This window comes from Balaenoptera musculus, chromosome 11 (assembly GCF_009873245.2).
Source record: "Balaenoptera musculus isolate JJ_BM4_2016_0621 chromosome 11, mBalMus1.pri.v3, whole genome shotgun sequence".
Taxonomy (NCBI): domain Eukaryota; kingdom Metazoa; phylum Chordata; class Mammalia; order Artiodactyla; family Balaenopteridae; genus Balaenoptera; species Balaenoptera musculus.
The window spans coordinates 24,707,045-24,851,223 of record NC_045795.1 but is presented as its reverse complement, the minus strand read 5'-3'; the positions used below and the strand labels follow the sequence as shown (position 1 = coordinate 24,851,223).

The 144,179-nt window shown below is 43.5% G+C and overlaps 4 protein-coding genes across 10 annotated transcripts; 1 reads left to right on the top strand and 3 right to left on the bottom strand.

Annotated features, from left to right (window-relative positions):
- Positions 1 to 10,187: 10,187 nt before the first annotated feature.
- On the bottom strand, positions 10,188 to 18,858 carry LOC118903559 (glutathione S-transferase alpha-4-like). The gene is given in 6 exon segments (XM_036868710.1): positions 10,188 to 10,422; positions 10,424 to 10,492; positions 13,273 to 13,405; positions 14,639 to 14,771; positions 17,371 to 17,422; positions 18,772 to 18,858. Coding segments are annotated over 6 exon segments (528 nt in total). The 3' UTR covers positions 10,188 to 10,368.
- A 17,569-nt stretch (positions 18,859 to 36,427) lies between these two features.
- GSTA4 (glutathione S-transferase alpha 4) lies at positions 36,428 to 51,994 on the bottom strand. 3 transcript variants are annotated; one of them, XM_036870515.1, is made up of 7 exons: positions 51,177 to 51,445; positions 50,825 to 50,929; positions 44,307 to 44,358; positions 42,690 to 42,822; positions 41,669 to 41,810; positions 39,941 to 40,072; positions 36,428 to 37,036 (listed from the first exon to the last, which is right to left on the bottom strand). In XM_036870515.1, the coding sequence occupies exons 1-7, from the start codon at positions 51,177 to 51,179 to the stop codon at positions 36,914 to 36,916; spliced, it is 690 nt and encodes a 229-aa protein (XP_036726410.1). In that variant the 5' UTR covers positions 51,180 to 51,445; the 3' UTR covers positions 36,428 to 36,913. The 3 variants fall into 3 exon arrangements, with proteins under 3 accessions (XP_036726410.1, XP_036726411.1, XP_036726409.1); XM_036870514.1 differs by lacking the exon at positions 51,177 to 51,445 and adding an exon at positions 51,906 to 51,994 and having other exon boundaries at positions 36,429 to 37,036; XM_036870516.1 differs by lacking the exon at positions 39,941 to 40,072 and having other exon boundaries at positions 51,177 to 51,499.
- Positions 51,995 to 55,482: 3,488 nt separating this feature from the next.
- CILK1 (ciliogenesis associated kinase 1) lies at positions 55,483 to 107,438 on the bottom strand. Of its 5 annotated transcripts, none has more exons than XM_036870511.1 (14): positions 107,371 to 107,438; positions 89,278 to 89,550; positions 85,859 to 85,913; positions 81,323 to 81,444; positions 80,236 to 80,315; positions 73,712 to 73,844; positions 72,269 to 72,440; positions 70,004 to 70,171; positions 67,448 to 67,759; positions 65,890 to 66,080; positions 65,628 to 65,776; positions 63,426 to 63,554; positions 60,022 to 60,144; positions 55,483 to 59,055 (listed from the first exon to the last, which is right to left on the bottom strand). In XM_036870511.1, exons 2-14 carry the CDS (start codon positions 89,376 to 89,378, stop codon positions 58,901 to 58,903), a joined length of 1,890 nt encoding a protein of 629 aa, XP_036726406.1. In that variant the 5' UTR covers positions 89,379 to 89,550; positions 107,371 to 107,438; the 3' UTR covers positions 55,483 to 58,900. The 5 variants fall into 5 exon arrangements, 4 of the variants coding, with proteins under 4 accessions (XP_036726406.1, XP_036726404.1, XP_036726407.1 ...); XM_036870509.1 differs by lacking the exon at positions 107,371 to 107,438 and adding an exon at positions 106,926 to 107,167; XM_036870512.1 differs by lacking the exon at positions 107,371 to 107,438 and adding an exon at positions 101,505 to 101,583.
- A 2,602-nt stretch (positions 107,439 to 110,040) lies between these two features.
- On the top strand, positions 110,041 to 131,662 carry FBXO9 (F-box protein 9). Its single transcript, XM_036868962.1, is given in 14 exon segments — positions 110,041 to 110,428; positions 110,431 to 110,516; positions 113,518 to 113,607; positions 116,408 to 116,563; positions 118,782 to 118,839; positions 120,251 to 120,350; positions 122,340 to 122,470; positions 123,269 to 123,383; positions 125,892 to 126,010; positions 126,208 to 126,298; positions 126,883 to 126,978; positions 127,434 to 127,527; positions 129,088 to 129,239; positions 131,075 to 131,662. Coding segments are annotated over 14 exon segments (1,770 nt in total). The 5' UTR covers positions 110,041 to 110,055; the 3' UTR covers positions 131,184 to 131,662.
- The last annotated feature ends 12,517 nt before the right edge of the window (positions 131,663 to 144,179 follow it).

The window sequence follows — 144,179 nt, the reverse complement described above, 5'->3', positions numbered from 1 at the left end:
GCAGTCTTCAGTAATTTTCCTGTTCTTGGGTGTCTGAAAGAGATTTATAGTGGCCCTTGACAGGCACTACTCTACTGTGAACAATGTTAGATGGGTTTACAGAAAACAAAAACCAAAACCAGGGACTTCCCTGGCTGTCCAGTGGTTAAGACTTCACCTTCCAATGCAGGGGGTGCAGGTTCGATCCCTCGTCGGGGAGCTAAGCTCCCACATGCCTGCCAGCCAAAAAACCAAAACATAAAACAGAAGCAATAGTGTAACAAATTCAATAAGGTTTTAAAAATGGTCCACATAAAAAAAAAATCTTTAAAAAAAAAACAAAACAAAGTCTTGACTGAGGAAAAGCAAGCAGACATAATATTTTAATCCAAGCTCCTCTTATTATTTTGAAATATTGTTTCCTTAACTGTAACTCAGACCCCTAAGCTTCGTCTGCAACACTAAGGGCTGGTGCTGGGACTCTCTACTAATTTTACTTTAAAATCAAATTAAACTGTAGAAGCAACACACTTCATAAAACTGGTACTTCTTTAACTTTTTTTTTTTTTAACATCTTTATTGGAGTATAATTGCTTTACAATGGTGTGTTAGTTTCTGCTTTATAACAAAGTGAATCAGTTATACATATACATATGTTCCCATATCTCTTCCCTCTTGCGTCTCCCTCCCATAACTTTTTGATTATTCAGATATTATCAAATATATATATATGGCTTGTATAAATACTTAATAAAAGTAAAGATTAAATATATACATCAATTTCAGCTTTTTTTTTTCCCATTTGGGAAAAAATACCGCTGAAAAATTCAATTTCCTCTCTCACTGAGTTGCCAACAGGGATAGAATGGGCCTTCTTGCCTCTGCTAACCTCTAGTGGTGTCAGCAATTGTGGTTAAAAAGAACAGAAAAAGCAGGTGGAAATGGAAGGGGAAAAAAAAGGACACGCTCCTTGTGGAATACATGGAAATTCCAAACACGTTTTAGTTAGAAATGCAATTTAGACCACTGACAGGAAAACTCATTGATTGGTGGTGGTTAAATACCGTTTCCTCTCAAACAAAAGGTTGCCATAGTTGCAAAAATAACAACCATGTCATTACCACATTTTACCTGGGAAGCAACTAGAGTAAAGAATCTCAACCTAAATTTGCAACCCAGGAACTGCCTAAATCAGAGCTGAACTCAGGGCAGACCAGTAACAGATGTTACGTGGAGGCAGCCCTGGTTTATATCGTAAGTGCTGTTCACATCCCGTTCTCTGGAGTTGTTACTGGAGAAGGGTATGGACCCAAGGACAACCGTTATGAAGAGGTAATCAAGGTCGCCAGGGAGGTGGAGCAGTGATGCATTTTGTTCCAGGCACTATCTATATGGCATTGCGAGGACCAATACCCTCATTCTACAGGTAAGGAGACAGAGGCTCAGAAAGATAAAACTTGCTTCGTCACCGAGCTGGCAGAGCCAGACGCCAGGTCTTTCTGATGCCTGTTTCACCATATGCCTCTCACCCTCAGTGGCTTCCCTGCCCTGGACCAGCCACGATGCTGCCACCAGATATACGTCTGTTGTGGATTTCTTGGCCTCCTACCTCATATTTGGCCGACTTGGAGGCAGATGTCATCTTCAGGGTCATCAGCACAAATCTCTACTCCCCGTTGCAGGTTTGGAAGGAGAGAAAAACTGAGATTTACGGAGGAGGGTCTGCTATGCGCCAAGCATTGAGCCTAAATCCACCATTGGATTCACAAACTCGCCTGATTTTTAATTTTTGTTAAATTCATTTCATGTGTGTGAATAAACATCTGTCTTTAGAGTTTATAGACAAACCGGCCACTGCAAGGGTATCTTTTTGCCCTTCTTGATGTGGATTCCCTGATTAAACAGAAGATGATTTTGGAAATTGTTCAGATAGGGGATAATCCTTCACATGAGAAAGGCTTTGTAATTCCATTCCCCAGGAGAGACCGGGGCTGCCCCTCCCTTTTGGCGGATCATAGAGACATAGGTCCGAGGATGGGCAACACAGCAGGAAAGAGGCAGTGCTGTCTTGTAATAAGGAAGAACAAATCTGACTCCATCATAGACCTGGTCCTTTTCCTGTGCTTAGTCATGCTGGCTCTGCACCTTTTGTAAAAGATTGTTGCCTGTGGCCTGAAATATACAGAATAACCCGTTCTCAAGACTCTGACCTTTGAAAGTATGGCACTTTTCCATTCATACAGAGATAAAAAGTTACAGAGGGGCTTCCCTGGTGGCGCAGTGGTTGAGGATCTGCCTGCTAATGCAGGGGACACGGGTTCGAGCCCTGGTCTGGGAAGATCCCACATGCCGCGGAGCAGCTGGGCCCCGTGAGCCACAACTACTGAGCCTGCGCGTCTGGAGCCTGTGCTCCGCAACAAGAGAGGCCGCGACAGTGAGAGGCCCGCGCACCACGATGAAGAGTGGCCCCCGCTTGCCACAACTAGAGAAAGCCCTCGCACAGAAACGAAGACCCAACACAGCCATAAATAAATAAATAAATAAGTTACAGAACAGAGGACAATATTTGTCTTGTTGGAGATGTACAAGAACACTGTGACCAGACCTACATGGACAGCTGCAAGAACAAAGGCTTCGCATCCCTGCTGGGGACTGGCCGGCACCAAGAAGTCTGCAGCCACCAGCCACACCTCTCCCCTTTTGGTATAAAAGAAGCCTGAATTCTAACTCGGGTACGATGGTTCTTTGGGACACTAGTCCACCATCTTCCAGTCTGCTGGCTTTCTCAATAAAGTCTCTATTCCCTGCCCCAACAACTCATCTCTCGATTTATTGGCCTGTTGTGTAGCGAGCAATATGAGCTTGGACTCAGTAGCAGTAACACCACCACCACTACCAGGGAAGTGAAAGTGAATCACCCACCCCCCTCTTCCCACCCTGGGCCACCAGTCTAGAGGACCTGCTTATTAGAATGCCCTCACCAGAGGCTAGGCCAAGCAAGGAGGTCCCTGCAGGGCTGGACTCAATGCCATCAGAGGTCATGCTGGGAAACGAGATGGAATACTCTCTCCCCAACAGTGTCTGGATCTTTTTAAAGCCTTGTGTTTTATAATCATTTTTTATTAACTTTGGAAGAAGAAGGCACCTCGGCCCTGGCAGGAGCAAGCCTGGCTTCTTCCCCTCGTCTGGGTCCTGGCTCTGGGAATCTCAGTCCTCAGGCTTCTCAGGGCCTCAATTTCCTCACCTGTGCAAACTCAAATGATCATATGTCTCTTGGAATGTTGTTGAAAGGAGTAAATCATATAATAGATATAGAGCACCTGGAAGAGAGCCTGGTCCATAGAATATGCCTGGTAAATGTTACTTTTTTCTCATGACCTTTTGTCTAAAGCAATCTCTAATCTCAATGTGGTGTAGTTACAGCATGAGGGACCCTTGATCCCTGATATATCCATACCTATTTCCTGATACCTGGAATTCCTTTTTGAAGGGACAAATCTTTTACTACAGTTAAATATGAGGCATAAAGGACAAACTGTAGAGAGAGGTTACATAAATCTGAGAACTAATTGTGAAGGGGAAGAGGGTTGTGGTTAGAGAATCCAGAAAGAACAGGATCCCAGTCGGCTTCTTGGGCAAGGTTGGTGGTATGTACAGGGTCCTCCAGCCCAGGGTCTGTCTGTCAGCTCTGCAGGTCCTGAAACACCTCTGTGTAAAGTGCCTTTGGAGGTAACACAACAGGAGGGAGCTTACTTTCGTTAAAAACAAACGAGACAGCGTGTGAAATTGTGTCACATGCTGCAACGTGGATGAACCTTGGGAACATTATGCTAAGTGAAATACACCAGACACAAAAGGACAAACATTGTATGATTCCAATTTTTACCGAACCAAACTTGGGTCCGCTTGCCTGCTCGCAGTAAAGCCAATCTATTGATGCTTGGTTGTGGTGAAGGAAAGTGAAGCATTTATTATAAAGTGCCAGACAAGGAGCCTGGAACAGTTCATGCTCTAAAAGCCCAAACTCCCTGATGGGTTTCAGGGAGGCATTTTTAAAGGCCAGATGAGGGAGGGGTGTCCCTGGGTATGTGATCAACTCGTGTACAATTCTCTGATTGGTTGATGGCAAGGTAATGGTGTCACAGGGGTTAATTAACATTATCAATCCTCAGGCTCCAGTAGGTCTGGGTGTTAAGTGCTCATGGTCATCAGGGAGTTAACTTCTTCCATTTGGTGGGGGTTTTAGCATCTGTAAAACAACTCAGGAAAAATGCACCAGAAACTGTTAGCTAGGTATTTCAGAGAGGAACTAAAGCAGAGGACCTGGGGGAAGGGGCCTGTCCCCAGAAGTCCCCATAGGGTTCCACGCAGTTACACACTGCGATGATGTACCTAGAATAGGCAAATTCATGGAGACAGAAAAGAGAATAGAGGTCACCAGGGGCTGGGGTAAGGGAGATGGGGAGTTATTATTTAATGGGTACACAGTTTCAGTTTAGGCTGATTAAAAATTTCTGGAGATGGATAATGGTGATGGTTGCACTACAGTGTAAATGTGTTTTGTGCCACTGAAATGTACACTTAAAAATGGTTAAAACAGTAAATTTTAAGTCGTGCATATTTTACCACAATAAAACACACATAAGAGACATATATACAAACCAGAGATATCTGTTATTTTACAAGAAGAAAATAATTTCCAGGAGGACCAGAATGCTCCTGATAGCCAACCAACACACCCTTAACCCTGGAGAAAAATCTACAGGAGAAGCTGTGATGGACTTAGAGAATGAACTTATGGTTACCAGGGGGGGAAGGGTGGAGGGAAGGGATAGTTAGGGAGTTTGGGATTGACATGTACACACTGCTATTAAAAACGGATAACCAGCAAGGACCTACTGTAGGAACTCTGCTCAATGCTATTTGGCAGCCCGGATGGGAGGGGAGTTATGGGGAGAATGGATACGTGTATATGTATGGCTGAGTCACTTTGCAAGTGCACAGCATTGTTAATTGGCTATACTCCAATATAAAATTTAAAAAGTTAAAAAAAAAAAAAGAGAGAAGCTGTGATGAACACAGAACCCATGCTAGGAAAGTGGGGTGATGTTGAAAGCTGACTTGACTCATGAAACTATTAACTCAGGATCCATCATCAGTGCCCCCAGGGCAACTTCCCAACCTTTTACAAACTGGCAGAGAGAAGAAATGGCAATACTTGTAAGCCCTGGGGTAAACTAAGAGACTGCTCCAGCTGCAACCCATCCAGGACACACAGGTGGGAAAGCTCTGCGTTAGGGAGCCCAGAATATTCATGTTCAAGTACTAGAACAGTCTGCAAATTCCTGCCCTTTGGGAAAACTGCCAGTTGAATTACAGCTTACTTTTGCATTAAATCCTGTTTTCTTGAGATCATACCTCAAAGTCCTTAACTGATTTAGGGTCTTCAGAGATTTCCCCAGCAGGAGCAGCGATCAACCTGAACAGGGAAGATTTGGGGGTGAGGGTAGTGTTCTAAAGCTTGAGTGAGATGCTGCTTGCACAACTGTCTAAATTTACTAAACATTATTGAACACTTTATAATATGTCAATTATCCCTCAGTGATGCTTCTTCAAACATAGCAATGTGGCATTTGTATAAACAAAACCAAAAAAACATTGAGTTGTAAAGGTAAGATTTGTCCCCTTTATTATTGTTTGATTTACTTCAGTAAAAAGTTTTATCCAAAAAACAGTGCATCAAGTTCCAATAGTGTAATAATCTGAAAGAAAAAAGTCCACCCTTGCAAGATTTGGGGAGGATCCAATAGATATTGGATGGGAATGGACTTGGGGCAAAAAACGAAATACACTAATCATAGCATTATAATGGCTGCTGAGGGCTATGAATAGAAACACCAGGTCCAAGTTTGCTGGGAAAGATCTATTGTAAGCAGCTTTTGGCAGGAAAGAGCTCTTTGCAGGAAAGAGCTCTCTGCAGGAGGCCCCTTCTGTCTGGACACTAACCTTACACTAGGCACCCTCATGTTCTACTCATCTCCGGCCCTTGCACGCCTTTCAAATTTTTGATCACACAATACCTTGCCTAACCTGTTGGTTCTTTCCGTAGATTAAGGAGGTAGAAATGAAGAATGAGTAATTAACAGATGACCAGATCTCTTCCCTAGCTTCCCCTTCAGTAGTCTTGCGAACAAACTGTGTGAACAAGAAAACATGTAAAGAAAAATCACGAGAAGTCGACAAGGCTGCACACAAGCCGGCACACAGTGGGGGACGGTGACGACTCTGACCCCCCATCTCAATGATTAACTGAGATTACTTCCCTTTTTCCCTTTAAAAACTTTCATGGCCAAGCAGAATATTTGGAGGTGGTTTTGGGGGGACATTGAGTCTACCATCTCCCCAGGTTGCTGGCATTCTGATTTTTTTTTTTTTTAAACATTTATTTATTTATTTATTTATCTAGGCTGTGCCAGGTCTCAGTCGCGGCATGCAGGGTCTTTCAGTTGCAGCACGTGGGCTTCTTAGTTGCAGCAAGTGAACTCTTAGTTGTGGCATGCATGCGGGATCCAGATCCCTGACCAGGGATGGAAACCGGGCCCCCTGCATTGCGAGCGCAGAGTCTTACCCACTGGACCACCAGGGAAGTCCCTGGCATTCTGATTAAAGCAACTTTCCTTTCTACCAACATTTGCCTCTCTCAAGTATTGATTTTTGAGTGGCGAGCAGCGGACTTGATTCAGTAACACTATTTCTTACCTATCTTCAGTCTCCCAAACTGAACACCAGGCCACCAACAATTATACTGAGAAGACCATGGGTCCCAACTTCGGGATCCAAGTTCTGGTTGAGCCACTCATTAGCTTGTGATCTTAGACAAATTTGGCTCCTCTCTCTAGTTTGTCCCATCCCTAAAACCAGGATGCAATCCCTGCTGGCCACATACCACAGTGGGAGCTTAGCCTGTGGGGTAAGGGGCCTGCTGAGCCTGACTTTCCCTCTCTGTAAACTGGGGAGCTGTGGACCTGTGGGGTTATGTCCGCCCAGCACCTCTCCTTTTTCTCCGGGTAATACCAGCTCCACTCCCCTGAGGAAGCTCTCTTGCCTCCTCCACCTGGTTCCACTGTGGCTGTAGCAGTGCCCCAGGACCACCCTGGTCAAGGATAAGCCAACCACAGAACAAGGAAGAGACTGAGGCCAACACACAATGAGATGTGGGCAGTCCTGATGGTCTGAAGTCCCTGAATTCACACTTGCTCTTTCAAACACATGTGCAAATAAACCCCTTCCTTCTTTAAAAGCAACAACTACAACTCGCAAACCACCCTCCACTCCCCCACCCAAAAAATAAAAAACAGAAACCAAAAGTCAACCCCTCTCTCCCAATTTTGCTTCGGGATGGTGACCAAGTGGGAGCAACCATCTCTGACTTGTTCTTAACTTTCCTCTCTCTGGCCCTGTGCCGAGAAGCTCATACAGCAAACACATGATTTGATGTCCAGGGTAGAGTTCAAAGGGATGATTAAATATCAACATCAAGTTAGGAGGGGCCATTACGGGGCCCCTGCCTAGGTTTTTTTTTAAAGAAATTCATGTTCTTTTATTTATTTATTTATTTATTTTATGACTGTGTTGAGTCTTCGTTTCTGTGCGTGGGCTTTCTCTAGTTGCGGCAAGTGGGGACCACTCTTCATCGCGGTGCGCGGGCCTCTCACCATCGCGGCCTCTCTTGTTGCGGAGCACAGGCTCCAGACGCGCAGGCTCAGTAATTGTGGCTCACGGGCCCAGTTGCTCCGTGGCATGTGGGATCTTCCCAGACCAGGGCTCGAACCCGTGTCCCCTGCATTGACAGGCAGATTCTCAACCACTGCGCCACCAGGGAAGCCCCCCCTGCCTAGGTTTTAATTCTTTGTATGCTGAGGCCCAAACGAACAAACAAAAATAGGCTTTAACTGAAATAGGGGAAATTCATAGTCACCTAGAAGAAAAATTCTCATTTGTCAGAGTTCCAAACTCCCGAAATGGGAGAGCAAGGCTGGTACCAGGAGCTCCATCCCAGCATCTCCTGGAAGAGAGGACCAGGACCCACAAGGCCCCACCCTCCATCTCAGTGGGCAGTTTGAGCTGACAGCCTTCACTTGCCCTTCTCTTTCTGTCCAAAGCTGACTCCCCGGTGTCGGAAGAGGAAAAGTGGGACCTTGAATATTGCTGGGGGCCATTGGGATCTCTGAGGCTCACTTCCTTGGGCACCCAGAGTTACCCTACTAGCTTGTGTAGCAGGTCCTGGGCCCAAAGAGAACCCTATAGGGAAGGACGAAGCAATTAGGACTCATAATAAAGACAGCAAGTTACACTTAATGGGATTATCGGGCAATGAAAACTGCTGGGGCTTTAGGGAGCTGTGCCTTTGTCAGTGCCTTTGGGGTGCGTGCCAGGCTGGGGTCAGACCTAGGGCTTGTGTTCAAAACCCATGAAGCAGAACAAGGCAAACCTGGCTTAGAGCTTTGGGAACTCAACCACGAGGTGCTCGGCTTCTCAAGGGAGGCGCTGGGGCAAGGAGTGAGGGAGGACCCAGGAAGTGGTTGTTTTTGAAAGCAATCCAAGGAGGAAAGGATTTTATCTTTCACTGTAAAAGCCTTCCAAACTGTTTGAATTGTTTATCAAGACCATGCGATAATACTGAAAAGAAACTGGTTTATAGTTTTGAATCATCTCCAAACAATTTTTTTCTTTTTCCACTTAATTTCTATCAGGTCAGACTCTTGGCTTTGGTGAAAGTCAGAGGAAAAAGTCATCCCACACAGAGTGGGCCGGGTTTCCTCTGAAACACCATCCCTCTCTCTCTTCTTCACCATCTTTTGGCCATGGCTGTGCAGGTGGGGGATGAGATGGGGCTGTTTGCTAAATGCAGTCCCCAGGCTGGGCTTTGACTGACTGGAGCTCAGGCCTTACTGGGCAAAGGGTGCTGACTGGCCTGGGTTGTCATAACTGATGATCAGTCCATCCGTCCTCTGAATGGGGAGGAGGAATTGATGGGACAGGGTATAGCATAAGGAAGGTCATGCCCCACGGTGGTCCTGAAGAAGCATCATGAAGTCTGGTGGGTCATTAAGTCATTTCACAAGTAAGGCCATGAACCTGGATATATGCTCAGAAACTGATCCAGTGCGTAGCCTGGGCGGGACGTCCCAGCAGCAGCTTAGAGTGGTAAAGTTGTGTACCCCAAGCCATTGGCAGGGGCCCTGCTCCAGGCCAGAGACCCCCCAGGAGAGGCCACAGCTGGGCCTGGAACATCACCCTGAATAGCTCTCCATCCCTCGCCAAACAGAGCCCTGACAGGGGCTGAGTTCCAAATTTCACGGCTTTAGAACATAATAGTTACCCTTAGAGAATGTATATCAAGGCTAGGGAATCTTTGGGTCAATTTGTATAAATATTCTTCAGTTATATCTAATCTCAGTGTTACTTGGAATTGTTCGACCAAAGCAAAACCTAGCCTCAGGTGTCTCTGTTAAGTGGAATAAGGTTGTCTTAATTGTCCAAGTTTTTTTCAGGGTTGCAAAATGATCTTTCCCGGACGCTCTCTGTCTCCCATGCTTCCTCTTAGGATTTACTGGTGTCAGCCATTATCTTACTCCTGATTTGTCATTTGCCACTTTTTTTCTATCCCAAATACTCAGCGTCACTGTGGGTGTCGGAGAGATCCTGCCGCCTGAAATCTCTCCTCACTCTTCCCTCGATGGTCCTGGTCTTGACGCAGACAGCAAGAACAGTGCCCTCTGTAGGCCACTGTAGGAAATATATCAGCCTCTTCATTTACACAGAACAGTGATTTCATAATCACTGTAACCATCAACCACAGCTGACGAGCTTAAAAAAATTTTCACATATCAGAATATTTGTTTTTAATAAATTTATTTATTTTTTATTTATTTTTGGCTGCATTGGGTCTTTGTTGCTGCGCACGGGCTTTCTCTAGTTGCGCTGAGCAGGGTCTACTCTTCGTTGCGGTGCATGGGCTTCTCATTGCAGTGGCTTCTCTTGTTGCGGAGCCCGGGCTCTAGGCTCACGGGCTATAGAGCACAGGCTCAGTAGTTGTGGTGCAGGGGCTTAGCTGCTCTGCGGCGTGTGGGATCTTCCTGGGCCAGAATCGAACCCATGTGCCCTGCGTTGGCAGGCGGATTCTTAACCACTATGCCACCAGGGAAGCCCCAAAATGGTTTTATATTGCATTTAATTGGCATTTGCTGCAGATGGCAATATGGTTTTGTTCTTTTCAGACACTTTACTCCTAGAATCTACACTTTACTCCTAGAATCTACAGTTGCTTGGCGACATAAGCCGATGCTGCGATTGGTTTATTAATTTGCCATTGTAAGCCTGCTGCCTTTAGAACTGCAAAATGTTCCTGACAACTTCAACATAGTGGCTATCCGGGGGGCAGCTTCCTCTGACTCCCAGGCTGCAGGAACGTCTTAATTGTAGGGATGTTGCTGATTCTTGTTTTAAATGCCTGAAATGTGAAACAGTAAAATCAGGGCCTCAAGAGCAGTCACAACATTTAAGAGAAACCAAAACTTTGTCATGAGAGGGAGAAGCTTAGATTGTCAGCTTGTGAGGCCCAGAGTGCTGACTCCAAGTTAATCCTCAATACACATTTCCTGGGTATTCCTGAGAAGGGTAATACAATTGCTGGCCTGTTTAGCATTAGTGAAATTTTCTTACTGAAGAATCATTGAGGAACTTCCCTGGTGGTGCAGTGGTTAAGAATCTGCCTGCCAAGGCAGGGGACACGGGTTCAATCCCTGGTCTGGGAAGATCCCACATGCTGCAGAGCAACTAAGCCTGTGCACCACAACTACTGAGCCTGTGCTCTAGAGCCCACGAGCTGCAACTACTGAGCCCGTGTGCTGCAACTACTGAAGCCCGTGCACGTAGAGCTTGTGCTCTGCAACAGGAGAAGCCACCGCCAGGAGAAGCCCGCGTACTGCAACAAAGAGTAGCCCCTGCTCACCACAACTAGAGACAGTCCGTGCACAGCAACGAAGTGCAGCCAAAATAAATAAATAAATAAATAAATTTTAAAAAGAAAAGCTGACACCAGTAGGTAATGCATATTAATAACTCTAGAAATTCGTATTTCTTGAAGTATCAATTCCTGTTCTAGGAATTTATTATAAGGGAATAAGTATGGGTATGAAATAACTATAAGAATGTTAGCACAATGAAAAACTAGAAATAACCTATGTTTCTAGGAAAATATAACTGATTATATAAATTATGTTACCTCCCTGCAAGAAATATAAGTCAGCAATTTAAAATGATATTATATATATATAAAAGGAAGGAGGAAGATCCCTGTATTGACAGAGAATGCAATGCATTGCATCGTTTAGTTAAAAAAAAAAAAAGCCCAGGGCAGAACACAATATACACTATTTTCTGTCTTGTGTGAGAAAGTGGGAGGAGGGGATCCTCCCTCCTTTATATTTATATTTTCTTATATCTGCATAAATAGGAACCCTGGAAGGGTACACAGGAAACCAATAAAAAAGATTATGGGGGTGGGAAGGTGGGAGGGCACTGGTGAGAATGAGATTCCATAATTAATGCCCTTTTTATATTAGTTCTGATTTTTCAAAAAGATGTGACTCTATTGCTTAATGAAAATAAAAGGGAATGATATTGCAGAAGAATATTGACATGTAAATAAACACATACATGTATTGACATGTAAAAAAATGTTAAAAGCAGGCCACAGAACAATATTTAGTATGATGCCATTTGGGAGGAAAATGTAAAATAAGACGTCAGGAAGTCTAAAGCAGAAACATTTGGCTGGTAGGATTACTGTTCTTTTTTTTCTTTCTTTTCTTCTTTTGGTTTATATGAATGCCTTACGTATTTCTTTTTTAATAATTAAAAAATGCTAGTCTTAAACTACAAAACCTATGGTCACCTATTAGAGAAAATGTTTGTAAGGAATTGGAATAGAAGCCAGGTAAGGTCTGGCAGTGGCAGGAATCATAGAGAGAGGTCTGAGGATGGGCAACACATCAGGAAAGAGGCAGTGCTGTCTTGTAATAAGGAAGAACAAATCTGACTCTATATTAGACCTGGTCCTTTTCCTGTGCTTAGTCATGCTGGCTTTGCACCTTTTGCAAAAGAATGTTGCCTGTGGCCTGAAATATACAGGATAGCCTATTTTCAGGGCTGTAACCTTTAAGAGTCCATTCATATAGAGATAAAGAGTTGCAGAACAGAGAATAACATTTGTCTTGTTGAAGGTTTACAGGAACACTGTGACCTGACCTACTGGACAGCTGCAAGAACAAAGGATTCCTACACCAAGAAGTTTGCAACAACTGACCATGCCCCTCCCTCACCTTCCCTTTAGAAGTGCTTTGCTGAAACCCTTTGAGGAGTTGGGGGTTTTGGTGCACAAGCCACCTATCTCCTTGAATGGCCCTGCAATAAACCTTTTTTTGCTCCAAACTCCCACGTTTTGCTTTGTTTGGCCTCACTGTGCATTGGGCACATGAACTTGTGTTTGGTAATACTCTGAGCAGAGGCTCTGAGCAACTGAGGGGCTTCATGGGGACCCCTGGCATCAGGGGGACTTAACGGGGCAGAATGGTCTGGTAGGAGCTGGGGAGGAAAACAACACAAGCAGACCTGTCAGCCTTGCTTCTTCAGTAAAAACACACTCAAAGCACTACAAGAAATGGAAAGCACTAAATGTTTATGCTAGAAATCAAAATAATCTATTCTTTCTCCCTCCATAAGGTTTTACTTCCTAAAAATCCTATCAGAACAGAAATCTCATATCCTTTCATCGCCCTTGGTTTATTCCAATTCTGTTCGGTTAGAGGTTCCATAATTACACTTTTGTTTTGGGATCCTTATTAAAATTTTGGTCCAAATGCAGTACAGCTCCAACAGAGCTTCCGTTTTTTCAGATTTCACTCTTTATTCTCATCAGCAGTAGGAAATGTCACCGTCCTGGATCCTGGAGGTGGAGGAGGGGACTTCCTGCACTGTGCACCCCCCTCCCCCAGTTCTCATCCGCCCCTCCCCCACTGCTTCCTGGGCTGAGGGGGTTGGAGGGCCCTGGGAGGCGGGGACTTGGGGGGCCATCTTAGATGTCAGCCCTGCCCTGCCCCCCGCCCCGCCCCGCCCCGCCCCGCCCCGCCCCGCCCTTCTCTCCGCAGTAGGATCTGAGCGCGCAGCTCAGATCACCGACTCGGACCCTGTGCCACACCCGCCTCGGCCAAATAGACCCCTGCAGCCTACCTTTTCAAAGACGGGGAAATGCCGGGTTTTAGCTTTCTTCACAATTAAAGCCGGGTTTTCCTCTGGGGGTTAGAACGCAGCCAGCGCCACCATCATCATAAGGTTCAGGATGCCATCGGCATACATGTAGATCCTGACAAGACAGGTGGACTCTCGATCCGAGAGGAACCTTTGAGTATGGGGTTTCCTGATCCGCCACTTTTTTTGGTGCAATTAGATACTGGGGAAATGACTTTTTTTTTTTTAATTGAGGTAGTTGATTTACAATGTTGTGCTAGTTTTGGGTTTTTCAGTTATACATACCTATATCTATTTTTTCTTCAGATTCTTTTCCCTTATAGGTTATTACAAAATATTGAGTATAGTTCCCTGTGCTATACAGTAGGTATACTACTGAACAGGTCCCCTGACTGCAAACCCAGATAAAATTTTATAGTTTCAAGTCTTTGTTTTGTCTTAAGTTTACTCACCTCCGGTTAAACTGAACTATTCCTGGGAGGAAGAACCAATCATCCTCAGCCAGTGCTCAGCACAGAGTGGATGCCTGTGGTGTATAAATGCAAAAACAAAAACAAAAACCGTGGCCACTCATCTTCACCCTTCAGTATTTGTGATAAAATGTGGCAGCTCTTCCCATCAGTAGATGGGGTCTGCTGCCTGGGCTGACCTCATGACTTGCTTTGACTAATAGAATGAGGTCCCAGTTCTGAGCCGAGAACCTAAGAGCCTGTGTGCTTTCACCCTCTCTGACAACCCTGCCTGGCTACCAGGAGAACAAGCTCAGGATGAGAGACTGAGACACGGGGCCATTTGCCCCCCACAGTTGATAGTCAGCCAACACCCCAACCAGGGTCTCCTCGCTGACTACTGGTTGACCGCATAGGAGTGAGTCCAGCCAAGATACGTCAAGCCTGGCCCGGAAATGCCAACACCCAGATGACCCGTAGACTGGTGAGCAATAATCCTTGTTGATTTAAGTAACTGGGCTTCAAGGTGACATGTTATACAGCGTTATTTGCAGTAATTGATCATTGATACAATGCTCAATATTTGTTTGCTGAGTCAGTCATTTCCACCTTCATGCAGAATAGTTTACCAGGTCATTTGATGAGAACATACTGTGTTAGGAGTGGGGAGAGAATACGAGAATGTTGAATGCAAACTGTGATGAAGAGTAGAAGGGGAAACTTGGAGCAGGTATTCAGAGTATGCACAAGACATGCTGTTGTAGCACGAGCATCTCCCCCTGTTCCCTTGCCTCCTCCCCTCCATCCAGGCTGAAAGGCTACATCTGAGCTGGGTCTCAGTTGGTGCAGGACCACAGAGCTTGGCTAAGAACCCAGTATAGGCACGAACACTCTGGTACCTGAGTGTCCCCTTCAGGTCCTTCCCATGCAAGTTGTACTTAGCAGCAAGGTAGCTGAGGATAGCTCTTGTCTGTGTCAGCACCATTCTGTCAATTTCAACCAGATGCACCTGGCGGAAAAGCAGGCATCCATCTGTGGTTTGAGTGAAGAGAGGTTAAGATACTCTCCCCCCATGATTGTGGTCACCCTGCAGGAGGGTCCACTTCTAATTTCATTGTGATTATTCGTTTTCATCCAAAGTGGTGAGTTAAGAGCCCCCAGTTGTTGAGGAAATGTCTACCATTTGCTTCATGGAAAATGTGAGATTTGCTTGATGGTTTCATGAATTTTTGTGTGTTGGTTAATCATGATTATTTTAAAGCTTTCTACATTTACTCTGACTGTGTTATGGTATAAGTGCTTTTGGTTTTCAAAGTTTCAGGTGTATAAGAATCACCTGGAAGAGGTGGGTTGTTAAAAATACTCACCCCACCCTCCAGATTCTGACCAGGGATGGAGTCTGAATTCTTTAAAAAGCACAACAGGTGTCACCCTAGGTCTACATGGCAGCGGGATGGACGTGACAGCAAGAACCCAGGTCCTGGGTCCGAATGTCAGCTTTAGCCCTTCCCGGCCATATGACTTCATGTAAATGACTTATCTGAGCTTCAGTTTCATTTTCTCTAAAATGGTCATAATATCCAACTAGCAGGATTTTGAAAGGATGAAACAAGATAACATAAGTAAAACACAATACTGTCAACAATCAATGTTCAGTAAAATTTAATTTTTCTTCTCTGTCAGTGACTGCCTCTTTAGCAATGCATTTAAAGATGTGCTACATATAGTGCTCTTTTCATGGGGTCTTGAAGAAATGAGCAGCCTTTAAATTTTCACTCACACCTGTACATTAATGAGGATAAGGAATTTTACCTAGTATAGGAGCCAGACTTCACCAGTGCATTGGCAAAGGCCACAATTAATTCCCCCAACTTCCAATACTGTTCCTACTTGGCTTAATGAGAGGTGGGAACATGGTGGAAGAGAACCAGCACAGGCACCAGTGACAGCTTTCCAGGGAGCCAGTGTCCCTGTCTCATGGGGTGATGGAGGACTTTGGGCAAGTCTTCAATTTCTCTGAGCCTGTTTTATGATCTGTAAAAGTATCTGTCCTGTCCGTCTTACTGAGTTTCTTTGAGTGGGATCATACTTGTGACCATACTTTGGAAATATCAATACTATTGTTAATGGAGACACTGCAAAACCTCCATTTCCTAGAGGCAGTTCTACATTTGTCCAAAACTGAAGGAACATCTAAAGCCGGGCTCTGTGTTGCTGCTTATCAGTGATGCAAACAGCCATTAGAAATGATCTCTGCTTCTAAGAGCTGATCGTCCTCTTCAGAAGGATTAAAAAATAATCTCACATCAAGAATGCAGGAGAGGATTTTTGAGATCATTTAGTTCAAGTCGTTCATATTATAAACGATGGTACTGTGGAGGCCAAGGGGGCAAAGTGACTTGCTCAAACCCAGAGGGGACAGCTAAGCCGGCAGAAGTGGTCTCCTGACTCCTGGCCCAGTGCTCTCTCTGGCTGTCCCTGTTTACAAATAACAGCAATGCTCAGGAGGGTGTCCCAAGCACAATAGCAGCATCACAGACTCAGGGAGGGCTGGAGCATTTCTTAAGCTGTTAGGGAGCACTTCCTGCCAGATTGATCATGGGAGAGTTCATGGAGATACGTCCATTTATTTATTCAGTACATAGGTATTTAACCACTGCTATGTGACTGTCCTTATTTAGAGTAAAATGGGGCAGAAATAAAGAGGAAGAGGGGAAGAAGCGCTTCAGAGGTATTCTAGATAATAAAGGTCCTGGACAAGAATTGGGAAGGGCTAAGCATGTCTTCCCCCTCAATGAGATCTCTCGGCATACTGCAATCTAGGACCAGAGAGATTCTGTTATTCTATGGCAGGGAGACGAGATGCAGAGAAATTAAAGGCCTTGCCCCAAACCATGCAGTTGGTAAACACTAGGTCTGCTGATGACTTGCTGAATGTCTTTCTTAAAAAATAATTTGTGTTAATTTCATGACTATTTATCAGCAACAATAGGGACACCGGATTTCCTTAGATAAAGAAAATATCAATCACATTATGGCTGTTAGAAGTTTAAGAAGGACTGGGAACTCACCAGTCTTCTCTCTCAGTGTGAGAAAATTTTCTGGGGAATTGTAAGGATTAAGGACTTCTTCTAAATTCAGTCAAATTTGGATCTTTTCTATAGTTTTGATTCTACAGTTGTGACCTGGTAAAACGCTGTCTATTAATCTGCTAAAACCACTAAGAAAAAGTGAATAGGAACCATGAGAACCAGAGAACATCTTCGGTCCAATTCACCCTCCCTTTTACTCCCTCTCCTCCAACCCACTGGATCATTGTAAAGAATTCTTGAAGGATTCTCTGGTGGGATGGGGATTATTGAACCAGTTGGCACTGGGTCAACCCAGGCTATCATATCTAGTCGAAGCCAGAATCATAACCTACTTGAGGAGCTTTTATGAAGCCTAAGGAGGTAGTGCTGGTGACACATTTAGCTCTGTGCCAGGGACACAGCGAACAGTCAGTGTTAGCAATCACACTGGGGGCCTTTTCTAATGGTTGTCATTCCAGAGCTCTGTGTTGAAATGAATATTTCCAAGAACATATTTGTATTTTTTCCGATAAGATAACACTGAATAAATCTAGGCTCACTCTTCTGCAACTTCACATATTGTTCTCTAGTTTCAAGAAATTCTTCTTCAAACTAGATAAAGGATAGAGACATTGCTATAACCTTAAGGGGAGAGAGAGAGAGAGAAGGAAAGAGAAGCAGGGGGGAGAGAGAGGAAGAAAGAAAGAAAGAAAGCAGGAAAGAAAGGGAGAGATAGAGAAAGGAGAAAGAAAGAAAAGAAAGAGAAGGGAGGGAGGAAGGAAGGAAAGCAGGAAAGGGAGAGATAGAGAAAGAAAGGAGAAAGAAAGAAGAGAAAGAAAGAGAAGGGAGGAAGGAAGGAAGGGAGGGAAGGAGAAAAGAAATGCTCACAGTATAAAATTCCCAACGGCTTCTAGAATGAAAAATTTAAGAGGAACCACAAAGCTATCTACCACATAGCTGAAAATTCTGACAGAGCGTGTGTATAGAGTAGCTTAGACTGACATGGGACTGGCATCCCTTTTTGGCTGTTGCCTACTTAAAGGATATCCCCAAGCCCCCATTCATATTTTTCCTTTTCTTCATCTTAGCTCTGCCTTCTCTCCAAACTCTTGTCCTTTCCTCCAACTTCCCCAGGGATTTCTCCTCTTCCCTTTCCTCTCTTTCTTCTCTCTCTTCTGTGTTTTCTCCCTCCATATCGGGTCAAATTAAGTTTTTCTTTGATGCTCACATATTCAATGAAAGGGATCCAAAGATCATTATTCAGGTGGGCGTATCATCATTTATTGATGGAGTTTCCAAAGCTTTTGTGGGAGAGAGTGACCTTTTTATCCCCCAGACCTTGAGATGGGGGTAAGATAAGGTGAGTAAAACAAAGCAAAATAAAGAAAGTCCTAAGTCCATGTTCTAGAGGAGATGACATTCAAATAGGGACAAGGGAGTCTACACCTACATGAAACAAAACAATTCCAAAGCACTTGTGAAAATCTACAGAGAAGTCAGCGAGAAGGAATTCAGAGTTAAGGGAAAATCCCAGTGGGGCAGACCTTTCAGAGGAGGGTCAAGCGGGGGGCCAGGCTGCAGCTGGGGCTAAGGTTCTGGTGGGCAGTCATGGGTAGAACATGATTGAGGTGCTGACCAGAGCTGGAAAGACCCCAGGAAATCAGCTGGTCCCAACAGAGAGAATGATTTAGATGTGGGCCTCCCCTCTCTCCTCTGTCTTGTGATCCATCAAGATCTTTCGAGGCTCACAAAGCTTCCAGAACACCTCCCTAGGCTTTCCCCTTCGTACCCCTGTTTAAGCAGAAGACTGTGATCCCTCCTTCACCTCTTACAAAGGAAGGCAGTCGGAAAGGAAAGAGTGGATACAGCTTGAAGGCACCACCCTGACTTTTGAAGGGGGAAGGGGACCACGTCAGTCTCGCCCAGATTACCCTCCTTCCCTTTCCCAATCAGGAACCAGCCTCCACGCCAGCTGCAGCCAGCAGCCAGGAGATTGACTCTATCCTGCCCCGGCCATGGATGTAGCAGAGCTTGGGTTTGGCCACCATGACTCCTGGCTTGGGTTTTCTGAAGGGCAAAATAAGAGAAATGTGTTTAAAGAACAAACTAACACAGACTGTATGGTGTGTCTCCACTTAAAAACAACTCCAAAATTGGTGAAACAAAACTATTATTTAGGGATGCATACGTAGGAGGTAAAACTAGGAAGAAAAGCAAGAAAGTAATTATCACAGATACAAGATGGTGGTTATCTCTAGTAAGGAGAATGGGGGTTGTGATTGGGGAGGGGGATGTGTGGGGTTCTGGGATGCTAGTAATGTTCTGTTTCTGAAGCAGAATTAGTAATTAGCCTTTATAATTAGTCTTTAAACTGTATAGAAATGTTTTTGCACTCTCCTGTATGTATGCTCTATCTCACAATTTAAGAAAAAGGAAGGAACAAACTATACCTATCAAGGTATCTGTGTTCTGTAGATTCGAGAGCCTGCCTCTGGTTTTTTTTTTGTTTTTTTTTTTTTATTTATGGCTGTGTTGGGTCTTCGTTTCTGTGCGAGGGCTTTCTCTAGTTGCGGCAAGTGGGGGCCACTCTTCATCGCGGTGCGCGGGCCTCTCACTATCGGCCTCTCTTGTTGCGGAGCACAGGCTCCAGATGCGCACGCTCAGTAGTTGTGGCTCACGGGCCTAGTTGCTCCGCGGCATGTGGGATCTTCCCAGACCAGGGCTCAAACCCGTGTCCCCTGCATTGGCAGGCAGATTCTCAACCACTGCGCCACCTGGGAAGCCCCTGCCTCTGGTATTTTGAGAAAGGAACCAGGGGTTAATAGGATGGTTTCATGAATGACCCTGCAAAAGAAATCTTTTCTAACGGTGGGAGGGAGCTGGACCTATTGGGCCGGAAATGATCCGTGGGAACTGGGGACTCCTTCGTTTCTGTCACGAGATTTTCCTGATGCTGGGACAAGCACAGAAGCAGACTGAGACAAGACCAAGATCTAGTCCTTACCCGGCCACCAAGGAGCTGGGTAACCTCAAGTCCAATTCCCTCAACCTCTGTCTGCCTGCATGCCCTCATCTGTAACTGGGAAGAATTACGCTAAGTGACCCGCGGCCTTTTCAAGCAGAGTATAGTGATAACGCACGTGTACCCAGTGGCACTTTCTATCTCGTGGTTGCAAGAGTCACAGTGGCTATTATGTTAGTGACCCCTGCCAGGATTATAGAGGGGATCAAATGAGATAACATAAAGGTAAAGTGCTTTGAATATACTAAAGCTCTATACCAACTAAGAGGGTGGTTGGATCTTCTTTTCTCACGTTTGCCCCTCTGACCCCAGATGCAACAATGCATCCTTCAAGAAAACGGCAACAATGCCAGCTGTTGGCACAGCGCACAAGGCGCTCGGAGGCGCTCAGGGAGGGTCAGGGTGAGCGCGTGGAGGGGGAGGCCGCCCTCAGCTTCCCGAGCAGAGCAGCACTCACCGTGGTCCTCTGCCAGGTGAGCCCCAGACGGCCCCACATCACGCCCTAGCCAGGGTACCACTTGAGGATGCTGCCTGCACTAACAAATTCACAAGGAAGTAAAAAAACCAAGAATACCAGTAGCTCAGTTTATGATGAGAAACGTAGTGTTAATACCCACAATCCTAAGACAACAAAGTCACTAGGGTTCCCAAAGTCTTGCAGGTGTTTTGAAGCCATTTTCCCTCACAACCGTCCGCTTCTCCTCTGTGTTGGATTTACAGCTGAACTCTGGGAGGAGTTGGATTCCTTTCTCGCTGTGGTCTTGCCACCCCCCCGGGGCACTGCCTATGTTCAATTGTTGTCCAGATTCATTCCTTTTAAATTGCCTCTTTAGCTACGGCATGTTGACAATTAAAGGAGCTTCCTGAAAACCCACCACTTTGTTGTCTTGGGAGACACAGTGATTAAAAAGGCACCACAATTCTCTGATTAGAGGAGCTATGTTTAAGGCCAGCAACTCACTACTGAAAAACCTTAAAATGAATCTTATAGTAAAGTAAATGTGGAGAAAATATGAGAGGAGGAGAATGGCGACTGTGTCTTCTAACCTCCTTCCAACAAGATAACTCCTGAATTCCCTGATCTCCTGGAGAGTCCCTCGTAGGATGGTTAAGGACCAAAGAGAAGTAGCCCCTCACACTCTTAGAAGTCAAAAGGAGGAGGGCACAGGAATTCCCAACATGGCAAAGGACACACACACACACACACAGTGGGTTCCCACGCCTGGGTTATTCACATTCCAGGTGGACCAGCTTCCAGGTCCTGACCGGGTGTCAGGAGGTAGCAAGGCAAAAGAAACTGGGCAACTGACAAATGATTCAAGCCCTCCCTCAAAGGATCCCCTCCAGGTCCCCAGGCATCCTGCAGCTTCAGACAAAAATCAAGCAATACTGGGAATTCCCTGGCAGTCCAGTGGTCAGGACTCTGCACTTCCACTGCACGGGGCATGGGTTCGATCCCTGGTTGGGGAACTAAGATCCCGCATGCCGTGCAGTGCGGCCAAAAAAGAAATAATAATAAAGCAATGCTGGTGAAGTTAAATATCAGCGTCTCACTTGGGAAACTCCGTCTCTCCACTCTCCTTTGACTGCACAGAGCTGCACCATTTGACCCCCTCCACCTGCCCAGAGAGATGGGGATGAGGCTGTAAGTCTGGCTGGGGCTGGTCTGAGGTTGATTCCTGTCGTTCTGTCTCCATGAAATGTTTAACTAGTCCAAATTCTGTTTGAAATAAATTCAATGGGACAAAGGAAATCCTGCTAAATCTCTGTTTACAGCGATTCTATTCTGCTACCCCAGTTAGCCAAAGTGGAAAGTTATCCTTTGGTTTAGAAACTGTGGATCCAAATATGATCATTTCTGGTAGCCTCCAGAAAGCTGTTTCTGAGCAGTGCGTGCTTAAAATGCAGGTTGAAAAGTCTTTCTTCTGGCTGGTTATTCTCTTAGTGATTTGAAACCCAGAGAGATGAAAACTCCCCGCCCTGCATTGCCCGTGCGCAAGGTACCTGAGGAGACAGGTACCTCACACGGTCACCGAGTATCATGACTTGGAGGCTCCAGACTATATATTTGTTCCAGAGACCCAGTCAAGAGTGATCTACCAATGGCTGTGCCTGGTGCCAATAATACCAAACTCTCTCAGACAAAAGGATTGGCAGCAAAATGCTATCCTAAACTTATTAAGAATGGGGCAAGCTTCTTGTTGGCATGGCAGGGTCGACATTCAAAGGGATGTAGAGATATGGACCCTTGGAGGTGGAATCAGTGGGAACCCAGCAACATCGGACAAATGGATAGCAGTCTAGGTGCTAGGAATGGAATGTTGTATTTTCCATGGGGAGGGGAGAGTCACTGAGTGAGAGGGAAACCTGGACTCCCTGGGGTATAACCCCCTGGAAGTGGATAACAGCCACTCTGGCCTGTCCAAGGGAATGAACACTGAGAAAGCTGAGGGCTTGTAACCCAGCAGGACCCTATGGGACCTTCCCGGGACAGACCTCTTTGCCCCCATCCTCTGCTATCGCTCCTCTCTGAAGTACCTAGATAATAGTATCTGATGGACATTCCTGAGTTGTTCTACAGATGCTAAAACCACCACCAAATGGAAGAAATTAACTACCTGATGATCATGAGCACATAGCCCCCAGACCTACTGGCTGCCTAAGGATTGATAATGTGACACCACCCCCTTACCTCACTATCAACCAATCAGAGAATCGGGCACCAGCTGATCCCATACCCTGGGAAACCCCTCCCTCACCTGGTCTTTAAAAATGCTTTGCTGAAACCCATTGGTGAGTTTGGGCATTTTGAGCACTAGCTGTTCTGGACTCCTTGCTCGGTGCCCTGCAATAAACCTCTGCATCTTCCTTCACCACAACCCAGTGTCAGTAGATTGGCTTTACTGCACATGGGCGAGTGGATCCAAGTTTGGTTCAGTAACATACTCGGGTGTGGATCTGGTTTCGTTCATGTAAAGTCTACTCTGTGCTAGACATGGGGGTTGGATCCTAAAACAGAAATGATAAGTGGGTGTGACTATCCCCATCTTTCAAAGGTTGGGGGCTCTGGGCTTTAGTGCCATGAGTTCTCACTATTGTACAACCTTATTCCATCTCTCCTAATCCTTAAGATGGGGGTGGTGATTGCACTTCCCCCCCCAGAGGGTTATTGTGAAGACCAAGGACTGATAAAAGTAATAGATAAAATACATACCATGGGAGAAGCGGAGTCAAGATGGCGTACTAGGAGGACATGGAATTCGTGTCTCCTCACAACTAGGGCACCTACCAGGCACTGGTAGGGGACCAAGGACACCTAAGAAGCCAGGAGGGACCCCCACCGACCTGGTAGGATGTGGGGTGTGGAGGGAGTGAAGGGGGCAGAGAAGTGGAGGCAGGATGGGACTGGCACCCCTGAGGGGTGGCTGTGGGATGGGAAAGGATCCCATGCCCGAAGGGGGAAATTGGGGAACCATTGGGAGGGCAGAGGATCAAAAGGGAGCATGGCCAGGTTTCCCCTGCCCACTTGGACCCCCAGGAACCTGTTGAGAAAAATGGAGCTGGAGGAATCAGGCTCCCTGACTTCAGACTACACTACAAAGCTACAGTAATCAAGATAGTATGGTACTGGTACAAAAACAGAAATATAGATCAAAGGAACAGGATAGAAAGCCCAGAGATAAACCCACGCACATATGGTCACCTTATCTTTGATGAAGGAGGCAAGAATACATAATGGAGAAAAGACAGCCTCTTCAATAAGTGGTGCTGGGAAAACTGGACAGCTACATGTAAAAGAATGAAATTAGAACACTCTCTAACACCATACACAAAAATAAACTCAAAATGGATTAAAGACCTAAATGTAAGGCTAGACACTATAAAACTCTTAGAGGAAAACATAGGCAGAACACTCTATGACATAAATCACAGCAAGATCCCTTTTGACCCACCTCCTAGAGAAATGGAAATAAAAACAAAAATAAACAAATAGAACCTAATGAAACTTAAGAGCTTCTGCACAGCAAAGGAAACCATAAACAAGATGAAAAGACAACCCTCAGAATGGGAGAGAATATTTGCAAATGAAGCAGCTGACAGAGGATTAATCTCCAAAATATACAAGCAGCCCATGCAGCTCACTATCAAAAAAACAAACAACCCAATCCAGAAATGGGCAGAAGACCTAAATAGACATTTCTCCAAAGAAGATATACAGATTGCCAACAAACACATGAAAAGATGCTTAACATCACTAATCGTTAGAGAAATGCAAATCAAAACTACAATGAGGTATCACATCACACTGGTCAGAATAGCCATCATCAAAAAATCTACAAACAATAAATGTTGGAGAGGGTGTGGAGAAAAGGGAACCCTCTTGCACTGTTAGTGGGAATGTAAATTGATACAGCCACTATGGAGAACAGTATGGAGGTTCCTTAGAAAACTAAAAATAGAACTACCATACGACCCAGCAATTCCACTACTGGGCATATATCCAGAGAAAACCATAATTCAAAAAGACACATAAACCCCAATGTTCACTGCAGCACTATTTACAATAGTCAGGACATGGAAGCAACCTAAGTGTCCATCGACAGATGAATGGATAAAGAAGATGTGGCACAAATATACAATGGAATGTTACTCAGCCATAAAAAGAAACGAAATTGAGTTATTTGTAGTGAGATGGATGGATCTAGAGTCTGTCATACAGAGTGAAGTAAGTCAGAAAGAGAAAAACAAATACTGTATGCTAACACATATATATGGAATCTAAAAAAAAAGTGGTTCTGATGAACCTAGGGGCAGGACAGGAATAAAGGCGCAGACGTAGAGGATGGACTTGAGGACACGGGGAGGGGGAAGGGTAAGCTGGGACGAAGTGAGAGAGTAGCATGGACATATATACAATACCAAATGTAAAATAGATAGCTAGTGGGAAGCAGCTGCACAGCACAGAGAGACCAGCTCAGTGCTTTGCGACCACCTAGAGGGGTGGGATAAGGAGGGTGGGAGGGAAATGCAAGAGGGAGGGGATATGGGGATATACGTATACATATAGCTGATTCACTTTGTTATACAGCAGAAACTAACACAACAATGTAAAGCAATTATACTGCAATAAAGATATTAAAAAAAATACATACCATGATATCTCACCCATATCAAGTAGAGTCTTCCATTTCTCTTTAATCAAATTACAAGTGGATTTAGTGTTTTCTTAGAGTTTTTTATGCTGAGTGGCCTGTTTTATATGTGCTTTTTAAGTGTTTGTCACAAATGCAATTGATATTTGTAAAAGGGAGCTAAAACTTTTGGAAATTTGATTCAATATTGCAACAGAAGATACTTAGAAAGTAAAATCTGGTGTGGCTTTTGCCTTCATTTGTGATTGTGAACATTAAGTGGAGCACGTGGTTTGCTGCCGTATGGAAGAGTATTTGGGAATTTTATGTGACTCTTTGCGCTCACCATTTTCCCCCACTTACTTCTGCTCACCCCTCGCACATTCTCAAGGCACGTAGGAGGTTGCAGGATGTAAGTCAGGAATCCAGAATGGGATTCCAAGAGACAGGATCACTCCCCTCCCCGCCACCACCTCCAAACCTTCCCTGGTGCCCAAGGTAGCCCCCAAAGCCCAGTGTTACAATGAAGGAGACCCCACCTTAGATAAACAGGACTGTGGTCTGCAATCCTACCTTCCTGCCCAAAAGAAAGAAACTTTGTTTCTGGTTGTTAATAACCAGCCGCTACTTCGTGTAACAGTCTCGGCAAATGTCTGTGTGCCCCATTGGTGGCTGTCTCTAGCCAGCCAGCTGCCCTTGCTCACCGCTCAGCCTGGGCTCCACAACGTTCTGAATTGGGCTCCCAGGTGAACGATGGCGTCTCAGCAGGACTGCAGTCCCCACCCCAACCCCCCCCAGGAGGAACTGTTCCTTCTAGAATAGCAGAGACAGAGGAGGGGCCCAATATCTTTTACAATCTCACACCCTAGCCAAGAGCCAACTGCTCCCCGGGATTCAGCACTGCAAGACCCTAAGGAGACGGCCAGCTCCTGGGAGGCAGGGATCTTGGCATGGTTCCTCCACCTCTTACAGAAGCAGCCCCGTGTTATCCCCGACACACGGTGGCTTTTACTTCAGTGTGCCACTTTGAGAGACAAGTTTCTTCATTTGTTAAGATTTCTGTGTTGGATCTGTCATTCTTTCTTTCAACATCAAACATCCATGGAGCTCCTTCTCTGGCTACAGTTGTAGGTTTGGACACTCCAAGCATACAAAGATAAATAAGATGCAGTTCCTGTCATCGAAAACCTTACAAACCTTATATCTAGTGATGGAAATATCCAGACTACCAAGAGGTAAGTCAGAATGAAATAAGTGTTTAATAAAAGCATAATATAGTATTACAGGAATAGGTATATATTACAGAATAGGTATATATAAATATGTTTGTTTATTTCAGCCCCTCCCTTCCCTGCCCCATGGCATAATAGATTAAGGGCCTAAACCAAGTCCTTTAGTCCTTTTTCCTTGACCTCTAATGAATTTAAACAAAGATTAGGATAAACAACAGTTTGGTAATACAGAGGACCAAGTTTATGCTTCAAAAAGTAAACCCAATTCTTATTGTTAAAAAAAGTACATTGTCAAAGCTTACAAGAACAGGTGCAATGGAAATATTCATTCTGCCCGTGGGAAATGAAGAAGCCGGGAACAAAGGAGTTCTTTCTGGATTTCACCAAAAATGCAAACACTCTGAGAACACAGCTGCTAGAAGAACCAGAACCCAGGGGGTCAAGCTAAGTCTAAACTCACGCCCACCTCTTCAACTCTGCTTTTTGTACTGACCTTGACCGACAGGTTTGTCCTGAATTAAACACACCTGGTTCTCCAAGTAGGCTCTGCGCATGAAACTTTAGACCTTGGGAAATGAGACCCCACCTCTGAAGGCTGTTGAACTTCACCTGGGTGCAGCTTTCCCTGAGATGAGCAGGGGTATGCACGGCCCCACCCAGAGCCCCAGGTGCCCAAGGCAAGGTGGACAGAAAGCAGCCATAATGGCATGACAACCTTTGGATTGTGGGAGTGTGGTCCTTGGGTTACAAACATGCCCTAAATCTTTTTTTTTTTTTTCTTTTCCCTTTTTTTTGTGACCATAAAGTAAGCAATGATTTATTTGATAAAAAATAGAAAGCATAAGCCACAACTTTAAAAAATTGCACTTATCAGTATTTAAAACTTTGCTCTTCAAAAGGCATTTTTAAGAAAAAGAAAAGGCAAGCCAAATATTGGGAGAAATTATTTGTAAAGCATATCTGATAAAGGGACTCATCCAGAATATATGAAGAACTCTTATATATCAATAATAAAAACAAGAATCAACAATTAAAACAGTGGCCCAAAAAAAAAAAAACCAGTGGGCAGAAAATTTGAGCAGATAAAATAAAAAATTTTAAATATCTTTTAGAAAATGTGGAAGAACGCATATCTGAGTTTGATTCTGGGTACCAGGAAAAACAAAGACCTACATCCAAATTTCAGCTCTCCCTCTCATTTGAGCAAGTTTTTATAACCTCTCTCAGCTACAGTTTCCTCATAGTTCCTAATTCATTTGTTTAGTGATGGAAATGTGATGTGTGCAAATTGCTGAACATAGTAAGGACTCAAAAAATGGCGCGCGCACACACACACACACACACACTCACATATCTGTATCTCCAGATTGCAGCAATATTCACATGTGAGAAAAAAGTCAATTTTGCTTTGAAAAGGAGGGGAAGGCATTCTCTAGAAGTATAATTTTGGACCAGCATCAGCTTTACCTGGGAACTTGTTAGAAATGTAGAATCTCAGTCCCTGGGCCAGATCTACTGAATCAGAGTCTGCATTTTTCACAAGCTCCCCAGGTGATTCACTTGTACACAGGCAGATCTCAGAGAAATTGTGGGTTCAGTTCCAGACCACAGCAATAAAGCGAATATTGCAATAAAGTGAGTCACACGACATGTTTTTGGTTTCCCAGTGCCTGTAAAAGTTATGTTCATACTATACTGTAGTCTATTAAGTGTGCAGTAGCATTATGTCTAAAAAAACAATGTACATATATTAATTAGAAAACATTTAATTGCTAAAAAAATTCTGGCCATCACCTGAACCTTCAGCAAGTCATCATCTTCTTGCAGTAGTAACATCAAAGATCACTGATCACCATAACAATTACAATAATAATGAAAAGGTTCGAAATACCCCGAGAATTACCAAAATGCAGCACAGAGACACAAAGTGAGCAAATGCTGATTGGAAAAATGATGCTGAGGGCTTCCCTGGTGGCGCAGTGGTTGAGAATCTGCCTGCCAATGCAGGGGACAAGGGTTCGAGCTCTGGTCTGGGAAGATCCCACATGCTGCGGAGCAACTAGGCCCGTAAGCCACAACTACTGAGCCTGCGCGTCTGGAGCCTGTGCTCTGCAACAAGAGAGGCCGCGACAATGAGAGGCCTGCGCACCGTGAAGAGTGGCCCCCACTCGCCGCAACTAGAGAAAGCCCTCACACAGAAACAAAGACCCAACACACCCAAAAATCAATCAATCAATAAATAAATTTATTACAAAAAAATGATGCTGATAAACTTCTTGAAGCAGTGTTGTCTCAAAAACTTCCATTTGTAAAAAACGCAGTATATGCGGAGCACAATAAAACAAGGTGTGCCTGTAACTAAAATCGAGTTTGAGAAGCCAGGTCTAGAGTGAAAACCCAACTAAACTAGACCTGGGGCTCAGTGTGTGGCCCCAGGTTCTCCCAGGGTCTGCTGGGCAGGCACAAAGTGCAGAATCTGATGTTTAAAAAGCAGGCTGATGGACTTCCCTGGTGGTGCAGTGGTTAAGAATCCGCCTGCCAATGTAGAGGACACGGGTTTGAGCCCTGGTCCGGGAAGATCCCACATGCCGCGGAGCAACTGGGCCCACGTGCCACAGGTACTGAAGCCCGTGTACCCTAGAGACCATGCTCTGCAACAAGAGAAGCCACCGCAATAAGAAGCCCGCGCACTGCAACGAAGAGTAGCCCCCGCTCACCACAACTACAGAGAGCCTGTGCACAGCAATGAAGACCCAATGCAGCCAAAAAAAATAAAATAAAATCATTAACTAAAAAAAAAAAAAGCAGGCTGAGCAAATTGTGATGTGCAGGAGTGTATGAGGCTAAGAACAGAGAAAGGGAAGGGGAGAGGGAATTAGGGAGAATTATAAGTACGTTTCCCATGTTAGATCCTTTATATTGACCTCCTTTATAAAAAGAATTCCTAAGATGCGAGGCCTCCTCCAATCCCCAGGTTTAAGTACCAGGTGTGTAGGTTCCAGCCTTGGGCAGGTCTGGAAGAGATGTCACTTTCCTCAACTCTAAAATGAAGAGTTGGTTCAGAATTAGATCATCTTCGTTTCCTCCAGTTTTAACAATCTTTCTGGTCTTATTTCTCTTCCCTTGTATTCATTCGCCCTGTGCTCCTATCTGCTGAACACACACGTTGGGAAATCAGCCAGTCTTTTTGGGGTGAAATTCTACTGATAATGTTAACGGTCGTTCTGGACAATTTAGGCAAAACAATGCACATTTTTCTTGATTTCAGTTAGGCAAAAAGCAGGCTTTTATTGAATTTTCTAGATAATGAAAGTTTTAAGGGATTAATTTAAGAAGTTGCCAGTTTTAGCAGATGCTTGGGGTCAAAATACAAGACGCCAATTCTTTTTTTTATTGGAGTAAAATTGCTTTACAATGTTGTGCAAGATGCCAATTCTAAATCTATTATCACTAGAAATATCCTTGACATTTACTCTGGCTTCTCCAATGGATAAGAACTGCCTAGCTTCATGACAACTAGCAAGATCAAAATCCATCACTAAGACAAAAAATTCTCCGAGAGAATCCTGTATTCCCCACAGAATTTAAATATGCTAGTTTGGAAAGATGTAGCATTATTCTAGCTTTAAGTGTATAATGTTTCAGAAAAAGAATATGTTAAAGTTGAAAGAGCAATATTAACAGCACAACCAAGACTTTCAGTATAACTTTAATATTACAGCCCATTTTTTTAAAATTAATTTTTAGTGGAATATAGTTGCTTTACATTGTTGTGTTAGTTTCTACTGTACAGCAAAATGAATCAGCCATACGTATACATATATCCCCTCTTTTTTTGATTTCCTTCCCATTTAAGTCACCACAGAGAACTGAGCAGAGTTCCCCATGCTATGCAGTAGGTTCTCGTTAGTTATCTATCTTATGCATAGTATCAATAGTGTATATATGTCAATCCCAATCTCCCAATTCCTCCCACCCCCACCTTTCCCCCTTGGTATCCATACAATCGTTCTGTAGGTCTGTGTCTCTATTTCGGCTCTGCAAATAAGATCATCTATACTATTTTTCTAGATTCCACATATATGCGTTAACATACAATATTTATTTTTCTCTTTCTTACTTCACTCTGTTATGACAGTCTCTAGGTCCATCCATGTCTCTACAAATGACCCAATTTCATTCCTTTTTATGGCTGAGTAATATTCCAGTGTATATATGTACCACATCTTCTTTATCCATTCCTCTGTTGATGGACACTTAGGTTGCTTCCATGTCCTGACTATTGTAAATAGTGCTGCAATGAACATTGGGGTGCATGAGTCTTTTTGAATTTTGGTTTTCTCTGGGTATATGCCCAGTAGTGGGATTGCTGGGTCATATGGTAGTCTTATTTTTAGTTTTTTAAGAACCCTCCATACTGTTCTCCATAGTGGCTGTATCAATTTACATTCCCACCAACAGTGCAAGAGGGTTCCCTTTTCTCCACACCCTCTCCAGCATTTATTGTTTGTAGATTTTTTGATGATGGCCATTCTGACCAGTGTGAGGTGATACCTCCTTGTAGTTTTGATTTGCATTTCTCTAATAATTAGTGACGTTGAACATCTTTACATGTGTGTGTTGGCCATCTGCATGTCTTCTTTGGAGAATGTCTATTTAGGTCTTCTGCCCATTTTTTGATTGGGTTTTTTTTTTTTTTTGATATATAACAAACCCACAGCAAACATTATTCTCAATGGTGAAAAACTGAAAGCATTTCCTCTAAGATCAGGAACAAGACAAGGGTGTCCACTCTCATCACTATTATTCAACACAGTTTTGGAAGTCCTAGCCACGGCAATCAGAGAAGAAAAAGAAATAAAAGGAATCCAAATTGGAAAAGAATAGGTAAGACTGTCACTGTTTGCCGATGACACAATACTATACATAGAAAATCCTAAAGATGCCATCAGAAAACTACTAGAGCTAATCAATGAATTTAGTAAAGTCGCAGGATACAAAATTAATGCACAGAAATCTCTTGCATTCCTATACACTAACAACGAAAGATCAGAAAGAGAAATTAAGGAAACAATAAATACCATTTACCATTGCAACAAAAAGAATAAAACACCTAGGAATAAACCTACCTAAGGAGGCAAAAGACCTGTATGCAGAAAACTATAAGATACTGATGAAAGTCCATTTTTAATTGATTATGAATGATTTCTATTTTTCTATTTATGACATATTAGCAAAATACTTATTTGGTTGGATTTGACATATTAATTAGTTGGATTTGACATGCTACCAAAGGGAAAGTATCCTACAGGGAACTAGCCCCTGGGAAAAAGAGCTCAAGTGTTTATATGGCATTTTTAAAAACACAAACAACTGAACCCTATTCCAGGGTGGGGAGGGAGTAGGGGTTACTTATGTAACAGGATGCTTAGGGAGGTAGTTCTGTTCTAAGCTCACATGCTAATAAGCATCTTCTGTGGAGGGCCCTATATTTCAGTTATAGAAACGAAATTTCCTTTCCGTTAGGGTCTAATGGATTGATTCATATTGACATCTCCCCAAGGCTAACGAACTTACTTAAATGAAAAATACAGCTGAGCCGAGAAGGAGACTTCATCCCAGGTTGCTTGGAGAATAAACAAAGTGAACCACTACATGGCCCACTGCTGTTTAAAGACTGGGGCAAGTCTTAGAAAAATTTGTGTCTGGACTTGACTTAGATACTCCTGCTTTCAACTTGGTGCCATCCCCTGGGGAGGCAGGACCCCAGAGGAAGACCACCCCGGTGTCACATCATTTGGACTGAATCTTCCAAGCATACGAGGAAGGCAGGAGGTTGAGTTTACCCGTTAGGCAGCTGGCACAGAGTGGGTGATGCCTGTGTTCTTTCCAACTGTGTCCAAAAATATGAGGTTTGGCCGAGGAGGAAAAAAAATGTAATGGCTCAAGAATTAATAAATGTTTCAGTTCTACCAAGCGTGTTATCAACTGAAGCACCACCTGACTCTTACATACTTATTTTTGAAATTACATTTAACGTGCGACACAGTGTGGGAGGCATTTTAACGTATGATATTATGCACATTTCATGCACAAGCAATGAAAGTCTTCAAAGGCTTTGTCTAGATGTACATTTGCCTCTCGTTTTCATTTATGTATCGACTCGAAAGAAAAAATATCTCTGCCTTTTATTTGATATAGACAAGTTTAGAAATAATTGTCATTAATTTAACCATAAAGTTAAAACAACCGCTAACTACAAGTTGCAAATTTGGCCACAAAAACTATCCAACCAAGGCCAAAAAGAGTGGATAAGAATGTCACCACTAACCTTAGCTTTTCCTGGCTCTTGTCTCGGGGTGCTGTGGATGGATTAAGTGAGGGTTTATAACCCTTTCCTTTCTAATTGAAAGCTCCACCCCCTCAAGGGATTGGCCAATGAGCATTCCAGTTTGTACACACTGCTGGGGCTTCACTTTACATCCCTTGTTTGGATATTTGATAGAGCATCAAGATACTCAAGTAAGAAGAAAGTAAGATTCCACTAGCTCATTCAACAAATGTTTACTAAGTACCACTCTGTGCCAGGTACCGTTTTAGGCCCTGGGTCTACAATGGTAGGCATGACAGACCCAGTGTCATTGGTGGTGCTTACATTCTAGTTGGGGAAGATAGGCAGTATAAATATATAAACAAATAAATGCAGTGTATTCAAAATAATAATGGTAACAATATATCACATGATTATAGCTTATGAATAAATGAAATCTACGACCATAGTGTTATAAGTGGTAGGAGGGAGGAATTGGGAATATAGGTATAAGGTACCTGCACTACCCGTGAAGTGGTATAGTGTTATTTGAAAGTGGTCTTAGTGTAGTTGTATATACATATTGGAAACTTTAGAACAACCACTAAAACTTTAAAAAAAAAAAAACAACTATAATTGACATGCTAAGAGAGGAGAGAAAATGGAATCATATAAAATGCTCAATTAAAACCACAGAAGCACTGTAAAGTAAAGGAGCTGTTACAGTGGAGGATTACTGGACTGAATGTCAATATTATGACATAGTATGAGTGTGTTTTGTGTTTGGTAATTGCAATCATTGTTGCTTTTGTTGTGGTCATCCATTTACAATGCTTGGTGTCAGTTTATTTATCTCTTGTAAAAATAAAATACAGTGTGTGAAAAAAAAATAAATTAAAAAAAAAATAAAATAAAACCAGAGAAGGCAGAAAAAGAGTGGAAGACAAAAAAAGGTGGGGGGAGAAACAAAGAACCAGGGCAACAAGTAGGAAACAGCCACAAACCTGGTAGAGATTAATGCAACTACATCAATAATCATTTTAAATGTGAATGTCTTAAATACACCAATTTTAAGACAGAGGCTATCGTGAGTGGCTTAAGACCCAATTCTATGTTTTCCCTAAGAAACCCACTTTAAATATAAAGACACAGATTGATTAAACAGAGAAGATTGCAAGGGGGTGTCAAGTGCTCTGAAGAAAATAAAATAGGGTGGTGAGACAGAGGTATGGAGTGTGTGGGGTGAGCTACAGAGTTCGTGATCAGAGGGTTCCCTTAGGTGGGGATGTTGGCACTAATAGAGCAAGGAGCCGACCATGGAATCTTCTGGGCAGACAATTTGGGTAAAAATTACAAAAGGCAAATACAACAAAGAGGGAACATGAGCAGGTATGAGAGCTGGGGCCCCCTGGAATTCACCTTCTGCTGACCCGTCCCCAGGAGCCTGGCACCTCCATGCATCGCCCCACCCCCCAGGCGCCTGGTCCAGAGCGTCAGGTGTTCCTTCGGGCACCCAGTCTGCCAAAGCCCCTCTGAGTGGCTTAGGCTGGGTCCCAGGCTCATTAGGCGCTGCAGCTCCTCCTCTGTCAGACACCAGAGCCCCACACCGTCCAGCTCCCCGTTTTGTCCCAGACGCTGGAGGACCCACGAAGGTGTGCACTTTTACCCCGTTGGCTCAGCTGCTGTGGCATCTAGCCGGTAAGCCTCGTGGGTCCCCTCTGCTCTGGCTCCCTGCCTCACTGGTCCTAGTTCATTCCTGAACGCTCAACACACTGATGTCTTTGAGGACAACGATCCGCTGCCTGACCGCCTGCTGTTTTACCGGAGTCTGGTGGCTCGTGAAGATGGGAGGGTGGAGGGTGTTGAGACTAAAGGGTCTGGACCCAAAAGCTGGGGGACTCCACGTGTGCAGGATGGGGAAGGGGAGCTTGTTTCCAGCATAGGAAGTGAACTGCACGATTTCAGCTCATGTAACCGTGAGCAGAACGATGTGGGAACCTGTCTTCACAGGAAGCAGCTTGGCCTCTTGTACTTATTTTCTCTAATTCTCCAGTTCAGTGCAGAAGCCAACTTCCTCCCTGGTTGTTTTCTCAAAGAGCCAGCCTTGAGGGCCCTCTTGTGTCTAAGAGAATTAAAACTCCCAAAGCACTGTTTGCGCTATGGCTTACAGTCTACACAGCAGGCCCTTGAGTAATAGTATCAGGCAGTGGCCCTGGGTAGTAAAATCCCACCCAAATGGTCTTATAACAGCTCAAATTTCTTGCCATCCCATAAAACTCAATGATAGAGACCCTTCGGTGTTATCAAGTCAATGTCTGGTTCCTACGTGTAAATTAATCTCCAAATGAGTGTAAAGCGTTTACCCTCCCTGAAGAGTCGTAAGGAGAAATCCAAAAGACCGCCCTCGCTCAGAAACCAACTGCAGGTTCAGGGAGTGTCCCCCAAACACCCTCAGGTCTGGTAATCTGCTGGAAGTACTCACAGAACTCACAGAAAACGGTCATACTCACAGCTTCGGTTTATTACACAGAGAGGATACAGATAAAAATCGGCCCAGGGAGGAGATGCACAGGGCAGAGTCCAGGAGTGTTCCAGGCTCGGAGCGCCCAGAGGTCTTCACTCTGCAGAGCCACGGACAGCGCTAACTCCTCCTGACAAGCATGTGTGACAACAGAATTCTGTCACCGGGGAAGCCCACCCGCGCCTGAGTCCAGAATTTTACAGGAGCGCCATCGCGTGGGCATGACTGACCGCCCACGTGGCTGATCTGTCTCCAGCCCCTCCAGAGTGGAGCTGACACCACATGACCCGGAGCCCCCGCCCAACATCACATTGTTGGTGCGGCTCAAAGCCTACGCCCGAAATCATACAGTTGTTATCTGGCTGGCCCAGGGACCCCGGCAAACAAAGATACTCCTATCAGGCATGTCTCTGGAGAGTAAAATCCCACCAAAATGGCAGGATAGATTCCAAGGCTTAGAGATCACCTCCAAGAAGCCAAGGCCAGACCTGTCTCTGGGGAAGGTGAGACTCCTTACTGCATCCCCATCCCCATTTTCTTCTTTTTGTTCTCTTGCTCCCAGGAAGCTGGCGGAAACATCAGCCGGGACCACCAATGCTCCTCGGGCCTGCCCGGTGGTGCACCTGCTGCCCTGCCTTTGCTCCTTCAGTAGTTCTAAATATTAGAGCGACGACAGAGTGCTTGCATTGTGAAAATGTGAAGACAGAGAACAATCTTCACGTCTGTGTTGCGTTTTCCTCTAATAAAACCCTGAGGGGCTTGCATTGACTGTGACAGGCATTAAGGATCACCTCACAACTGTCTGTTTTTCACATCTGGGCAAAAATCCCTCCTGTAGTAAGGAATGAGTGTGTCCACTTTATGAGACGTGGATCAAACACTTGCCTTTTTCCAGTTTTTAAATTCCTAATTATTAGATACTCTCAAAGCAGCAATTCTTTCTTTTCTAAAATTACTTCTGCTGTTGACACATCTATCTTGCCTACTGCGTGGTGAATTTCTTCTAAAGCAGGGCCTCTGATCTAGGGTTTTGTCTCCTGGCACCATGCTTGGCACATAACAGGTGGTCAATTAATATTTGAGATGTAAGTCAACACATGTTTAAAGCAGTATTAACAAGCCATACTTTTAGTTCTGAAATGCAAAAAATTAGAAGCCTCCAAATAACCATTTGGGTAGTAAGAGGACAAAAGTTAAATATATTTATATTTTCTTATACTTGTGTCAAATATAACTGGAATGATAATGATGTTTGCCTGTAGGGAGCAGAACCAAAGAAAACTGGGGGGACAGGGCTGAAAAGAACACTTCCAACTGTATAGCCTTTTATACTTTTTTTGATATTTGAACCATGTGAACGTATTCCAAACGATTTAATTTAAAAACTCTAGCAGCAGGGCAATGAATTGTAAATCCTTTATTTTGGCAAATATCAATGGCATTCGTTACTACCATGGATCTATTGTTATTATAGCTCAGAGGAGAGTTACTCACTATCTAGTGAATTCCATTGTTATTAGACACTAAAAACAGGAAGAGACTGGAGGGGGTTGAGAATGGGATAAGGAGAGGAGAAAAGAAGCTCAGGGGACAACACGAAGTCCTACCCATCCTCGTTACCCGGAAATGAGTAGACAGAGCAGATCCAACTTAAATGCCGGCCCCTCCAAAAAGGTTTTCAGAAGAGGTCCCGTAACAATCACTCACTGGACAAAAAAAGGTTGATGTTTCTAGAAGAGATCTCCTTGACATGAAAGACCAACTTAGGAACAATGTACACAGCACCACGACAGAGCTGGATCACGGCAGCCTGGCTTCAATTAAGACACAACTGTGGACACAGCGATTTCTGGGGGACAGCGCTCACTCGCAGCTTCGCTGCTGTCCTACGGCATGAAGATGTTGTACACGGTTCTCACGTAGATGTCATCCGGAGGAGGCTTCCTCTTGCTGCCAGGTTCAAGGAATTTCTTAATTGTAGGGATATTACTTATTTTCACTGTGAACTCCTGAAAAGGGAAAACGCAAAAGTTCAAGGCTAAAAAGCAAAGGTATTCATTTCTACGACAATAGGGCGGTGCAAAATGGCCCATCAGTTTGGGGTTAGCAGATGCAAACTATTACGTATAGAATGGATAAACAACCAAGTTCCTACTGTATAGCACAGGGAACTACATTCGATATCCTGGGATAAACCACAATAGAAAAGAATATAAAAAAGAATGTATATAAATATGTGTATAACTGAGTCACTTTGCTGTACAGCAGAAATTAACACAACACTGTAAATCAACTATGCTTCAATAAAAAAATAGACAAAAAAAAAACCCCAAAATGGTCCATCAGAATACGTTCAATAAATATTTGCTATAGAGACCCAAATAGAACTGTCATCCAGCACCTGTTTAGGGTCTGATCTCTTGGTATGATCATTTATAATCTCTGCCAACAGTGGCTGGAATCTAGGCCAGGCTCTATACAAATCTCACGGTTCATACTGAGATGTGAACTCTTTTCAGAGACAGAAAAATAAAAAAGATTCTTAGGATAGGCGCATACTTGCTTAAAGGAAAAAAGGAAGGGTGAAAAAGACATAGGAAGTACCTCAAATGTATTGATCTCAGAAAAAATGCATTTAAATAAAAGTCATTTAAATAAAATTGTTTCAAAAATTCATCAGATAGTACAAGTTACATTTTAAGATTCAGCTGCCTTGACATTTTTACTCCTATTAACAAATGAATCCTCTTTCTGGCTATGTGTGAAAGATGGCCAGTTGCATTTTTTGTAGCCTAGGGCTCAGTTATCAGATACCAGATATTCACGTAAACTGTAATGGAAGAAAAAAAATCTTATTTTTCATTCATAGAGTCAAATCTTACCAATTTTCAGTAATTAAGAAGAAAAATCCATTTGATCTGGTGAAAATTCTGAACTACACGAAGAACTGTATATCCATCATATATAATTATTCTAACAAAATCTTTCAAAATAAAGAGGTCATTTATTTAAAAAGCTACTATTTATTAAATGTCTACTATGTACAAAGCACAGCCTTAATTAAGCAGGCATACAAACATACAGAAACATTCATACATATTATCACTAATATTAACAAAAACTAATAATTATGTCAATTAATTCTATGTAAATATGACAATCTTCTCTTATTACTTATTTGAACCATTTGTATTACGGTATTTGTATTATTTGTGTTATTACCAATAATTAGAAGCTTTTTCCAAAGGATTTATCATTTCAAGATTTACCTGGGGCTTACACATGTCATGTATAATAAAACTTTTGTGACTTTTGACTATTTTTTTCCCCTTTAATCAATGCAGGAGTGACCCTTTAATTTAATCAGATCTGGTGTTAGATTCTGAAGTCCTTTAATATTGATACTTGACCTGTTCAGGTATTAAATTTGTTTACACAGAAGTACCTGGGATTTAAAAAACGAATTGTTAGCATCATGGATGGAAAATATCCACAGGTCCTTGGGCCATTTCAGGGATCTACTGGTATTAAAGTCAAACTGTAAAACGTCCATCTCTGTGCCTGTAGGAAGAAAGGAACAGAGAGCTGAACTATATAATGGTTGTTTGCCTTGTTGAAGATTTCTGCTCTCATTTTCTGGGTGTATGTATTTAACCGGTGGTTGCTGTCCTCATTAGTATGTCAAAATGATGTTCACTAGACTTGGAAAAAAAATTTTTTTTAAAGTATATGTGTTACTCTTTGGAGATTTAGTGTGTGTCTCTCTTGGCTTTTGATAACTTGGTCAAAGATGTGTCCATCTGGTCTTTATAGGGGATTGGCAACCTTTTTCTATAAAGGACCAGTTAGTAAATATTCTAGGCTTTGCAGGCCATACGGTCTGTATCAGAACGACTCAACTCTGCTGTGGTAGCACAAAAGCAGCCTTAGACAATGCATAAATGAACGGGCCTGGCTTTGTGCCAATGAAAGGTATTTACGGACACTGAAATTCGAACTTCATATAATTTCATGTGTCATGAAGTATCACTATACTTTTGATATTTTTCAACCATTTAAAAATGTAAAAACCACTCTTAGCTCAAGAGTGATACAAAAACACGTGGCAGGCCTGATTTGGCCCAAGGGGCCAACCCACCAGCACAGAAGAAAGCCCATTGCATTTGGAGATAAAACGCTAAGATTCTAGACAAAGTTGAGACACCCCCTAACGAGGCCATCAGGCTGCTGATGTCTTTACCCTGGGTCTCTATTTCTTCATATGTATTCAAGATATTGAAGGCATTGGATGAAACTTGCTTTTTAAAGCCCTTTTCTGCTTCTAAATTCTATGATCGATCCTGCAAGAATAACACCGAAACATCAACTGAGTCACGCACACAAGTCTGTCCTTGGAATTTGAGGAAGAATAATGGTGAGAATTCTCTGGGGTGATGTTTAGGGTGCCTCTTATTAGCTCTCAGAACTCAGGCTCCAACATTTCCAATTTGAGACCATGTGATTTCTGAGAAAGGGAGCCACACCCTGATGACAAGGCTGTTTTTGATGGTGACTCTCGGGTCCTCCCGTCAGCACATCCAGTACAAGCAGATGAGCAGCCCCTGGTCCCTACAACTACGTCTCCAGCAGGTCCCTACTGGCAAACTGTGTATGGAGTTTGTTGCAAGAGTGTAGTCACGCAACAATACGGAGGGACAACTTCTTTCACATGTAAACGATCTTTCAGCTCTAAGGGTCTGGGAACCAGAAAACCAATTTCAAGTCTGCACCTTCATTTCATTTTACTAACTAGAACCTGAAAGAATTACACACACACATGTGCACACACACCCATACACAGCCTACCAAACAACAGATATCAAAGGAAGGCCTAAGAGTTCTGGGCCAGTCTTCCCAAACGTTGTTTTATGTACCTGGAGGTGAGGAAAGGCAGACAGGATATTAGGAATTTTCTCTTCTAGAGCCAAAATGGTCTGGAGTAGAATTATGTCTGCAAGGCTCAGCTGATTACCAACAAGAAACCTTTGTCCATGACCCCGTAAAACCTGCAGGGTATAAACATTTTACATTGGTTATAATACTTGAGATGGAGAAAATGATGGAGGTGTGGAATCAGTGCAGTATCTGAGAAGGGCTGAAACGACGACCTTGTCCTTTTATCCTTTTACGAATAACATCAACTAAGAAGAAGTTCCCTATATGAGAGGGAGAGAGCGAAAAAGGTGTAGAAATGACCTTTTACATCCTTAAGTGAAATGATACTTACATCCTTAAGTATCTGCTTTACAGCAGAATGAGACCCTAAAAAGGGGAAGGAAATATTAATTCTAGATTTAGCATCCAGGGCTTTAAAAGGATACCTCTATTCCATAAATGTATCTACAGAAAAGAATTAGCCCTGATGCATTCAGGGGAAGTGATGTAAGACGTAAAGCCACCGGTCCTGTCCAAGGAGTCTAATCTCATTTGCCAGTTCTGTGTTTCTGTGTGTCAGGATTCACAGTCATAAACTAGACATGACAGTAAAAAAGCAGGCTTCCTTTCACATCTTCTAAGACAGGGAAAATTAAAAGAATGAGAGTTCATCCTGACTCTCATTTTGAGAGTAACACAGGTGCAGAGATTCATAGGAATAGATGGTGATCGGGAAGGGGCAAGAAACAGTGGTAGAACAGGGAAGATGTCCTTTGTGGATGCCCGTGAGTGTGAGTGTGTGTTTACGTGTGTGTGACAAGGACTCTAATATGACTCCAAATCAAACAGAGCTACTGGAGCCGGACAGGGAGAGGATGAAGAGTCCAGAGTTGCAGTCCTGGCTCCTGTCTTAGGCATGTCACCCAGTCTCTCTGTGATTCTATTTCATTATGGGTAAAAAGAAGGTGACAATTATTTAGCTCATATGTTCGGTGGAGCCCTGACACAGTCTGGGCCACAGGGACAGAGGAACCGGCAGTGACCCTTCTCCAAGGCACCTGTTCCTCCCTCGTCCCAGCACATTTCTGCATCATCGTATTTTACGTTCACAAACTGCCTGTGGGCAAGAGGCCACGAAACCAAGGACAGAAACACTCAGAAAATATCTCTCCTCCTTCTTACATCTAATTCCACATCAATGGCCAGAGGAAGTCTGCCAATTCCAGATTTTCACGTTCTCTTGTTTTTTAATTGAAGCATTTAAAATAGTCCCTCTCAGTTGAGGAAAAGAGAGGAGGAGTTTGAAGCTCAGAAAAACAGATACGGCAATGAGACAAGAAGTAACAAAAGAGAAAACAAAAAGAGCACAGGGAAGAGAAATAAAACAGCAATGGTTCTTCTCTTTATACCAAACTATCAGGTAGGATGATGAAAGAATGAATGAAGTAGGTGGCTTCTTCTCTTCTGTATCCTGCACAAGGTGGCACCTGGAGAATGTAAGCAATGACAATGCACACATGGGAGAGCTCATATTTTTCCCAGAAAACATGGAAGACTCTGGAAGAGTCTGGGCGGCTCCAAGACATCCTGGCTTTGTGCTGATGGCACCTGTGAGCCCTCAGGAGTCCAGGAGGTTGGTCTAGCAGGGCTCAGCTTTACTCTGCCTGAGCAGGAAGGGGCGTTTGTAGTCTGGTGATGCCGTGTTCACAGGCTTCACTGCCACCTACCTTTTCGAACACAGGAAAGTATCTAATTATAGCCTTCTGGGCCATGTTCACCACTTCCTTTTGCTGATCGTCTGGTTTGAGGAAAGGATGCATGATAATCAGTTCCAGAAGATCCAGGGTTCCCTCCACATACATGTCAATCCTTCAAAACACAAAAAAGCGTTCTCTCAGTCACCCCTCTCTTTGAACTCACTGGCTTCCACAACTAAGTATCCAGAGTGTTTTTCTCTTAAGGCTCTGGCAACTTAAACACCAAGAAGCATTCATCTCCACCTGTCCCTTTAGAGCAAAGATGCAAAGTCAATTCTAGCTGTGATTCAGAAAAATCTTTCAGAAAAACCTGTCACACATCTCAAAGCACAAGAGCCACGAATGTCCTTTCTCCTGGCCCCTAATCCACCACCCTCACTCCAGCACCTAGGCTTGGTGCAGGTGGAGCGTCACATTTGTAAAAATAGTGGGTATCATTTATAGGATGCTTGGTGTGTACCAGGCACGGTGCTAAACACTCTATATCCGATATTTCACTGAATCCTATGGCATTATGAGGCATGTGCTGTTATTATCCCCATCATACTGGAAACTCATCAGGACACTGGAGCGTAACACTTTGCCCTGGATCATGATCCAGGAGGTACAAGGACCAGGCTCTGAGTTCAAATTATAATCCAGTGCACAGTATCCTGGGCCTTGAATGTCACAGCAGCTTCCTATTCCTAATACTCAGAGATAATACATTTGCAAGAAAGGTATAAAAAACTATCAAAGCATTTAAACATGTTGAAACCTGCGCCACACCCCAGACACAGGCTCTAATATCTGAATTCAATTCTTTTCTCTCGTTTTACTCAGACTCTCTGTACTGATTTTCCAGCTGGTCTTGATGACCTTTCTGGGCGTTTGTTCCCTGTTCCCACTAACGACACAGGACATGAAGTGGACGGGTGTGCTGTAGAGGACGACTAATCAGTTAAGCATTGGTAAGTGGACAAGTGAGAACACGCCAGAGGGGCCACAGTACAGGGTTCTCTCCTTGAGATCTTTGCCGAAGAGATGGTGCTTGTCCGCTATATAGTGGAGGATGCTCCGGGTCTGCACTAGCTTCATCCCATCAATTTCAACCATTGGCACTTGTTGGAACAGCAGGTGGTTACCTGGGAATGGAAGCCCAGAGTTAGAAGTGATCTCTTCCCTGCACCCCCGTCAAAACATGCTCTGCTGAATGAAAAGGGACAGTGGGATCACAGCCTCAGGAAACAGTGTAAAGCTCCCCCAACTTCTTTCAGGGGTACAGATTTAGCCATAAAACAAGCCTGAAGACTAGCATTGATCCAAATCTTCCCTTTTGATTTTCACCCCAGGAAGAACACCTAGCCTCAGTGACAAAGGGTAGGGGAAACGTAGTGAAGACATTTTTTTTAGAGGTGCGCTGGCCAATACAGTAGCCAGTAAGCGGCGTGTGTATACTTAAACCTAAATTTAAGTTAATTAATTTTTTTGTGTGTGGCTGCAATGCACAGCTTGCAGGATCTCAGTTCCCTGACCAGGGACTGAACCTGGGCCCACAACGGTGAAAGCCCAGAATCCTAACCACTAGGCCACCAGGGAACTCTAAATTAATCAAACTTTTGAAGAATTTAAAACTCACTTCGTTAGTCGCCCTGGACACATTACAAGTGCTCAAAAGCCACATGTGGCTGGTGGCTCCTGCGCTGGCCATTGCAGAAGAGAACATTCCCATCACTCTAGAATGTTCTATGACTGCACTGCTTTGACAATCTGATCATGAAACCTAAGTCACCAGCTGATACTCACGTACAGGCATCCACTACCACAGACCACCTACCACCAAGTACGCTGTCACTGGTCAAAAAGTAACCCACTACTTTCTTCAAGAAGCCTGTCTCAAACACTTTCCCCACACCAAACGTCGGGGAGAGCTGCAAGTATAGCATACAGCCCAGCCCTGGGGGGGCTCGAGGCTTGGGGGCACACGCGGGTCGAGGGGAGATGTGTACTCAGCACCGGCCTGGTGACGCCAGGCAGTGTCACTCATGACGGGGGCATCACAGCCCTGCAGAGCTGGCCCCTCTCCAAGGAGCCTTGAGTTGGGCCTCAGGACCCTGCTGATGGCCGGGAGGGAGGATGCTTACAGGGGCCTGGGTGTGGAGGGAGGGTGTGACCAGGAGTTAAAAGGGGGCCTTTCACTGATGTCACACCTGTTTGATACTTATTTCAGAAAGCGGCCCAGTGTAAATGGTGACTTTTATCTGCGTACTTCAAGCAGGTGCAGATGCCTCAGGTAATTCGGAGGAGGTGGAAAATGAGGAGGGACGGGATGAGGGAGAGGAAGAAAGGGGGGAAAGGTAGAGGAGGGCGGGGGACGAGAGAGAGGTGGAGAAGGGCTGCCCACTGGGACAGAGGGAGGAATTGCTCCTTCCCTTTCGCCAGCTTTTATAGAACTACTGAATACGAAGAGACTTCCTGGCAATTTCGGCTACTGTTCCCTCTTGCTTGTCTGGTTTTAGGATACTGGTCTGGATGCTTAGTGTCAGCAGTATATTTGCCCTTCCACGTAAATATGGGTTCTTAGAAAAGAAAATCAGCATTACCGACAGTAATACATGTTGATACTCACCATCCTGTAACTTCTGCAACTGTTCTTTTGTTTCTAAAAATTCTTCATCAAACTAAATTCAAAAAGACACCCCCCCCAAAAAAAAGAAGCGAAATGTCATTACAGGTTCAGGACTGAAAATACCAAGTTAAACTGCCTCAAAAGCAGAGAGAAAGAGCATACTCAGTACCCACATCTTGTTTCTAAATATCACTGGACTCCCAGAAGAAAAGGTTGACTCTGTTATGTCAGAAAGTGAGGACGTACTCAAAGACTAATGGATATGTCAAAAGCAAAGGCACGCAGGACCCTACCCGAGGGATTCTCTAGCCACATCTGGGACAATTTAAGTATCGAAAAGAGTGATATCAGTTATGGATTAGAACACAACAAAAAAACCCCTGTGTCCATAAATGATGATTCTAAAATAAAAGGGAGAAGGAAAGCTCTCTTTTACAGAATTAGCACTAATTAATGTAGAATTATTCCTAATTAATGGTAAAATTAGAAAATCACCAATTTTCACCCCATAATGTAATAACTGATTCTGATAAGGATCATAATGGATGCTGAAATCATTGGGTCATGGGGCATAGAATATTCACACAATCTCAAAGTGGCACCCCACAAGTTCCTTATTATGACAAAGAAAACACATCTCTGCAGATCTGGAGATCCCACCATCCACCTAACCAAGTGGTCAAACTCAGCTCTCCACTGGGGGACACCCTGAGACATCACGTGCTCCCTGCTGTGACACAGTGAGGACACTGCACCACTGCAGAAAGCTCAACAACCGATTTAACTTGGATCAAACTGCAAGGTGAAAATGGGGCATATCCAGGATGTGGGACACTCTGTAACATAAAAGGCCTGTTTTGTTTTTAAGCTCCTCCAGGACGTGCAACGTTTGGAAACTGGTCTGGGGGACTTTCTGCCTCTGCTGTTCCCACTCTGTGGTCCTCACCACTTGTCTGGCTCCCGTTTCCTAGCCATCTATGCTCTTCCCGACCAAAAGCATGAATTCTGCTCTCAAGGGCAAATCTTTATTTAAAAGGGAATCGACTTTAGCCAGGTAGCCCTCTTCTGATAATTCTTTACGTCATTTGGCCCCGAAGTCACATAACTGATTCTTTACTTCTGTTGGCAGAAATTCATGCAAGAGAGTCAATTCCTCCTTCACACATTCCTTTTCTGTTAAGTGAAGAGTAGGGAAGAAACGAACAAAATGCAGGTTCTGTTCTATTGATAGATGAAAAGAGACTGGAGAAATAACCACCAAATATCTGAATCTTGATTAGATCCTGGATGGGGGGAGGAGCAGTTATAACTGCTAAATAGTTAAGTAACAGTTACATAGACTTTTGGGGGACGAGAGGGAACTTCTGAATATGCATTGTATATTAGAAGTTGTAAAGTTAGTGTTAACTTTCTTAATTGTGACAGTGATATTGCGGTTATTAGAACAATGATTTCTTTCTTTCTTAACAGGGAGATACATGCAGATGTCTGCAACTTACTTTCAAGTGATTAAGAATAAATAAAGCAGAGAGAGAAGAGGGAAGGAAGCAAATGTGGCAAAATGTTAACAACTGGTCCATTTAGTTAAAAGGTGTCCATTGTACTATTACAACTTTTCTGTAGGTTTTCAAGTTTTCAAACTAAAAGGCTGGGGGGGGGCGGGGAAAAACACTGAAAAGTTTCTTTTCTTGTGATAGATAAAACTCGTGCTAATGTACTGATGCCCTTCACGTGCCCACTAAGTCCCCAGATGGTTCCCCACCAGCGTCTCTCCCTGCGCTGCCCCATCATCCCAGGAGGGGCAGAGCTGACAGCATAGACATGGCCATCCTCTCTTCCGCCTCAACGGGCATCAGGATGTGTAGGCATGGCTTCTCCTACTCCCAGCGTCCTCCCGTGTGAGGACGGGGCCTCAATGCCCCTAGAGGCACTCCATCTGTGGCCCAGGAAGCACTAACTTCAGGGCAAGAATGTTCTAGGCATTTGTCCAAATGCCCAGCTGGTCAGGTGTGATGCTGGTGGTGTTCCCTCTGCACCACGGCTCTCACACTTTTATGACCACGATTATTTATAAAGCACATGGGGAAGTCTGTGTGTGTGCGTGTGTCTCTAGGCTCTTCCCTCAGAGATTTACATCCAGTAGTTGGGAGAGACCAGAAATGTACATTTTAAAAAAACGAGTCCTTCCAAGCAACATGGATGGACCTAGAGATTAACATACTAAGCAAAGTAAGTCAGACAGAGAAAGACAAATATCATATGATATCACTTATATGTGGAATCTAAAAAAAAAATGACACAAATGAACTTATTTACAAAACAGAAACGGACTCATACACATAGAAAACAAACTTATGGTTACCAGGGGGGAAAGGGGGTGGGGGAGGGATAAATTAGGAGTTTGGGATTAGCAGATACACACTACTATATATCAAATAGATAAACAAAAGGACATACTGTACAGCACAGGGAACTATATTCAATATCTTGTTATAAGCTATAATGGAAAATAATGTGCAAGATATATATAACTGGATCACTTTGCTGTACACCCGAAATCAACTATACTTTAATTAAAAAACTTTTTTTTTTAATTCCTTCCAAATTGTTCCGATTCTGGTTTTTGACTTCTGGGAACACGTAGCAAAATGCATGCTCTCTCTCACCAGAGAAACTCTCTTCAGTCAAACTTTATACAACTTGGTCTGTAAGAAGAATCTAGCACCGGAACAGGAGATTAGAGGGTAGGAGAGGGAGGAAGGGAAAAAGTCAGCAGGCAGAGCTCAGAGGAGCTGGCGACTGTGTGCCCGCTGCTGCGGGCTGTAAGGACAGACAGCGTGCGGCTTCATGCACACAGTCAGCCCTCTCTGTGCCCTGATGGGGTGCTGTTCCCACTGGGCTCCTTGGAGAAGTGCCCGTGTCCACACCACGCGCTCCCTCTTCACACGCCCCCTTCTTCTAAGTGAACTGCCCAGAAGTCCTGAATGAGGAGTTAGTGGCCTTCACATCTTCTCTTTTACGCTGTTCATCGCCCTCTCCACAGGGAGGATGTGACCAGGTTTGGGGTGGGGGTGGTCTCTGGGCCCATGAAGCTCCAAGCAGCCAAGAAGCAGCACCCAGCACAGAGCAAGGTCTGAGGACTCAAACCAAGCGTGAGATGGAGGACTGACTCCCTGAATTAGGCCACGCTGTCTCTCAGCAGGTGCAAGGCACCTAGTTACTGGGATGCGTATGCTTTACACATCAGGCTCTAACCGACACCGTGACCCTGGGAATCATGAACTCATCCAGCGGCTGCCAGCCTGGCCCTCCTGTTTCAGATCTGTATGAGCACAAATGTAGCTGAAAATGTCACTGGGCACAGAAAGGACAGGGACGCCTGGTACCACCTTTTGGGAATTGTTCCTGCAAACCACGTGGTCAGCCCTCGTGAGGGAGGCCAGTCTAGCTCCCTCCACCCTGGTCAGAGGAGTGGGCTTGAGACCCACGCTGGGCTAATTACTGTACCCCACCTGCCTGCCTGGTTGAGGGTAGGTAGATCACATGACCCATGTTCCTTTTTGTTTTTCTTACTTAGGGTTGGGTTTCTATGACTGTAACCAAGAATGCTGACTCACAGCAGAGTAGGAGGGGCAGAATGAAGCTAGGGAAGAGGAGCTTTGACAAGGGATTCTAGTACATACACATATAAGACACCCTCTTCAAAACCTATTAAATAATTGCAAACTCAGAAGCATACAGGGGTTAGACAGGTGACATAAATCAGCTGACTAGGTTCAAGTCAAAGGATCAAGAATTGTTTCACTTTCCTCTTAACACAATTAGAAAATATGTCCTGAGACAATAGGGAATGGTGGGGACTATGCGGACTCGAAAGGTCCATCTCTAGGGACCGTCCCTACTCAGAAGCAGCAATTGCTGCCCTATGGGAATGAGGCCCCAGGATCATTAGATCTTCCAACTTCTCAAGAGAAGTCAGAAATCAGAATTTGTATATAAAAATGATATCGACTAATTTAGAAAACTGTAAAAACACTGTGTGGTGAGTTATAATGATAGGCAAGGAAACCAAAACCAAACCAAACCAACAATAAGAAACAAAACCCCAAACACGTCAACCCTCATTTGTCACCTCTGGAGGTTGCTAGGATAACGACTCATTATTCTGAAAATTGATAAAGTGGCAGAATCAAGCATTTATCCTGCTTTTCTTATTTGAACTGTACTTCAAGGTAATTAAGTAGTTAATCAGTGAACAATTACTCTTTACAAGAGTATCACAGTTAATAAATTTAGGTGAAATGAGAGAAATAGAAAAATCACCATTTTGTAACCTCTAACAATAGTGATGATCAAAGCTGCAAAAGACACTTGAAAGGGTGATGGAGGAAACTTCATACTGTGTGGAACAGGCTAAGGTCACAGGAACACACTGATCAAACTCAGCAACGCTGAAAACGAGACAGGCAGACATCATGCACCCCGGATGTCGCACAAGAGAAATATGATCGCAGTATCACCTCTGCCGCAGTCTGGCAGGAAAAAAAAAAACAGAGATAGAAAGAAAAAAGGAGCCTGGATTTGATCAGACTTCTGGATCCAACTAGTAGTTTACAGGAAATATAGAGAATAGAACATGTTAAAATGAGAGTAAAGCCGCCAAATCCAGAATGGGGTGCATTCTAAACGCAGTTTCTTCCACAAATGGCACTAGAAACAAATGCAGACACTTAGCACCCAGATCTTGGCTGCTAATACCATTTTCTAATAAAAGGGACCAGGGCTCTTTGGAGAAGTACTAGGGCTAGGGCAAGGAAAATACAAGATGAGCCTGGAGCATCTTAGAGTGTCAGAAAGTGAGAAAATGCTGAAGGAAAATAAAAAAGTAAAAAGGGCTACATGGAAAGGACATAGGAGCCAACCTGAAAGAGCCCCAATGGCCAAAGCTGGAACTATTTGAGCAACAAAAGAATTATTGAATTTTAATCGAAAGGGTAAAATAAATATACTTAAATTCATGCTGATATAAATAAATGATGGAATAAATAAATAAATGGGGGGGGGGAGACAAATCTTCCTTACATAAGAATTCTAAATGCAGATACCAGGAGGTAGAGCTTAATTCCCATCCTTGGGAGTGTGGGCTGAATTTAATGATTCTCTTCCAAAGAACAGAGGGAAAATTAGTTGATGAATGAAGGAGCCAAGTGACCAGGCTTAACTGCACCAGTGACGACTCATGATGTCCTGTAACCCCTCATATCATGTAATAAGAAGGACACTTCACTCCGTGGTCTTCTTCCCTCAAACCCGGTCTAATCATGAGAAAAACATCAGACAAACCCAAAATGTGGAGGATTCTATAAAAAACCTAACCAATACTTTTCAAGACTGTCAAGGTGGTGAAATAAAGGAAAGACTAAGAAACTGTCACAGATGGAGGAAAGCTAAGGAAACATAATGACTAAATACAATGTTGGATCCTGGAATAGTAAAAGGACATTAGTGGAAAAACCAATCAGATTTGAATAAAGTCTGTAGCTTAGTTATGCACCAATGTTAATTTCTTGGTTTTGATGTGGTTAGGTAAGATGTTTTCATTAAGGGAGACAGAGGCAGTTACATGGGAACACTCTGCACTATCTTTAGAACTTTTCTATTAATCTGAAATTATTTCCAAATGCAAAGGTTTTTTTTTTTTTAACGCAGAGGAAATGTTACAGATTTTTTAAAATACTGAACAAAACGTAATCAAATGCAATGTGTGGACCTGATTTAGATCCAGACTGAAACAAGGCCTGTTTGAGACAATCAGATTGTTAGGTGATAATAAGGAAGTGTTGTTAATTTTGTTGGGTGCGATAATGGTATTGTGGTTATGTTTTAAAATGCTCATCTTTTAGAGAGCAAAACTGAAGTACTCACAGATGAAACGTAAAATATTCCCAACAAAGCAAGCAGAGGGGAGGAGATAGATGAAACAAGATTAGCATAAAGCTGATGGTTGTTGAAGCTGAGTGACAGGTACATGGAACTCATGGCAATGTCCTATCTTTGCTCGTATTTGAAAATTTCCATAAATAAGAAGCTACAAGAACAGAACAAAAACAAGACCAAAACCATTGTGGGCCAAAGCATACAGGAAGGAATGCAGACAAGATAGGAAGGCTGCCAGTCCGAAGCCACTGAAATAAATACAAAATTCACCTAGAGATTCTATATTCACAAAAGTTCTGGCTGTTAACTGGCAAATTGCAGGTTCGTTCCTTTTCTCCTCATTAATAAATATTTACTGGTGGTAGATCAGAAGCCAATGATTAAAGCTGAAAGTTAAATACAATTTCATCAACTACACTCCATTTATAAAAAGAAAAAGTCTTGAGGGGAAGGACTCTTCTGACTCACTGAAGCAGGTCTGTAATATTAGTGGGAGAGGACAGGGCTCCGCCATTGACGTTTCCCTCAAGTCTCAATGTTGTAGGACAAATCTGTGCAGAAACAGCATATAGGTAGGGTACCTCGACTCCAGCGGCAGCTAAAACCCATCGCACGGATTCCATCCGGCCTCGTCCATTTGGATAGTGGAGTTTGGGCTTCGTAGCCATCATGGCCTTGCAGGTTTTCTGAAAAACAAACGCAGCAGCTCCTCGCAAAAGAACAGCCTCAATTTCGAGTCCTCAGCCCAGAGCTCAGGCGCTAAATGAATATTCAGGATTTTGGCACAGAAAACTGTTTGGGGGGTTTTGTGGTGGTTGGAAGGGAAGGGATTTTGTGTTTGTTTTTTTAACTGAGTTTTCCCTCACTCAATAAAAACAGACCATCATTTTAAAACTTAAAAAAAAAATAAAACGAAACACTTGGCTTTCATACCATTTCATATCGTTACGATTTATTATTCTGGGTCTTGGGAAGCTGGGGCCATTTGCTGTAAAGACATCTATCTGTACTAGCAGCATGGGACTTCACAGAATCAGAACATCATATACTTTGACCTTGAAAATCTGAGATTTCCCAAATTCGGCCTTCACAGTCCAGACGCCAAGGGCCGCGGAGGAGACGTACACACCCGTGGAACCTCTGCAAAAATTCACTTTCACACGCATCAGATTTGAGCCTCACAGCAACAGGGAGGTAGGGAGGCCGAGGATTACTACTGTCCGCAAGACGTGCGTCGGTGGGCAGGCCCGCGGTGGCGGCCCCGGATCCTGCACGCCCCCGCCCCGCCCGGACACGGGCCCCCAGCCCCGGGTGCGCCCAGGCCACCGATCGGCGGCCGAGATAGGCTCCCGGCGCTCCGCGTGGCCGTTCAGCCCGTGCGGCCCGCCCCGGGGAACATCCGACCCTGCCTCCCACCCAGGGTTGCTGACTCCACAGAGCGGGTTAATCATGGTACGCACACCGAGCCAAGCAAGACCCCACCCCAGCCCAGGGGCCCCCGTCTGCCCCTATGGGGGCGGAGGCGCAAAGGACCGGGGCAGGAAGACAGGAATAGGAGGAATGCGGGGGTGGTTCCGGGATGGAGGGAGAGTGAGAAGCTCGGAGGCGGGAGAAACAAGACGAGGGGAAAGGGCAGGTGGGGGCGGCAGAAGGGAGACAGACCTGGGTCCGCTCGGAGTGACCAGAACCGCACAAAGCCCCCAGCAAGCGGTCTGCAGCCAGGCGACCCGTGGGCGGCCCGAGGCGCTCTCGGTGGGCGAGGCTCCGGAGGATTTCACCAATAGACACGGCACTATTTAGCATGCCCCTCCCACCTGCAAGGCATGCTGGATAATATGAAGACAACCCAAAATTAAGCCCGTTTTAACACCAATTTTAGCAATTTTAGGGATTAAGTGATCATTTAAGTGTTAGTTAGGTTTAAGCCTTTAAAGTGCCTTTTAGAGCTCCGACTAGGGAAAAACAAGTCGACCTATGCAAAAAGTTAAAAATCTCTTCAGCTTTATATACCGCGTGCTTCCCTGTGTTGTCTCGGATGTGAGGGCGATCTGGCTGCGACATCTGTCACCCCATTGATCGCCAGGGTTGATTCGGCTGATCTGGCTGGCTAGGCGGGTGTCCCCTTCCTCCCTCACCGCTCCATGTGCGTCCCTCCCGAAGCTGCGCGCTCGGTCGAAGAGGACGACCTTCCCCGATAGAGGAGGACCGTTCTTCGGTCAAGGGTATACGAGTAGCTGCGCTCCCCTGCTAGAACCTCCAAACAAGCTCTCAAGGTCCATTTGTAGGAGAACGTAGGGTAGTCAAGCTTCCAAGACTCCAGACACATCCAAATGAGGCGCTGCACGTGGCAGTCTGCCTTTCTTTTGACAATGTTTTTAAAAAAGGATCAAGTAATTCATACAAAAGAGGTGTTTTTGAAAAGTAAGCAAAGTTCCATATATAGCTATGTATGTAACAGCTCATTATTAAATGTGTGATTATATAATTTATATATAAAATATATATTCATTTATATATATAATATATATTATATACACATATATTTTCTATATTATATATATTTTTTATATATTGTATATTATATATATTTACATATACATATATTTTTTTCTCCTCTTCCCCCCTTTTTTCTTCCTTGACCCAGTGAATCGTCTTCAGCTTCTCCTTCATTTTGTACACTTTCGACAAAACTGCTTTAAGCCACAGGTTAAACATAGCACCTTCTTGGATGGAAGGAAGTGGGGGCCTTGGGGTAGAGGTATCAATGGGGCTAAAAAAGTAATTTGGCTGGTAGATAAGTAAGAACTTTAAAATATTTTAAAACCGTCAAGGTTAGTATAGAAAAATTCACATGAATTTTAAAGTTAAAAATATATGCCTCCAAAAGGCCTTCTGAACTATCTCTTGCTTCTAGAGGCAGCTTCTGCTATTTCTCAGGCTATAGATGTTGTTGATTATTGTTTTCACCCAGGAGGGGTTTTTGAGAGTACCTGGCTTGAGAAGCCTGTGCTGCTGATCAATTACAGCAACTAACGAGATCAGATTTTATTTTCCATAGATTTCTCTGGCAGAAACGTGGAGGATGAATTGGGACTGTGTGGGGTGGGGAAAGAGAGACCTGTTAAATGTCCATGTGAATTATAGTAGCATCATAAATTTGAAGAAGATGGGTGAGAAAAGGTGAAATATTAATGAGGTGGAAAGGAGAAAGAGAAAAGGTCTAGAATGATAACCCCCCCCCCAAACACACACACACACACTTCCTTTTCCACCTTCCTTGTTTATTTTTCATAACATTTATTGTCATCTAACATACTATATATTTTATTTATTTTGTTATCTGTCTGAAATTTTGATAGAATGTATATTCCAAGAGGTTAGGGATTTTCATATTTTTTACAATATACTTTTGTATATCCTGCTCTTAGAATAATGCTTAGCACAGAGAAGGTGTTCAGAGAACACTTGTTGAAAGAATGAATGAATGGACGATACCTTGCTTCTAGCTCTGTAAAGGTTTGGGGGAAATAATCATGAGTAGGTTTGTCTTTCATTCCTGCGAGTCGTACAACTGGAAGTGTCCACTAGACAGTTGAAGAGGCCGGTGGGAGGTTGGGGTGAGCAGATGTAAGCTGTTATATTCAGAATGGATAAACAACAAGGTCCTACTGTGTAGCACAGAGAACTACATTCAATGCCCTGTGATAAACCATAATGGAAAAGAATACTAAAAAAAGAATTATATATACGTATAACTGAAGAACTTTGCTGTATAGCAGAAATTAACACATTGTGAATCAACTATATTTCAATTAAAAAATAAAAATAAAATAAAATAAAAAAAGAGGCCAGTGACAACTCAGAAGAGAGGACTGAGATGGATTAACTTGGCAGCAAAAGGGTGATTTTATCCAGAGAAAGTATGTAAAATAAGAAGAAAAAACAAGAACAGCTGGGCACACCAAGAGGCAGGAAAGTCACTTTCAAATACGAAAAGCAATATGTGTTCAATTTCATTTTTCTAACGCTGGCCTAACACAGAGATTACTCAATTTGACATAGGTAGGAAGCCATATATATTTCTTTTTTTTTTTTTAAAGTGAAAGAAGGTTTATTCAGAGAAATGCACACTCCACAGACAGTGTGGGCCATCTTGGAAGGTGAGAGAGGTGGAAGCCATATTTTCCAAACCTGCTGAAGGTGGTCATACTTTACCAATTTTTTCCAACCCACCTTTCTACAAAGATTCGCTTTCATTGAACTAGGTAGGACAAGCATTATTATAAACGTTGTTGATCAGCCAAACCTTTATCTCCATTTACTTATTTCTAATTGGTTGAACCATATCAAATTGCTGGTATTTTACTAATTTTTTTCTAACCTACAAAAATGGACACTTCATACGTCCAACCTAATAAATTAGGGGTCATATCATCCTAGTGACCTTGTTTACCTGAAAGAGAAACTAAGGTAGTGTCATAAGACTCTCATTAAACAAGCTTGTGGAGAAATTAAAAACTCCTGTTATAATAATTCTGCTCTTCTACAGCAGGTATGCTTAGGTCATTCTGCTCCTTGGAAGCCCCTGAAATCATTCTATTCTTGGAGACCCTTGGAGTTGCTCTCAGCCTGCGACAGTCTTACTCATGGTGTCTTTCTACCTACCTGATATATATCAATATATTCAGAGGCCCTGGGAACTCATCTCAGTCTCTGACCCTTCCCGCATCCAGGTCCGGGGATATTCTGATGCGGAGGAGCGCATCACCTACGGATTCACCAATACAAGGTTAATTGGTAAATCATGTTCCCTCAAAATTCTTTCAACGTTTCAAAGAATGTTTGGGAGAAGAATTTCCTGTGGAATCCTGTATGGAATTCATGAAGTTATGAGCTTCTTTTGAAGGTTTATATTGTACACGTGAGTGTACTATGAAAGCTAGAAAAACGCAAGGTAGGTATTAATCATGATGAAATCAGCAACAAGAAATTGTTTTGACCTGCTTTTTTTCCCCCAAATATTCCTAGTCACCTAACTTGCTAAAAGCTAGATTTAAAAAGCCTCCACATTGCAAGATAACGTTTCTTACTGCTAGTCTAAGTGTATGCTTTCAATTTCATGGCAGTAACACTATATTAAGCGTTAAGGAGAAGTTATAAAATATCAACATTCCAAATTAGGAAATAGTAATGTTATTGTCTGATGGAAGAACATAAAAACAAAACCAGAACACTCAAATCAATTTTTCTTAAACTGTAACTTTATTTGGAGCAGAATTTTCCTTAAGTAAAGTTAACGTTTTTAAACACCTTAGGACAAACTATTCAAAAAAGGAACATTTTATTTCAGAAGGGGCTTGAGTAAGTGGTTTTCTGTCCTCCTACCTTCCCATCATATGAATATTTGCTTTATAATTAAATATATTCTTAGTTACTCCCTTGTAATCAAACCAGGAGACTAAATTGCTGTCAGCACTGAAATATCCACATCAGAAGACTGTTCAGGTCATTTTAAATTCACATTAGCACAGTGACTATAAGAAACTGATAATACAGATTAACGTGATATTTGCCCCCAGTTTGTCTTCTATGGGTTTCCATGAGAAGGTCCTCACAATAAATTATATAAAATACAGTACTTTGGTTGGAAATTGTAAAAATAATTCTAAAAATTAACCGCATATATTAAACAAACAAGTTGCTACAGTATGCTTTAAATGATATAAAATAATTAGTATGTCAAACATTTTCTTATAAACATATTGCTTTGGATCATACATTGAGCTGAAACATACAGCCTGCATTCTTTTTCTCTCCTAAATGGCACAAAACAATGGCTTGATGCCACCTCATGGAAAAACATGGTGCCCGTGAACTCCAACAGTACTGGTAATTTGTACTTAAAAACAAAACGATTCCTGCGTTACATGGGTTGCCTTGACTGTATTCAATTTTTGATAACTCCAGATGATGACATAGCATCAGTTTATTAGACGTATATAGTCCTTTAGGCAAGAGATGTGTCTAAAAAATTGCTTAAAAATCAGTTTTCTTCCTATTTAAATCATACATGAGCTGGGTGAGGGCTTAGTAATTAATGGCAGCTTATTGTCAAATTAACAATCACACCAAGAGTAGCTTTTATGCCCATGCAACTTTCCCTGCAGTTCACACACATACCCTTTGGCATACCACTGTCACTGAACCTTTGGGCACTGTACCATTTCCTGACGTCCCAGAAAGCTTTCTGCCTGGAAATGAGGTACGGACGTGGATAGGTACAGTTAAACTCATCATTCTTCTTGGTGTCTTGCAGTAGATTTTGTAAGTCTATAGTAACTAAAAATATAGGCAACAGGTAGCATTTCATTTTCACTTAACAAAATAATGGTGACTATTTGCTTCTATAGTAAACAGTTTGTATGCTCAATTTATCCTTTACCCGTTTCAGGGCGGGGGAAAAAGAGAACTTTATAGGATTTTGCTAGTTCTTTAGAACTGACATTGTTCTTTCAGCCTTCTAGTTTGCTCAATGCAGCGTCAGCTTCTTGACTTGCAAATGAATAAACATGTTTTGCTTCCCAAGGGAAGTTGTTTGCTGATAAACAAATGAAAGAGGAAGAAGAAGAAAAGTGAAATATTTTCTGAATTTGGGCCCTACAAAAGTAAGAGAAAAACAATTTTATAATGTGTAATAACCAGGTGACTGGGTTTTTCAATCTAAAAAAAAAATGTAATGACCTGAACATAAGCTATAGGGCCAAGAATATGGTATTCACAATCCATCTGGTTCTCTAGGGGGTATTTACAATTTAAAACCAGCTTTCCAGCAAGCTGGGTAAGCTTTCAGATTAACTTACTTTTTATACATAATACAGAAAGGGGAAATAAATATTAACCTCATAGTAAAGGACTCATCTCTGAAAACACATCTTCTGTTGCTTGAGATAATGAGAATATAATACAGAAATGAATTCAGCTTCAAGTTGTGCTTACATATACATCTTTATTTCCTGAAGCTTTGCTGCCAGTTTGTTAACAGGAAAATACTACCTCTCAAATCCACATCCATCATGTGCTTTTCTCATGCCCCCAGCGATCATGGTGCTTGGTCAAGTATATTTTTGAGCCAGACTCTCCAAAGCACAAATTACTCCCTGATTTTAGGTGAGGGCACCTTGGGAACCATCCTGATTTGTTCAAGCTGCAACGTATTATGAATACGTCAAAGCAAAAATTTACCAACTTATTAGGTTGAACCATATCAAAGTGCCAATATTCATTTTAACCTACAAAAATGACAATTTCATTGGCTCAACTTGCTATATCCTGGAACCAAATGAGAGTGACTTGAGCCCTGGGAGAAGGTGAGTCAATATACTCAGGAGATTATGTCGCGTTTACTGACGGTGACCTTCTCTCTTGCCTTTCAGGCAACCATGAGTGGAGGCGAGTGTGCCCGACAGAGGTGGATCAGAGTGGACTTTTTGTCTTTTTCTGTCTCCAAACTAGCTTTGTCATTTTCAAAATTGCTGTAAACATTCCTCTCAATGGAACAGCCTCTGCCCACCATATAGAGTTCTCACTGTTGAAAGAAACTACACAAGGGTTAAGAGTTCTTTGAATGTGGCACGTGACAGACACTGACATCACGGTAACTGTGACTTCCCAGACCAGTGGGACCTCTGCCATCTATCTTTCCTGCTCCCCAAATTGCCATGAAAACTGAGCTAAATGCAACATTCTGAGGGTTAGGATAATAAAAAATCTTCTGCTGCTTTGAAACTTAGCTTTTGGATCATGCATCTTGGCAGGGATATAGTTTAAGTGACCGTGTTAACCTTTACGTGGAGAACCTTTTGGCTTGAAAAGCTTCCTTTTTGTGGGTACTTATACAAGTTGACTTCAAAAATGGAAGAAAATAGAATATCATGGCATAGCTTGGTTTCAGCTGGATATCTCCAACCACCAAAAAGGGTGTTATAAACATTTCTAAAAATATTTACTTAGAGTTCTTTCATCTGGGGAGTAAAAAGAAAACAAAGTGAATTATGTAATAGTACTTTTAGAACAGCACAGCGGTATCAAAAAGTCAAACCAATAACATGGTATTGAGAACGGCAGATGGTCAGTTTTCTGGTGCTGAGGTCAGTCCAAAAAAGCCTAAAGTACCGAACATGCCACATTTAAAATTTAACCACTTCGCAAATATCTGCACACATTGAGGAAAAAACCCTTTATCGTGTAGCCTTAAATTGCACCCCTGTTGCAATACTGCATCATTATTATTCTATTTTTAAAAATCTGTATAAAATATTATCTGGAAACCCAAAGGAAAATCAATTAATCTTTAAAAAGTTCCTTACAAAGTTGACTGTATAAAATGCTAAAACGTAATCCATATATACAAAATGCCGCGGTTTAAGAAAATAATGGGACCCAGTTTTAGAATAAAATAACTTTGTACAAAAAAAGGTACTGCATTCAAATCAATATTTAAAAAAAAAAAAACTTTAAAATGAATATTGAAATGTCTCAGTTCAGAAGAATAACTATAAAGTGTTTGCTTTTCCACCATCCGGAAGTCTCTTGCAGGTAGAACACCAGCTGGCCGAGGGAGAGCGTCCCGCTGTCCCCTACAAAGGGCTTCGTGACAGTCATCGCCGAGATGCATACTTAGCAGCCCAGTCCGTCCGGCCGTGCACGGGCTGGACGGCCGGAGGCCGGGGCAGCGACCCGGGAGTGCTTCTAGGTTGGGTGTGGAAAAAAGGTCGCCCAGGATGAGGTCTCACAGTCTTCAGGGAAGAATAACCTGCAATGAAAGAAAAAGGTGGGTCTGACTGATACAGGACCCATGCAAACAAAGTGCAGCAAAGAGCATCTTGGTGACAAAAATATTAGCAAAGGAGAGTTCAAGGGCAGCCGCCTCCTCAGAGTCCTCCCTCCCAGTTAAGGACAACCCCATTCTATAGCGGTCAGGCCAGAATTACTGGTGTCATCCCTGACCCTTCTCCTTTTCTCAGATCCCACTTGTAATGTTCAGCAAATCCTATTGGCTCTACCTTCCAAACCTACCCAAAACCTGGCCCAGGTCAACCATCACCACCGGCCCAGGCCAGCCTCACTCCTTGCCTGGATAATCGTGACAGCCTCCTGGTTGGTTTCCCTACTTCCACCCCGCTTGCCCTTTCAGTCTAGTGACAACGGGGCTTGAGTGAGCCTGGAGGTAGAAGTCAGATCCCCTCACTGCCCAGCTCAGAACCCTCCAGGGGCTTCCATGTGGCTCAGAGTCATGACGACGTGCTTACAGTGACCTGTGGGGGGCGCCCCTCATCACCTCTCTGACTTCCTCTTCCTGCTCCCCTCCCCTTGTTCACACCATTCCTGCACTCTGCCTCCCTGCTGTTCCTTGCATCTACCAGGCCCATCCTACCTGGAGGCCCAGGCACTAAGAGCCTGCATTATAGGGCTTGCTTGCTCACCTTCTGTAGATCTTTACCCAATGGCTCCTTTGCAGTGAGGTCTTCTTCAGCCGCCCTATGTAAAATGCATCTGCACCCCACACTCCCTACTCCCTGCTTTATTTTCCCCTTAGCACTTTTGGAGCATCTTATTTGGTCTACTCATTGTCTGTAGAGTACAAGATCCAGGAGGACAGGGAGTTTTGTGTCTCCTTCACTCGTGGATCCTAGGTCTACAAGGTCCAGCACAAAGCAGTTGTTTGATAACTATTTGTTGAATCAATTCATGAATAATAATAATCTGAAATAGAACTTACCAGGGGAAGGGTCAGGTATAGGTGCCACATGGACCCTCTGCACAGTAGAACCGATTTCTTTTTTCAGAAAGGAAGGGATATAGTTTCCAGTAAGTCCACTAGAACTTGTTGAGGTGGAACCAACTGATTTGCAAAAGGAAAAGCTTGTTACTGCAAAGACTTGCACAGGACACCAATGGGGGTAAAGGACAGTGGGGCAGGACCATAGAGAACCAGGTTTTGACTTTCAGGGGCAAAGAATTAGGATAAAAACAGTGAATTCCGAGCAGAGCATTCCACCACACCACACTGCTGGAAACACTGGGGGATGGGGCGAGGGTGTGCAAAGACAGTGCTGACCCTGTAGCCTGTACCCACAAGGAGGCTGGTGGGTTGGTTTGCTTAAAAAAGGGGAAATTTGGAATTTTCTTTCTGTTTGTAATAATAAGTTTAAGCTGTTCTGGAATTTTCTTTTTCTGCTCCATAATATACAAGAGTTAGCCTTCCATGTCAGTATATACAAATTCCAGAGTATGGTTAAACCATAACTCATTTAACCATTCTCTTATTGATCAGCATACAGGTTATGTTAATTACTTAGCCATTATAAGTAATTCTATGCTAAGTATTCTTGTCCAGAACCAGAAAATTAATCATTATTAAAATATATTAAATATGTTCACTTTTTATGTCATTTCTGTCTTGAGAGAGTTTTAAGGGCAGAAACTGGGTGCTACTCATCTTACTGTTCCAGGCGGTTCATGGAAAGCCTTACATATAGCAAGTAATCAATACGTATCGGATGGGTGAATGCGTATCTATAATGAGCCTTAGTATTAAGACTTCAAGGTGCACATGGAGTAATGAAGAATGTTATACAAACGGAAGTTATATCCATTCGGAAGAGTTCATGAGGGGGAGAGTTGCTCTCTGTCTTCACAACACAGAGCATTCTTGGCAACTGCTCAAGGCAGAGTGGGAAAAAGGGTCTGGAGCTCGAGGAGCTGTGTTGGTCAGCTGGAGCACATTTTGCAATTTTGGTGACTAGATAGATAAGAAGAAAAATGGGAAGAGAATTTGAACAAGGAAATCACAGAAGGAAAAAAACGTAGAGTCAGTAAACACAAGAGAAGATGATCAACCCTCATTAGTCAACGGGGCATGCGGGTTGAAGCCACAGTAAGATGCCATTGCACACCCTCAGATGAGCACCCGTTTACAATCTCAACAGTACCAAGAGGCATCAAGGGCAGAGCACAACTCCCACACCCTGCTGGACAGCAGCTGGGCAAAACCTGTGAAGTCGAAGATGAGCACAGCCTTTAAGCTAACGTGTTTACGTCATACCCAGAAACCTCACACGTGCACACCACCTATGGGGGGCATCAATGTTCACTCCGGCGCTCTAACTGTGAAAAATGTCAACAACTTACATGTTGGTCAAGAAGAGAAGGAATGAATAAATTATGTTCTACGTGTCCATCAACAGACGAATGGATAAAGAAGACGTGGTATAGATATACAATGGAATACTACTCAGCCATAAAAAAGAACAAAATTTTGCCATTTGCAGCAATATGGATGGACTTGGAGATCATTATACTAAGTGAAATAAGTCAGATAAAGACAAATACTGTATGATATAACTTATACGTGGAATCTAAAAAATATTAACAAAGAAACGAAATTGCGTTATTTGTAGTGAGGTGGATGGACTTAGAGTCTGTCATACAGAGTGAATAAGTCAGAAAGAGAAAAACAAATACCATAGGCTAACACATATATATGGAATTAAAAAAAAAACCCGGTTATGAAGAACCTAGGGGCAGGACAGTAATAAAGACGCAGACGTAGAGAATGGACTTGAGGACATGCGGAGGGGGAAGGGTAAGCTGGGATGAAGTGAGAGAGTGGCATGGACATATATACACTGCCAAATGTAAAATAGATAGCTAGTGGGAAGCAGCCGCATAGCACAGGGAGAGCAGCTCAGTGCTTTGTGACCACCTAGAGGGGTGGGATAGGGAGGGTGGGAGGGAGACGCAAGAGGGAGGAGATATGGGGATATATGTATATGTATAGCTGATTCACTTTGTTATATAGCAGAAACTAACACACCATTGTAAAGCAATTATACTCCAATAAAGATGTTTTTAAAAAAATATTAACAAACTAATGACTGTAACAAAAAAAAAAGCAGACAGATATAGAGAACTAGTGGTTGCCAGTGAGGAGAGGGAAGGGAGGAGGGGCAGTATAGGGGTAGGAGATTAAGAGGTACAAATTGTTAGGTATAAAATAAGCTACAAAGGATATATTGTACAGCGCGGGTGATATAGCCAATATTTTATAATAACTATAAGTGGAACATAACCTTTAAAGATTGTGAATCACTCTAGCGCACACCTGTAACTTACATAATATTGACCAGCAGCTATACTTGAATTAAAAAAATTATATTCTAGTACAAATAATAAATCGTGGTATCATACACTTATATATATTGTATATGTAATACTATATATGCTGTGATATATATTCTATGGATGTATAATTGCTGCATATGTAATTATTAAAATGAGTGGAGATCCAGGATTATATGCATATAAATTTTAAAACATGCAAAACCATACTAGGTATTTCTTGTATACTAAAAACAAAGCATGGAAATAATAAACACCCAACTCAGGCAGAGTGGGGCTCGGGGGGAAGGAGAGGAAAAGAGGAAAAGAGGAAGGGAGGAAAGGTAAGGCCCTGGGCTTTGTGTGTGTTTGCAGAGTCTGACTTTATAAGCTGGGTGGTGGGTACGTGGGTGTGGATATATTCTCTCTTTCCTTTTTGTATTCCTTAAAATACATGAACATGCAATGGACAAAGGCAGGGAGAAGAGAAGCCCAGATGTTTACTTGGCATGTGGAAGGGGAAGCAGCCCACAGCAGGGGAAGCTGTTTACTGGGCACGGGGTGTGTCTGCCTGGAGGACTTCTGAAATTCATCCGTCTATTATAAAAAGAGTAGGCAGGGGCTTCCAAACCGTCCACCTTCCAACCAGAAGGGGTTCTGATGCCCTGGGCTAAGGCTGGGCCATCAGACAGAAGGGAGAAGCCAGAGCAAGGCAGACCCAGTGAAGTGTGACACTGGAGGTCGCCCGCCACAGAGCAGGGCCTCAGAATCCAGACTCGTAAGACTGTTTCTCCCTCGCACCAGGGAAGACTGCTCTCGTCCCCTGCTACTCTTGATGGCAGAGCCCGAGGGAGCTGGCGGAATCCCCAAGGCCTGCTGCCAGGTGAGAGAGAGCAGCACGGGCCTGGAAAAGAGGCCCAGGCTTTTCACGCCAGAGAGGCCCTCGTGGTTCCACAGCTTGTCACCCTGCCACATCCAGAGAATCTGCTTCTTATCATTTAGGGGTTAATCATCATTACTCACCTGAATTTATTTTGCTGATCACTGATACCATCCCTGAAGATTTTCCAGACAAACCAGAACTAGACCATGGATTAGATGGAATAAAATCCTTTCCTGGATTCGGGAGTATGCCGTTTCTTATATTTATTCCTAATAGGGAAGAAATGTTTTTCAAATGCAAAATTTATATTTAATCTTGCATCACATGTCAGAGATGAAACAAATGCAGAATCCAATTTGTCAAAGACTTCCTGTGTTTCAACAATCAAAGCAAAAACTGACCATGATGATGTCATCGGACAGGTGGCAGAGGAAAGATGCCATCTTCGGGGTGAGTGTGCTGTCTCACTGGTGGGTGGCCTGACAAACTTCAACTTCTACCCACAGATCTGTCCACGTCTGATGTCTTGACCACCTGGTGCAGTCCTGGGCTTCAGTGTCCCTTGGCCTTCCTACTCGTCCGCCTTCGCAGACCACTGCCTTTCTGTCAGCTGCCCAAGTTCTTCTCTGTCCCTCCACACCCCCAAGCCCAGCTCTGCAGCCCTCGGCTCTCCTCCTGAATTCTGAGATTACATCCTCTCAACCTGACATGGACTATCGGAGGTGACTCTGAGTGACTCATTGTCTGAACCAATGACCCTCCCTGACTCCCTCACGCCCAAGGCTGCCTTGACCTCAATTGCAAGACAAACCACTGCCCCCTGGACCACTCACTTCCCACTCCTATCAGGCCTTGCAGCTAGCTTTCAGAACAGAAAAACTCAATTCATCCTTTACCCTTCTTCGTCCCCTAGAGCCAAAAAGAAATAACTCTCTCTGCCTGTGCCCACTGCAGCTGGAGCCTTTGCCCCCCCATACCCTGTCATCTGGGAAGTGTCAGGCCAGTCTCCTAAGGCCACAGTGCCAAGCCTGATGAGGTCTGGCAGTATTTAGGAGGCCTGTTCCCAATCAAGAGTGGGGAACCAGTGCATCAGCAGGGCCTCCACTCCCCGCCCTAGGTCTCCACCCTGGGTCTGAGCACCACTGCCCCCACCTGGACAACAGCGACAGCTTGTGGGCCCCTCACCCATGCAGCACGCAGATGTTAATAAAAGCATGTCACTCCTCCAGCTACGACCCTCCAAGAGCTTCCAGTTGCTCATGAAATAAAATCCAAATTTCTTATAAGACCCCCAAAGATGCCTCACGCGTCTAACACCTCATTCTCTCTGACGGGGCTCGGGCCATGCTGGCCTCTCACCAGCCAAGCCCTTTCCTGCCTGCAGGCCTCTGTACTGGCTGTTCCCTCCGCTCAGCACGTCCCTGCACGTGGAGTTCCTTCCCAATCGCTGGGGCCCAGCTCGGAGTCACTTGCTCAGAGAGGCCTTCCCCGACCACTCTGTCTTAAGTACTGCCTCCGCCCCCATTTCATCCCCCTTAACGCCAGTTGTCACCACCTGTGGTTATGGTGTGTCCATTTATTTAGGGTCTGTCTCCCACCACTAGAAAATACGAGGGTGAGGATACTGTCTACAGGCTGCTGGCTAAAGTCGCTGCATAGCCTGTGATGTGAATGGAGGCCCTAGAGGTGGGCAGCCTGGTGGCCCCTCTTGGCTATTGTGTCCACCAGATTCTCAGTGCCCAGCACGGGACGATGCGTAATACAGATTTACTGATGGAATGAATTTGTGAATGAACGGTTGGCTAACACTGTACACTTAGAATACAGAGAATGCGGAGTGAGGTCTGGGCACCCTCCAACTACAATGTTTTCACTTAACCCCTGTGGTATAGCCACATGGGGTGACTAAGCTCCCATCTGCTTTCCTGAGAAGACACACAGGGCTGGCAGTTTCTGGAGAGACCTCGGGCAAGCTTCCTGGTTCTTCCTGGTCACTCCTTCCCTGGGGACTGGACCCGGTTTCCTCTACCAAATTTCTCATCTTAGGCAACTACAGAAGATAAGAATGTGAAGCCTGGGAATTCCCTGACGGTCCAGTGGTTAGGACTCCGCACTTCCACTGGTCAGGGAACTAAGATCCCGCATGCCATGCGGCCAAAAAAAAAAAGAAAGATAGAAAGAATGTGAAGCCTGGGCTTCAGCTAATATTTCTATGGTGGTCCCACCAGTTTGGAAGAGAAGCCCCAAGCACTTGCCATCCAAAACAGGATCTTTGTGAACGCGTGATTCCAGGGACACGATTTCTTATCAGTGATCAGAGCAAAGGCAGGAATGTTTATTACCAGGCAGGTACCGGGAGTGCCTCAGGTAGTGCTGCTTGGCCGCAGACCTCAAGGTGGGCGTGTCACACCGGGGACAGGATGTCTGGGTTGGGGCACTATTTCCGGTGCCCACGGGCTCTGAGGGTTTCAGGTCCAGAACACTCTCAAATCTGAGTGGGGAGAAGATGGTTTCGGTCAGCACGAGCTGGGCAGCTCACCGGACGTAAAGATGACCTCACAGACCCCAGGTGCAGTCCGTGCACAGCCAGGAGCCCACACTTGCCTGCACAGAGTCTCATCGCTCTGTCTCTTCTTGTTTTTCAGGTCAATCCTGGTGAACGATGGGCTGAAATCCGAGTCATCTAAGTCCGCCCAGTCATCAGAATCCTTTGCTGACCTGGAAACGAGACCCCACCTTCTCCTACTCTTTGGCTTGATCTCACCATTTTTGTGCTCCAGGCCAGTGAGAATTTTCTGTGTATACAAGGAGAGGGGGGGAAAAAAGCAATACTTGGCATTAACGGAGCTCACCCACGAGTAATCCCCATTCTGAACTTTCTCGATTATGTAAAGGAGGGTTCTGGGGCGTTTCCCTCCCCAATATGCACTGTTTATTGGAAAGGACAATGGTGCAAAACACAGTCCCAGACCTGTGTCACTCATCCTGCACAGATTACATCAGTTTTCATTCAGTGGGGACGCTAAGCTGTGTAAGAGAAGGATTTAAAAAAAGAAATTTAAGGTACTTCTCACATATGAGGAAAGTGGCTGGATTCTCAAACAGGGCTCATCTCTGAAAGAGTTAGTGTGATTGACACTGTCCTAAATAGAATGTAAGAGAATATAGCTAAAGTGTCAGTCACCTGCTCTTTTATAGAAAACAATGCAATTAATGCCTTCTTTGCCTTCTCAGTAGACCTGGATCCTATTTAACTACGGAATTAGCTACAATAAGAAATTTCCAAGCACACACTGCTGCTGCAGGGGGGCGGGGGTAAAGTCGACAATCTGGAGACACCACCCCTGTAACCTCACACTGTCCTAGTCGGGAGCCAGCACTCACTGCGTGAATGCTAGTCGACAGATAAAGTATTACTTTTGCATAAAGGTGTTAGAAGATCACTCTCAGACAGCACTATAAGGCTGATGGAAACCAGACTCCCGTGTCAGATTATTATCTTATTGACTAACACTCACTGTTTCCTTTTGAACGGCAAGAGGAGAAGAAAGAGCTGGGCTCAACCAACAGCCTGGCATTACCAGCATCGACTGATGGCACTGATAGGAATAATGATCTACAAATATTAGTGGGGCACTTGATGATTTTCAAAACATCTTCACAAGCAGCAGGACCTTTGATCCCCATGAACAGCCCTGTCTGGTGGGCAAGATAGGCATTAGGATCCTCCTTTTCCAGATGAGGACACTGAGGCCACAGGGATTGATAATAACGATAACTAGCGCTCTCGTTATCCACCCCTGTTTCCCAGATGCGGAAGTGAGGAGCAGAGAGGCCAGGTACCCTGCACAGGGTCATGAAGCCATGAAACAGCAGAGCCGAGATGTGAGACCCTAGAGACCTGGGGCCACGTCCAGCCTTCGGCCACCACCCCACGGCCAGGCCCCCAGGCGTGGCATTGTAATTCACAGGCAGAGGCAGAACTTGAATTTAGACCTTTAACTCCAAAGCCAAGGCTCTTTTCACAATTCCATGATATTGCAAAGACAGATCTATTATAATTAGGCCTTATCTGCTGAAAAAGAAAATATTTCGCTCAGTAAGTAGGGTCAGAAGAGGAACAGGCCAGACACAGGGCTCTCAAGCGAATCTTCCAGCTTACTGCCTGGGGATGCTTGGTGTGGAGGGATGGCAAGAGCAAAGGGCTTGGCTTGTCCTCTGGAAGGTGATCCGTCCTGGAAGCCTCGGCTTTGTAGGGGTACATGAGATGCTGAGGGGGCTGGCTGGCTTGATGCTGTCTCAAAGAAATGCGCGTGTGTGGCTTGGTTGGGGGCTGGGCAGGAGGGACCGGCTTTATGTGAGGCGGTGGGGCTGCCTTTTCCAGACCGTCCTTCTGTGGTTTTCCTGAATCTTGAAGGCTCTGTGTGGTGCTGCCCAGGGGGTGCCCAACCTGGAAGTAAGGATATCGAAGCGCCTGGAACGACACATAAGGCTGTTTTAGGAGAAGAAACTGGCCAGGAAGGTTGACCCCATTCAGGGTTGCTGGCTAGATTTCAGGAAGCCGGTTTACTACAGTTGCTTAGCCCAAACCAATTATAAAACAGCATCCTGAATCTGTAACACCCTTTGTGAATTTCCTTATCTAAAATAGTGTAAAATATACGGACTGGTTGCCACACTCAAATTATTTGGGTAAAGCACCCAGGTTCACTGCTATGCCCTTTGCTACTTCTGCCAATATCCTGGCTTTGTAACTTATTTGCTGTGTGTCTTAAATATAACATTGCACCATTCTAAGCCCATTTCTTCATTCCATAGAAAGAAAAAAAATAAAATGGAGAGAGCCAAATATAATGATCCAGGAGGACTCTGAAAAATCAAATATAAAATAAGCAGTTACAGATAAACAACAGGGATTTACTGTATAGCACAGGGAACTATCTCCAATATCTTGTAATAATCTGTAATGGAAAAGAAATGTATATAAAACTATCACTTTGCTGTACACCTGAAATTAACGCAATATTGTAAATCAACTATACTGCAATTAAAAAATATAAAATAAGCAGGTGCATCTGCTTTAACACCAGAAATGCCAAGAGTGTAATGCACGCTACAGTTAAACCTTGCCCATCAAGATAATCACGCTTTCTGGATCGCCGAGGGATAAATCTTAAAGTGCTGGGTTTGCAATTCTTTCTGAAATATCCCCTAGTCTTTTTGAGTGGAAGTCATTGAATACAACATAACCTTTCTCGATGAATCTGGGACATAGCTATAAACATCTGTAATGATAATAAGTGTAGATACAGAGGCAAATAACGTGGATACTCCCATAGTGGTCCTGGACCCTGATATCTAACTCGGAAAGTCTTCTCTGTAAGTCCCAGGTATTTTTGCAAGTCTCAACTGACTTGGGGGTATTTTTAGCTTTTCTGATACTATTCTTAAAAGTACACATTCCTCTCTTGGTTCCTTGGTTCCTTACAGAATCTTTTTCTTTTCATCTCTAAAAAACTTTTCATCTGTAAAAAACTGGGTTCATCAGAAAGCTTCCTTCCTGCCCTGAAACCATTTGTGAATTTCATCACCAGAAGCGCATTTCTGAGCGCTCTCCAACCTTCTTGAGCCATCCAGGGTCTTGGCTGTTTCTTCTTTGAGCCACTGGACAGCTGCTTTTCTCCCACTCCTTAATCCCCCCAGCCATCAGCTCTCAGCTCTCACAAATTCTAACATCACGTCAGCCCTGTCTTCAAGTGCCTCTATCACTTTCACTCAGCCAAATCACTGACTCTGATTAGAACTGGTTACCTTCTTGATTCTCTGAGCAGTGGGGTTATCAATGAGACAAGCTGAGAAGGGGCCAGGGTACAACTACCACAAAGAGAGGCTGGCAGGAGGCCTGGCGGTGTTTGAAGCCCATGGCACTGCATGTCTCTTTTGGGTGCACTTTATAATCTAAGTTAAAGTGGCCTTGGGGGAGGGCGGATTGGGAAAACAGGAGGTATGGAATCAGGTGTGTCATCCACGTGACAGAACTGCCATTGACAGTACACTATCTGTACTAGCTACTGGTGGAGTTATTAAGGCAAATCACTTAAGCTTTCTTTTTTTTTGCAAATCACTTAAACTTTCTGAGATTCAGTTTTCTCATTTATAGAATGAAAACAGTAACACCTATCTCATGGAGCCTTCACGGCGTTAAAATCACATAAAAACACACTAAAGCATGTGCAAACTATAAAGTGCTATAAAATGCTAATTACATTTATTATCCTAGCTCTCTCTCTGTCATCTGTAAAATGAGTGATTTGGATCTCACAAGATATTTTCACTTTGAAACTGCCTTTCAACAACCAGTACTGCCTTATAAACAAACTGCTACATCATCTTAACTCATAGAGAATATATTGGAAAACATCTGCCAAAGACAGGTAGATATATGTTTATTTTCATTTCCACGTATATGGTGATCTATGACGTGAATTGTATGGCAATTTTCAAAACAACTAAATTGTTTAAACCTTAACTACTTTAGACACAGGCAGTTTCAAACTATTTTAAGTTCTTCTACCTTATATAGTTCACCATTAGTGGTATTCAATACCAGTTTTCACACATAATACCTAATAAAATACTTCCCATGAGATTTATAGGAATTATTCACAGTTAGACATGAACTTCGAGAGAAACGCATCAGAAGAAAATGGAAGGAAACCTGACTAGCTGTTGGCCGTTTCTTGGGATCCCACTGCAGCATGTCTCTCAGGAGGTGAACTGCTTCACTGCTGGCATTTGGAATCAGGGTCTTCAAGTTATTGGGCACACAGTGGGGCCAGCGGAAGTTCATCGCACTTGACAGTTGGTAGCCTTCAGGCCAGTCAGTCTGAAAGAAGGAAAAGGTAGAAAATCTTGCTCAGCCAATCGCTGTGATCGGACTTTATATTCTGGCACGTATGACATGTCACTACCACGTCCATACTAACTATGGTGGTGGTGGCACTGTGGGTACTGAAATGCAGGAAGATTCTAACAGAGAGACACAAAGAAAAGGAAGGCTGGGGAACAGTGGGAAAGACACTGCATTTGCCACCAACTTTTTTTTTTTTTTTTTGGCTGAATCGCGTGGCTTGCAGGATCTTAGTTCCCTGACCAGGGATTGAACTTGGGCCACGGCAGTGAAAGGGCCAAGTCCTAACCACTGGACCGCCAGGGAACTCCCCACACCAACTTATTTTATAACTTTAACACAAGACAGTTCACCTCTTGAGATTTGGGGGCTGAACCAAATTAGTATTTTCCCAATTGCGTTCCATGAGACACAGGTTTTAGAAACTGCTAATGAGATTTTTTTTGGGGGGAAAATAAAACAAAACACCTTGTTCTTGGTCAGATAAACTTGTGAAAGCCTACATATGACTATATCCCCATCTTGATGAGTCAAAGTACAAACGCTTAGAAACCCAGCAGTCAGGAGAGCTATTAGTCTCAAGTCCTCCACTTTTTCATGTGTCAGACCTACGGGGCACTCAGCGCTGGAGTGAATGACGGAAGATGCTGAGCAATCAGTCTTTAAGATCCCTGTTAGTTCCAACAAACTCCTGTTTTATAAGACACATTCTGACGTAATTGCTTTTTATTTTTTTAAAGTGAAGTGGCAGAATATATAGCTTGTATCATTCATTCACTTAGATAGTTACTGAGGGCCTCCTATGTACTTAATGTTGTTGGGTATCCAAAAAATAATCCAATAGAAATCCCGCCCTTAAAGATATTACGGTCCGAAAGAGAAAATAAGACATTTATTTTAAAAACACAGTAACACAAAATAAAAAGTAACAAAGGTCACAAGAGAGGTAGAGATACAGTCATCCAGAGGAGGGAGAGATTCCAGCAGGAGAGTCTGGAAATCTTGAAGAGGTGGCATTAATGATTCCTTCAGATAATTTAAAAAAAAATTTTGAGGGTCTGGTTTGTACCAGCAATGGTGCTAGGATGTATAAAATAAATGCAAAGAAACACAAGACAAATCCGTTCCCTGAGTGAGCTTATGGTCCAGGAAACAGATTATGTACACAGATGATATTAATAACACAGAAGACAGTTGAAGATGAAGAGATTAGAGGAATAGGGAGGAGAAAGATTACGAGGGTCTTGGAAGAAGAGTGGGATTGGGGCACATGAGACATGCACTTGGCAGAAGCGGGAGATTCTAGAGCACAGAGCCAGGAGGGGTGCAAGTGGTGGGTAAGGAATGAGAGTTAGGGGGCTGGGCAGTAGATATTTTTAGGAGGGGAGGACAGTACCAGAGCTGTTCTTTAGGGGGATAAATCTGTCCACAGACTGGAAGAAATTCTGGAGGGAAAAGACTTGAAGGCAGAAAGACTGGGGAGGTGCCCCCCTCCCCAAACACAGGCAGGGCTTCAGTCTGAGATACTGGGTGGAGATAGCAGGATCTATGGGCCAACTGCTGGGATAAGGGGAAAGGGGAGCAAGGGAGAGAGGAAGAAGGTAAAACTGAAACTCAGCCTCAAGGCTGGGCTCTGGGATGTGATGGGACCACAGGCAGAAGTGGGGAATGAGCGAAAGAGGCTGGTTGGGGGCAAAACAAAAAGCAGTCTGGGTCAGACGTGCTGAGTTGGAGGTGAGGGTGAGGATGTCAGGGAAAAAATCCCGGAGAAAGATGTAAATTTGTGACCAGAGTTATAAAGGAAAGGGGGAGGGCTACACATCACATTAGGAGACTTCTGCACGGGTAAGAGTTGTAGCCACGAGAACGCAGAAGCTCTGCAAGGGAGCGGAGAGGACGTGGGCGGAAAAGCAGAGGAAGCCAGGAAGTCTTCCACTGCAGGGTAGGAGGAGGGCGTGGAGGACTACCCAGGGCGAGGAAGATCCAGAACGAGCCGGTGCTGCCCAGGGTGGGGGGGCAGGGAACACAGGAAGCTGCAGCTTTGTCCCACAGGCCTTTGTCCCACATCATTACCTTTTTGGGTGTCCCCAGCACTTGGCAGATTTTGAAGATTGTGTCGATCTCACTGGCCCCGGGGAAGAGTGGCCGGAGGGTGTACACCTCTGCCATGATGCAGCCCACGGCCCAGATGTCGATGGGGGAGCTGTAGCTTGTGGACCGCAGGAGCACCTCCGGGGCCCGGTACCTGCAAGACCAAGGAGAAGCTAGTTCCACACCCGCCGGTCGGAAGCAAACTAAATACACAATCGGCTCCGCAGAGCGTTTCTGCATTTCTGTTTTCTGTCTAGTTCAGGGCGGTGCATGGACTCATCAGGCAACAGCTGTGGCTGCAGTGTAAAGCTGGGCTCCTCTGCTTCACAGGGTTTTCTGTGGAGCATTTCTTGACAGGCCTCTGCTCTATAGCATTTTCGAGGAATACAGACAGTGAGAGAGAACAGGAAAAGAGCGAGTGAGAGAGGAGGGAAAAGGAGCGAGAGAGAATATAGAACTAGTGGTCTGTAGGCTCTTCTTGGTCATGGCCAACTGTTTAAATCAAATTCTTAGGGCCTGAAAGTTTTAATAACACCAACTGGCTGATTTTCAGACAGGTCTTTGGAGAATCTTTTACACAACTCTTTTAGGAAAAGGTCTTCTGGAAGTTCTATATACAGAATATTATTTAGATTATGGAAAAGCACAAGGGACTTCCTTGTTAAAAAATTTTTTTATTGAAGTATAGTTGATTTACAGTGTTGTGTTAGTTTCTGTTGTACTGCAAAGTGATTCAGATACATATATTCTTTTTCAGATTCTTTTCCATTATAGTTTATTACAAGATATTGAATATAGTTCCCTGTTCCCTGTTGGACTTCCTTCTAAAATTGTTTACAACACAAGCTTTTTTTTTTAAAAATAAATTTATTTATTTTTATTTTATTTATTTTTGATTGCGTTGGGTCTTTGTTACCACACACGGGTTTTCTCTAGTTGCGGTGAGCAGGGGCTACTCTTTGTTGTGGTGCGTGGGCGTCTCACTGCAGTGGCCTCTCTTGTTGAGGAGCATGGGCTCTAGGTGTGCGGGCTTCAGTAGTTGTGGCTCAGGGCTCTAGAGCACAGGCTCAGTAGTTGTGGCGCATGGGCTTAGTTGCTCCACGGCATGTGGGATCTTCCCGGATCAGTGCTCAAACCCGTGTCCCCTGCACTGGCAGGCAGATTCTTAACCACTGTGCCACCAGGGCAGCCCCTATAATACAAGCTTTTAAGCTTGTACAATGCCAACATTCCTACACATATGTGTTTCAAATGGTGCTCTTAGTGGAAAATTAGTATTTGTGACAATAATATTATCCTCAGTATAATCGCATGGTCTTTAAATGGTCTTTAGAAATAAGAAATGCAAACATTAATATTATCCTCAGTATAATGGTGTATTTTTAAAGAAGTGCAATTAAATCCTTTGAGGAAGATGGTACTCACCATCTGGTAGATACATAGTCTGTGTATGGAGGTCTTGATCGGATTTCTCGGGCCAATCCAAAGTCTGCAATTTTCACGAGTTCGGGTCCCATACAGAGGAGGTTCTCCGGCTTTAAGTCCCGATGGAAGAAGCCTGCAGCGGTGGTGGAGAAGGAATTCAGAGGCAAGATCGTGTCTGCGTTACTCTTTGCAGCTGCATTGCTCTTTTCATGACAGTGATAGTCTGGTATGACACTGAAGGCTCTACATTCATCCCAATGATAATGCAGACCCCTTTGGACCATTCATTTCCCTTTGACAAATTCAAAAATGTCAAATCATTCAAAAGTTGATCTTCATAATTTTTTTCCAAGAGAGCAAACTTCTTTTAAAATATCAAAACTCCATTATGGGCTGAGATAACTTGGCAAACAGAAATTGTCACTCCAAGAAAAAAATATCATGCCTACCCTGCCCCAGTCAGCCAGAAAGAATTTGAGATTAAAACCATTTCAAAAGACAAGTCTTATGGCTACTGAGAGTTTACATCACAGCAAAAACACAATCACATTTTTTGTTTAAGAAACAAGGGATTTATGAATATGACCTACTCGTATCTGAGATTCTGGTGTGTGTTGCAACAAATGTTTAAATGTCAAATACTGATTACTTTGCCCAGTAGAGAAGCACAGGGGTACACCTGTAATTCACACTGTGAAAGGCAGAGATAACTCATTGAATGGGAAGCCTGTCTCAGCTACCGCAGGGCTTTGGGGGTACATGTAGGAGAGACTCAAACACCCACTGATCAGCATCACATGCCTCTGAAGACCCCAAACCTTCCTCTTGCAGAGAGTATCACTGACAGACATCATTCTACCTGAGTCTAAATCTCAATGGGTCATCAAAACCGGAAATACAACCGTGTCAATGCTGCTGATGGGGTTACTGGTTACCTGCTACCATTACCAATGTTGTGAGGTTGGATTCTAAGTAGCACATTTACGGGAGGAAGTAAGAGCTGTCACTGAAGATGTCGACTGTTCCTCAACCACCTCTGTGCCGATGTGCTCAAGTCTGCATCTCTAACATGCCTGCTGCATCCTCTCCAGACCTGTGTCTCTGATGGGACAGCAGCTGATGTCACTGTCACCCTTGCATTGACCTGTCCCAAACCACTCTTCTCCTCTCCCAAATTCTCTCTCCTTCTTGAACGTTTGATATGATATCCAGGTAGCTTATAGTTATGCTGCATCCATCTGTCCCCAGACAGGAACGGAGCTGTGTCACATTTTCCGTCAAAATACCTCCTATCTGTCCTTTCTGCCCTTTCTCTGACTTAAAATTGTGTAAATACGCAAGCAGTTATGAGAATGGGATCTTTTGCCAGTGCATCCAGCAAGGCTCCTCTGGCCCCTAAAACATATGCCCTGTGAGACCGATGGTCTCTCTTTCTAAACACTCAGAGCATCAAAAGCATGAAAAAAAGAGATGGCAGACATCATTTTCTTACCGAACAGATGGGAAAAGTGAGTCATGGGGGTGGCGGGGGATGAATTAGTCACAGTCCTACCAAGAAATGTGTCAGAGCTCTTGTATTATCCGGCTCTGTTCTGTCCCTGTCGATCCAGACAGCAAAATCTTGATTTGCGGTGCTGGTCCTCTCAAGTCCAGATTCACCCTGTTTCTCTTCTTAGACTCCCTCTTTCTCCTCTAGTTGGGCTAAACTGTTGTTTCCAAACTTAAGTGGCATTTCTCCGATAATGAAATGTCCTCCACCCCCAGGCCCCACTGCAACTCCCCCGCCACCACCTATAACACCCACTCAACAAACCTGCATCTTCTCCCTGTTCAGTTCATCCTCTCACATCAACTATACTTAGATACAAGCATCATTCTTGGACTCCAGACCTGGTACCTTGCTTCCACCCGGGTCACGCTCCAGTACACACTGACCACCTCCTCCCATCGGTCAAGATTTATCCTTTCCCTGCTAACTCATCTTTAATCCTACTTCCACAGAGAACATGGGCACTAATGAAATGAGGAGAGAGAAGGTTCTGGTTCCCCATTTATCCCTCTAAGCAGCTTTCCTTTCTACAGATCATACTTCAGGCCCAAAATAAACTTTCAGAGGGAAAATGGCTAGGAAGAAAGTTTAACTGCAAACAGACTCTTTAAAAATGACTGATGAAAACTGTATCTGTCAGTTGACATATGTTATCTGTTATACTGTATTCGAGGATAAGCCTTTATAACTAGGAAGCATTTGTGAATATGTCTGTAGAATATCTGGCCCTGTGTTCTTTTCATTACTGAATAATAGCAATAACTATTATCAGCCTTATACCCAGGAGTTCTATTCCTTGGTAATTAAAGGTATAAGACCCTCTTGTCATGTACCTTTACTTTTCATCTCTATTTTAACAAAGCATCACGATTTTATCACTATGAGAGGCAACGCTGCATAGTGGTTAAGTGTGTAGACCGATCAGGTTGCCTGATTTCAAATCTGGCTGGAAAATCACTTAACCTCTCTGTGCTTCACTTTCCTCCTCTGTAAAATGGGGGAATACCAGCATCTACCTCATGGGGTTGTTTTGCAGGATTCAACGTGTTAATATTTGTAGAGCTTTTAGTGCAGTGCTTGGCATATCTGCACCTTGCAAGAGCTTGTCACTGTTAGTAGTACGAATCCTCTCATTTTATCTTCCCCACAACCTGGCAAGGGGGACAAGCAGACACGGTTCCATTTGCTGCAGATAAGAATTAAGGCTCGAAAGGCCAGTGATGTGCCACGCCCCCCGCCCCGCCCGTGAGGAGGTGGCACTAAGTTCTGATCTGACTCCTGGCTGGGTATGTGTTCTGCTGATGTGTGCACTCGGGCTTGTAACAATGAGCCCACGTCTCCCTCTGAGCTTCTGATTCACAGTGGAAACGCTTATTGCTGGGTTATTCACAGATCATGCAACAGCAAAGTGCTGTTAACACAGAATCTTCCTGTTCGAAACTGTTTGGCTTTCAGAACACAGGAACAGACCTTCAATTTAATTTCAGGGTACACCATGCCAGTCGAATAACAGAGGGATTTTCTCTTTCATCCTGGCAGAAAATGCGCTGTGCTTCCTTTTTTTATTAACAACCCTTGGGCAAGAAAAACATCAAGCCACAAAGAAAGCTTTCTCCCCTTCACATTCTGTTCATGAGGAACCTGATAGGAATATATGGAAATAACCAGAGAATACTTAAACGTTATGAATTTCTGTAGCACACCTTCCTGCTAGGGAAGTTGTAATTTCACAGATATTACTGAATTTAAACCCACAGTGCTTTTATCAAGAAGGCCAGGAGGACAGCAACACACAGAAAGGCCAAGGGCTGACTCAAGGTCACGCACAGCAAGACAGTGGTGAAACAGGGTAGCAGAGAACCACCTCTTGGGGCCAAACATTGTCCTTTAAGCCACCTAAGGCATTCTGGATTTCCTGCATGGATATTTGTAAGGGCAGGGCAAGGATGAAACACAGTTTGCATTAATTATTTAATTCCTGCAAAGTATATATGCTTTGGCATTGCTCAATCAGCACCAAGCGGAGCTGAGTTTTCATTCCCTGTGGGGGGAAGTGGTCACTGACATGAACCATGGCCATGGCTACCACCTGCAGCTCTGTTCTCTGCTCCCAAAGGAGTCCACTCCCAGGGACAGAACGCACCTTCTCACAGTGAGAACCAGACAACAGGGAAGAGCCTGAAACTCACAAGACAAATCTGCAAAGTGCTTTTGATTATTTTTTTTCCGTGACTGGAGGAAAAGAACAACATAAAGCTCCAAAGTTAAGTCAACACCATATGAAAACCATTCAAAAGTTTTCAAAAATCATTTATCAATGAAAACAAGATAGAACCTGCAAAATGAATATCCATCCCACCTCCAATTACTATCACCACTTTCTTCACCTCTTGTTCTCTGTTCTCTGTGAGAAGAGACAGGTTTTTCTAGAGAAGTGTAGCAAATGGGCACAGATATTGGAGCTAATCTCCGCTCTACTGCTTTAATGCAGTGGGGCCTTTGGCAGGTCTTTAAACCTCTCTGAAGCTCAGTTTCCTCTTCTTTGAAAGGAATAGATACCATCTGTCCTCTCTACCTGAGAAACTGGCAAGGAAACAAATACGGTAACGGACGAAATGATATTAAGCTCAAACTAGAACTGGCACTTAGCTGGGGGAGAGTGTCCACAAGAATCTTGGGGAGAAGCATGGTGCTGGGGTTAGAAAAGCAAAGGAGGTCTGACCGTCCTAAACTGAGCTTTCCCTTCCACCATTTCTGAACACGATTGGAGTATGTAAGGTGTGCAAGGAAGTCTGACAGTGCAGAGTTTCAAAGAGGTGTTTTGACACAATAATTTAGGGATGCTAAATTACTGGATACGAATATGTACTGTGTGTGTGTGTGCATATATGTGCATTTGTGGGTATTTGGGGGAGAGTGTATGTGTAGGTGCACATGTGCATGTGTACACGCAGATGTGTGCGTGTGTATGCACAAGTATGGGTGCGTGTGTGTGTGTGCGCATCTGCGTTGATTTGATGGGGTTTGGTAGAGACCTGGATAAAAGGATACAAGTTCTTTCTGGCAACAACTATCTGAGTCTCACAAAAAGCAACGAAAAGGAAAGGAAGATAAAGCCAACACATATCAACTTTCTTATAGATCCACCATGCAGTTCCCAGTACTGAGCAAAGAGCCCCAGTAACTGAGACACTATGACGGGTCCCTATGTGAAAACTTCTGGTTGACCTTTCTCTTTGGAGAATCCCTTTGATTTCTCACCAATTCTTTTTCCTGGGCTCTCAAATCTAGTAAGTGCCCCTTCTCCTCCTATTTGTCCCTAAAGACACCATACCAGAAGTTTTCAGCGTTTTGCAAACTCATACTATCCCTTGGGAAATTCTTGTGGCAAAACTGCTCCTTCTACCCGTGTCAGTGGAATCAGAGATACCTTTTACTGAAAACTTTTTACTAGAATTGGTTCACGGGCTTGCATATCACTCTCGAATTATTCAGCACATGCCCGAGGCCTCCAAGAACTTGTACAGACAGCCTCTGTTTGTCTGTGTGTGTTTCGTTTGGCCTCTAAATGTGATGGCTGCTTAGGGGTCACAGAGCAGGCTGGGAAGGGTCCCAGACGTACCATGCAGCACAATGTCTTTTCCCCTCACTGCCAATTTGCGTCAAATCTGAACTGACTGTATCATCAAAGGGCTTCCGCCCAGTTTCCTCATTGGGTCATGAAACTCATTTGTTGGTGCAATATTTGCAATGGCAATGATACCCTTAGACTGGGAGGGAACAGATTTCTGCCCGTGCAAGATCAGCTTGCCATCTGTCTGTATGTCAAAGCCACCTCAAATGGCCTTCTGAGGGACTCCTGGCTCCCCTGGGGGACACGTCCATCCCGAGGCTCTGCGTTCATGAGAACTTATCAACCCAACCCAAGTTGGGTCTGTGGCCAGTTGGTAACCCAGACTAGTAATGCCTCAGGACTGGCTGGAAATATAACCCCAAATGCATTGCTACTCAATACTGTTCAGAAGCTCAGCGAAGAACAATAGTGATGGAGGACTTCCTGAAGGGTATATGACCATCCTTTCCTCCGGATGCCTTAAATCTCTCCCTGGACTCACCAGACCATCCCCAGAGTGAATCATACTGGGCCCCAGTAGGACCATTTTCTCTGATCAGGTGATGTAATTGGCCTGTATTGAGGAAGATGACCTGAAACTGTCCCATGTAACTTGTCACTGTGTTTACCATAAAGTCATGTTACATAAGGATCCATGAGAGAAACCTCTCTGGTATCAGTACCAAGAATAGTTCTGCTTCTCTTGGGCAACTGAACTGTTTCACCTCGGAGGAACCATGTAGGTTGTAGCTGGTCGTGTTTCACATTCTGCATATTGTCTGACAGCAAACTCAGGCTCACATCTGTAGCCTGCTTCTATTTAAGTAAAACTTGCTGACATGGATTTTGTCGATTAACCTCACCCCGGCTATGTCCATGCCTTGTTTTGCCTTTTTCTTTGCTTATTTTAAGTGTATTTTATTTTCCTGGGTTGCATAGATCTTGTTAGACCACTTTGCACCCTTTAGAACAAGCTGAAATTGAAATACATTAAAAAAATGAAAAGCCACAGCAAAGCAGTGTTAGTTAGTAGGTTAAACATCATATGTGAAGCTTCTATGAATTCTAATCGTAGGTTCCTGATTAATACACCAGTTAATGGTCAGGAATAACTCTTAGATCTGTAACTAACAAGCTTAGTGTTAAAGCCTAAAGAATAAGAACACACAGACATGATAAATAATGAGGGAAATTCAGAAATCAAGCTACAGAAGGTAATATATTCCAAAATCCACTGTCAGCCTCTCAACTCTTCAATTTTTTCTGGGAGTCAATTACAAAAGACACTGATGCTTCCTACATCTTCTACCTGATGACAGCCTTTCACTGCTATTCCAAAGCACAATACCCCAAATCACCTACCGTGTTTGTGAATAAATGCAAGTCCTTGCAATATCTGATACATGATATTTCTTATAGCAGATTCAGGAAACAACTTATTTCTGTATAGGGCAGAGGAAAAAAGGTTATAAATCTAGATTTATGAAATTTGTTAATGAAAACAAAGCCCCTGTTTTCATGTTCTTTTGGTTATACAGTAAGAATTTAAGAAAACACTTGCCGACATGCTAATTTGACTAGATCCTCTGATAATAAAGATCAAAGAAAAACAACTGCTCATCCATGTAAGACAGCATACCTTATAAGCACCAAATATATTCAGTTATGTTACAAAACAGAAACGATCAAACATTTAATAACAAACCAAAAAAAAAAAAAATTCCCTCCAATGTATCATATAAAAATCTCCTCTCTCCATAATATAATTAAAGCTTAAAATTTTTTGATGGGGAAAATCTGAGGTCTTTCACATGAAGAGCTTATGAGATGCAGTGGATAGTGACATTTTCCCCTGGCTGGGCAAACCACACAGCTTCTCTGCTGTTATTGACAATGGAAACGATATTTGTTCACTGAAATCACTCAGAAGGATGCTCTGAAGGGCATTCACCTGCCACCAGGAAAATGTGCCCAGGAGGTTCTACATAGTTCACTTTTCAAGTCCAAAATGACCATCACAGGTAAGTTTTTTTATTAGTTTCTTTGTCTTCCCAGCACGCGAGCCCTGTGCACTATAGTAAGAAAGGCACTGAAAGGAACCCGGAAGTTCCGATGGATGGCTCAGAATGAATGAAGCTGCTACACCCCTCACTTGTGGTCACTCTGCCCATACAGTCCTGGGGGAAGGAGAGCTGCAGAGTATCTGTTAAATCTCTGAGCCTGTTATAGGGTGAATAACCCATTAAGACATTCAAGACGGCTGCACTGAAAGCAGCTTCTCTGCCGTTATCACAGGGCCTCCAAAGCAGGAATGCAGGTGGGGCCCCACATCTCATGGGCAGCTTTAAACAGCCAAGGCCAAGCAGCATGACCACAATAAACAAAAGCAGAAAGAAAACACATCCACTGTGCAACATTTATTTCTAAGATCATGATGACCACGCTGTACCTTTCTTTAATGAGTTGGTAAAGATTTTCCTTCATGTACTCAAAGATAAAATAAAGATGATCATTTTCCCTGATAACTTCTTTTAATTTTACTACGTTGGCATGGTTGAGCTTCTTTAAAGACTGAAAGGTGAAGAAGAAAAACAAAAAATTAGAGCAAGTCTGTTGTTGAAAAAAGTTAATTCCACATATACTTAGGGAGAAACACCTAATTCTAGAATCACGGAGTGCCACAATTCATTTTTTACTGACAATATGTTAATAAATGGTATTTCTCTGAAGTTGGTATTAACTTTATGTAGAAAAACTATTACAATTAACTGACTAGGAGGTAAGAACTTGACCATAACTGGAACTTCTGGCTGCCCCCAGGACCAGGCAGTGGGCCAGGGCTATTTTAGGTGCACTCCCCTCCAGGTGATGGAATTCACGCCATGAGAGTGGCCAGAGGGGAATCCATTGAGGCTTTGATTGATCTGATACTGGAGAGGCAGCTGCTGGGAGCTGAGATCACCAGCCAGTAGTCTGCAGACACTCTGAACAGGAAATTGCTCAGATAGACAGAGGCTGGCAGCCTGATTCTCCCAACTTTCTTCTGACACATGTGTGCCCATGGGACGTATAGTGCTCCTTACAAGGTGAGTGTTAAAGGAGGAGAAGAAGGAGGGGAGAAGGAGGAGAAATCTCATTGGAAAGACCCTGAGGTGAGATGGGAGAGACACCTCTGCTTCCAAGAACAGCAAAGGCAAAAAAATCAAGCAGGGCATGAGGAACAGAGGGTGGCTCAGAAAACGGTAAGTGACCTGATTATTCCCCATGCGCATGTGTGGTTTTCCTCCTCCTGGAACACACACGTGAGTGCAGCCATGCGCGAGCTATTTTCTGTTTGCATCACTAGCTCTGTCCACAGTGAACAAATACACTTTCATATTGGTGAGCAGTAATCCAGTACATGTGTGACAGCCGCACACCCAACTGTGGGTTTGCTCACCAGGTGATCAGAATTTGATAGACCGTCTCCTTCAAGAATGCCTCAAGGGGTCACTGTGGCAGGGGGTTGAGCCCTTTAATTCAAAAAGCCTCTTCCTCATAGAGACGTGAGTCCGATTAATAAATTGTAAAGTCCTCTTTATCTTTTAATTTCCTTCAAAGGAACATTCCTTCTATAAAACAAACAGAATGTCTGAAGATGAAAGTGTTAACATGAGTGTCCAAATCTGGAAGGACACTCAGTAACAACGCACCCAAGGGATCAGAGCTGGGGAATGTGCAATATGACCGAGTTACTTCAAGCAGCTGGGAAGAGGGAGGAAATATGGCCAGTGAATGAGAACAAAATAAGACTCTTCTGGAACCTCTTCCCTGAAAGACAAGCTTTTGCCAAGTGCCTCTCTGGCAGGAAATACTCAGCTGTTTTGGCCAAATGGCCAGATCCTTCCAGAATGACCCAACAGGCTGATTACTTTTTCTAGTTGGGTTGGATTTCTGGTTCTCCATGAGTAGCAAGCATTGCCTAACTTTTAAGCATTCTCCAGACTCTCATGGACTGCAGGCGTCTTTCCTGCTTGTTTGCTGAAAATGCACCACCAGCAATGGCTGAGGTGTCCAGTGGATGAGCAGCAGAATGAACAGGGCAGATTCATTCCGAGGAAAATGAAGTCGGTTTCAAAGTTTGGCAAGAAGAGAATTCTAGGCAAGGAGTAGGATACCGTCTGCCGCAAGTGTGTTTTGAGCGTGAATTACTGGCCCAAGTCTAAGAGTGGCTCCAGTTCTTGCTTCTCAGTGAGGCTCAGGGGCAAGTTAAAGTCTATATCAGTTTACTAGAAAAAGAATTAATTTAAAACATGAATTAATTTTGTGGAGGACTTCATGTGATTCATTTTCAAGAGGTATATTTCCAGAAAGACGGCATCTTGCTTTGGCTTGGGAAAGGCTTCCAAAAAGATATAGAGGCAGGACAGTCGTATCAGGCAGAGAAGAAGGAGCACATCAGGGATGCTTCAAGGAGGAGTAATCTGCAAACTCTGAGTGGTCGGTGAGAGTCTCATACACGAGACTCGAAGGAAGAATCAGGCTTGGACAAACTCGGTGGGAGGGCAAGGGCACGTCAGGAGGGAGCCCCTCAGAGACTGGGCGTGGGAGCGAGTGGCCACCCAGTGTCGGCAGGATGAGAACTGCCCGGATGCCAGGAGGATGCCCACTGAAGTCTTCTGACAGACCCTGGGCTTGAGACCAAGCTTCGCTGCCTAGAGCTGTGATTCCCTCCAGCAAATTACGGAATCTCTGGGCCTCAGCCGTGCTCATCGGGAAATTCAAGATACTAAGACTTTCCTCATCAGGTGGTTGTGGGGATGAAATAAGACAGAGCACGTAAGGTGCTGCCTGGCCCATAACAGCTGCTCAATAAATGGTAGATGGTGTGTGAACAGCTGAGTGCTGGGGAGATGAGAGGTGTGGAGAGCAGGGAGCACAGGCCACTGCAATGAGCTGTGGTTTCTGAGTGCAGGGGTAAATGATACTTAACACAAGAGGGAGAAAATATGAGCACTGGGGGAGGCAGACGTTCTAGAAAATTCAGACGCTGATGTCCACTAAGCAGTTGGATATATGGGACTGAAGCAGGGGTCAGCAAACTTTTCTGTCAAGGGACAGAGAGTAAATATTTTGGGCTTTCTAGGTCATATGGTCCCTGCTGCAACTACTTAGCTTTGCCAGTGTAGTGTGAAATCAGCCACAGATAATATATAAACAAATGGACATGGCTGCGTTCCAACATTTTTGTTTTGTTTTGTTTTGTTTTACAAAAACAGGCAGTGGGCTATTTACCGACCCCTGGTCTAAATGCATAAGAAAGATAAAAGATGTGATACGGCTGCTGAAGTGAGGGGAAATGAATAAAATCACCCAGGAGGAGAAGCCAGAGCAAAGGACAAAATTGCTGAGACGAGAATGTGAGGAATTATCCATATTTAAAGGGTGAAATCATAGAACCACTGCTGAAAGGCAAGAAGAGGTAGAAGAGGTGGGTCAAAGCAGAGTCACAGAGACCTGGGAGAGGAGAGGAGGAAGTGGTCCACAGACAAGAAAATGTCTGAGAAAATGATCCTGGACTTTTTTTTTTAATCTTTTGGCCACACCGCGCAGCATGTGGGATCTTATTTCTCCGACTAAGGATAGAACCCACGCCCCCCGTGTTGGCAGCGCAGAGTCTTAACCACTGGACCGCCAAGGAAGTCCCAATGATCCTGGACTTGACAGCTGGTGGCTTTTAGGAGAGCAACTTCCGTAGAGTTGCAGAGGTGAATGTCTGATTCAGTTAAGTGGAAAGTCAGTGGTGGGGGGAAGTGACAGCGGAGGGGGTGCTCTGGAAGGTAAGGTCAGGAAGGGGAAGGGGTGGGAGCTCCAGGGGAGGGAGGGCTGAGCCTGGTTAGACAGAACAGTGGGCACATTGATAGACTGAAGACAAGGAGCCAGTGGAAAGGAGTTTAAAGATATGGGAAGGTTTATAATAGCCAAAGGTGTCCCAGTGTCCATCGATGGATGAATGGATAAACAATATATAGTAGATCCATATAATGGAATGTTAATCAGCCTTAAAAAGGAAGGAAATCCTGACACATGGATGAATTTAGAAGACATTCTGCTCAGTGAAATAAGCCAGTCACAAAAAAGACAAATACTGTATGATTGCACTTATATGAGGTACCTAGTGTAGTCGACAGATGGAATGTAGAATGGTGCTGGCCAGGGGCTGGGAGGAGGGATTCGTGGGGAATTATTGTTTAATGGACATAGAGTTTCAGTTTTGCAAGATGAAGAGAGTCCTGGAGATGGGCCATTCTGATGGGTGTACAACATTATGTATGTACTTAGTACCACTGAACTGTACCATTTTTAGGTCAAATATGCAATTCTATATCTATTTTGAGTCCTTTGGGTTCTAGCACAGGACACCTTTATCGCTGTTCTAACAATCTGGACTATCTACCTGGCAACCTGCCACTTTCCTTTGAGTTGTTTTTAACCTTAATGCATAGGCATTGTTTGCAGAAAATGTGCAAAGGAGCCTTCCCCAGAGATGGCTACAAAATGTGATTATTACATATGTTCAACTTCTGGATGGTATGACAGATTTTCTAATGTTGTCCGGTTTGCTATGTAAACAAAATTGTGCAAAGCTTTAAAAAAATGGTCAAAAGGTAAGTACTATGTATATTTCATCACCATTTGAAAGAAAAGAGACACTAGTGAGAAACTAGTGAAAGTTGAATAAATCTGTGGTTTAGTTAACAGCACTATTACCAAGGTTTAAAAAGAAGTACATGCACACACACCAAAAAACTAAAAAAAAAAGTACACACACATAAATAGCACAGCAATCTTCTCCTCTCAGCTGTCAGCTGCATTATGTTATCATCTGCCTCCTTTTTCAACATCAGTGAAACAATTCAAACTGTGTCAACTATAAATCTATGCGTGTATAAAGCTATTTTAATCAACCATACCATAAATTATCCCTTTGTGTATTAATAAATACCTTGACCTCCCGAAGGTTCATGCATTCCTCCCAGGAATAAAACTTTCTTTTCATTCTAAAAGAGAAGAAAGAAACAAATAGCACATTTATTCCCAGTAACTGGCTATGCTTTATCTTAAAAAAAAATGTTTTCGTTCTGAACCTAATGAACAGTGCTTAAAGTGGGTTCCAATTTCTACCAGATACTATACTATCCAAAACAGCATTTTATTTAAAAACCTGGCAGTGCAATCAATCCTCCAGCACAAAATTTCCCAGCAGAGTTAGCATGAGGGCATTGCAAAGAGGCCTGGACTGCTGTTTTGCTCTGTCACTAATTAGCTAACCCTGCCCTGGAGGAAAAACCCCCAGGCTTATTTATCTGGACCAGAGCTGTCCAATCGAACTTTCTGTATTGGTGGAAATGTTCTGTACTGTCCAGTATGGTAGCCACTAGACACAGGTGACTACTGAGCACCTGGCATGAGGCTAGGGCAACACAGAAACTGAATTGTTAATTTAAATTTTAAATTTAAATTTACACGATATATGATTACTTGCCACCATGTTGGACGGCACAGGGATGGACACTCCGGTACAGGGGTTGGCAAACTATGGCCCATGGGCCAATTCCACCCAACCATCTGATTTTATACAGCCCATGAGACAAGAATGGCATTTATACTTTTAAACAGTTGAGAAAAACAAAGCAAAAGAAAAATAATAATTTGTGACATGTGAAAATGATCTGAAATTCCAGTTTCAGTTTCCATAAATGAAGTTTTGTTGGAACACAATCACACTCATTTGCTTCCATATGATATACGGCTGCCTTCCCACTACAACAGCAGAGCTGGGTTATGACAGAGACCACATGGCCTGCAAAGCCTAAAACATTTACTGGCTGGCCCTCTGCAGGAAAAGTGTGCCAACCCCTGGTCCAGAGCCTGAGGGGAGAGACAGACAGCCTGGTGAGCTGGCCAGAAATCTAACGGTTCTCTCTTTCATGGCCCTTTAATCACATCGTCTCATTTGAATCTTAAGCAGCCCCATGAGACAGATGGGATGGGCGGAAACTAAGAAACAGAGAAGTTATGTCATTTCACCAGGGTCTCATTGCTGGCTAATAACAGATCAACTCTCATCTCTCCCCCTCACTCTGAGAGTCTGTCCCCAATGTCACACTGTCTCCCAGCTGAGTGACCATTTCCTTTATTCATGCCCCAGATATATTTTAGCCCCTGCTACACATGGCAGAGGCCCAGGCACTGGAGATACAATGATGGGCAAGACGTTGCTCATGGAACCGACCTCAGAGCAGGAAGGCAGGTCATCAATTGCCTTCTGTGCTGAGTGCCATGAAGGGACGGGACAGGGCACCAAGAAAGTGGACCCCAACGTGACCTAATCTTGTCTAGGGTATCAGGAAACAGCCTTCCAGTGAAGTGGTATTTCAACCAAGACCTGAAGGACCAGGAGAATTTGGCCTGGTCGGAGGCGTGGGGTAGTGAGTAGCATGGGAAGACAGAGGGCAGAAAGGTATCTGGTGAGTTCAAGAAGCCAAAAGGCCAGTGTGGCCAGGACAAAGCAGGCAAGGGAGTAGTGGGAGGAAATGCAGCCAAAGAAAACAGGCAGGGGCCAAGTGAAGCAGCAAGTTGTAAAATTGGGGGCTTGACCCTAAAACTGATAGGAAGACGTTAAAACCTCTTCGTTTGGGATCCCTGAAAGCAGAGCCTGAGGCAAGGACTTGGGTGCAGGGAGTTGATTTGGGAGGTGATTCCAGGAACCCAGGGCAAGGAGCAGGGAACCTGAGAACAGAGAGGGGGGAAACCCATGAAAGGACACATTACGGAGCTGACACTGCAGTGGGCGACGGGGGCTCAGTCCTGCTGGGGACCTTCTGTGGACCAAGCAGGAGCACCTTGGTTGAGTCTCCCACGTGAACCTGAGGTGGGATACTGGTGGCGGGCACATCACTGAACACCCCAGCACGCTGAAGTCAGGCGGGACAAGGGGACATGATGGGGCAGCAAAGAAGGTTTGGTACAATTGATTTTAGACAATTAGACTCACGTGTTTAATATAATCCCTTCAGGCTGGAATGGACAGGGGTAAGAATGGAAGCCAGGAACCCTAGAGAGGAAAGTATTCTAGAGGCAGAGGTGGTAAATGATAATGAGTTGAATGGGAGGTTAGCAGTGGGGAATCGGAGAAGTAGGTGGATCAGATAAATATCTGGTAGTTAGAGTCTATAGGACCAGACGACCAATGCTGGGGCACAGGGAGGGGTTTCGGGGGACTCCCAGGCTTTGCGGGGATGGAAATGTGTCATTTATCAAGACAGGCATTATGTGCTGGATGTAAGTTCAGTTTTGGGTATGATGAGTGTGAAGTGTCTTCAGGGCATCCAAATGGAGATGTTGAGAAGGCAACTGGATATAGATGGGTGTGGCAGGCAGCCTCTAAAATGGTCCCCAAAGCCCCCCACCTCCTGGTATTCACAAACTGGCATAATCCCCCTTCTTTAAATGACTTGCTTCTAACCAATAGAATACAGCAGTTTGAGAGGATACCCCTTCTGTGATTAGTTTACAAATGCAATAAGATGTCACTTCCATCTTGGTTGAAGACTCTCATTGCCTTCTTGATTTCCATGTCTTGATGGAGCAAGTTGCCATGTTGTGAGCTGCTCTTTGGAGAGGCCCACACGGCAAGGGACTGAGGGCAGCCTCCAGCCAAGAGCCAGCAGAGGACTAAGGCCCTCAGTCCAACAACCCCCGAGGTACTGAATGCTGCCCACAGTCATGTGAGTGAGCTTGGAAGTGGATCCTTCCCCAGTCCAGCCTTCAGATGAGACCCCAGCACCAGCTAGCAGCTTGACTGCAGCCTCATGAGAGACCCCAAAGCAGAGAACTCAGCTAAGCCAGGCCCAGACTCCTGACCCACAGAAACTGTGAGATAGTTGTCTTAAACCACAATTTTGGGGGGTAAACTGTTATGCAGCAACAGATAACTAATACAATGGGTCTGGACTCAGATTGCAAAGGGCGAGTGGGGTGGGGGGAGCAAAACTGTAGTCACCAGACTACCCCATGTGTAAAGGATCCAAAATAAGTCATTTCATTTCTGTTTCAGTTTCCTTTCCTATAAAACATTTCTTAATCTGCTTGTTACTACCTCCCCATATGAGAAGATCCTTGGAACAAGTACTAGAGCTGTATGCAAAGTAGTGCATCTAACATGCGGATGTGTTTAAGACTCTAACACGAGCATCCCAGAGTTCACAGTCATCTAACCCATAGCCATCAATGTCTGAGATTCTTCTCCATGCCTCCCCTGTAGAAACTTTGCACAGATGAGGAATGGAGAGCATAGAGTTAAAACTATGTTGACAATGTGTCATTGAGGATGGATTCGTGAGCATGAAGGATAAAACTTACTTTTTAATAGCAATCAGTTCCCCAGACTCGATGCTTCTTCCCAGCAGGACGGAACCATAGGTTCCATCCCCGAGTTGCTTGATGGTTGTGTATCTATTCATGGTGTGGCCGCTCAGGCCGGACACTCATCTCAGGGCCGAGGCGGATCAGTCCTGCAGCCGCAGCAGACCTCCCCGGAGGGTAACCAGATTTTTCTATGGCAGCACCAGCACAAGGTACTCAATAGAACGTGACTATCTCCCAAATACATATTTTCAAAGATGAGTCTTCTGCCTTTAGAGAAAAATGAAAGACAAGGATAAATGTTAATGTATATTCTAAGTCTGTCTAAATCAGGGGTCAGCTGTAACCCCCAGCCTGCCACCTGTTTTTTTGTAAATAAAGTTTTATTGGAACACAGTCATGCCCACTCACTTGCATATTGTCTGCAGCTGCTTTCACGCTACACAGCAGAGTAGGTGTGACACAGACTGTATGACCCACAAAGCCTAAGGGATTTATTATTGTACCCTTTACCAAAAAAAAAGTTTGTTAACCTCTGGTCTAAATAATGCTCTTTTCCAATTTTTTATAAAATGAGGCATAGCGCTCTTAGAAAGTGATTTATCACTGACTCAGAAATGAATCAGCTGCAATTTGATGCCTTTCTGCTGGCTAACCACTGTAGGCAAACAGGACATGATAACTACGGTCGATAGAAATTGCTGAGCTACAAGAATCCATGCTAAATATACTGTGTTATGTGTAATTCAGCTACAATTAACAATGTAAACATACAAAGGCCAAGAAACGCTTAAATTAAGGTTCTCCTGATATAGAACTTACATGTGTTCCATGAACTGTTTGTGGCTAGGCAACAACGATATTTTATTAATATTATTTTTATTACTAGATATTCAGAAGCTAAACAAAGAACTAGTAATTTTTTAAGGCCTGTATGTAGGGTGTGTCTCTTTTAAAGTCCTTCAGTTGTGTTCTTTAAAAAGATAAGTCATGGGACTTCCCTGGTGGAGCAGTGGTTAAGAATCCGCCTGCCAATGCAGGGGACACGGGTTCGAGCCCTGGTCCGGGAAGATCCCACATGCCGCAGAGCAACTAAGCCCGTGCGCCACAACTACTGAGCCTGTGCTCTAGAGCCCGTATGCCACAACTACTGAAGCCCACGCTCCTAGAGCCCGTGCTCCGCAACAAGAAAAGCCACCACAATGAGAAGCCCACACACGTGAGGAAAAGTAGCCCCCGCTGGCTGCAACTAGAGAAAGCCCGCGCGAGGCAACGAAGACCCAATGCAGCCAAAAATAAATAAATAAATAAATTTATAAAGAAAAAGATAAGTCATTGATTTTTCATTTATAAAATTGAGTGTCATTCAGTCTGCCTATAATAAAGAAAATGCAGTACATAACTTAAGTGATTGTAATGCCTTTAGGCAAACATTAATAAAATGTAAATGCTTAAATAAGAACACTAAAGACATTAAAAAAAATACATCTGTCAAACTAATAATCTGAAAAATCAAAAGATCGGAAAAGAATGATGGAATAAGTGACATTCTGCATCTAAGTCCAGTCAATGCAGCTTCTCCTTCCAGAAGAATTCCAGTCGATAAATGTAGAAGGAAAGAGGGAAATAAGAAATTCGTTATTAGGCAAACGTCACAATTTGTTGCAGACAAGAATTGCCGATGGATGCAAATATTGGTCGATGAACGTTTGAGGAGAAACAGGCTATTCACATAGTTTCCAAGTATCTTTGGGAATTCCCTGGCAGCCCTTTCACTTACCAGGCCCAGTTTCTTCGATCCCTGGTTGGGGAACTAAGATCCCACAAGCCAAATGGAGCAGCCAAAAAAACAAAGTATCTTTAAGACATTTATTAATGTCAAAGGGAAAGATGGTAACTCTACAGGCAGAAATCTAACAGAAACCTCCTTACCCAAGTGATCAAGCTCAACATCAACGTTACTAAGACATACGACACCATGTACCCTGGATATTATGCTCTGAGGAGGGCACACCATCACCTCTGTGGTGTTCTGTCAAAAATGCAGAACCTTAATCCACTCATGAGAAAACGTCAAACTCAAAATGAGGGACATGCTACAAAAAACTGACCGATACTCTTCAAAAGTGTCAAGATCATAAAAGGCAAGGACAGACTGAGGAACTGTCACAGATTGGAGGCAAAGAAGGAGACATGACAACTAAACACAATGTGAGAACCTGAATAAGATCCCAGAACAGATAAAAGACATTAGCAGAAAAGTTGGTAAAATTTGAATAAGGTCATAGTTTAGTTAATAGCACTGTGCCAATGCTAACTTCCTGAGTTTGATCATTGTTGTACGGTTATAGAAGATGTTAATATTAGGGTAAGCTGGGTGAAGAATCGCTAAGAACGGTCTGTACTATTTTTGTAACATTTCTGAAAGTCTAAAATCAGTTCAAAATTAAAAATTAAAAAGTAATTCTAGTCTATGTTTTTGTGAAGGCTGTGCATGACCTTGAGAAACCTTAAGAACTGTAAAGGTTATTCCTGATTTCACCATATTCTACCATATAACTGGAAAACCTTTTAGAGATCAAGCCTCCCCGCCCCTCCCCCACTCATTCCCATTTCCCCACAGAACCATTTTAAGGCCCCTGGTTTGAAGAGCATTTTCCTTCTTTTGAAGCTCTACAGGATCAGACACCCTACAACTTCCTTCAGCAGCTCTTTACAGTGATAGATTCCATTGCTGATTAATAAATATTTCTAAAGCACTTCCTGTGTGACAGACCCTATGTTAATATCTGGGGATACAAAGACCAATAAAATACAGTCCTTTTTTTTTTTTTTAAAGATCTTAGAGTCTCATGGCAGAGGATGAGAGTGGGTGGATGCATACTCATGAATATGCACTAAGATGTTTCACGTACACTGAGGGTACAGGATGTGGGGAGCGGTTAAGGAGAAAGCCCCCTGGCTTCTAACTTGGTTGATTCCAGTTGGGCTCAGGTGGGCAGTAAGAAGAGTCTTCATAAAAGACTGAGTCTTGAAGGAAAAAGAAAAGTAGGTGTTTTGTAATGTAGGGGATTCTAGCATTCCAAGGAGCAGAAAAGAAGGCACAGGGGCTTGAATCTGGGGTGGAGGGGAAGGTGAGAGCTTGGAACTGGAAAGAGATAACCCCAGAAGTTTGCTTGTTGAGAGCCTCAAATGACATTTCAAAAAACATAAGGCTTTGACTAGATCCTATACTAAAGGAGAAGAAAACACTATAAAGGACATTAATGGAAACAATTAGGATATGGATGCTAGATTAAAGTATTGTATCTGTATTAAATTTACTAAAGTTGATGCCTGTCCTGTGGTTGTGAAACAGCATAGTCTTATTCTAAGAAAATACACCCTGAAGGATTTGTAAGCAAAGGACCATAATATATGCAATTTATTCTCAAGTGGTAAAACAAAAATTCTGTGTGTGTGTGTGTGTGTGTGTGTGTGTGTGTGGAGAGAGGGAGAGAGAGAGAACAAATACACAATGGGGTAAAATGTTAACACAAGGTAAATTGGGGAAAAGGTGTATGGGTCTTCTTTGTACTGTTCTTGCAACTCTGTATGTTTGAATTATTCTAGACTAAAAGTTTAAAAAAATTCTCAAAATGGTAGAGGAAGGAAATCTTTAAAAAGATAATACATATCAAGCATTTTTTTCAGCCTAAAACATTTTAATGTAGATTTACTTAATAAAACCTAATATGAACTTGCTCGTAAGACAGAACACATCATACATCATGGCTCCTCCACTTCACGATTTGTGCATTGTGGACTGTTTTGGATTTAAGGTGTGTCTCAACATAACATAGAAAGAGCATTTGGGCCACAACATAAGCAATTTTGGGCTCTGTGTTTGTTTTCCCCTCTTTTTCTTTTTCATATTTATCTCCATCTATTTTTGATATGACATATGATTTCTGCATCATTCATAATTTCATTTTCCAACAAATTAAAATTCCCAAATCATTGTTGTATGTCATCTTCCTTAAAAAAAGAAAATCACTGGAACTTTGATCTGTCAAAAATCAGCTAACTAATAAATTACATGCTTTATTTATCTATTTTTTTTAAAGTAGGCTTTGACCTAGAGACAGTGGGAAGTTAATTAAGGTTTTTTTTTAACAAGAAAATAACATGATCAGATTTGCATTTTGTAAGTCCAGTTAGTTTTCTTAATGTCCAACCGAAACCTGCCTATTCTAATTTAAGCTAATTTCCTCATGCTTTGTTTTTTGTGTGTGTGAATATAAAGAAACTATCTCACGAAAATGTGATGTACATCAAATTAGTAATCAAATGTGTATCTCTCAACCTCCTCTTGCTGTAGTTACACAACCTTTCCTCATAGGACCTGTTTTCCACTCCTTTAATTATCTTTGGCATTCATCTCTGAATCCTCACGCATTTCTCCATGTCTTTGATGAACTGTGGCAACCAAAACTTAATAACGATCTACATTCCAGTAGCCTGTGGGCTCTCCCCCACTTTTTTTGCAATGGCATTATATATAATAATAATAATTCATATCTATCAATTATTAATCATAGAAGCCTTTCTTTGATAGTTCCTCATCTACTAAAACTGCATAATTGGGACAATGTCTTCCTAGATTATCACTGAGAAAAAGCTATCTTGAAAAAATTAAGAACTTTACTGAAATCGTGATAGAATGGGTCATTCATTCAGTATACAGTCACCCTATGATTCCTCCTTGTTACTGTCTGTCACATTATCATAGAACAAAATTCAATTTCTCTGGCAAGATTTGACCCTCACCAACACGTGGCGGTTGCTTTTTAATTTTATTTCAGGTAATTACATACCGACTGTAAAATGGATCAGACTAGAGTCTCTTCAGGCACTGAAGTCAGGTTGACAATTTTATTCAAACTTTACCAAGATGCCAAGCACTATGCAAGGCTTCTGGGGCACATTATGGATAAGAGAAGGGTCCTTCCTTTAAATAACTCCTGATCAACACGTACATGGAAAATGTAGGAAACGCTATAAGCCCATGGTAGAGAGAGCAACAAACTCTTGGGAGGAGGGAGAGATCAGACACCCCTTCAGAGAAGAGGTAATATTGAGGTTTGAAGAATGAGCAAAGTTTTATTACACAGAAAAGGGAGAGAAAGGAATTACAGATGGAGGAAACTCTGCAAAAGGTTGGTGGGTATAAGAGAGCTTGGTATGTTCACGAGAGCTTACGGTTCCTACGCTGGGTGAACAACAGAATCACCTGGGGAACTTTTAACAAATACTGATGCCCAGGCCCCGCCTCTAAGAGTCAGGTTGAGGGTGGGGACTGAGTTTTGATAATTTAGAAAGCCCTCCAGGGGACTGTAATGTGCAACCCCACTGTGAAGTACAGGGCTAGGACATAAAAGCCACGGAGGGCAGTAAGGAAATGCAGGGAATGGCTAGAAACTTAGGGTGAGGCCCAGCTGTGAGGGCGTATATCTGTCATGCAGGAGTTTGGTCTTTACCCTGCCACACGGGAGCTCTCTGGGGCTTTTAAGCAGGGAAATGACATGAGGGAGATCCCCCTGGACTATTCAAACTGATGTTAGAATAGAGAGACTAGAGGCAGAGAGACTAGATGGAGGTTACTGCAATAGTCAGGTGAAATATGTGGAAGGCCTGAACAAAGGCACCAGACAGGATGAATGTTATAGAGAGTAGGAGACACAGTGGGTTCTGTTTTCTAAGGTGTTGAATTTGAGATATGCACAAAACCTCTCACTGGAGATGCTCTAAGGTTGCTTTATTTTTTTTCCCCAAAGATAGTGCATTATTGGAGTTCTTATTAGGAGGACAATATTCAGACAATGCTAATACCTTGCACAACTCTGGGGTACTCATAGAACACTACATGAATGGTGTCCACTGGAGTTTTGCAACATCGCAGCTGTGGGTCCGGAACAAGGGACATGACAATCTCAACATACCCCTGAATTACTGTTCAACTTTGGATGACAAACTTCAAGATAGATATTAAAGAACATAATAAGGGGCCTAAATGAAAGCACGAGAAGAATAGTTGAAGAAACAGAATACATGAAGAAAAAGGGACTTAGGAAGCTATGGTGATTGTTTCAAGGGTACAAAGGAGTATCAGAGAGGAGGGTTAGTAACACTATATACAGATCTAGAGAACAGAACCATGACAACTATCTGAGCTTTCTGTTCTCTAGTGAATTATTTCCAAGTGGTATTATTCAAATTAGCATTAGACAAAAAGTAGCATTCAACCCATGGTCAACTCTGAGCATATCCTAGCAGGAAGTGGTTACTGACTTTTGAGATCAGTATTGTTCAGTTGTTCATCATTTTTGTGGTGGCCTGAATATGACGACTCATGTTTTACTCTGAAAGGAAAGGACGAAAACAACAGAGTGATGGACAACGCACTAGGAAAAAGAAGGGCAATATGACTGATGCCATTGCTGACCTACCCAATAGCAATGCTCCTCTTGCTGCTTAGTTTATAGGGCTCTGATTTTATTCACGATTCAATACAGTCAGGGATGGCAGTCACCTACTACAGCCCCAGGGCATGGACAACGATCAGTTGAAGCCAAGCCAAACAATTCCATTGTACTTCCTACCGAACACTGTTTAGGAGTGGGACTATGGCTCTGACTTATGAGACGGAAAGGAAAGTGAGCTGGTGAGGGGAGAGAAGGGCTTCTGAGAGGGAATCTACCCTTTGATAGAGACAGCTGACAAAGAGGTTGCCCTGTGTTTCTGCCTTGAACATGGTTGTATAAAGCTGTAATATTCAGAGCTGAGACAGTCTTCTGGTGATTATGAGACGTCAGCTCTAAAGATGAGAATCCCAACCGCTGAGGACGGATTAAAAGAAAGAAGCTGAATCCTGGATGACATCACTGGGCTGCTGCACGATCCCTGAAAATATCTGCTTTAGATTTCTTGTTATATGACCTAATCAAAAGTCTTTGTTGCTGAAGCCACCATCAGATATTCTGTCAAGGACAACTGAAAGCATTCCTCTGGAATACACACAGTGACCAGGGAATGGCCCTTGGGGTAAGTTTCTGGCAGGGTAGAGACGACCAGAGTGCTACAGTTGTACAAGCAAGAAGTCACCATGTGGACCACTAGCCAAAAATCTCAAGGAAGGCTTACGGCCACTGATCCCTAAATAATGGCTAATTTCTCTCGTCATGGACGTGTCATTTACTGATCCATGCATCACTGGCAAAAACCAATTAAAAAAATTTTTCCTTACTAACAATATTAGTTTTCCACAGCTGCTGTTCATGAATTACCATAAACTTGGTAGCTTAAAACAGCAGAAATGTGTTCTCTCACGTTTCTGGAGGCCAGAGTCCAGAACCAGTATCACTGGGTCAAGATCAAGGTATTGACACCTCCTCCAGAGGTACTGGCTCACTTCCTCCTTGTCTCTTCCAGCGTCTGGTGGCTGCTGGTGTTCCCTGGCTTGTGGCCACATCACTCCAGTCTCTGCCTCTGTGGTCACACTGACTCCTCTCTGTGCCCAATCTCCCTCTGCTTCTCTCTTACGAGGACTAGTGTTTCCATTTAGGGCCCACTAAACCTATCTCCATTTAGAGATAGGTTTATCTCCCCATCTCAGATTTCTTAATTTAATCACATCTACAAAGTCTATTTCAGGGACTAGGACCCAATATCTTCAGGGGATAGATACCACCATCCAATGAAACCTCCCAAAGACTCCCACAGTCATCTGAGCTATGGCAGCCATGGTTTTCTATTCATACAAAGTTGAGTGTCTTAGGAATGAAATCAAGAATCTAATGCTTAGTTACCCAATGAACAAAGGCAGTCCTTTTTGAACGATAGAGAGTATTTCTCTTTAACTCTACAAAGCAGACAAGACTTCACAATTCTGGCTGAAATCTCAGTAGATGACAGTAGCATACGGAGATTCTACCCTGTGTGGACCGGGGGTTGCAAACAGGCAGCCTGAGGATGGAATTCACAGATATGCTTTGAGTTTATATTTAAAAATGGGAACTTTCATATAAATATCGAGATTTGGGGTAGCTCCAGAAAAACTGAAGAGCTAATAACACAAGGTCCTTTGTCCTCCGTGGGAATAAAAATCTAGACAAGGGTGGTCACTGGCCTTTTAGGCCAAGCGTGAGCTCTCTATCCCGTCACTGTCCCCAACCTCCCTGTGTCCCTAAAATGAATGTCGTGTCAGTTGCTAATTTTTTTTTTTTAGTTGCCATTTATTTTTGCACTTTCACGGCCACTTGTTTTACTAGAAGAAAAATATTTCTCTATCCCTCTGCCTATATCAAAAGTAACAAAGGAAAAAGCCTGGAAAAAAATCTCATTCGAAGAAAAACTGGAGGGAAAGAAAAATTGTTGTTCTCTTTTTAAAAGAGAAGAGCAACTCCTTACCGTTTAACAAGCACATACCCAGCTTCCTTGATTCCTGTACATTTCCTCCTCTGCCCCTGAGAGCATCTGAATTCACAGTTCCTGGTATAGACGGTCACTACTGCCTGGGAAGTGAATGGGGTGTAACAGCCCATCCATTAACTTGGGGAATCAGCTAACATGTTAACGGGCAGTACTTCTAAATACCACTCAGACTCCAAGAATGAACTTGGATAATCACTCACTATAAGCAATCCACACATAGCTTACTAATATATCAAATAAGCCAAAAAGGTAATAATAATTTCAGAACTTACTATGTATACCGTACTGTTATAAGTGCTTTGCATATATTAATCCATTCAGTCCTCACAACGGCACCAGGTAGGTACTATTATTATGACCCCTATTTTACAGATAAGGAATCTGAGACACCAGCTACTTGTTCAAGGTTATGCAACTAATAAGTGTTGGCAGTGAGATAGGAACCTGGGCCGACTGCACCAAACTTAGGGGAGAGATTGCAAAAGATCCAAAGGTTATGAAATCTTTTGAGGATCTGAGAACGAGAGGAATTAAAAGAAGTACTTTGTAGCTCAAAGTCCAAATATGGAAACCGGTGATGTGGCCATGCTCTAGTTGGCCTCATTCTACAATCAAACTGCAGTGGACTGAGCGGGGACCTTGCCCGCAGCCACTGCCTACAGGGGAGGCAAGTGATTGCAGACAAAGGGGAACTGAGCCCCAGTTTCCACTCGGCACAGACCTCCTGTGACTCGGAGCATCTCTTGGCCCTCGGGTTAATTTCTGTGAGGTGAGGGCACGGGACTTAATGAAGCAAGGTGGTTTCCTGCTCCATTGTTCTGTGGTTCTGTGGCTCTCTGGGTCAGGAATCAAGCTGGCACTTGTCTAAGAAAAAAAACAGATCAACGTTTCCACCTTTCCCATCACATGCACAAAAGCTAGCAAAGAGCAGACAGTGCCCCAGAGGGACCCTGTGTGCTATACATCATCTCCCTTCCGGAGCAGGATAAGTGTCTCACTGTCTCAGCCAGACCCCAAAGCTCAGAACCTACTCCTTTTCCTCCCTCCGAGTCCAGCTCAAACATCACCTTTCCAGGGCCTCCTGTCCCAACCTGCACAGACACAGCCAACGGCTCTCTCCCCAAGAGGCCACAGTGCCCTGTCCCCACTCCCCAGTGGTCAATGACACGCAGGCCTGTCCCGGACAGTCACCACGCTTCTTTCACCTCTGCTCTCATACCTCATGCTCCGCCTACACTAGCAGGTACTCATGGTTTGAATGGTCAAAACATGAATTTTAGTCTTTGCTATGTATCTTCTGTACCACCCTTGGTAAGTATCTCAAAACAGAATGCTTCTATTTCTTCATGCGCAAAGTCATGGTACTCAGATTGTTTGCCCTGAGCAGAAATGTTCTGAAGTTCTGAAATGGGAGAATAGTAAATACTGCAGAAAGGCTAAAGCAGGCAGGCTGCCTGGGCCCTCCCACCATGGTGCTGGAATTACTGGGTCTCAAAGAATCACAGAAAGGTCCCCACAGTGTCGTCAGATCAGGCCTTCGGCTTCTGGGTTAGGCTGTACCCAACTCACAGAGCAGCACAGCTGTATTTCGCTTTCAAAGGGTTCCAGACAAACTTTGAAATGAATGCTATGGTTTTTCTGGCTAGGTGACATTGGGGAAACCTTCCTGCGGTCTGTCCCAATTCCCTCCCCTCGGCTCAGTCCTCAGTAGGGCAGATCATCTGCTCACGGCCAGGATCTCACACCGGGTGCCCTGCTCATTCCCAGCCTGGGAAACCAACCAAGCAAAGGGTGGTCCGCTCTTTAGTTTGAAAACTTAAGAGTCACTGAATAAATGCCACAATTACTCATTTTTTAAGATAGGAGACAGAAAATTGTGTGCAAAAGTGGGCATCTCTGGGAGTCGTGGTTTACCAGCGCCACTTCCACCATTCAGACCTGTGTGAAGAGCTTTTCTCCCTGAGCCTTGATCGTTTTCCACTGAAAAGATGCCACTGCTTTCACCTGTCCTCATCGGAAAACTAGATCATGTGCAAAATCACTCAATGGCCCTTCTCCTGGCACTTCTGAGTTCCATTTTACCTTAACTGGCATGAATTCTAGGTTCAAACATTTCATAACTTTACAAGAGTAAAGTTAATATTGTTACATTTCTAAAGTTAATATTGTTACATTGTTACATTACATCATTACATTTTTAAAAGGTACTAAAAATAATACATTTGTATTTCTAATTTTTCTCTCTGGGACCTAATTCTTCTGCCCACATACATTTTAACAAGAATGTCCTTTAAATATTTTGCCTCTTGGACCAGTGCTTTTTTCTGCATTGGGGACAGCAGCTACAATGCCAAAAGAGCCTCCTTTATTGTGGAACGTGCTCTGCCTTTCCTGTGACAAGGAGCACATTAAAGATGCTTCTGGCTACTGCCTTAATTGGAAGGATGGGAGAAGAGGATCCGTTACCTGGGCTGCCCTCTTCTATTCCCCAGAGACTGTTTCATGCCATGACCTCCCTCACATCCTTCAACCCCAGCTTCTGAAAGGAGAATTCATGCACCAGGTCCTAAATCCCAGGAGAAGGGTCTACCACTTCCCATCACTTCTCCCACAAAGGGCGCTGTGTCCCGAACCTAAAGTAAAGTCTTCCATTGCTTGTAGATTATTTCTAAACTAGGACCCATCATTCTATGTGGTCTGTGGGCTGTGAAGAACCGAAGGGAAAGGAAATATTGAAGACCCAGAGGAAGAATAAATTTCCTCTGACTTGTGGGAAACTGCGGATGAGTTGGGGTGACAGTCTCCCAGCTTCACGCAGGCGGTGGCCGTGGTCCCAGCCCCAGGTGCTCACCTGATTGCCACCCTCTGTTCTAAGGGTGGGCAAGGGAGGGCGAGGTGAAGATGAGGGAGTGAATCAGAACATGTCACACATTCAAGCGCTACTCAAATATCACAGCACGTTTAACTCAGGGCTGATCTCACGCAGCGTAAGATGCTTCACCACCGTGTGTAACAACAAACAAATCAATAAAACATATTGAGGAAGTAAAGGCTTAACATAAAAATAAAATAGAGCAGGTGTCAGCAAATGTTTTCTGTGAAGGGCTGGTGAACACGTTAGGCTGTGAGGGTGACATGTTTCTGGCACAACTATTCAAATCCTCTGCTGTAGCACAAAAGCAGCCACAGATGACACGTAAACAAATGGGCACGGCTGCATCCCGGTACAAGTCTATTTACAAAAACAGGCAGCCGGCAGGACATGCCTGCAGGGCATGATGTGTGGACCCCTGAAGCACAGGAAACCTTGCACGGAGGCAGAGCACTTTAGCCTTTTCCACATAATCCTCATTTACCTGTGGGTCACAGGGTTACATATACAGACTGTGTGTATCCTGAGAATATAAGCTTCCTGCGGGCAGAAATTTTGTTATGTTCACAACTGTATTCCCAGCGACCAGACAAGTACCTGGCATCCAGTTGGCCCAAATAGGTGCTCAAAATATAGATGTGTTGAATGAATAAATTAATGAATGAGTAACTTATGGGTTTATAAAGGGTCACTTTGTTAATTTTCCTATACCATCAACCCCACTCCTACTGCCATCCCTCATAGATTCTTTGCAAAACTGAACAGCTCTAATGGAGGCTAGGGCACAAAAATTATGAATCCTTCTAAAAGCTTTTATAACAATTTAGGAAAACATTTGCTTTTTAACAGCTAAGATGACAGGTAGGCATATATAACTTACTTTTTTCTCACTCGGTTTCGTCTGGTTAAACCAATCATCAGTAAATTCACTTTCAAAGCACAGGCAGTGTCCAAGAGGACAGAACCATTAACTATTGTCTTCTCGGAACTACAAACTCATGCAGACAGTAACTTTCATGATATTGTGAAATATGTAGGTGGACATTACACCACTACTCCTTTATCTTCTTGGTTCTGGGCCATTATCTTTTATATTAACCACGAGAGCAGTCACATGTTATCAGCACTTTATCATAGACCACACTACACCTATAAAAAGATAAAAAATGACTCACATTGATCTTTCCTCACAAATATGTGGCTCTCACAAGCCCTCGGCCATCACTGTACACTTATCAAGTGGCTACTAAGAGCATGGTGGAAATAACACTATTGTGTTATTTTATTTTAAAAACAGTATTTTTTAAATTAAAAAAAAACTGAGGCTGACAAACAAAATCTAGGAAAAATTGAAAGTAAGGTAATATATAACCTAACGCTAATTAGCATAGATTGAATGCTCAGTTTAATAGGACCTAAGTTCAACACGGGCATAGTATCATATTGAGGAAACCTGACTATAGAATCAGATTTTTTTTTCCCTATAAGGGACCTGAATGATCACCCCCCCCACCCTCACTTTACAGCTGAGATGCTGCAGCCCAACGGACAGAATTCTTGTTACCTTCAGGGCAGCAGAGTTTTAAATGTGTGAATATAAGAAATGTTTTCATAGTTGATTAAAGATGTAACAAATGCTCCCACTTCCCCTTCTGCAAAAAGTACATGAAGGTATTGCTAATCCTGAAACTACATAGAAAAAAAAGTGGCAGCTCTCCAGAGACGTGTTTTCTTCAAACTCTGAGACAGCTTCAAAAGTCGGCGCTCCCAGGATTTGAAGCCAGCTGCACAGGTGAGTTCAAACCCAGGCACTTCTTCCTACGAAGGTTTCGACTTTCAAAGCACAGTGACTTACTTCACTCTGTATGACAGACTCTAGGTCCATCCACCTCACTACAAAATAACTCAATTTCGTTTCTTTTTATGGCTGAGTAATATTCCATTGTATATATGTGCCACATCTTCTTTATCCATTCATCTGTTGATGGACACTTAGGTTGAAGTAAGTCAGAAAGAGAAAAACAAATACCGTATGCTAACACATATATATGGAATCTAAGGAAAAAAAAAAAAAAAAAAGGGCATGAAGAACCTAGGGGCAAGACGGGAATAAAGACACAGACCTACTAGAGAATGGACTTGAGGACATGGGGAGGGGGAAGGGTAAGCTGTGACAAAGTGAGAGAGTGGCATGAACATATATACACTACCAAATGTAAAATAGCTAGTGGGAAGCAACCGCATAGCACAGGGAGATCAGCTCGGTGCTTTGTGATCACCTAGAGGGGTGGGATAGGGAGGGTGGGAGGGAGGGAGACGCAAGAGGGAAGAGATATGGGAACATATGTGTATGTATAACTGATTCACTTTGTTATAAAGCAGAAACTAACACACCATTGTAAAGCAATTATGCTCCAATAAAGATGTTAAAAAAAAAAAAAAAAAAAAGCACAGTGAGCCAGGCACTTAACGTGCAAGGACGCTTCCGTTTCCTTGGAAGGAATCAAGAAAGGAAGCTCTCCGCTTGGATTGAATATTTCCCTAGGATCTGTTGAGCAGTAGAATTTTCCGAGCATCAGACAGCACCTCACGAGGAGCAGAGAGAGTGAGCGTGAATTCCACATCAACCTTGGTTACCATCTCGAGGGGACCCTCCACTGCTTCTACTTCTTTGGCTACAAGTAAAGATGCCTCTGATTTCTTCCTTCCATAACTTAGCATTTTAATGCACTCTGCCCCAGGAATTGATTTACTTCAGCAAATTGCTTTTACCAGGAAATTTTCTTGAACACACAGGTGTACTAATAAGGAAGTTAAAACCCTTTCAAGGAAAGCACAGGCACAACCTAGGACACGGTTACACGGTAGATATGGGTGTAAGTCATCTGGCGCACACCTCTGCATGTTCGCCGGGTCACCTACAGCAACCACAAACACTGAGGTCCACAGATAGGAGGTTTCTGATGCTCTAGTTACAGGCCTTTCTCAGAAGGTCATGGTCAAGCAAGAGAGCTGATGAGAAAATTTACAGTTAAGACACTATTCACAGGCTGACAGATCAACATACAAAGAAAGGTCACTGTGCCCAGAATTCTGCCAAGAAATCGCTAGGCAACACGTCCTACCATAAATACATACCCTCACAAGCAGAAAAACAGAAGTGCTACGTACAACTCCAACTCAGCAAGAGCCTGCAAGATGAAATGGAGGAGCTTGCCGCAAAGAAGCAGTGAAAAAAAAAATTTAAAGGCAGTCGTGTTCCTGGCAAGGTTCAGACGGAAAAACAGCAACAGATCCCAGAAGCAGAGCTGTCACCGGGAATAACCTAAGCTCAAGCTGTTTTAAGTAAGGGCAGGATAACACGTACTAAGGGTTCTGCATGGCTGCCATCCCCTGGGCCTCCAGACCCAGCCATGACTTGACTCCAAGTCAGCTGACAAACATCTACCAGATATTTGCTACATGTTCAGGGCTCTCCCAGTCACTGGAGGGATGAGCAGATTTTTGTCAGGTGTGTTCCAGGTGCTGTTCAGGCACCAAGACCATCTCCACACTGCAGCCAGGTGGGGAGGCATTTCCCCTATTTTACACGCGAGGACTAATGCTTGGAGAATCCATAAGGCCACATGAGTACTGAGGAGTGAGGCCCCAACCTCAATTCTGCCTGACTTCAAAGCCCACAACCCCACATTACCATGCAGAAAATATGGCTCCTGCCCTAAAGAGGCTTAAAATAACCTAAACCAATGAGAGATCAATATAAGCCCTCGAGCTTCCGTGGTGGCGCAGTGGTTAAGAATCTGCCTGCCAATGCAGGGGTCACGGGTTCGAGCCCTGGTCCGGGAAGATCCCACATGCCGCGGAGCAACTAAGCCCGTGCGCCACAACTACTGAGCCTGCACTCTAGAGCCCGCGAGCCACAACTACTGAAGCCTGTGTGCCTAGAGCCCATGCTCCGCAACAAGAGAAACCACCACAATGAGAAGCCTGCTCACCTCAACGAAGAGTATCCCTGGCTTGTCCACAACTAGAGAAAGCCGCATGCAGCAACAAAGACCCAACTCAGCCAAAAAAAAAAAAAAATACAAGCCCTCAACGCTAGTGTCAAAGTCAAACTTTAAAAGGTGCATTACAAAAGAAACTGGAGACTTGCAAGAGAGAGAAGAGAAATGAATAGTTAGAGAAGATGTTATAGAAGAAGTGAGGACTTAGCTTCCTCCTCTGAGGAAGGGTAAGATTTGCACAGGAGATGGGGGAGAGGGGTGAGGGTTTCTAGGACAGCGATCTGAGCAGGAACCATCCCGGCCCCCTTAGTAGAACAGGCTCGAAAGAAGACCACACCCATAGAGTGCAAAGATGTATGCTGAACTGAAAATGGAATTTAGATAGGAGGGGTGAGGCCTCATTATGAAAGGCCTTAAAAATCAGGCAAATTATTTTAGACTTGAGAGAGTTGAGAAGGGAGAGGACCTGAGGGTTGCAAGGCAAGGAGAGACGTGAGGAACTGATAGTTTTAAAAGACTAGATGGACAAGAAGCTGAAGAAACCAGAAATGTGTGTGTCTCATTCATTCATTCACCCATTCCATCCGCCCATCCACTCATTCAGCAAACATTTAATGAGGACTTACCAAGAGCCAGCTTGGGGCGCTAGCTCAGAGGCTGCCCCAGTCTGCAGGAGAGGAAGGGTGAGCTTCTGGATTAGAATATGGAGGGAGGGCGCTATATAAATCACATGTCAAAGGTCTTCATGACTCATTGATAGAAAGGATGAAGGAAATGAAGGAAAAGACTGTTAAAGAGAATTCCAAAAGGTTCAAGACTGACAGGATTTCCACCATTACTGGGAACCTCAAAAAACAATGAGAAGAAAACAATGAAAGTAGAAAAAGATCTTTGATGATGTGAAACAGTCAACAAATAAAACCCCCAAAGCCTGGTTTCTTTATCCTGGTAGCCTGTTTACACACAGTCTGAAAGTAAGAAATTTCAGTGAGAAAAAAGCATTTCTTTGTGGCTAAATGCTGAGTTCCCTTGGCTAGGACAGACCTCTGCCCACTCAAACAAGCTCCATCAACCCTCCAACACATCCTTCCATCATCTGAAACTAAACTGGTCTCACTTAGAAACGCGGTTGCCCGCTCTTGCCCTGCCACCAGTTTTGACTCTGGAGAAGGGGACAAGGTAAAGGGGACAGGCAGGGTCACTGTAAGGGCTGGACCTTAGGGAGCAAGCAGTGGTACAGGGTATCATTTTAAATAAAGAATCCCACCACTGCTCTTATTTCTACACCCACAATTACTGGTCCTCAAATAGACAGGAAGGCCAAATTTTTTACCAAATTGCAGTGCTTTGTTCAGAAACTATTTCAAATGTGCATATTTATGAATACATTAACTCTTAGCACAGCTAACATATGGTTGAGGCACAAATTCTTCTTAATAATTTATATGTTAACTACACAAATTTAAAGCTCATTTTAATTTTATATTCAGCAAAAGTACAATTCACTTTGAGGGCACATCCTGAAAGCCCACTCACTGGAAAATGTGAGAAACCGAAAACTGTACCTATCAAGCTGCTACAAAGAGTGCTCCAGGCAAAAATAGAAAACAAGTGCCAATACCTTAGAGAAGTCTAGCTCTGGATGCAAAATTCAGGGTGATATTTTCTCAGTATAATTCAGCTTTAGCAAAAGCAGCTCTTTATTTAGTTATAAGTGGAAACGAATACTCTTTTCTGCAGAATAAGGCATTCAACTACTTTTTTATTTAAAAGTAAAAGCCCTCAATGCTAGTGTCAAAGTCAAACTTTAAAAGGTGCATTACAAAAGAAACGGTGGTTCTGTAAAGTCCTTCAGCATCCCTCTCATAACATCTACTCAGATTAGTAAGAAAGAAATCAGAGCAGAAAGAAACCCAGTGAAAAATGGTTGCACATAAATGTGTGAGGATTTCTTGCTCAGACCTCTTGCGGGACAGCCAAAGGCCTAGTCAGGAAAATTCCGAAAGCAAGTCCTCCATATCCTACCAAAGGGGCTTCAAATCGGGCCGGGATCTTTCCCTTCTTTAACGCCAAAAGGTAAACACCCATCAAAATCTTCCAGACTCCGAGGAAACGGGAGTTTTTCTGCCAAGAGGGAGAGACCCACAGGACCGCGGAGAGAAACTACAGCCCGAGAGCCTCTCCCTCGCCCTCCGATCCTTCGCGGGGCCACGACACTGGGGGCCCTCGCAGCTCCGGTCCATCACCCCGAGTGACAGGTCACCCGGCAGAAGCCCCTAATCCCCCACCCCACTTACCGGCGCCGCGAGCACAGGCGGGGGCCCGCCCCTGCGGGGAGCGCGGCTTCTCGGAGGGCGGGCGCGGAGCCGGCCCGGGAGCGGGAGCAGGGCGACCCCCGCTAGGACGGGCCGAGGGGTCCGCGTAGGGACGCCCGGGGGCGCCGGCGAGGGGCGCGGGCCGCGCCGCGCATGGTGAGCGGCGGGGCACCCGGCCGCTCTCCAGTCTCCGGCAGGAAAACAAACAAAAGGCAGGGAGGCTTCTGGTGGGGACGACCGGCCTCTTTCCCTGGGAAAAGTTACCCTGCAGCTCCCCTCGCTGGCCCCGCGCGTCCCTGCACCGCGGCCGGGCCGCCGGGGGCGCCGAGCCGCGCGCTCCGCTCTCCACCCGGGGCCCGCTGGAGCCCAGGGTCCCTGAGGCCCGCCGACCGCCAACGCGCCCTCCAGCTCCACACGCTCGCCTTACTGCAGATCGGCTGCCTCGGGCATCAGGATGGAGAAGTGCAGGCTGAGGATGCACGTTCGGAGGACATCTCATTACAGGTGATCGAGGTGAACACACTTTCCTGGCTTTAAAAAACGTAACTGCAGTGCCACCGAAAGTGGTTGAAGATGGCAAATTGCGTCATATCTATTTTACCATAATAAAAAATATTTAAAATAAAAACCAGACTGCCCGTTAGCATCCATTTGAACTTCAAGAGTTTTTATATTGTGAGCAACTTTAGTTTGGAAAACCGGATTGTTAGGTGGGGAACAGACTAGATAATGGTCTACAGAATCGTCCTCTGTGTGTTAACTAGTTATATGAAGTCTAACACTTAACACTTTTTAAACACTGTCACTTGTGTCGTTAGTTATATTGCGGAGGTAAATCATCCTATAAGGATTGGCCCTGAACCACTTTGAAAAAACAAATTGCTTCGAGGTCCTCGATTTAAATTCACATAAATGCCCTAAGCCGAGGGTGCTCAAACTTTAGTTGGAGGCATCAGAATCACCCAGAGAGCTTGTGAAAACAGATTGCTGGGCCCTCTCCCCAGAATTTTGGTGCTGATGCTACTGGTCAGGGAAACCACACTGCCCTAAGCAACACAGTTTTAATTAATAAAGCAGTATTCCTTTCACACATTGTGGATCCTTCTCTGAGTTTAAATTCCCCAGCGCAGATCAATTTTCTCTCACTATCTTTGTTTTTGAATTCTAAGAACCGAAAAGATTGTTTTTTCCAAGAAGAATCTATGCAAAAGGCCTGAATCCCTCTTTCTTCTTGCCTCTGTTGAAGAAACCTGCAAGATACAGGACAAACTTCCTTAGACTTCCTGTCTCAAATGGGAAAGGGTCATCTGGCCGCTTGGCAAACGTATAACATTTATCTGCCTTCATGTTTACCTATATAACACCCAAACCATATGGCAAATGAAAATTGAACGTCATTGTCAATGAAAAGATAGGGAGACAGGAGGCAGCCTAACAAATCATATACTACTCCCAGAAAAAGTGATTTTTAAAGTATTTAAAATGATCAGTTTTAGTCAAATTCAGTTGTCCAAGCAACTGGCAAATGGACTGTCTTGATCTACCTTTAACAAGGGTCCACTGGGCTAGTAAGTGGCTTAGGTCAGTAGTCCTAGCCTCGGGAAAATTATAAGTAAGTATTACATAATATGATGAGATAATACAACCCTGTAAAGAAGCCTAGTGGATACAGTGGATACTGACCTAAAATTGAAAATTAGTAGCTATGAAACATAACAGCGTTTTAATAAAATAGGTGCTCAATTTATTGTTAAAAATACGAATTATTATTTCATTAAACTTTTTTATTTACTAGCATAATAGAAATCATCTGTGCTAACTGACTAAGCATTCAACAAGTTTAATGAAATAGACTCATTCTGAAAATATTTCAATACCCCATTCCTCATTTGCAAAACTGATCTTTTGTATTCATGAGTCACATATAACATTTTCTTCTATTATAAATCTGTACATCTAATCTTTCTCCCCTGATTTAAATTTCAAAATACAGTTTAAAAGAGGTCATTGGAAGGAAAATCATCCTTAAAAGACCTAAGCCCTAGTCTCTTAAAAACTGAAAACTAGTAAATTTTTAGTCCCCGTTAAACAAGAATGTACTTTTTATAGGTAGCTGACTTAGGATGCAAATGAAAACACACCCATCGGAAGGGTGGATTCTAATATTAAAAGACAGCAGTTGGGGCTTCCTTATTGTAGCTCACCATTCTGCACCCCTCCCATCTTTTTTCTTTTTTTTTTTTTTTGCCTCTATTTTCTGAAGAAAAATGTACTGCATTACTAAGATCTAAATAAATAGAATAAAAGAAAATAATGGATAAGAGATTTAAACTCTTGTGAACTCGTGGAACCACGAGTAGGATCTTTGAAACCTGATGACTATTAGTACCCCACACCTAGTAGAAACTTTAGAAACTCCATAAATGTTTGCTGAATGAAGGTAAGAAGCCCCAAGACTAGGTTTACACAGAGCAGAGAGCATGCAAAATTCAGTATTTAAAACAATGTAAAGTGTGGGAAAATAATACTCCGCCTGACAAACAAGAGTGCCTTCTGCGGAAATGAAATCAGGTGTTTGGGCTGTAAGAAGCGGAGTCCGGACGGCAAGTGAGGGTTGGCGCTCTACGCGGAACGGCGGACTACAAATCCCAGTGCGCCGCGGGAGCCGTCTCCGCAGGACTCGGGGTTCGGAGCCGTAGAGCCGCAACGTCCTCCCGCGTTGCATGATGGGATCTGTAGTGAGACGGGCGTTGCGGGGGCTGTTTTCTCTCCTCCCGCTGCTTTCCTGAGCGCCTGTTTCTCAGTCTCCAGGACCGTGTCTTTAAAAAGTTTAGTCGTTATAACAGCCTGTGACGATAGTGGAATTTAACTGTCTCCCTGCAATCCCGGAGTGGGACTCTAACCACAGTCGCCGAGGATCGTGTAGTGACCGTCCCGAGCACCCAATTCGATGCCTTCGGGCCGCTTGCCTTAGGGTCTCAACTCTATAAATTTGAGTTAACTCCTGTTCAAGTTTGCGTTAAGTTCACTGAGCCGAATACTAGGCTGAGTTTGGCCTTCGGCACCCCGGGCTGACCTCATCCGGGCTGTCCCTCGCGCACACAGCAACCGAATGCCCCTCGCCCTCCACAGGGAAGTGCGCGGGCTGCGGAGCAGGGCGGCCCACGCGGGCGGCGGCGAGTCAGCACTGCGCATGCTCGCTGCGCCGGCGCAGGTTTCCGCGGCAGGGGGCATCTGCGCTTCGGCGTCCGGGGTCTCCAGCAGGGTCGACGCTCCGGTGCGCGCACAGTCCTCGGCTTCGGCGGGCCCCAGGTGTCCCTGCGCTCAGCGAGTCCCCGGCCGCCGCCCCAGCGCGCCGCGATCTGGCCCTCTGCCCTGCGAAAATGGCTGCCGTACGCCGGGCCCGCAGTTACTGCCGCTGCCTGGTCCGCTTCTCCGACCGAGAACTCTACTAAGTCCCGCTGCACCAGACGGCAGGAGTAGACACCGGACTCCCGGGGCACCTCCTCGCGGGGGCGGTGCCGAGGGGGCGCCGAGAGCCCCTCGGCCGCAGCCGGCCGGCCCGCCGGCATGGTAAAGCGCCGAGGAGCTCGGGCGGGCGGCGGGCGGGACGGCCCGGGCCTGCGGGGAGCACCCGGGGCAGTGGAGAGGGGAAACGTGCGAGGGTTGGGGGCTGCACGGCTACCACCATCCTGGGGCCCTGGCCTGAGGGTGGCGGACAGTGCTAGGCCTGCCCGCTCCCCGGGGTTCCTTCCTGCCGAGCCCCCCAGCTGGGTCTCCAGGTGAGCAGAGCGGGTTTGCTGGACGGCCGAGAAAAATGCCTCTCGGCCTGCTGAGGGCATTGAACCAATCTCGTCCCTTTAATAAAAGCGAGCGTAGATTGAGGTGAGCCGTCGCAGCATCTGAAATCGGGAGGGAGCCTTGGCAAGTGGAGACACTTGTTGATCGCCGCCCTCCCCCCCCCCCCCCGCCAAAAGTCTGCCCACGGAGCCGCCGTTCTGACCCCTTAAGGAGTCCTGGGTTTAGGAGGCACCTGCCCCAGGACGCGGCAGTTCCTGGGGCAGGGTTTTGGCTGGCGGTCCTGGCGGCTTGGGGTTGGAGGGATTTTGTCTCATTACACGGCAGTGAGGGCCCAAGCAGCGTCAGTGCGGTCCAAATGGAGGAACTGAGCAAAGCTCCAGAAATTGACAAAGCAGATTCCATGGGGCTAGTGCGTGCTGGCATATGTAGTCTCTGACCCATGCTGCTTTGCTTTGGCTTCAAGTAAATTGTCCATCCGAGAAACTAATCTCTGGCTAAAGTTGAGTGATTCAAGAGTGAAATGATACCAAACTCATTAGCTTATAGTAGACACCCAAGTGTTTATTGAATACACGAATGGTTGAATGAACTTATTTTATGAAGTCAATTTGGTGAATAGAAAAACACTAATTGACTATGCTTTTAAACTTTCAGAAATAGTTCTCTGACCAGGATTAAGCACTTAACTTTCTGTATTTCATTAGTCCCATGTGTGAAACAGTAAAAGGATGAACACATGAGCTACTATAGTGAAAGGTGATGTTAGGTCAAACTCAGTTATGAAAAACAAAGTGAAAATTTCTGGATGACATCCGAAGACCTACTTATTTCAAGTGGTATTTGAGTTGAAGAGCATAGTAAAACCCCAAATTTAATGGTTCTTGTTATTGTCATCATACTGTCAAAATCAAAGTCTTAGTGGATGAGAGCTCTATAAACACAGCTCAGGGGAGAAGAAAGATGCTGTCTGTATTATAGGCTTCCTGTCTCCTTACCTCATCCTTGAGATACGCATTATATATCCTCATGGCATTTTATTTGTTAATTCATTTTTTTGAGCACTTATTATCAGCCTGGCATAGTGCCAGACCTCAGATCTTGATGCCAATGCACTAATTCTAGCGAAAGAGATGAAATCTCAATACAAGTCTTAAGTGCTGTGATACCAGCACAAGTGTAATGGGAAAACAAAAGAGGCAAGTGAAAGGATCAGAATTTGTTTCCTACTGGGCTAATCCCTGAGCTGAATCTTGAAGGATGAGTAGCAGTAGCCAAGTGAGGAGGAAGAGGATGCAGGCATTCCAGATGCAGAGAGCAAGCAGCGTGTGCAAAAGCGCGGGGCTGGAGAGAGCAGGGGGAGCTCTTGAAGTCAGTTTGGTGGGGCTGCTGGGCTAGAGGTAGAGCCTGAATTACTGAGATACCCCAGGGACCAAGGTCCCCTTCCATTAGCTGTCCTTAGAGTTTATAGTAATAAAGCAGACCCTTATTTGAGAAGAGAGAGAAATACACTTCTTAGATCTGTAAAGTCAAACCCTTTTATTGTGTAGTTTCCCATTACTGATGATCTGAGTAGGAAAAGCTCTCAGCTTAAAGAGACTTAAAAAAATGTATTTGACAGTGCGTTACTGCTCACATTTTCCAGTTTTCTGGAAAATTATCCGAGGCTCAGCCTTTCTCATTTATTTCTTCATTGATTTAGCCTTTCCAGGGTGCCAAGCACTTTACCATGCACTAACTAGTTCTGCGTCTTACAGGCACCTCTGTTGTAAGTCTGGTTGCCAGAGATAAGGTAGGGAGCCAGGCTTGTTTGTGTTGTGCACAAAGTAGTGCTCTAAGTAGTGCAAGGATATCTGGTTGTGGTGCTCAAAGATAGGTGTTAATACAGACATTTTAGTCCTGGGAACAAATTACAACCCAAATTGGCAATTGTAAAACTTAACCATGTTTGGAATGAGTGAAATTAAATAGGTTTTATTATTTTTATTTCTAACTAACCTTCAAAGTCACTTCCCTGATTGCCACATTTCTTTATAGGACTGAACACTTGAAGTGTTGAGCAAGTCTTATTTGCTAATAGGTGTGTTAGGTAATAGACCGCACCTAGGCAACATTTCGTTTTCACTGGAACATAGGATCCAGTTTTATTTAGCAAACATTTATGGAGAATAAAAGGATAAAATGGAAGGAAACTGACCTGAGGCTTCTATTAAGTCCCAAGCCGTGCACAGTAGTTCCAGCCCAGCTTTATTCCACTTTAAGTCAATCCAATATATGAAAATCTGGATTTATAAAAAAAAATAAAATGGAAGGAGCTTCTTTACAAAAACCTTCACTCTTACATGTCTTTGATTTGAATGAGCTTTTCTAGTACATTTAAAATATTATTAGACTAAAGTCATTCGCACATTAATAACATTCCAGTTTGTGTAAAGAAAGGACAACCATATATGGACTATATATGGTCTTAAGAGATCCATGAAACAAAAACTATTTGAACTCTGTACCACCAACTGTTATTTTCTGAAGCAAAGTTGTTCTTACCACCTACCAAAACATTTTAAGCTGGAGCCTAGTGAAGTTGTTTATTCTACAGTATTAAAAAATAAAAGTATCAGATTTTTCTGACTGGAATCATTTAACTTACCTGCGAAGAAGATATTTAGAGAGAAGCAGCTCTGTGTTTCACTGGGCAGGTAGCTGAATAGGAGATGTAGGTTACCGAGGGAAACCGTGTTTGCTTATTCCTGAGCATTGTTTGCTTTCCCCCACTCAGGCAGAAGCTGAGGAAGATTGTCATCCCGACGACGCTGTCAGGGCAGGAGATGATGATGAAAACGAACGCCCTGCTGAGACAGATTTGCAGGCATGTTTCTTCATTTGTGCATTTAGTTCTTATTCTGTTGCTTTCCATACATAAGCAGGAGTTGGTCATAATTATGAAGATTCATAGGTTCTTATTTGCACTGAATGTAGCTGTATGTTCATACCGGGTTTTGGAATACTTCAGTTATACCTATGTTGTAGATTTCTTTTTCTGTGAAAAGGAATATCAGTAATTGCTGCTGTGTAATTCAATATGTGGGTTTAAAGTGTTCAAACCAAGGCATAAGCATGACTAAAACCCATCACCTTAAAGAAGAAGATTGACAGATTTGACCACCTAAAAGTTTAAAACCTATATATGGCAAAAGACCTCCTAAATCAATAGAAATAATTAACTGGAAAAACTATTTACCGTCTAGGGGAAGAGGATTAATATCTCTGATATAGATGCAACATCCTTATAAAAGTAGTAAGAACATAGGATAGAATGATAGGAATGGACAACTAATGGAAAAAATTAATATAAATATTTATGAAACATTAGAAGAGATAATCAGCCTCACTAATAATTTTTTTAAAATACAAATTAAATCAGCAAAGAATTTAAAAAAAAAAAAAAAGATCAGATTAGCGAATAAAGCCTATTGCTCTCCAGGCTCTGAGAACACTCACGCAGTATACATGAAAGCATAAGTTGCTACAGCTTTTTTGGAGGGAAGATTAGCAATATGGATCAAAATGAAAAACACACATTCCCTTTGAACCAGCAATCCTACTTCTAGGAAATTAATCCTAAGGAAATAATAGGGGAAGTGAGTAAATATACACATACAAAAATGTTTATTGTAGCATTGTTTATATGGAAAAATGGAGTACAACCTAAATATCCAACACTTGTGTTAAGTAATGATGCATCCATACAGTGAAATATTCTGCAGCCGTTTTAATCTTTATAATACTTGTGCCTTTGGAGTGCACCATCTAGTAGACATTAAAAGTGCTGCTAAGACTTCCCTGGCGGTCCAGTGGTTATTAAGACTCCGTGCTTCCAATGCAGGGGTCTCGGGTTCGATCCCTGGTTGGGGAGCTAAGATCCCACATGTCTAAGTCAGAGGTATATGTGTTACATTCGAAATAGGAAGGTGGGAGTCAAAGCAGTGTGAAGAATGTAGAGAAAAATTATTAAAAGCTTTCATGTTTTAAATCTGTACTTCTTAAAAAAAAAGCCAGCACTAATATATACAATCCAGTTACCAATGGCCTTCTTTTGGGGGAAGGGCATCCCAGGTTGGGTTCCCAGAAAGCAGACTCCGAGGTGGATGTAAGAGGTTTATTAAGCAGTGCTCTTGGGGTCAGCACCTGTGCCAGGGAGGCAGGGAGCAAAGCCGGAGTGGGTTGGGGGAGCTGGACTGCTTTGCAGTCTCGGTGGACCAGCTCAGTTAATCCTGCGGAAGTTCTGAGGACTTCCTCAGAGCGGGGGAAGAATGACCTTTCAGAGCAGGGTCTTTGATCACTCTTGTTGATCAGTGGTTGGGTGGGGAGCACCTGGGAAGGGGTGTGGTCTCCCTGAGGCCCTGCCGCAGGGCGAGGGCTGAGGGCTGTTCTTCTGTGGCACTCCCAGCAGTTCCTAATGGGGGGGTCTGGGCAGCACAGCAGAGCCCACCACAGAGGGGGTTTCACTTTTTCTATGTTTAGATTCTTTTTAATGATATGTATTAGAAAAAATAATTTCTTTTAAAAAAGAGAAAGGTTGGGCTTCCCTGGTGGCGCAGTGGTTGAGAATCTGCCTGCTAATGCAGGGGACACGGGTTCGAGCCCTGGTCTGGGAAGATCCCACATGCCGCGGAGCAACTGGGCCCGTGAGCTACAATTGCTGAGCCTGCGCGTCTGGAGCCTGTGCTCCGCAGCGGGAGAGGCCGCGACAGTGAGAGGCCCGCGCACCGCGATGAGGAGTGGCCCCCGCTTGCCGCAACTAGAGAAAGCCCTCGCACGGAAACGAAGACCCAACACAGCCATAAATAAATATATATAAACCGAAAGTTAAAAAAAAAAAAAAAGAGAAAGGTTATTAAAAGAAAGACTTGGGGCTCGCATACAGAATTTTGAGGTGATGTATTCCAAGGGAAGAAATGTTTGAAAGCATCTAAGTTCAGTCCCTAAGTGATGGCTTATATTTTCGATTCCAATTAAAATTTGATTTTCTCATACCATTAGATTTCTCCTGTATAGAGAATCTTATTTTAGGCAGAATTTCACGATTTCTTCAAAGTCTTTTTTTTTATAAATTTATTTATTTTTATTTTTATTTTTTTTTTGGCTGCTTTGGGTCTTCGTTGCTGCGTGCGGGCTTTCTCTAGTTGCGGCAAGCGGGGGCTACTCTTCGTTGCGGTGCGCGGGCTTCTCATTGCGGTGGCCTCTCTGTTGCAGAGCACAGGCTCTAGGCACACGGGCTTCAGTAGTTGCAGCACGTGGGCTTCAGTAGTTGTGGCTCGCAGGCTCTAGAGCGCAGGCTCAGTAGTTGTGGCACACGGGCTTAGTTGCTCCACGGCACGTGGGATCTTCCCGGACCAGGGCTCGAACCTGTGTTCCCTGCATTGGCAGGCAGATTCTTAACCACTGCGCCACCAGGGAAGTCCCTCTTCAAAGTCTTAAGCAAAAAATTATCTTGGAAGATAACAGGTATTTAATGGTAGTATTCAGTAATTTATTAATTTAAAGACAGTGTTTTCTCATCTTAGCATATGTATATGTGTGGACACCGGTGTTGGACCTATTGACAGATTGTTCCAGAGTTGAGCTCCTCTTCCTTGGTGGGTCCTGAAACATTCTTCTCCCCTCAGGCACAACTCCAGAGGTTCCGAGCTCAGTGGATGTTTGAACTTGCCCCAGGTGGAGGCTCGAGCAATTTAGAATCTCGACCTTGGAGAGCAACGAGAGGCTCTTCACTGAGAGCAGCGGACACCAGAGGAAAGCAGGAGCTGGCAAAAGAAGAAAAGTTAAGTGTTATGGGCGTTGTACCTGGAAAGATGGTGACAAGTGTGCCAGGGTATCCATCCCTCACCACTTTTTGTAGGTCTTTGGATGATACATTACTCCTTCTTTCCTACAGGTATACAGTCTTGCCGGAACTCTTTGGTAATATACACCCCTGAGATTCACCTGGTCTAAAAGATAGATGCCTCTGAATCTGTTAACAGAAGCCCGAAAGGGGAAAAAATTGGTTCAAATGTTAACACCTTCCCAAAGGTCATAATGCAATATTTTGTTATATTTTGAGTTGAACAGATTTATAGTGATGCAGTAATTACTTCCTTATCCTGGAAAATTTTGAATGCTTTCTAATGGTTCACCTCTTTCCTAGTGCTTGTTCACACAAAGTACACACAGCCCACCATTTCAGTTTTCACAACATTTGTCCCTCGGTGTCCGTGGATGCTCACCTTCCTTGTATGAAATGGTGCAGCATTTGCGTATAACCACGCACATCCGCACATCCTCCAGTATACTTTAAATCATCTCTAGATTACTTATAATACCTAGTACGGTGTAAATGCTCTGTAAATAGTTGTAAGTACAGTGTAAATGCTGAGTAAATAGTTACCAGTGCGCAGCAAATTCAAGTCTTGCTTTTCAGAACTTTGTGGAATTCTTTTCAAATATTTTTGATCTGCAGTTGGTTGAATCCGAGGATGCAGAGAGCAGGGACGTGGAGAGCTGACTGTATCCTGTTACTCCACAGGGGTTGTCATCTTCATACCATCAGACCCAAGTTTTTCCTTCCAAAAATTTGCCGTTTAATAATCACTAAAAACTTCCGTATTTGTTTTGTTTCATTTTAGTTTTGAAATAATCACAGATTCATAGCACAGGGGAGTCCTGTGCACCCTTCCCGTCCTCCCTTGATGGTGACATCTTCCGTAGCTAGACTTCTAGGAAGTAGACCTTGGTACAGTCCACAGAGCTTATTCAGGTTTCCAAGCACTTCACTGTGTGTATATGTATAAATAGTTCTCTGCAATTAGCCGTGTAGCTTCATGTAACCACCACCACAATCAAGATACAGAGCTGTTTTGTCACCACAAGGCTCCCTCTTGCTACCTTGATAGTTATACGCTCTCTTCCCCACCTCCTCCCCAGCCATTCCTAACTACTGGCAACCCCTACTCTGGCCTCCATTTCTATAATTTTGATGTTCAAAAAGTGTTGTTTAATTCCTTTGAGGTCCATCCCAGTTGTTGCGTGTGTCAGTAGTTTGTTGCTTTTTACCGCTCAGTGTCGTGTTGCATGGTGTTCACGTACCCCACTTTGTTTGACCACTCACCTGTCGAGGGACATTTGGGTTTTTTCCAGTTTGGGGCTATTATTACTAGAACTGCTATGAATATTCACATGCAGGTTTTTGCATGAACATGAGTTTTCATCCCTCTGGCCTAAGAGTGCAATTGCTAAGTTGTACGGTAAGTGCATGTTTGATTAAAAGAAACTGCAAACTGTTTTCCAGAGCGTCTGCACCATTTTATGTTCCCTCCAGCAGTGTATGAGTGATCCAGTGTGTCCACATCCCCGTCACCATTTAGAGTTGTCATGACTTTTAAATTTTAGCCATTCTGATAGGTGTGTAGTGATACCTCCTGTGATTTTAATTTGTATCTCCCTAATGGCTAATGATGTTGAATATCTTTCCATGTGCTGTTTCCCATCTTTATACGCCCCTCCGTGAAATACCTGTTTGTCTTTTCTGATTGGATTGCTCATGTTTTTACTGTTGGGTTTTGAGAGTTCTTTATGTATTCCAAATACAAGTCCTTTGTTGAATATGTGGCTTGTAAATTCTTTCACTTTGTAGCTTGTCTTTTCATCCTCTTAACAGGGAATTTCACAGAGCAAAAGTTTTAGTTTTGATGAGGTTTAATTTATCAGTTTTTCCTTTTATAGACTGTGCTTTTGGTGTCAAGTATAAGAACTCCTCGCCCAAGTCTCCCAGATTTTCTTTCTTTTTTTTTCTAAAAGTTTTTAAAGTTTCACTTTTAAGTCCTTGATCCATTTTCGAGTCACTTTTTATGTAAGCTGTGAAGTTGAGGTTGACATTCATTGTTTTGCCTGTGGATGTCTAACTGTTGTAGCACCATTTGTTGAAAAGGCTGTCCTTCTACCACCCACACTCAGTTTTAGTACAGATTTTCAGAAATTGTTTTTCACTGTTTATTTTTATAGGCTCGAGAACTCTTCCTAAAAGCAGTAGAAGAAGAACAAAATGGAGCTCTCTATGAAGGTAAAAACTCAGGTCCCAGGATCATCTTGTCTTGACAGTTTTGAATAAGAACTCTTTGCTATTCACCAATTTTTTTTAAAATAGAGTATATTTATACAGAACATCAGTCTCTATATTTGAAATTGATTTTTAAAAAATAAAAAATTGTATTTGTATATAACCTGTCTCTTTCCAAAAAATATTGCTGAGAAACATCATCATATTGGTAGGATTAGTAAAATAACCTTTTTCTACATTTAGGGTTTAGTATTTATTCTTCATTATTAAAGTCTTAAAAATACTGTTGCTTATTGAAAAATAGCGGGATATGCTATTGAAAAAATAGGATATGCTCCTTTTATAGGTGAACGTTATTTCAGAGGAGGAGACTGTAAAGGATAGATGAAGGAACATGTACATGCTTTCTAAATTCTAATGTACATTTTAGAGAAGGAATACTCTTCAGCCTTAATTGTCTCTTTTATTAGGCCAGTAGAAATGTGTAAGTAAACCAAGTGGTGGGGCTGTTTACCAGATTAGGTTTGTAATTAGCCTTTCATTTCCTGATAGAAAAGCTGTTAATTGGGGCATGGAAAAAAATGCTAGCACTTGAGTGGTTTGAAAATGCCCCCCAAATAACATTTTCAAAATTACTGCATTTATTTGCAAGTTTCTTCTAGGGGTTTTTTCACTCTGGGATATGAAAAGGGCCCAAATGGTGATATCCCGCCACGGTCTTTATTAGCCTGTGAGATTCCTGTCTCCACGTAGTTTACAGTCACTCACCCAGAGTAGCAGAACATGGCAGAGTGGACTGAACTGAACGGACTTCATCTGTGGGGAAGGAACTAGTCGGCTTCTGCAGCCCCAGGTTCTGTGCTGTGTCTCTGTGGGACAGACCGCTCAGTGTTCTAGCTCTAAACCACCTGGCCAGCAGATTTATTTAAAAACAGGTTTTAAGAGGCAGCTGGACTAAAGGAAGTTGGATTTGAAGAATAAATTCCAAAAAACCCTTCTCCTTATTCTACTCAGGAGGAAACATTTGATTTTCCTCAACTCTGCATCCTAGAAAGAAGTTTGCTTAAAGGTGTTTTTGTTGGGGCTGCAGCAGTGGCATTTTCAAAGCACAGAGAATGACAGCCACATATAAGATCATTTCTGACAATATGTGAGAGGCAGAGGGAAAAGATGGGCTAAAAGATAAGAGTAAAATGCAACATCTTAAGTTTCTATAACGTGAGAGCTTTAGAAAAAGATTATTTCTGACTAGTAGGGTTTGGAAATAAGTTTGCTCACTGCTACTGTTGCATGTAGAAAAAGGGAATTTGGCTGTTTATAAAGAAAGTTACCGAATTAAACCACAGTTAGGGTAATCAAAGGAAATGACAAAAATGTTTGGTCATAGCTAATTTAGCTTTATTTTTTCTTTTAGCCATCAAGTTTTATCGTAGGGCTATGCAACTTGTACCTGATATAGAGTTCAAGATTACTTATACCCGGTCTCCAGATGGTGATGGCGTTGGAAACAGCTAGTGCGTACATAATTTGATAGACAGTAATATATAGAGTTTGTTAAAGTTAAGCGTCTTTGCCCTGTTGACTCTTAACATGATAATGATAAGAAGACGGTGCTAATTCTGTTGTTACATAGTCTTTAGTATAAAGACTTGTTTATAAAGTTGTAGAAATTTTTTAATTAGGGAAATTTTAAGAGTAAAGTATAGAAATGCATATTTTAAACAGATGTAACAAAAATTAGGTGATGAAAGAGGTTTTTTTTTTTTTAATAAAAGCGATGATTACTGAAAGTAAATTAAAGGACACATTTCAACCTTCTGAAACCTATAAAGTCAAAACTAGTAAAACATGATCAGGACAAGCCTGAAAAATGTTAATGGTTGAAATTGGGTACATAGTGTTTTATTACGCTAGTCTTTCTCCTTTTGTATCCGTTTGAAACGATACATCTTTTAAAAGGCTTTTTATTAGGAAAATGCTGGACTCTAATGAGACTTTGTTGTAGATGGGATACTGTTAAGACTGTAACATTTGTTTAAAAACACGGGGGCCGGACATAAGCGCCCCTAAGAGAAACCGTGTTTCATCGTCGTAGCACAGATGCCATTGGCATCACGGGCGTGGTGTAGCACTGACTGTTTATATGGACAGAGACCAGGAGAACATATTTTTAAGCCAATACTTTTGAAGCTGTGTGTAAAACAGTTATAAAATTGTATTGGCTTAACCCTTCTCTCTCCCAAAGCGAAGGGAGTCTGTCCCCACAAGAGGATGTCAGGTTTAAAATGAGCGGTACATAGAAAAATAGAATTTTGGTGATGAGATATTATATTACTTCTGCCATGAAACAATTAAGAGGTTACCTTTATCGATAACAACGTTGATTGCCAGTGCTGTTTAACTGCTTATAGTATTAACACTTAAGCTTTGGCTAAGCCATATTAAAAAAATCCTGATGAAGTCAGCATTTATTGTCTGTTTGGGGCTGATAATATTGTTCACTAAATTAGATATATAATAACGTGAGGTAGTTCATACTCAAAAGGACTCATTTGGGCTTTTTCTAAACCTTCTTTAAATTTGGGTAGAGTTCTTTAGACCCAGCTCTTAGCCAGTTGTATAAATAGACGCCAAGTGCTGTTAAGAAAGGTTGTATTAAAACATTAAAGAAACATTTCTTTCTCTCCCATCCTGTTACACAAACCCAGATGCTATGAAAGTTCTTTAAGGGTACGCTTTATTTTCTTATCAGACTTAACAGGCCCTAAAAGCCTCTGCTGTTTTTTTTGCCTTCTGTAAAAAGCTGGTAGCACAGCCCTGCAGTCCGTCTAGCCTCAGCCGCATGTGCCCTTTGTTGTCTTATAATAAGCCCATCCTGGTTTTCTAACTTCATCCTCATCCAACCTTTTTGTAAGTCTGATCATTTTTAAGGTTACTGTTAGCGAAAATGGAAAGCTATATATTTTTCTAGAACTCTATGTATTTGTTTATACTGATAAATTATTTGTGGACCCTGCTTTTTAAAATTACATATTTTCCTCTCTAAAGGTAGGGTGATAAGGCACATACGTTAGAAAACCCTTGGTAAGTAAGCACCTCAGATAACATTTGTATATTTTATTTTTATCCAGTTACAATGGATTATGGTCACTTAAAAGGATATATTTACGTAAGATTTTAAAAAATCATTTGAAAGTATCTTTTTACTAATTCATGAAATCTCTATTTACCATAAAACTAATTAATTAAATCTCACCACCTGTATCCAAAAATTCTAATTCTTTCTCTGTGGGAATTAAAATTGCTGAAGCTTTTTTCTTCAAAAAGTTGGTATGGTACTCCTTTGCAAGGCAGGGTAACCATTTATCATATAAAAAAAAAAAAAAGAAGTAGTAAGAAGTTTGCTTTTAGATGACTTTTTCTAAAGCAGATTTTGAAAGTACTGTGGAAAATCATTTTCTAAGCGGTGGCACTGCGTTCACTCACCTCCCTTCTTTTCTCAGCATCGAAGATACTGATGATGACAGCAAGATGGCAGACCTCCTGTCCTGCTTCCAGCAGCAGCTCACGTTTCCGGAGTCTGTGCTCAAACTGTGTCAGCCCGAACTTGAGAGCAGTCAGACTCACATATCAGGTGTGACTTCATGGTCGTTATAACTCAGTGAGAACTACTTTACCTTAGATTTACGTTTTCCAAACTTACAAGGTCAGATAGCTTGTCAGACAGTTGCTCTAGTTCGAAGTATGGTGGGCGATCTGGTTGTAATTAATTTGTGCATACTGATAAGCTCTTCAAGATCCGAAGTACAGTGGAGTTTGTAGCACAGTCGTTAAAGGGTGCCGTGCTTTTTCCAGTGATGCTCTGCGAGGGTGCATGTGTGAGTTGGGGCGGCCCTGGGAGAACTGGGGGAACACTGGCATCATCAGGCACTTCAGCCGAGCTGGGCGGTAGTCCTGAGATGGATGGGCTGAATGTTTACAAATTGATGGGGTTTTTTTTCTTTTCATATGTTAAATGTTGTTTAATTAGCTATGGGACTTCCCAGAGGAGGACAATTGAAAATTTCCAAGGAGATAGAAATAATTTTTTAATGTTAACAAGTGCATACGCACGCATACACACTAGACTATTTTTCTAACATATCTATTTTTGTGTATCTTGATGATGAAATGATCTTCCAAGGGAAAGGGGTACTTCATAAAAATACCTTCGGATCTGTTCAGTACTGAAAAAACAAAGATATTTTGTGTCTTGATGTTAGGAACCATTATTACTTCTGGGTAGTTAAATATACTTGTGCTGTAGCTCTGAGCAGTACTGAAGGTGCGGTTTATAAAATTTAAGGAATACATAAAGATATCTGCATGGAGAACGTGACAGCAGAGTGATGTATAGGAAGGAGAATCACTGAGAGGATAGCTTCCTTTGCAGCGCTGCCAATGGAGGTCCTGATGTACATCTTCCGATGGGTGGTGTCGAGCGACCTGGACCTCAGATCGTTAGAGCAGTTGTCACAGGTGTGCAGAGGATTCTATATCTGTGCCAGGTACTTACTGTTTTTTTTTTTTAAGCAACTCTGGCAGTGGTGAAAAACATATCAACAAAGTGAAAAGACAACCAATGGACTGGGAAAAAATATTTGCAAACCATATATCTGATAGGAGGTTGATATCCAAAATGTATAAAGAACTCATACAACTCAATTGCAAAAAACCCCAAATCTAATTAAAAAATGGGCAAAGGACCTGAATAGATGTTTTCCCAAAGAAGATATACAAATGGCCAACAGGTACATGAAAAGTTGCTCAGCATCATTAGTCATTAGGGAAATGCAAATCAAAACCACAGTGAGATATTAGCTCTTGCCTGTTTGAATGGCCATCATCAAAAAGACAAGGTAAATGTGGATGTACAGAAAGGGAACCCTTTCGCACTGTTGGTGGGATTATGAATTGGTATAGCTACTATGGAAAACAATATGGAGGTTCTTCAAAAAACTAAAAATAGATCTACCATATGATCCAGCAGTTCCACTTCTGAATATATATCCAAAGGAAACAAAAACACTAACTCTGAAACATATCTGCACCCCATGTTCATAGAAGCATTATTTACAATAGCCAAGACATGGAAGCAACCTAAGTGTCCGTGGATAGATGAATGGATAAAGAACATGTGGTATATATAAACAATGGAAAATTATTGAGCCATGAAAAATCCTACCATTTGTGACAACATGGATGGACTCTAAAGCCATTATGTTAGGTGAAATAAGAGAAAGACAAATGCTGTATGATCTTACTTACATGTGGCGTCTACATAGAAAAGGAGAATAGACTTGTGGTTACCAGAGGTGGGGGAGGGAGGAAGGTGGTCAAAAGGTACAAATAAGTACTAGGGATGTAATGTACAACATGATGACTATGGTTACCATCGCCATACGATAGAGAGTTGTTAAGAGAGTAGACCCTAGGAGTTCTCATCGCAGGAGACCTTTTCTTTTTATTGTATCTGTATGAGATGATGGATGTTCACTAAACCTATTGTGGTTTATTTCACAATAGATGTAAGTCAGACCATTGTGCTGTACACCTTACATTTTTACAGTGATGTGTGTCAAATATTTTTCAGTAAAATTGGGAAAAGAGTTATACTTTTAAAATCTGGTTATGTGAAGAATAATCATAGTTTAGTGTAACTTTATTTAGGACAGGTAATCCTTTATGAATGTCTTATATAAAAATAAATACTTTATCCTTAGCATCTAGAACTTTTTTATAACTTTATGTAGTTCTTAAAATTCAGATGCATTGTTTTTAAATAACCTGATTTCATTTGGAATCTTGTGTTTTGGGTAAAACATTTGAATTACTTTAAAGCCTTTGGGGTTTTTTTTTGGTGATTCTGTGTGCATTCCTGTTTAACAAGTACCTATCAAGCACCTAGTGGATTGACCCAGCCTTTTGAAATTGGGGTCTCTAGCACTGTTATTCCATTAACTTTTCTTTTAATTACACATGAGAAAACAAAAAGGGAATTAAGAAAATAAATTTTCAGGGGTAGGATAAAACTTGGTTATAAAAGTATTCGTTAAAAGAAAAAAACTTAAATACGTTGCAATGTAAATTTGGGGGGTTTATCTCTTTTTGCAGTCTGGCTTCAATATAAGTAATTCCTACATCTTTAAAACTGAATGTTTTCAGTTAAAGATGGCGTTAAAATTATTTTGAGTCGTATTAGAACCATGTCAGTTGCTTCGCTTTTTGCAGTAATCCCATGACAAAGTCTTGTTAGGGTTAGGGTTGGTGCTCTCTTCAAAACCGATCTCCAGTCTGACCATTTCACTGTTTCTCCGAGTACCATTCTGGCTCAGCCACCATTAGGCCTGGTCTGGATTATGGCATTGGCATCCTGTGTGGTCTCTGGGCTTCCGCTCTTACACACTGGGAGCACATTCTCCGTAGACCACGAGAGTCATCTTTTAAAAGCATCAGTCATGCTCAGAACCCTCCAGTGGCCTCCACTTCACTCAAAGGGCCACTCCCGCCTGTAGACCACTACGCCACCTGCCCCTGACCGCCTCTCCACGCACGTAGTCTGCACTTCACCCAGTCACTTTGCTGCAGCCACGTGATCCTGCTTGCTCCTTGTTGAACACGCTGGCCACACTCCAGCCCTTGGGCCTTGCATGCTGTGGCTTCTGCCAGGATACCCTTCCTCGTCACCGTAGACACCTGCCCAGAAAAAAATAGTCTCTGTTTCCTCACCACCATCGTCCTTGTCCTTTTACTCTGCTTTGTTTCTTTTCATACGGAGCACACTACCTAAAACTTTTCTCTCGTTTTCTTCTTTTTTGTTTGCTTTCCCTGTAAAAGAGCAGGGCCTTTGCCCTGTCCATCAGTCTGTCCCCAGTGCCCAGGACAGTCAGTGCCTGGCCGGCACTCAACCAATATTGCCGAATAGAAGATGGCTGGTGGCAGGAATGCTTCTCGTGTCTGAGTGCGGATAGGGACTCACCTGTTACATGTATTGATGTTGTGCTTTTATTACCTAGAGACCCTGAAATATGGCGTTTGGCCTGCTTGAAAGTTTGGGGCAGAAGCTGTATTAAACTTGTTGCATATACATCCTGGAGAGAGATGTTTTTAGAAAGGCCACGTGTTCGGTTTGATGGTAAGTTGAACCCTTTAGAGCAATGGTGACCTGTTGTGCTGATTTTGAGAAATACACAGTCTTTATTTTCTGTAACAGAGCTGAGTACTATAAGTATATTTAAAGGAAACCACAATAAAAACAAAGCTGGAAACATGTTACATGGTTGTAAAAGTTTTTTATTATGTTCTTTTTAAAAAACCTGTTTCTTTTTATAGGAGTGTATATCAGTAAAACCACATATATTCGTCAAGGGGAACAGTCTCTTGATGGTTTCTATAGAGCCTGGCACCAAGTGGAATATTACAGGTACAACTGTAGTAAACTGAGTGAGTGAAAAATTCTCTCTCTCCAAGTATTGGTTCGTTAGTTATTGGGCATCTGTTCTTTGTGGCTTTTGCATTTATCCACAAAATGGCCCTCGGTATTTTCATCCAGTGTTATAACAGGAACTGCACTCAAAGAACCAGTAGGTTAAGATAAATCAGTTAATTCCTCCTGGCCTCTAAACCTAAGAATTACTATAAAGTAATTTTAGAGCTCCTCCTTGTCTTCTGCCTTGTCAGATAGCTTGTGCTGTTATTCAGGCTTATTGTTCACCAGATATTAGTGTCACTGAGAAACGAGTAGGCTGTGGTAACTGCTCTGTAATAGCATTGGGCCTCACTTTTGTTTGACATTAGTTAGTGCTTTAGGGAAAAACACACAGATGCTTTGGTTCTCTTCTGTTGGCCTCACAGGTCATGTTTGTGTCAGTGATGTTTTGCCAGTTCTTTGGTCCATGGTATTTCCATTTTGGTTTCACAGCTATGAATAAATAGGTTTCGGTACCAGTAAATAAGGATGTGTTTTATATTTGCATGTGGTGTTTTGGTGTTTTCCCTGTTCCACAGGTACATAAGGTTCTTCCCAGATGGCCATGTGATGATGCTGACCACCCCTGAGGAGCCCCAGTCCATTGTTCCGCGTTTAAGAACCAGGAATACCAGGTAGTGTCTTTCTGTAGTTTTCTATCCTGTCCACATTTTAGGTGGTAACGTGCAGATTATGTAACTTAATACTGGATTAAAGAAGCAGTCTTTTGGGGCGCTTGTGAAAAATACCAATCCCGGGAATTGCCTGGCAGTCCATTGGTTAGGACTTGGCAGTTTCACTGCTGAGGGCCCAGGTTCAATCCCTGGTTGGGGAACTAGGATCCCACAAGCTGTGTGCAGCATGGCTAAAAGAAAAAAAAAAAAGAAAAAAACTGATCCCTGCGCCTCTCCCCAGTGATGTCCCTCAGTAGGTCTGGGGCCTTGGAAACTAGGTTTACTCACATCCTAGCTGATTGTCCTCAGGCAAGTTGAATAAACACTTCTAACTAACCCATTACTTTCTCGATTACTTAAATAAATACACATTACTGATTAATAGATTTAAAGTGTTGGTTTTTTTTAATTTTTAGAACTGATGCAATTCTACTGGGTCATTATCGCTTGTCACAAGATATAGACAATCAGACGAAAGTATTTGCTGTGATAACTAAGAAAAAAGAAGAAGTGAGTATGCAAGGTGGAATTGGCAGTTTTCTTTTAATTTCCTTACCCTGCTCATTCAAGCATTCTTGATGAGAAAGGTTAAAAAATACTGTTTCATAATTTATACAAAATGGGTGTTGACTTACAGCATATCTCTGAGGAGAGCTGGAGGGTTTCTATAATATGGTTATTTTTTATTGGATCAACTTATTTGTTCTTCTCCAAGTTTCCTTTTCTGGTCCAGGTTTTTTATGCATGAAAACATAAAGCCAAAGTAACTATTAGTTATTCCTGTGAAATAACTAGTACAGTTATATATGACTATGTTTTTTGCTTTTCTCATTTTGAATCCTAGGAGATTTTCTTCCTAAACAGACTCATAGAGATAATTCTTTCACAAGGATATTTTTAGAATTTCAGTTTGTACTGGAAATAAGCTGAAGTGAGATAATTTCCTTCTTCCTTTTCTTGCAAAAGGAAAAAAAAAAAATGCCGAGCAAATACGATGGCTGAATTATTACATTCCAGAGTATTTTAAATTCTCTTAACAGATTAAGGGGCTAATTTTTTCCACAACTTTTCTCCATGTGCCTTTTTTCAGTCCTGGTTGAAAATGCTAATATGTACTCAAGAAGTCAGTTGTGAGGTAGTTAGAATAAATACTTGCCTGGTGCTTTTATAATTAATATAGTTCTTGAATGAAGTTTCTCTTGTGTTAAACACCCCCCATCCCTCCCACCCCCAGCACCATGTATGGGAATAGTTAGGGCGGGTTTCATCTGTGAGTCCTGTGGCCCTTGGCTGTGGCTTCCCCAGCTCCCTCTGGCTCCCAGAATCGGGGGCAACAGTCTGAGGGGCGGAGTTGCTTGCTATCACTGTGACCTTGGCCGTGACTTTCCTGAGGTCAGAGCTGGGGAGTCGTGAGGCCCTAGTTGTTTAGATTTTATCTAATAAGAGAGTTTAGGGACTCCCATGCTGACGACCAGTTTTCTCTGCAGAATATGACTCAGTGAAGCCGTGCGTAGTGGCTTCACACTTACAGAAGTGTGATTCCAGTGAACCTTGTCACATCTATTTCTCCGTTGACTATTTTACTGTTAACGCAAAGGATCAGTTATACTCAGTGCTTTTTCTGCAGCCTTCACCAGTTTATCACTTTCCCTCTTTAAAAATTCCCAAGTGTTTTCGAGTAGAAGGAAATACTAGGCTTAGAGATGGGAGACAGGAGCTTTAGTTCGCATCTCTGACACTGGCCCTGGGCTGCCCGCCCTGGGTCCTCATCCTGTCGGCCATCACACGGCAACGATGCGGTCGCACGTCACCCCTGGGGTTGTTGTGACGACTGACTGAGATGGTGATGACGGAGGGAAGAGCCTTCTGCGTTTAGGGTCCTTCGCGTATTTCCAGGCACTCACACACATTCTCAGTTGATAACCAAAAGAGCTGTTTACTCTGTGCAGATAGTATGTACCTTAACATGTTTCTGAGGTATTTACATATAGATGTAGCACCATCCGTCTCTCTGTCTCTGTGTCAGTGAAGTGAGGCCTCACTGTTGCTCATGCACCTCTTCTTTTACAGAAACCACTTGACTATAAATACAGATATTTTCGCCGTGTCCCTGTACAAGAAGCCGATCAGAATTTTCACGTGGGGCTTCAGCTGTGTTCCAGTGGCCACCAGAGGTTCAACAAACTCATCTGGATACATCATTCTTGTCATATTACTTACAAGTAGGCGAATGCAGTAAAAATCCCAAGGTTACAGACTAGATGTGTCCTTCCTGTTCAGCTGAGGGACTCAGATAGGGTTTGATTCCTCAGAGTTAACGTTCGATTGCAAAGAAAAACCACAGCATAATAATCCTGCAAACCAAGGAAACGGCCAACTGGAAAAAAACTAAAAGTGGACCAGGAAGTGGAGCATTCAGAGCTCCTGCCCATTGCCCATGGTAATGCGAGTGGGCACCTACCCTGTGGGGTTGAGAGCAGCTTCCGTGCGTGGATGGTGCCTGGTCACTAAGCTGTCCGTGCGTGACTTCATTCATTGGCTTACTCAAGGCAGTTGTAAAGCACCAGACCTTTTTTCTTCTCCCATGTTTCAGTCTTATCATTTTTCACCTTATTTCCGTTTGGTTTATCCCCAGGGATTATACCCAGATTTAAAATAAGTTGTAGTTAGGAAAGTAAGTCTGCTGAAAAGATTTCATGTGTTCCAAAGCCAAATCTATTAGTGGTTCCTATTTAAAGCTCTTTGTCCTATGAGTTAGGATTTACTTGTATGAAATAATTAATGAACAGATGAGAATGTGTGAGAAAGGAACAGTGCAGAAATGAGTAAAGTTAAAAAAAAGGAATTAGGAAAGTGAAATGTCAGTTCGTGTGCATACAGATGTTAGCTGTTGTTAGGTTTGAAAGAACACCGGTGTGTGCCCGAGGGTCTCCATGCCAGTCGAAATCAGAATTCTGAGAGGCAGGTTGTGAGGTCAGCTTCCATTAGCCTCCTTCACAACCTCGACCACGTTGTTGAAAACTTCCTCTGTCACATTTCCATCTTATGAATAACTCTTCCCACTCATCTGGGAGGTCCTGACAGCTGAGAAAGAGCATTTTTCTCTCTTCTCATTCTTACCTACTGGTCCTACTATCTTCTTTTTGCTTCTCTGAGTAATTTGTAAAGTGGAATCTTTTCTTTTTTTCTTTTCAAAGAAAGAAACCAAACCCAGAAGTAGGACCAAGCATCACATCTTAAGAGAAAAAAGTGACGTCATTTGTAACTGCTAATGATCACGTTGACTTCCTTATAATAATATCTATAAAGTCACTTGAATTTTGTTTTTGTTTATTTCTCCTTTTTTATTTCTCCTTTTTTGTTTTTAGGAGAAAATTAAAAGCTCTGGTAATATAACTCGTCACCTGTTTCCCCTCCAACCTGAAATTATGCTGTTGATCATGCAAATATGAACTCATTAAATTCTCTTCTAGGATTATAATTCTTTCTAAAATACATTTTAACAAGAGCTTTACAAAGTCTATAGCCTTTGACTTAGAAATTCTGCTCTTAGGGATCTGTTTTGTTTTGTTCATATTCAAAAATATCACAGCATCATTTTTAATTGCCAAATATTGAAACAGCCTACATCTCCAACAAAAGGAGAATTAAGTAAATGTGGTATAAGCAGACAGTGAAATATTATGCAGCCACAAAAATGGCTTCTGAAGAGTATTTAATGACGTGAGGAAATGCTTATGTCATAATGTTTAAAAAAGCAGGATGACAAGTAGAGTATGAGCTCAGCAGTAAAGTTTGATAGCAAGGTTGAAGTGCCTGGAAGAAATGCTTCATGAGGCCGTACCTGGGTGATGGGATGATGAGTGATCTTTCTTTACATTTTTCTAAATTTTTCAAATTTTCTGTAATACACTATATTATTTAGAATTGACTGAGATGAATTAAATTTTAAAAAGGCTAAAGCCTAAAATAAGCTCCTCCCCCCACCCCAAATAGGCAAGGATTTCAAATGAGTTGATATCTCCTGGTAACGAGTGATTCTGTGCTTTCTCTCCAGATCAACTGGAGAGACTGCGGTCACAGCTTTCGAGATCGACAAGATGTACACACCCCTGCTGTTTGCCAGGGTGAGGAGCTACACTGCCTTCTCCGAGAGGCCCCTGTAGCCCTCACGTCCGCCCCTGCCGCGATGCATGAATAAAAGTATATAGAGAAACAGAGCACCTAAGTTATAAATGTACATATATTATATATATATGGAATTGGAACTTATTTTACATTGTTGGAGTTCTTTCAAGAAGAGTATAAATTGATTATTTTTTTTATGTAAAGAGAGAGTTGATTCTTGGGGAGTTTGTTTTGGAATTATTATAAGTTACAGTACATTTATGTTGTGAAAAACCACATGAGATTTAAATCATGCCCTTTTTCAAGCAGATTTCTGAGCAGATTCTGTCACATAGGTCGTCTTCTGACTGATCAGCCCAGTATTTAAGTGCATCAGGGGAGCACCCCACGGGATCAGCATTTATTTCCCACGTGACATAGTGTCTTTCACTAAAGGCTCAAAATGTGAACACCTCTTCTGGATTTGTTTGAAACTTTGACCAATAAAGATCATAAATAAATGTTTCTTTCAAGAAAATGTATTTGGACAGCCTTTTTAAAATGTCAGAATGATAAACAATCCTAAGGTAGCCAGTGAAAGCTTACGAATGAATGAGCGCCTCTTTCGTCTTGGTCTTCATACACAGCCACAGACTATAGTGTCTGTACTCTGACCCCACCCAGGCCCCCTACAGATACGTGACATTAGGTGAGAAAGGGTGACTCTCTCGGGACCAGAACTCTTCAACAAGCTCAGCCAATCGTCTTTGTTCCTAAAAGAGCAGGAGCGGATCATATAAACCCAGGCCTAACTCTCTCCAGAGCTAAAGTTGGGAGAGAGCCAGCCACCAAGTGAACTGAATGTTACTGCCCTGGCAACAACGCTATGAGTAATTGCAGAGTTTGCATCTGGCACATCTCTACCAGGTTCAGGTTTGGTTTTGGTGGTTCAAATACAGCTAGAGTTGAGTACCCGTGTACTTTCAGAAGTCAACAGCTGCAGCCAGGATTGCTTTCAAGTTCATAGTGACTTTAAAAGATGCTTCGGGGACTCAGCTGGTGGCGCAGTGGTTAAGAATCCGCCTGCCAATGCGGGGGACACGGGTTCGATCCCTGGTCTGGGGAGATCCCACATGCTGCGCAGTAACTAAGCCCGTGTGCCACAACTACTGCAGCCCATGCGCCTAGAGCCAGTGCTCCGCAACAAGAGAAGCCACCGCGGTGAGAAGCACGCACACTGCAAGGAAGAGTAGCCCCCGCTCACTGCAACTAGAGAAAGCCCGTGCGCAGCAACGAAGACCCGACGCAGCCAAGAAAAAGATGCTCCGTAAGTTCCCACAATTCAGTGTGGGGCAGGCCTTTTAAAAAGCTAATATATGTTATGTTAAAGATGAAAACTGGACTTCCTTGGCGGTCCAGTGGTTAAGACTTCACGCTTCCAATGCAGGGGGTGCAGGTTCAAACCCTGGTGAGGGAACTAAGATCCTACGTGATGTGTGGTGCAGCCAAAAAAGATGAAAACCACCCATCTGGTGTGTGTTTAGGAAAAAAAAGTTCCATTTAGGTTGGCTTTTTGCAGCAATCTGAGAAATGAGAAATGTGGGCACGTCACAGGAAAGTGTAAGCCAGTGGATGCTGTGTGCCATGCTCAACCTCGCTGGGATGGGTGAGCCAAGACCGGAGCTAATTAACTCCCACTTAATCTTAGGCTCAGCGCCTCTGTGACACATTCCTTGGTTCCACCAGCAAGTGTCCCTTTTCTGCGTTTCCAAAATACCCCACATTCCCTCTATCCCAGCAGGTATCACACTATTCTAATTTTTGTACATGTCAGTGTCCCTCGATAAAACTCTGGGTTCTTTTAGGACAGGGGCTCTTTCTCTTAAATTCCTGATGCCAAAGCACCTCTGTGCTGTGAACATTAACCCCTAGGAAGCAGCAGACATTCCACGGGGCTTTCAACACTACTTTTTTATTTTTTATTTTTTTTATTTTTTAAATTAGAGTATAGTTGATTTACAATGTTGTTAGTTTCTGGCATACAGCAAAGTGAATCGGCCATATATATACATATATGCACTCTCTTCTAGACTCCATTCCCATATAGGTCATCACAGAGCACCGAATAGAGTTCCCTGCGCTATGCAGTAGGTTCTCATTAGTTATCTTTTATATAGAGTAGTCAACACTACGTTTCTTCTTTCAAATGAATGAACTATGCTTTTGCCACTAGGTGACGCTCTTGTCCCACTCTTTTAAAGTTTGCTTCTCTTTCTCGTCAGTGTGAGGGAGGGAGCTGGTTTTCACACTCACAGGAAAACGGGGTGTCCCACGGCCTTCCGATTGGCCTTCAAAGCTGCACGTGATAGGAACTAAGACAAGGTGTGCATCCAAAATGAGATGCCACCCTGACCACAGAGCCCTGACTCCCGCCTGCTGAACTCCTCAATAACCAGCCAAGGAAGCCCAGTCTTCTTGGCCAGTGTTTATCTGGCCGGCTTACCTTGGCTGCAGGAGGAAACTGAATATCCTGTTTGGAATGAACAGAAAAGGGCTCCTGAAATGAGTCATCTGGGGTCGGGTTAGGAGGTAGACAAGATGGAAAGGGGCACAAGAGAGACCGGCCTTTCCCCTTTTGACACACACGCGGCCTGATTTATTATAACGATTGCATACTTTGGGAGGCCCCGAGCCCTACTTCCCAGTCTCCTTGCCCAGTGCAGATATTTGCTGCATCACCCCTAAATCCACTCGAAGCTTCCATATCTGCACTTTCTGCCTGTGACTCCAATAGACATTTAGTCGTGGAATTGAGATTCATAAAAGCTTGCAAGGCTGATCCAAGACTTGACTGACAGCAGACGCTGCGTGTGTGTGTGCGCGCAGCAGATCGAGGGGGAAGAGTGTGGAAATTTCACCAGCAGCACAGGCTTCTTTCTGACAACATGGATTTCTGCGCAGACTAACTTTTCCTTGAACACCGGAAATACATTCAACCCAATATATTGTGCGCAGGCCAAAGGGGCAGTAAGTTGAAACCTGCTATGGAAGCAAAGTGACTGTATAGTCAGGTTATTGTCAAAATCAGGACACTTCTTAGGGGAAAGAAGAGTGTGATTTATAATTACGCTGAGACAACCAGCGTGACACGGGACTGTCCTGGGCAAGTGGGGATGGGTGGCCACTCTGCATACCAGGTATCACCAAGGCCCTACAGCCAGCTTTTCATCAGATTTCACTTGGATGAGTTTATTTGTTCCGATCTATTTTTCTTCCTCTTGACAGAAAAGAAGAAAACGCCTTTGGTTTCCTAGTGTGTGAAGTGCCTGCTTTGGGCCCTGCTAATTTCCCTCAGAATGTCACCAAGTCTGCCCTTGGCTGATGGAGACTTTGGTGTGAGGCGTCACCGACAGCATGAAAAAGTGCTGATTTCTACTCTTTGTCAGTTTCTACTTTTCTCATGTCTGTTCTTGATTCATGCTCACATCTGTGCTGGGATTCTGTTTAGAATCCCAGGTAACTGAGGACAGTTGCCGAGAGATATCTTCTTTTTGCCTTATGACTTTCATTCCCTCCAAGCGTCTGGCTAGAAGCCAAGTTTCCTGCCTTGTTCCTTCTTTGTTCTCATCTGTGGACACCTACTCTGCGTGATCATCTACAGGAGTGGGGTTTTTTGGAGCACTGTGACATGGTGCGGTTCAAAGACCACCAACTGGATCATAGGACCTGCACTCAGAGCGCCTAGCACAGAGCCTGATGCATCGTAGGTGCTCGGTAAATGTGAGCCAACTCCCAATCAGACCATCCTCATCAGTGCAGGGCCGGGGAGCAGTGGAGGGGCAGCCTCTGTGGCCTTCTCGACCAGCAACGTGTCAGAGGAGGAGTTCCTTGCCTGGGGCTCCCAAGTCAAGCCTCCAGTAATAGATGCTTGTACCATTCAGAGCACGTGGTAGCTACAAACATTGGGGCTTCTCTAGATTAAGGGTCTTTTGGCTAAGCATCCTTCAGACCTAAGCATGATTCCTTTGAGTCCCTGGAATCTGAGTAGGAAGGAAAGGATCTTATTGCCCCAGATGTGAAGGAGTAAGGTTTTCCCCTAACTCAGAACTTGAAGGGAGAAGTAAGGAAATTGAGTAAAATGGTAGAAACACGCTGGACTTTGGAGCTGGATAACTGTGGGTTTGAACATCCACCCTTACCAGCACTTATTATCGTAGTCAAATCCACTTAAACACCTGGAGCCTTATTTGTAAACTAGGCATAATGGTAACTAGCTGCAGGGTTGCCATGACAACAAAATACTACACATCTTAAGCCCTGGCACAAAATAGGCTTTTATAAATGGAAACTACTATCACCTAGGATTATCTAAAAGAACAGTAACACTCAGGTAGGTGGGGGAAATAGCTCTATGACTGGGAGCCCCCAGAAAGAAGATCCTAAAATCATAAATCTTGAAAGAGAAAAAAAGCCCTAAGACTATACTTGTGACCTATCTCAACTGGGCAGTTTATATCAGAAATCCTCTTATCCTGGGGCAAGTCAGCTTATGTCAAGTCTATGACTGGACTTGATCGATTGGTAGGGATTGCCTGAAGTGCAGTTGAGAAAGATTCTGATGCTGAGTCTGAACTCAGGGAAGCATGCCAGAAGTGATTGATTAGTGATGCCTGCCCTGGGTGCAGGACTGGGGCGGCACATAATTAATTACCCTCTGTTCCTCACTGACCAATGCATAAGACTGCTCTTAACGCAGGCAAGGGTCTGGACATCTAGAGCAGCGGTGAGGCTTTGGGTAGCTCAGGGGAAATAAATGCAAGGCAGTGATGCTCCAAAGGCTGATACAAAAGGAAAGGTGTGGAGGATCATGGGAAATCCTTGATAGTATGTTGGACAAATTTCAATGATTTCCTAATTCTAACCAGGAGCAGCCCAAAAGGGGTAGCCAGAAGAGCCTGAGAAATTACGTGGAAGAGGAGTCAAGAGAAAATTACAAGTTCAGTGCCCATGATTATACGAGCTGGCATCACGCAACGATGCACGGCCCTCCTCTCTGTGGTACGGTCCGCGGGGGGCCACGAACGAGTCACAGTGGACCAGGCAGGTAGACAGTTGCTAGAGGGTCCCTATGTGGCTTGCCTGAAAGGGAATCAGCTACTAGGCTCCTGTTGACTGTCTCCTTGAAGCCAGATCTTCCCGTGTTTAAAGAGAAGCTGGTTTGTGTGTGAAATGTCCATATTTTAAAAATTTGGATCAAATTAAAACGACACACACATGCTATACAGGCCAAACAAAAGCCATCTGCAGGACGAATGAAATCAGCCAGTGTTTGACCTCCGGGGTCCAGGCTAAATCCAAAATCATGAGCTTTGTACTCTAGGCTCGGAATGACTAGACAATGACCTACCTTTCCAGCGGTCCTTCCTGCTCATGTCCTCAGCTAGCCAAGAGTAGTTCTGGTTCCCAGGACACCTGAGGCACCTCCCTGCCCCTGCATCTTTGCTCTGCTGGCTCCAGAATTCCTTTTCTCCCAGCTCCTGCAGCTCCACCTTGAAAGTTCTACTCCTCTTTCTGGAAGTCTTCCCTGATTTGCCCCCAGCCAATGAATAATTAAATAATTACAAACAATCTGCTCCTGTTGGACACTCTCAAAGTGTTATATTTCATCTCTTTGTTTTAATTTCTATTATTCTGACATGCCCTACCCATCAGAAGGCTTAGGAGAAAAGGTTTTTTTTAAAATTAATTAATTAATTAATTTCTTTATTTTTGGCTGCATTTGGGTCTTTGTTGCTGTGTGCAGGCTTTCTCTAGTTGCGGTGAGCGGGGCCTACTCTTCGTTGCCGTGTGCGGGCTTCTCATCGCAGTGGCTTCTCTTACTGTGGAGCACGGGCTCTAGGTGCGTGGGCTTCAGTAGCTGTGGCATGTGGACTCAGTAGTTGTGGCTCGCAGGCCCTAGAGCGCAGGCTTGGTAGTTGTGGCACATGGGCTTAGTTGCACCGCGGCATGTGGGATCTTCCCAGACCAGGGCTCAAACCCGTGTCCCCTGCATTGGCAGGCAGATTCATAACCCCTGTGCCACCAGGGAAGCCCCAGGAGAAAACTTTTGATATTTAATTATAGTAAGTCCCCTACATACGAACCTTTAAGTTGAGAAATTTCAAAGATGTGAACCTGCGTTAGCATGTCCAGTCACTTAAGTTAGTTCACGTGTCTGGCGTACATTGTCACGTGCGTGCATCCTCTACAAGTGGGTGTGCTTTTGTGTACTTTACTGTACAGTACTGTATAGCGTACAGTCGTACAGTATCCTTATTTCAAGCCCAGGATGTCTGGAAGCAAGCGCAAAAGCAGCAATGATGTAGCCGGTACTGCTAAGAAGTGCCAGCTATTGTACAGTACTACTGTACTTTTCAAGGTACTGCACTATAAGATTAAAAATGTTTTCTTTATTTTTTGTGTTTTTTATGTATTATTTGTGTGAAAAGTATTATAAACCTATTACAGTACAGTACTATATAGCCAGTTGTGTTAGTTGGGTACCTAGGCTAACTTTGTTGGACTTAACGAACAAATTGGACTTACGAACGCTCTCTCTGATGGAACTCATTTGTATGTAGGGGACTTACTGTATAAGGAACTTGTGTGCAGAGACTGCGTGCAGAGCCCCGTCTCCAGCTCACCCCACTACCACCACCGCCACCATTAAGCCCCAAGATCTGCCTTGTAGGTGCCAGATGAATATCAAGCCTTCTTTTTTTTTTAATTTATTTATTTTATTTTTGGCTGCATTGTGTCTTTGTTGCTGCACGTGGGCTTTCTCTAGTTGCGGCGAGCCGGGGCTACTCTTTGTTGTGGTGCACGCACTTCTCATTGCGGTGGCTTCTATTGTTGCGGAACACGGGCTCTAGGTGCGCGGGCTTCAGTAGTTGTGGCTCGCGGGCTCTAGAGTGCAGGCTCAGTAGTTGTGACGCACGGGCTTAGTTGCTCCGCGGCATGTGGGATCTTCCCGGACTAGGGCTCGAACCCCTGTCCCCTGCATAGGCAGGTGGATTCTTAACAGCTGCCCCACCAGGGAAGCCCGTCAAGGCTTCTTGAGAGCTTTGACTTTAAGGGACTAAGCTGAGTTGATCCCAGCCAGGCTGAACTCAAACCTGGAAGGCCGTAGCTGGTTGGCTCACTGGGCAAAACTCCCCCATCTCTCTGCAGCCCCTCCGCAGGGCTCCACTCTTCCATAGCATGGCCAGCATCTCTTAGCTGTGTCCTTGGTCACTCGGGGTCTCAGGGCAGGGGAGGTGAATGAACAAAGCACCCTCACTCCCCCTCCTGGGGGAGTGGATTCAGGTGCCAGCCCTGCTGGCTGGTGGGGGGATGCCAGCATCATCAGGAACAGGAAGAGATGCCCTGAGGGAGCGGCTCCTTGATTGGCTCATGCAAATTAGTGCTGATGTTACCATCTTAAAACTTTAGACTCTAGAGGGCCCTTTTAGACACTAAAATCAACGGAGGAAACTGAGGCCCCGAGAAATATGGCTTGCCCGAGGACAAGGCAGAGAATGCCTTCGATAGGATCCAGGACAGCTAACTCTAACTTTGAGGACCGTTTTCCATTAAGCCAGAGATTTGCCACTAATGTTTGAAATGTTCTGATAAAAACACAAGTGAGCTATCACAAGGCTGCATTTTCCAAAGACTCCATTTTGCAGCTGTGCAAAAATGGGCCCTGATTTGTCTTGTCCTCTCAGCCTTTATGAATGTAGCATTTGGAGGGTAACATTTGCTGCTCTAGCCATCCCCACCTCGGTGCCATTTCCTTGGCAGAAGGGAGATGTGTGGGTCGTGTCTGCATCCACATATTTCAAACTCTGAGCCAAACCTCCATCACGGGAGTGGACAAAATGAGAAAACGCTCACAGGTCATCTGCAGCAATGAGTCTTGTTGTGCTCTCCGTCACATCTTGCCATGTTTCTCTGGGAACATTCAAATAAGGAAGAGCTTCCATTTAAATCAAGAAAGAAGATTAGACTGTTTCCTTCTTATGACCAACCTGGGAACCTCTGCTGCAGAGTAAGTCAATGTAGAAAGGGATCTTCAGATGCTAAGACAAGACCATTATCTTCACTTTACAGACAAGGAAACAGAGGCTCAGAGCAGCTCAAAACCCATTAATTTGCAGTCAAACAAATGGGCCAGGCACTGTGCTACATTCTGGAGATACAATGGTGGAGATACAATGGTGAACAAACAGACAAGGTTCTGCCCTCAAATTGCTTCCAGTCTCGCAGGAAAGAGACTGCCGGTAAGTTATATGAAGCTGAAAGGAAACAGACTATGCCTCCCCAAATAATGCCACTTTGGCATAAGGATTGCTTTGAGCTGAATGCAGCTGAGAAACAGTAGACTGCAAGAAAAGCTCTCTGCCTTTCCCCCTGTTTGCCTAAAAGCTGGGCATAAATTTCCCATGAGAAGGTGCCTCCCTTCCCTCTAGTACCAGGAAGGGCAGAATGACCCTTCTTCACTGGAGAGGACCATAGACTCTCATCAGTCCAGAGACAGCACGGAGAGGAATCCACATCACAAAGCTTCCTAAAACAACCCTCATCTTCCATTAGTTTCCCTGTACATCTACCATCCCACAATGCACTGCCCCTGGATGCTCAGAGCCCTTCTCCTCTGTTGTGACACTTCTGCACAAATGTATTGTCCTTTGTATTAGCCTCGGGGTCTGACCACCTCTTTGGGGTTTTCCTTTAATTCTGTGAGGCCTTCAATATACATTTGAAATAGATCTCTTTATCCGGTTAATCTGTCTTCAGCAGTTTAATCTCCAGGGCCCCAGCCAAAGACCTGAGAGGGTAGAGGAAAGTTTCCCTCCCCTACAAAATCTTCTGACACCCAGTCCCAAGCCCTTTCTACTTCTCCAAGGTACTGACACCACACTCCTGAGTCGGGTGAATGGGATTGCCCAGGTTGGTTACTTAATCCTCAATTTTTATCGGCTCCTTTCGCCCAAATCTGATCTTGTCATCACCCCCACTGTTTCCCTAAAACATGCTTCCCATAAGGGAAGATGGAGATCTCGATCTCCATGGCCAGCGCTTCGTGGGTTTCTCAGTAGCATCCTGCAGGGTCACTAAGAGCCCAAAGCAAGCTGCCCAGCCCTCATCTCATCTATGTCCTGATGATGGGGCTTGGCCCAAGAAACCGGAAGCCAAAGAGAGAGACAGCTTCAGGTTTGTGCTTATAGGACAATTACTTAGCCATGCAGACTATGCCAGGCTTTGATGGCTTCTGCAAAATGCCAAGCATTTCTACGGAAGCTATCATTAAAGTCAGCCTTTTGACCTCTATTCATCCAAAGCACGTTTCCACATCCCCTCCAAGAATTCTTCACATTAGCCCAGAGTGCTGTGTCTCCACCCTATGGTTAAGCCCTGGCAGCTTTTGCTACCACAGCACCAATAAAATGCAGCAGGAGAAGCCACGGTGACTCTGATGAAGCAGGCTGCTGGAGATAGCATGGCAACTGATGCACAAAGACGCGTGTGTTTGTGTGGGAACCTTGGGGACGCCGTGGAGTATTGTGGAGGTGGGGTGGCTTTGCCAGGCCCTCATGGTGGTGCCTCAGTGAATGTCACTGGATGTTGTGGGTGCCCAGCTGCAGCCCTGAGTCCTCTCAGCATTGAGTGACAGGTGTAACCCAGATGTGACTTAAGCTCACCTGCTTGGGTGTCAGGGACGGTCAATCATACTAGCAGTTTGCCCCGAAGTCTACCTTGCGTGCTGTGTGCCACATCCCCAGAACTTATTTGTACACTTTGACCAACATCTCCCAGTTCCCCACCCCCTTGAAGGCTCATTCTCTTAACTAACCCTTACTCTGCACTGTCTCCTGGGTGTCCTTCTGAGTTACTTAACATCTCGGAGTTCAGTTTTCTTGTTTGTGGAACGAAGACAATCACACTTTCTACATCATTGTTTTGAGGATTAAATAAGGTAGTGTATAGATTGGCACAACTTCTGGCACATTCTATGCTCTCAATAGAAAGTCTCAGGGTAGTTCCATCAACAGAAGAATGGATAAAGATGATGTGAGAGATACACACACACACACACACACACACACACACACACACACAATGGAATTCTACTCAGCCATAAAAAAGAAGGAAATCTTGCTATTGGCAGCAACCTGGATGGAGTTGGAGGGCATTATGCTAAGTGAAATAAGTCAGAGAAAGACAAATACTGTATGACATCACTTATATGTGGAATCTAGAAAATACAACAAACCAGTGAATACAACAAAAAAGAAGCAGACTCGTAGATCTAGAGAACAAACTAGTAGTTACCGGGGGGTGGGGGGGGCACTACAGGGGTGAGGGAGTGGGAGGTACAAACTATTGGGTGTGAGGTAGGCTGAAGGATGTATCAACATGGAGAATGCAGCCAATATTTTGTAATAACTATAAATGGAGTGCAACATTTAAAATTGTATAAAAAAATAAAAATTATTTTTTAAAGTCTCAGAGTATTTAACCTTCTCTCCCAGCCTTCATGAAAAGCTTTCAGCATCTCAGGATGGAGTCCCAACAGCTCATAGACTTGAGTTCCTCAAAGGATGTCTTCCATTTGCCTTATAACCAGAGCAAAACCAAATGGTTCCAAGAGGTGGGAAAAGGCCAGTCCATGGAAGGTCTGTTGAGGACATGTGAAGAGCCTGAACAGACAGGGAACTATACGCAGGCTCTTTACTCCCTCAGGGTAAAGAGGACAGAGTCCTGTTCCATTGTTTGCACAGGGAGAAAATTGCTGGTATGAGGTCACACAAAAGGAACTTGAAGGAACGAGAACTCCCAGGCTGTACATCTCAGCCTGCGTCAGCCCAAAGAGCCCTATGTCTCCTGGTTGATGCCGATTCTTGTATTTTATTTTGTACCAAAAGGAACACAAGTTCTCTGTGACAGTTAGATAAACAACCCCGAGGCTTAGCAGAGGATGCTCAGATTTCCAAAATAATTTTTTTCTTAGCAGGGCAAAGGAAGCTAGAAAAAGAAACAAGTCAGGTATGTTTCTTCTCTCCTGATGAAGAAAAAAAAACCTGCTCTGGAGGAATCCTCCAGATGTTTCCAGGATGAGAGGATAAACCACTGAAATCACCCTGGACCAAAAGCCTCCTGTTCTCATAGGACAATGCTCCCATTTTAAGGGAGGGATTCTGGTCAGAAAATGGACAATGATTCTTTTAATTTTGAACAACAGAATGAGAATTTAGGAGTTGGTTCTGGTTTTAAAATTCATTCCATCCTCTTTTCCTCAGTCACCACGTGCAATTATTTATCCGCCATTCCATCTCCCCCAACCCTCCCCTCACCCACTCTTTTTTTTTTTTTTATTGAAGTATAGTTGGTTTACAATGTTGTGTCAGTTGCTGCTGTACGGCAAAGTGACAGCCATACACACATATATATTCTTTTTTAAACATTCTTTTCCATTATGGTTCATTCCAGGAGATTAGATGTAGTTCCCTGTGCTATACAGTAAGACCTTGTTGTTTATCCATTCTAAATGTAATAGTTTGCATCTACCACCCCCAAACAACTAGTCCATCCCTCTCCCTGCCCCCATCCCCCTTGACAACCACGAGTCTCATCTCTACGTCTCCCTCACCCACTCCTGAAGTCTCCCCATCTCACTCATGCTGTGAGCTTGAAGGCACCCAGCTGGCCACCAAGACAGTCAGCTTCCAACCAAGCCCTAATGTCCAGGTCCAGTTTAACTTTGACCCCTACTGGTAGGGCTGGTTGACAAGAGACAGCGATGGCTGTTAAGGCACCATCTGGAGTCAAGGTCACTTAGAGGCTGGCAACACCTAAACAAAATGCCATCAGCTAAAAGAATTAAAAAGTGGAGTGTGGGGAAAGGACTTGGGAGTGGGGAGGGATGGGTAGAGATGGCTGTTATTCGTCAAAAGTTTGGTGGTGCCATCTGATGTTTCAAGCTATGTACACGTTCTTGCTTTGATAAATATCAAGACTGTCGTTTTCTAGAGAAAAGGTTTGGGAGGGCAGAGTGCCTAGTTTAGTAGATGTGAAATGTTTGAAATATCCAGAAAGCCTTGGACCAAATAGAAACTACAGTTCCCACCCACGCAGTGGCTGTTCCTTGACACTTTCTTGGGGTGCAGGGGGAGACTCGCAGACCCAGGACACTCCTCCACGCCCATGGCTTCATCTCACAGCCTGCTCCACCCTCAGTCTGTCCTTTCCCTTTTTGGCCTTTTGAATATTCAACAGAGCCTAATTTAAAGGCCTTTCTTTGTCATCGCTGTGGCAGCCAGACGGTCCCTAATCTAAAAAGTACTTTGGATTCTGTCCAGAAGTTTGAAATTCCACGTATTGTGGTCAGTGCAAATGTTAGGTTGTTTTGACAACTGCATCTTAAGAGTAAGGACTAGCATTTTCAGGGTCCTTCGCTTGGCTTTCTGACTTACACAGACTTGGATGTCACAATACCTGGGTGTCTATAAGGCTTTTACTATTTTTCAACTGAAGACCTAATATTTTTTCCTTGTCCTCAGGGAACAACAGTAAGGCATCCTTGAAATGACCTGAATTCAAAGCACTTGATGAAATTACTATGCTGATTATGTTCTGAAGGAAAGAATTTCTCTTCTCTGCAAAGATACAAACACATGCTGGATAAGCTTTTGTTTGGGGAGCTGTAAAGGAGATTCATGTCTGTTCAGATATTTGCACAAGTGACCCTTAAACTTTGTTCAAACCCTCGGATCCAATGGTTATAGGTCTCTAATTGGTTGTTTATACTCAAGGACCATGCAGGGTGGGGAGATGCAAATTCCTGGGGCTCTCCGAGGGGAGGTGAATTACATCAGACACTTTTTATCAGACAAAATTCCTAGAATTTTGAGCCAAAATGTTTAGCAAGCAGAGACACCTGTCTTAGAGCATGGAGGAAAGGCATTTTAGGTGCAAATAAATAAATTTAATGCAGCAATGAAAATAACAAAGTACAGCTGTACACAACAATAGGA

Excerpts from the sequence above, each read along its gene's own strand:
- GSTA4 (XM_036870515.1), bottom strand. Across the intron at positions 42,823-44,306 it reads GTTGCAGAAGTTACAGGATG|GTAACCACCTGCTGTTCCAA; the intron begins GTGAGTATCAAC and ends TTCCATTCCCAG. Across the intron at positions 40,073-41,668 it reads ACTTTCCTGTGTTCGAAAAG|GTTTTACGGGGTCATGGACA; the intron begins GTAGGTGGCAGT and ends TATACCCTGCAG.
- CILK1 (XM_036870511.1), bottom strand. The coding sequence starts at position 89,378 with ATGAATAGATACACAACCATCAAGCAACTCGGGGATGGAACCTATGGT. Across the intron at positions 72,441-73,711 it reads GACTATGTATCTACCAGATG|GTACCGGGCCCCGGAGGTGC; the intron begins GTGAGTACCATC and ends TTGGTCTTGCAG. Across the intron at positions 67,760-70,003 it reads AACGGCCAACAGCTAGTCAG|GCGCTTCGATATCCTTACTT; the intron begins GTTTCCTTCCAT and ends GTGTCGTTCCAG.